Source organism: Pseudorca crassidens, chromosome 11, assembly GCF_039906515.1.
Source record: "Pseudorca crassidens isolate mPseCra1 chromosome 11, mPseCra1.hap1, whole genome shotgun sequence".
Taxonomy (NCBI): Eukaryota; Metazoa; Chordata; class Mammalia; order Artiodactyla; family Delphinidae; genus Pseudorca; species Pseudorca crassidens.
This window is the reverse complement of record NC_090306.1, coordinates 28,438,213-28,582,391: the sequence shown is the minus strand read 5'-3', so window position 1 is coordinate 28,582,391 and position 144,179 is coordinate 28,438,213. Positions and strand designations below refer to the sequence as shown.

Below are 144,179 nucleotides of genomic sequence, written 5' to 3'. Positions count from 1 at the left end.
TTTCTAGGCATCTTTCAAATATGCCACTGAGAATTATTCTATTCCCAAAGTGATTTTCAATGTGTTTATTGAGATGTCAAATACCATAAAATTCGTGGCCCTTGTTTTCTAACAGTACCATCGTGGAGGGTAAAAGTAGTTGGCTCTGTACTTTCATGATGCTGGATGTCAGCAGTGGAGGATTCCATGCTTTATAGTAGGAGATATGAACCTCCCTCCCCATTTTTTAAAAAATATTTATTTATTTATTTTTGGCTGTGTTGGGTCTTCATTGCTGCACGCAGGCTTTCTCTACTTGCGGCAAGAGGGGGCTACTGTTCGTTGTGGTGCACGGGCTTCTCATTGCGGTGGCTTCTCTTGTTGTGGAGCACAGGCTGTAGGTGCACAGGCTTCAGTAGTTGTGGCATGTGGGCTCAGTAGTTGTGGCTCGCGGGCTCTAGGGCACAGGCTTAGCAGTTGTGGTGCACGGGCTTAGTTGCTCCGTGGCATGTGGGATCTTCCTGGACCAGGGCTTGAACCCGTGTCCCCTGCATTGGCAGGCGGATTCTTAACCACTGCGCCACCAGGGAAGCCCTCCCTCCCCATTTTTTTTACCCACTCTGTTATCTTAACACTCTTAGTCTTCAGTTGGCTCTATACTTAGGGCCACACGGAGACAATTCAGGTATCCCTTTTAAGTTGCACCCTATTAACAGAGCCTACTGAATTGAGAAGTAGGAGTGTAAGGCCAATTAATAATCAAATGCTTTTGCTTTTTGTTTTTGTTCATGTTTGATATTTTTCTCTGTTGAGAATCTCAGGAGAAGGAGTGTTGTCTTATCTGGTAACAATCCAGTATTCAGTAGTCTTAGGATCATCATATCTTATATTACATTTTGCCTAAAATGTATAATTGTGGGCTCTAAAAATAAATCTAAGATTAAAATATGATTGAAGTAAAAAAATATATATAAACAACATTTTTGAATGCTGTCAGAGACAATTTTCTTAAATAATTTTCTCTAAAAGAGAATAATAATGATGGTTGAAAATGTTGTTTCATGATACAGGCAACGCAGGAAAGCAAAATTTTAGAATTGCTTAGAAAATAACACATTGATTAGAATTAAAAGTTTTATTTTCTGCTTTTTAAAAAAATTTTTGGTTTTATTGTCTTCACTCCTTTATGTCTTGCCTACTTTTGACTTTTTCTTTTTACCTGGATTCAGTTGTCATCTCCTAGATGAACCAATCTTGATTACCTAAACAAGTTATACTTAATTAATTGTAATATTTGTATTAGTGTTATAAGCTGAACTGTGTTCCTCCAAATTCATATGTTCAAGTCCTAACCTCCAGTACCTCAGAAAATGACTATATATGGAGGTAGGGTCTTTAAAGAGGTAGTTAAGTTAAAAATGAGGCTGGTTTGGTGGGCCCTAATCTATTCTGACTTGTGTCTTTATAAAAAGAGGAGATTATAACATACAGAGAGACACCAGGGGCACATGTGCACAAAGGGAAGACCAGGTGAAGACACAGAGAGAAGGTGGCTATTTGCAAGCCAAGGAAAGAGACCTCAGAAGAAATAACACCTGACCATATATTGATCATGGACTTCTGGCCTCCAGGATAGTGAAAAAATAAATTAGTCTTCTTTAAGCCACCTAGTCGGTGGTATGTTATTATGGCAGCCCTTGCAAACTAATACAAATAGTAAGCATTAACCTTAACATTTTGGAATGTTGACTAATACTTAATGCATTTTACGAGTCAATGCTCATGTGAAAAGTAGTTTTTCAATCACATAGCACATTTTTCTTCTTAGGAAATAGTAAGATGGGCTGTTTTGCCCAAGAATCATAGTAGTTCAATATTACTGGCATGGTGCACATTTGATCATGCTCGAGTTTCCTCCAGTTAAATATTATGAAAATGTAGATGTCCAACATGACTAATGATATCACTAGTTTATTCCTTTTGTATGTCCTGAATTTACATTTTACAATTTGATTATATTAATCAGTAAAAAAAATATATATATATATTTTAAAAATTCTCTCTCTATATATAGATATATATAGATAGAGTTTTAATACTTTCAAAGCAAACGAAAACCCTGCCGCCCTCCACATAAAAGAGTTAGTTTCCTTATTGAACAATTTGTTTTCTGCTTTGTTTACTAAGTTCTTAAAATATCACAATAATATAAGGCAGGTCATAGAGGAATTAATTTCTAATATAGCAAAATTAACTTTAGTGTTAAATAAAACCCACCAATATTCATTCATTTATTCAAAAACATACTAAGCACCTCTTAGGTACTAAGCACTGTGTTTTACATTGCAGATACAATTTTGAACCAGACAGAAATGGCCCCTAATCCCCTAGAGTACAAACCATATTGACTGAATAGAGCGTGTGATTTTCTTTTCCTGACACTGATAAGCAAAAAAGTTTTGAAACAGTGCCATTTATTAATAGTCTTTTATACCTAATGATTATCTAATTTATACTTATACCTCAGAAAACCAAATATTAATAATTTAACCTGTTATTATGATTTAATAGAAGAGATTGCAAAATTTGGAACGAAGACATTCCTTAGTTTACAACCTAGCTTTGCTGTGTCATAGTTTTATTATTTTGGGCAAATTACTTAAACTATTCAAACCTGTTTGCTTATGTGTAAGCCCCCATTATTAATATTTACTTTGAAGCTTGACTTAAAGTCAGAGATCATAAGACGTACATGGTGGGCATATAATAATTATTACCTTTATTTTTATATTAAAATTAATAGTATTAGGTTTAATCAGATAAAATTATGTCAGAACACATATGTCAGAATTACTTTCAAAGCAATCTTGGGTTCCAGATCAAGCTACTTGTTTTTTGATGGTCAGGCTTTTAACCATTGTGCATTTTACTTAGCAAATATATAAACTTTTTAAGAGACAAACAAAAAAACCTTTTATTATATTCACCAGAATTAAACACAGTATCCGATATGGCAATATGGTTCCAGTTTTTCATTTCCAAGTGTCATTCTAACAAGATTCAAATATAATATTTTTTAGTGAGGTTCTATATAAATTCACTAATGAGAACAGTTGTGTTGTTTTAGCTTAATTTTTTTTCTGCCTCACATTGTGCCTGAGAATTCTTTTTTTATTCTTATGGTGTGTGTGTGTGTGTGTGTGTGTGTGTGTGTGTGTGTGTGTGTGTGTGTGTGTGTGTGTATGTATGTGTGTGTATGCATGCATGTGTTTGTGTGTGTTTAAAGTGTCCTGTTCTGTTTCTATTACCCTAGGGCTTGATTTTCTTTTGTGAGTTTTGAGATTCCGTAGAAAGAAGACTGCTTTCAACATGTAAATGCTTCTGCCACTTTACATTTAGTGAAGCAGGTCGTTTTAGCTTCCTTCCAGCAGTAAGATTCATTATTTTAGTGAGTTTTGACATAGGCTCTGATTTGTTAAAAAACCCATGTTCATCATTTGCAGTTTTACTTTTGTTTTGGTATTAGGAAGAATATAGAACATATTCAGCAGTAAAACCCTAGTCAAGTGATTTAATCTGTAAGAAAAATAAGCCTTACCTTGAAATGCTTTTAAATATGTTTTTTGTTTATTTAGGGGTTGGAGGAGGGAAAGGTCACTGTTAATAGAGAGCTTTAACCAATTCTGACAAATCTGTAAACTAAAATGATGGTTCATCATAAGATTATGAAAACTCCTAAAAAGGGCATAATGGAAATATTTAAACTTTCTACTTTAGGATAAATGGTATTAAATCATGACCCTCATAGTCATCCTACATAAAGTTATGCTGCGATCACTGATCTTTCCTCAATCTCCTCTGGAAAGTGGTATCAACAACATTGACACATTAAAAAAGGAAAGATAAACCCACTAGCATTTGATGAGTTAATGTGATAATAATTGGCATTGTGCTATTCATTTAGAAGTATTTAGAAAAAGAGTAAAAACCTGCAGAAACCTATCACCTTTATATGAGGCTCCCAAGCTGTCTCTAAGCAGACTGGCTGTACCTCAGTGGTCACATGAAGCCCCCTTTGTCATATGACTTTAGGGGCATGAACATATAACTACCCTCTTGAAAACTCTATCTGAATTTAAGTTTTAAATGATACTAATTAAAATGGTACTAATTAAACGTAAATGGTACAATTACTCTCACAAGAATAGGTACAAAATATTTTTGAAGTAATCTGCACTTCTCAAATTTAGGACTATGTTTCTAATTATTTTTGTATATTTTCTTGAACATTCTTGTTTTTCCTATCTTCCAAATGATGCGCCACTGGTTCTTTTTTTTTTTTTTTAAATCTTTATTTTTGGCTGCGTTGGGTCTTTGTTGTTGCGCGTGGGCTTTCTCTAGTTGCAGCGAGCGGAGGCTACTCTTTGTTGTGGTCCGCAGGCTTCTCATTGCGGTGGCTTCTCTTGTTGCAGACCATGGGCTCTAGGCATGCGGGCTTCAGTAATTGTGGCATGGGGGCTCAGTAGTTGTGGCACATGGGCTTAGTTGCTCCGTGGCATGGGAGATCTTCCCAGACCAGGGCTCAAACCCATGTCCCCTGCATTGGCAGGTGGATTCTTAACCACTGTGCCACCAGGGAAGTCCCATTCCACTGGTTCTTGTTTTGGATTTTCATATTACCATTACTCGTTTTAGTGACTCTAATTCTTATTGAAAAAATAAAAAAGCTACATACCCATTCCTAACAAAAACAATTGGACTTCCCAAAAAACATAAATGGATTCCATAGATCAAGAATCCCAACTTTGACAACCTTTAATAAACTTAGAAAATGATAACCCATTTGTCTTAATATATTTATTCTAATATTTTCTACAATATACATTTTTGAGGCTGCTAAATACTGTGTGTGTGTGTGTATACACACACACACATATATATTTCTGAGATTAAATTTGACCAGCTCCTAAATCGGAGACTTGGAAGATTTGGATATACTTTTCTCTTTTTTTTTTTTTTTTTGCGGTATGCGGGCCTCTCACTGCTGTGGCCTCTCCCGTTGTGGAGCACAGGCTCCGGACGTGCAGACTCAGTGGCCATGGCTCATGGGCCCAGCTGCTCCGCGGCATGTGGGATCCTCCCGGACCGGGGCACAAACCCGTGTCCCCTGCATCGGCAGGCGGACTCTCAACCACTGCGCCACCAGGGAAGCCCCTACTTTTCTCTTTATGTTAGAAAATGAAAGTCCCTTTGCACGCCGTGGAAAAATACACAATTCCCAGGCTTTTAAAATACTATATCCCATATAGTAGTATTTATTGATTTATTACAATATAACACAATTTCCACTTCATTGAGTGGACATTTATTACTATCTAGCCTTCAAGTTAATTTCAGTGATATTATTAGGTCAGTTTTAACATTTTGCACAAAATGTGAGCCCATATCCATTATTGGATGTCATTAACGTATCTAAAGGTGTAATCTGGCCATTGAATGTGAAAATAGGTATGCTTTTCATCGCCTGTCAGTGCTATTAAACTACAGTATTTTTCACTTCCATAGTAATTTAACTGTATGTTTTTAACTTGACGTTTCTACTATGATTTTTTTTAATTGAGCTTCATACTATGTCTGCCATCAAATTTCATCCAAAAACCTATCTCTGCCAGACTCAAATGGATACAATTATTTTCCTAGAAAAAATGTGAGCCTGGAATATGTCCACTTTGCTTCTGTTTGAACTAATCTAAGCTTTTATGATTTTAAAGTTCTCCATGGATATTCTTGGGCATGTCAGAGATCTTTTACCTTTGTTCATCAGTATATGTTGCTGTGAGTTGGTTCTGGTTTGTTAAGCACTTTAAAGAAATGGAAAACTTTAAATTCTACAGGGTTAAGAAAGGGAATCTTATAGAAGAAAATGTGCTTTACTGTTATCCATGAATTTAATCTTTATCTTTTAAATATTTATTATTTATACTAAGTGAATTTAACAATATATGTGATCAATAATGAACTTTTTAAGTATAGAAAGATGTGTGGAGAACATGAACTGAACGTTTTATGACTATTTGACCAATGTGAAACTATCCCTGGCTAAAGAAATTTCATTTTCTGGCTCCTAAATCTGGAAATAAAGAATGTTTAACATAAAAACATCTTTATAATTGGCTCTAATATAGGCAGAAGGAGACCGAACACACAATTAATACATAATCTCAATTTAGGAATGATTTCAGAAATTTCTGGAAAAACAAGTGATTTCACAAGAAAAATAATAGTTGTAGAGAATCTTGGTCTGATTTCTCTGAGCTTTATTTGCAAAGGAAAGAAGTTATGAATGACTGTTGAAAGAAGGTAAAGTCCTATTTGATCCAAAAAGACTAAGCTTCCTGAAACACTATTTTTTATAATACAGTCAGGCCACCATTCAGTATGGTGTTAAAATAACAATCTGAACTCTTTTATTTAACTGAATATTTGCAAATAATAGATTTTCCTGTAACCTCACCAAGCTCTACAATGTCAAGGCTACCTCCTTAAGAAAGGAGGCAGAATTAATGCCCAAGCATGCCTTCCAATTATATCTCACTTTGGCTTTCCTGTGTCCAAGGAAATACATTTCTGTCTCTTGTACCCTGCTTTGAGTGGCATTAATTTCTATTGATTGATTATTCCATTTCTAATTATTTCCATAAATGATACAGGGGAAAACATTAAATACATTTTATCTTCTAATTTGTGTCTGTAAGATATTTCGAGTAATCCACCTATTTGTTATTTGTGTTAAAATTTGACAGGTCAATTTGCCCAAATAAGGGTAACCTGGATGCCTCAGGATCTGAAAATAATATCAAATGAAAAATGATTTAAGAGTTGGAAAAGGCATTTAATCAAAAATCATGTGACATAAAAACCATGAATTTTTATCATCTGGAATCCTAAATTCCTGCTTCCAGCTCCACTATCTAGAGCCAAACCTGGCTAGTTCAAATCAGACAGGTTTAATTTTTCCCATATTGTGGAAGAGATACTCATATGCCTAAGAAGTTCAGTAAAAGACTGATGCAAAATAAAATCTTACCACATGGTGAGGGACATGAATATATCCTGATAAATTGTGGGAAGAAGGCAGAGGTTAAGCAAACAGTGAAATAGTGACCCCGTCTGCTCATATTACCTATGTAACTTGGAAGAGAATTAAAAGTTATCAAATGCTTTACAGAACATTGTCTTTAATATCCTATTCAAAATCAGTGCTTCAACTTGTCTTGGTAACAGAATATCTATTCCCATTTCCCAAATCTATGTTATAGAAAGGCAGGGCTCCATGCACTTAAACACAGCTGTACAATAATACTTATTGGTTTACTATTCAGTATTAGCCACCTGAATAATAGTTGGGATTTCTTAGAAGCTCTATTTGGTTTTAGTATATATTACACTAAAGACACAGAGTTAAAATGTTGTATTCTAAAGTCATTTGAAATAATTATCTTTTGTGCATGTATGTTTAGGTCCCCAATATGATATGTGGTTGGATTAATTTATTTTAGTTAGTTTTCAATTAGAGGAAATTGCTTTTGTAATTAATTTGGTTTTTATTTTTTTAATTGAAATACATTTGACATACATTGTTTAAGATGTACTACATGTTAAATATGTATTGTAATATGACTGACATTGTAGTGATAATTAGTAGCTCTTTCACATCACATAAGTATTTCTTTAGTTGGAATAATTAAGATAAGTTTGATGATTATAATACAGTATTGTTGTCTATATTGACTATACTGTGCACTAGATCTCTAGGGCTTATCTACTGCTGGTTGCAAGTTTGTACCTTTCAACAACATCTATCCTATCCCTCCCACCTCCATTCTTAGCCCCATCCCCTGGTAACCACCATTTCACTCTCTGTTTTTACAAGTTTGGCTTTTTTAGATTCCACATATAAGTGATATCATATGGTATTTATCTTTGTTTGACTTGTTTCACTTAGCATAACATTCTCAAAGTCTATCCATGTCACACATGGCAGAATATTCTTATTTCTCATGGCTGAATAATATTATACACACACACACACACACACACACACACACACACACACACACACACCCCACATCTTCTTTATTCATTCTTCCATCGATGGACACATAGGTAGTTTCTGTATCTTGGCTATTGTGAATACTGCTGCAATAACATGGGAATGCATATATCTCTTCAATGTCATGTTTTTATTTGGGTATTTACCCAGGAGTGGAATTGCTGGATCATATGGTAGATCTATTTAATTTTTGGATAAACCTCCATATTGTTTTCCATAGTGGTTGAACCACTTTATATTCCCACCAACAGTGCAGAAGGGTTTCCTTTTCTCTATATCCTTGCCAACATTTGTTATCTCTTGTCATTTTGATGATAACCATTCTAACAGGTGTGAGGTGATATCTTACTGGGTTTTGATTTGCATTTCCCTGATGATTAGTGATGCTGAGCATACTTTCATGTACCTGTTGGTCATTTGGATGTCTTCTTTGGAAAATGTCTATTTAGTTCTTCAGGGCATTAAAATTTTTTTTGTTGTTATAGAGGTGTATGAGTTCTTTTTATATTTTGGATATTAATTCCTTATTGGATATACAGTTTACAAACATTTTCTTCCATTCTGTATGTTGCCTTTTTATTTTATTGTTTCTTTTGCTGTGCAGAAGTTTTTGGTTTTATATAGTCCCATTTGTTGAATTTTGCTTTTGTTTGTGTTTTTGGTGTCATATCCAAAAACTCATTGCCAAGATCAATTATTTTCTTCTAGGAGTTTTGTGGTATCAGGTGTTATGTTTAAGTTTTTGAAATTTCAAGTTAATTTTTGTGAGTGGTGTAATACAGGGGTCCAATTTTATTTTTCTGCATGTGTTTATCCAGTTTTCCCAGCACCATTTGAGGAAGAGACTATCCATTCCACAATGGGTGTTCTTGGTTCTCTTGTCATATATGAGTTGACTATATATATGGGGGTTTAATTCTGGGTTCTCTGTTCTGTTTATTTGTCTATGTCTATTTTTATGTCAGCATCATACTGTTATAATCACTATAGCTTTATAGTATAGTTTGAAATCAGAAAGTGTGATACCATAATTTGGTTTTTAAATATGTAAAATTATACCATTCCAAAGGCAAAACTATAAAATGATAAATATTTAGAAAAACAAACACCATATTTCTCTTCCTATTCTCTCCAATCTATGCCTTTCACTCTTTAAAAGAAACAATTTGTATTATAATTGTGGTTATTTCAGTGTTTCCTTTTTCAAATATATATTTGCATATTTTCCTTCATTTCTTTCATAAAATGCAGCTAATATGTGTACATACACATACAAACTCTCTTGCACCTTTTCCTTGTCTTCTTAAGAATATTTGCATGAAGGTATGACTCCATACCAATGTATAAAAATTTTCCCCATTCATTTTTATGGATTCTTTGTATTCAATTGGGCAGGTATAACAAAACTTATTCATTCAAGCCCTTCCATTAATTTGGGGTTGTTTTAAAATTTTAATGTCATAAATAACTCCAAAATGAACATATTTGTGTATAAGTCATTCTTGGAGAAGAGATCAGTATTATCTTTTACAGCTTAAAATTTTTAATGTATTTTAGGTTTGAGAAGAGAAAATAAAATTTATATATTTGAGGTCAGTGTGTACAGACAAAAATGGTTAACAGGCTGATTTTATCTCTTGCAGCCTAGGTTAAGTTGGAGGTCCAATATTTAGGTGGACACTGTGATAATGCTTTTCTTGCGTTAGACTTGTGTCTCCATTGTTACACTGTAGTATTCATATATTGAGTAGAAGTACCCATATAATAGTCATATACTGAGTATAAGTACCATAGAATAACTAGTCCAAAGATAGAAGTTATACAGTGTTCAATTGCCAAAGACACTCCAAAAGTAAGCATTAAATGCCCTAACATAAGAAGAATGAGGTCATGTTGTTGAGTCCAGAAATTCCCTATGCACTAAATCACTTACAAGATTGTATTTAGTGAATTCTTAATTTTATAAAAGGAAGTTTTCAAGAAAAGATGAAGAAACTGTTGCACAAATATATATCTCATTATAAAAAGCAGAATGAGTAGATTCTTAGAATTGAAATTGCTAGGTGAAAGGGTAAATGTATATATTGTTGATATCATCAAAGGAATATAACATTTTTCATTTTATTGTGGAAAAATGCCTATTTTCCCATAGCCTTGTCATTACAGTATATTCTCAAACTTGGATTTTTCCAGTCAGATAGGTAAGTAAATTTAATATTTATATGAGTTTAATATTTTTAAATTCTATATTCAGTTCTAAATATATACTTAATTTACATAATCTCATTTTCTTTATTGATATTACAGATTCTAAGTGTGTGACATAAATTACAAATACTTTTCCTTTGTTTCCTATTTGTGATTTCCTTTTTGATTTTTATTTTTAATGCATGTAAAGTCTGATTTGGTTTGTTTGTTTGCTTTTTAAATGAGTTGTATTTATCAATCACTATTACTATTGCTTTGGAATTTTACAATGGTATTACGCATTCCAAGATTACAAAGGAATTTAACCATTTTTAACATCTGTATTATTTCACTGTTTACTATTTAGATCACTCATCCATCTGGAATTTATCCTTTATACAATACCATACAGGTTCAATTCTATACTCATCTGAATATCTATTAAATAATTTATTTAAAAAGTTAACCTTCTTTCATTGTAATGTGATGCCAAGTTTATCAGCTAGCAAATTTTACTATCTTCTGTGTATATTCCTGGTATTTTAAATTTTGATATGTTGCTCTTATATTTGTGCATTAATACCACACACAATTAATTATAGAAGCTATACGTTTAAATAGCTGGAAGAACAACCCCTAATATTGCTTTTCTACTTTTTCTTTGTCTATTTATTTTGCTTACTCATGTTTTCCAAATGAACATCATAATCAAGTTAGCTGGCTCCATGAAAAGCAATTGTTGGAAATTTTATTTTATATGAATTTAATTAAATCTATAAATTAGGTTATGGAAAATTGACAGTTTATGAAGTTACAACTTCCTATTCAAGAGCATAGACATTTCTTTCTGTTTAATAATATATACTCTGTGCGTTCCAGTTTTGCACATTACTGTTTAGGTTTGTACTGAGGCACTTTTCTGTAACTGTTTTTTGTTGTTAACTCAAATTGAATCTTCTCTCTCATTATATCCCATATTTACTGTTTTACTTTTATTGTCACATTTCTGGTAGTTATTGTGTTGATATTGGTTTTATCCTAATATTCAGTCATATACTCTGATGATGAATGTAGTTTTATTTCCTTTCTAACTATTTAGATTAGAACTGAATTTTCTTACCTAATTGCATTAGTTAATACCTCGAATGCTGAGTAAAACTGTACTAGTCATAGTGAACATCTTTGTCTTATTCTTTAGTGAGGTAAGGGTTTTGTTTCTGACACTTGAAAAACAAAACAAGTATTTTCCTTTTCTCTTGACAAAAATAGTAATTACATTTTTATTGACAGATGTTGGAAGGAGCAAAGAAAAAGGCTTTATTAAAGAAACCAGTGAGCTTTACCCAAGGAATTTTATTATATACAGGAATTTATCTCTCCCTATCAGAATCCATTTCAAATGGCAGAACAAATATAAAAATATTAAATCTGCAATAGTTCTAGAATTAAAAATCAGAACCCATTTGTTCTTGCTTTTAGCAGTACTTCATTTCTGTTAAGTTCTACAGCAAATTGGATCAGAAGGTGTTCAAATCCAAAGACCTATAAAATCTACCACTCAACACCAATAAGAATAAGTCCATCAAAAAAAATACTCTTAGTATAATTCCTCATTATTAGCAAAATATATGTGGGAGAGTTGAGAGCTGGGCGATGGAATGAGCCTTGGATTTTCATTCCCAAACAATTGACTAAAGAACAATGAAACCACTCTGATATAATGAATGTGAGAGTAGGATTAAAAAGTAGCTCCCCCTCTTTAAACAAAAGGGAGAGAGAATTCAATGGAAGAACCTGTTCAAATGTGAGTCCTCTCAACTCTCATGTAGAATCATGGAGCAAAGACATTTTATTTCTTATCAGAATTGTCTCCATACTCAGGAAAACATCCCTCTTTTAACTAAGGAAACTAACTAGAGTGATATCCCTCTAGATATCTGTGCTGATCAAGCAAAGGTCTGGATTACAATAAGAAAAACATATATCTGAGGTAGCATAACTATCAAAGAAACAAAGTATCATACTTAAAGACATGAGCAATACTCAAAATATCTTTTAGAGAAAAGAATTTTTGAAAAGTACATACAGTATTATTATCTATATTGTATTATAAACAGAAAAGCAAAAATAGATGAATAAGCATTTATTTTGGAAAGAGGCAAGTAGAGGTTTCAGATGATAAAGCCAAATGTTTTTTGATGTGGACCATTTTTAAAGTCTTTTATTGAATTTGTTACAGCATTGCTTCTGTTTTATGGTTTTTTGGTTTGTTTGTTTTTGGCCACGAGGCATGTGGTATCTTAGCTCCCTGACAGGGGATTGAACCCACACCCCCTGCATTGGAAGGCAAAGTCTTAATCACTGGACTGCCAGGGAAGTCCTAATAAAGACAAAAATGAAAACAAAAAATCTATATGTAGTGTGAATAACAGAATGCACAATCCAGAAAAAGAATTAGAAAGCCAGAAGGTAGTCAAGACTTATTTCTCTAACATACCACAGAAACAAATAAACACACAATATAGGATAAATAATTATGGTAGAAAATAAATTCAGAGTTCTTCATATATGCTTGGTAGGAAATACAGCAAAATATATCAGACATAGAGGAAAGTAATATTTAATGTAATAGAATGTCAAAAAACATTCATTTTTGTTTGAACTTTTTACAACAATCAAGTGGTCAAATGTTCCAGTAAAAATTTTACAATGTAAGCTTATACCCCTGTGGTACTTGAATGGTATGAAAAGTAGATTATGCTGCTTCCTGACACTATAGATATAATCCTTCTAGAAAAGGAACATTAGCCTCTCAAACTCCTACATTACAAAGGGCTTAACAAAAGGGTTTGTTATATATGGGATACTGCTTAAAAATAATTTTTAAAATGAATAAATTCTAAAGATTTTTTAAATCTTAGAAATAGTATCTCAATAAATTTCCATGTATGTTGTAGTTCACACTACTTTTGATGTTTCATTTTTTGTTGTTATTTATCACTATATGAAACATGCCCTCATCCTTTAGCACAGCCTAAGGCTTTCTCTGGAAAAAAAGTGTTACAAGCAGCTTCTTCACAAACAGGAAAAATACTGCAAATTTGTGATTGATATTCTTAAAAAGGTATGTGTTAGTTAGTGTGCTATATAGTACTAAAAATGTACCTTTAGGGCTTCCCTGGTGGCGCAGTGGTTGAGAGTCCACCTGCCGATGCAGGGGACACGGGTTCGTGCCCAGGTCCAGGAAGATCCCACATGCCGCGGAGCAGCAGGGCCCGTGAGCCATGGATGCTGAGCCAGCGCATCCGGAGCCTGTGCTCCACAACGGGAGAGGCCACAGCAGTGAGAGGCCTGCGTACCGCAAAAAAATAAATAAATTTAAAAAAATAGTACCTTTATTACTAAATTAAGATGATTATTCTGTCAGTAATATTTATTGGGCCCAGAATTTTGAAGTTTTTGGTTAGCTATGATTCATAAAGATAATTTAGGAATATATGAATTGTAAAAAAAAATCATTTGATCTTTCCTAATTCTGAAACCATAATATTTTAGACATCTTTAAAGCATGATAAGGAAATAATTTATAACTAACTGTAAAAAGAATCATACATGACAATTACTTCTCTTAAACAGCCACATCACTAGTAATAAAAATACAATATATCCTACGTTTAATAAGTATGTACTGAAGCTACTACTCTTAGCTTATTTATTGCTTTTATTATTTGATAAACATATCCATTACTATCACTTAAGATCATTTATCATTTTAATAGAGAAAAATGTGCCAGTCTACCCAATTTCTAAGGAACTAGAAATCATGAAGTGTGATATAAATACATTAATTATCATCAAAAACAGTAACAAGTTGTTCACCATCTAAATTATAATTTTTTCTTAATTTGTACAAATAATTTTATAATTTTTGCATTCTTCTTTTCCCGAGACTAAATAACTTTTATTATCATTGTATCGTTACATGATGAAGCAAAAAAAAAAAGGGGAGGTAGGTCAATGTAACTCATTTTTTCTCGTTTTAAAGGCAGGATTATTGTGATTTAATATACCTAAAGTAAATTTCATCCTTTAAAGATGTACATTTCTATGAACATGTAGATACTTTTCTCTTACTAATGTTTCAGATATATCACAAAATCTTAAAAGGCCCAAAAGACAAAACTACCTAAATTTCCTACCCTCAATCCCCACAGCACATGCTCTTATTTTTTCTTTATTACTTATTGAACAGGAGGGGACGTCTGTCTTCTTACCAAACACTTTCCTGTCTTCCCCTCCACTTCCACTCCCTGGCTCTGGATCCCATTGTACCTGACATCTCAACAAAGTTATGCCATTATTTTTTCTTTCTTTTCTTTGGTATTGCTACCTTTTCCTTCTCTACCATTTCCATTAGCATGTATACAGGCATACCTTGTTTTCTTGTGCTTCGCTTTATTGCCCTTTGCAGATATTGCATGTTTTACAAATTGAAGGTTTGTGGCAAGCCTCCATCAAGCAAGTCTATTGGCACCATTTTTCAACAGTATTTGCTCACTTTGAGACTCTGCATCACATTTTGGTAATTCTTGCATATTTCAAAATGTTTTATTATTTGTTATGGTGATCTGCGAATAGTGATCTTTGACGTTACTATTGTAATTGTTTTGAGGTGCCACAAACCACACCTATATTACAGCAAATTTAATCAATAAATGTGTGTGTTCTGACTGCTCCACCGATGGGCCATTCTCCATCTCTCCCTCTCCTTGGGCCTCCCTATTCTTGAGACACAACAATACTGAAATTAGGTCAGTAAATAACCCTTCAATGACCTCTAGGTTTTCAAGTGAAAGGAAGAGTTACATGTCTCTTACTTTAAATCAAACTCTAGAAATGATGCAGCTGGGTGAGGAAGGCACGTTAAAAGCAGATAGACTGAAAACTAGGCCTCTTGCACTGCCAGTTAATCAACTTGTGAATGCAAAGGGAAAGTTCTTGGAAGAAACTACCAATGCTACTCCAGTGAACACAAGAAAGCAAAGCAGCCTTATTGTTGATATGGAAAAAGTTTTAGTGGTCTGCATCAAAAAATCAAACCAGTCACAACATTCCCTTAAGCTAAAGACTAATCCAGAGGAAGGCCCTAAATCTCTTCAGAGGAAGGCCCTAAATCTCTTCAATTCCATGAAGGTTGAGAGAGGTGAGGAAGCTGCAGAAAGAAAGTTTGAAGCTAGCAGAGACTGGTTCATGAGGCTTAAGGAAATAAGTTGTCTCCATTAATGTTAAGTGCATGCAAGATGAAACAGCAAAGTGCTGATTTAGAAGCTGTAGCAAGTTATCAAGAAGATCTAGCTGAGGTCCTTAATGAAGGTGGCTACCCTAAACAACAGATTTTCAATGTAGACAAAACAACCCTATACTGGAAGAAGATGCCATCTAGGGCTTTCATAGCTAAAGAAGAGAAGTCAATGCCTGGTTTCAAAGAACAGGCTGACTATCTAGCTAGGGTCTAAGGCAGCTGGTGACTTGAAGTTAAAGCCAATAATTTACCATTCTGAAAATCCTAGGGTCCTTAAGAATTATGCTCAATCTACTCTGCCTGTGCTCTATAAATAGAATACCAAAGCTTGGATGACAGCACATCTGTTTATAGCATGGTTTGCTGAATATTTTAAGCCCACCTTTGAAGCCTATTGCTCAGAAAAAGATTCTTTTCAAAATACTACTGTTCATTGACAAAGCATCTGGTCACCGAAGAGCTCTGATGGAGATATACAATGAGATTCGTGTTGTTTTCATGCCTGCTAACACAACATCTATTCTGTAGCCAATGGATTAAAGAGAAGTTTTGACTTTCAAGTCTTATTTAAGAAATACACTTCATAAAGCTATAGCTGACATAGATAGTGATTCCTTTTATGGACCTGGGCAAAATAAATTGAAAACCTTCTGGAAAAAATTCACCACATTCTAGATGCCATTAAGAACATTTGTGATTTATGAGAAAAGGTCAAAATATCAACATGGGTTTGAAAGAAGTTGATCCCAACCCTAATGGGTGACTTTGAAAGTAGCAGGAGAACTGGAATTAGAAGTGGAGCCTGAAGATGTGACTGAATTGCTGTAATCTCAGGATAAATCTTTAACAGATAAGGAGTTGCTTCTTATGGATGAGCAATGATAGTGTTTTCTTGAGGTGGAATCTCCTCCTGGTAAAGATGCTCTGAAGATTGTTCAAATGACAACAAAGGATTTAGAATATTAGATAAATTTAGTTGATAAAGCAGTGGCAGGGTTTGAGAGGATTGACTCCAGTTTTGAAAGAAGTCTACTGTCGGTAAAATGCTGTCAAACAGCATTGCATGTTATTGAGAAATTGTTCATGAAAGGAAGAGTCAGTTGATATGGGAAACTTCATTGGTGTCTTATTTTAAGGAATGCCACAGCCATCCCAACCTTCAACAACCACCACCCTGGTCAGTTGGTAGCCAACAACATCAAGGCAAGACCCTCCACTAGCAAAAAGATTACAACTTGTTGAAGTCTCAGATTATGTTTAGCATTTCTTAGCAATAAAGTATTTTTCAATTAAGGTATGTACATTGTCTTTTTAGACATAATGCTACTGCAATTTAACAGATTATAGTGTAAAAATAACTTTTATATGAACTGGGAATTTTTTTAAAATTTGGGACTCATTTTATTGTGGTATTTTCTTTATTGCAGTGGTCTGAAACCAAACCACAATACCTCCGAGGTATGCCTGTACATGTTCCATTCTCTTTGATCTAAAGACAAGCAATCACAAACTCTAAACCGCAGAACCACATATACCTCTTTAGCTCAAATCTAACTTGCTGAAAGCATTGTTTCCATTTAGGGTTCTGACTGCCGACTGCCTAACCTCCCATTTAGTAGTTCCACCCTCCTCTCCATTTTTCCCCGTCTCTCCAATTAAAATATCTACATCCCTTCCTTCAAATAATTGCTCCCTCTTTCAATCCTTTCTTCCCTTGACTTATATAGCACTAGAGTCTCTCACTTCTCCTACAAATGTTTTGTCTGAACTTTCTATCTGATAGATTTCTTCTCCATGATCTTATTTTGTAAATTGAGATTCTCATCTCACCAAAAATAGTTCAATGTTGACAGAATGCCCAGATATTATGTACAGCATCTGGCAGAGTATAGATGAGAAATATTTGTTGAAAGAGTAAAAGAAAAAATAAGGCAGGCAGGCAGGCAGACAGGTGAAGGAGAGGAAGAATTAATGAAGCTAATTTCCTAATTTTCCCATCAAAAGATAAAGTTTATTTCCTTTTAAGTAAAAGTAAGTCTCTTTTTCTATTAATTACTCTGACTGAATGTGCATATTGTCATTGCATTGAACCAAGCACTAGTTAGGACACAAGATTTTGTTTCCTAACATTGACAAATGGAAAATTTTAACTATTAGTGGCATATTTACTAAAGTCAGACATACAGAGTTTACAAATTGTATATTTTCACAAGGAAGGACACCCATCTAGCTATCAATAGATGGAGAAATTGGTCATAACTAGCATACCAGATTCTTCTCATATGAACCCTCCTGTGAACTAAGCCTCATTCTCTTTAAAATAATTACTCCTACCAACAAAAAATCCTTTAAATTTATATAAGTGTACTCATGCCTTATGTGTTCTTTTTTCTCTAGCTTCTTTGGTCAACATTTAATTGGCTATGGTGGTGAGATAGATCTATATTACCGTGTTTTGATAATTTGGCTTATGAATTGGCAGTTACCTAAGTGAAAAAGTAGTGCAGAGTATCAGACTCACAATGATGCATTTCCTTCTTTTAGGACTTAGTCCATCAAATCTACTCTAGCTTTGTATCTCTCTGATGCCCACAAATAATATTCTTTTAATTTAACGAACTTACCTATTTTTTTTCCAGCAGTTGAATTAATCTGTTACAAGCTATTCCAGTATTGTAAAAAGCAGAAAATACCTAAATCCATTCTTACCTCCACAATTTTGCTATGTATCTTCCTCCCTGAAATGTTTCTTATGCAAGTCTTCAAATGCTTTCTGAAGTGACATCATTCAGTATGAGTAAAGGAAAGGCTGGTGTCAGATTTAATATAAAAGACATTCTTAGAAATAATACAGTGATGTATTCTTGCCCTTTGAGAAAGAAAAGCACAGCTCATACCAAAGAGGATTCAAACTTGCAGTAGGTTTAAGTCTAGAAAACACAATATGTCAGAGGCAGCTTGCCCAGTGAAATGTTGTGAGTTTTATCATTGTCATAAATATTTCTAAGAAACACTGAAGGATTTGAACCAAAAAGGATAAGCTCTCTATTTATAATAGTAATATGATAAAGTTAAAGAGGATATTGTATTGAAAACCTGGCTTTGCTCCAGTCATTAGAAAAAGAAGTTGCAGACAGAAATACAGAATGACTGAGAGAACCCCCACGAATATTATTGTTTTCTTTTTACTTTTATTGAGCATGCCACTCACTCTTATAAGGATATTACTTGTATTAACACCTTTGCATGCATTAACCTTCTACAGTAGTTGTCCCCATTTTGCAGATAGAAAAAAATGGCACAGAGACAGACAAAGTCAGAGCTGGGGTTAAAACCAATCTCAGGGATTGTAACAGCTCTGACATACTAAAGCTGGCATTGCATTGAGACAAAACTCAACCAGTAAACTGACCCTTTGAGAGAAGATCTAACAAATGAAGTAATGAAACTAGAAAAGTAATGACCCAGTGGGGCCATAACACCAACATACACACACCTCCAGTAATATCAATCCTAAGGGAGAATTCAGGAAGCATGAAGATTATCTACCTTGTCATCAAGTGGAAAAGGGGTTCCACTTATTTGCTGAATTTAATGAATATCTTTATTTACTAGCTCTTCAGTGCCAAGTTTTAGACTACTAAATTCAGTTGAAACATTTCAAAGGCTAGAAGGAAATAAAATAATATTTCTTAGTTTATGTTGCATTAAACTCCCTTCCCCAACAGTTATCAACTTGCAAGTCAAGTTCAAAGTAATTCTTTCTCAAAATGTCTCCCCTCCTTGCATTGGCCTCCATGGAACTCGCTCTATAAAAATCTATGTCTACACATTTTTTTGTTTCCATTTTAATGTTAATTCCAATCTTATAAAATAATATTCAAATAAATAAAAGGTATGGCTGGTAACTTTCAGGCACATACCAACTATGAGATTTTAAAAATTATTGGCATTTATATGCCTATAAAAAGAAAAGGAAGAAAAATTAGAGTTAGCAGTTACAGTTCCTTTCACCTCATAGATTTTAGATAACTACTCCTCTACAATTCCCCTCATTTCTATAAATTTCCATGTTTTTCATCTTCTTGGGAATTCACCCAGACCATTTATATATTGTTATTACTATAAACATATATAAATGTATATAAATATTAATAAAGAGTAACTTAATGAACTCATATATAAATAATGTTAATTAAAATACATAGTAGGCTTCTATTAATTTATAAACTTTATATGAATAATATATTGTTGATATCCTTCTGGAACATGGGGTTTTTTTCGGTATTTTAATGTCAAGATGTGTATGTTTTATTTTTTTAAAAGGAATCTCATTATCTTTATTTTTTTAATTTTTATTTATATTGGAGTATCATTGATTAACAATGTGGTGTTAGTTTCAGGTGTACAGCAAAGTGACTCAGTTATACATATACATGTATAAGTACTTATTCAAATTCCTTTCCCATTTAGGTTATTACGGAATATTGAGCCGAGTTCCCTGTGCTATACAGTAGGTCCTTGTTAGTTATGTATTTTAAACACAGCAGTGTGTACGTGTCAATCTCAAACTCCCTATCTATCCCTCCCCCCACCCCTCCCTCCCCAGTAACCAAAAGTTCATGCTCTAAGTCTGTCAGTCTGTTTGTTTTGTAAATAAGTTCATTTGTATCATTATTTTAAGATTCCACATATAAGCGATATCATATTATATTTGACTTTGACTTACTTCATTTAGTATGATAATCTACAGGTCCACCTATATTGCTGCAAATGGCATTATTTCATTCATTTTTTATGGCTGGGTAATATACCATTGTATATATGTACCACTTCATCTTTATCCATTCCTCTTTTGGTGGACATTTAGGTTGCTTCCATGTCTTGGATATTGTGGACAGTGCTGCCATGAACATTGGGTGCATGTATAATTTCGAACCATGTTTTTCTCCAGACATATGCCCAGGAGTGGGATTGCTGGATCATATGGTAGCTCCATTTTTAGTTTCTTAAGGAACCTCCATACTGTTCTCCATAGTGGCTGTACCAATTTACATTCCCACCAACAGTGTAGAAAGTTCCCTTTTCTTCACACCCTCTCCAGCATTTATTGTTTGCAGATTTTTTGATGATGGCCTTTCTGACTGGTGTGAGGTGATATCTCACTGTAGTTTGCTTTGCCTTTTTCTAATACTTAGCAATGTTGAGCAAATTTCATGTGACTCTTGGCCATCTGCATGTCTTCTTTGCAGAAATGTCAGTTTAGGTCTTCTGCCCATTTTTTGATTGGGTTATTTGCTTTTTGATATTGAGCCACACGAGCTGCTTGTAAATTCTGGAGATTAATCCCTTGTTGGTCACATTGTTTGCAAATATTTTCTCCCATTCTATGGGTTGTCTGTTCATTTTGTTTATGGTTTCCATTGATGTGCAAAAGCTTTTGAGTCTAATTAGGCCCCATTTGTTTATTTTTGTTTTTATTTCCATTACTCTAGGAGATAAGGAAAAATATTACTGAAATTTATGTCGCAAAGCATTCTGCCTATGTTTTCCCCTAAGAGTTATATAGTATCTGGTCCTACATTTAGGTCTTTTATCCATGTTGAGTTTTTTTTTTTAATTTACATGAAGCTGTCCAGTTTTCCCAGCACCATTTATTGAAGAGACTGTCTTTTCTCCATTGTATAGTCTTGCCTTCTTTGTCATAGATTAGGTGACGATAGGTGTGTGGCTTTATCTCTGGACTTTCTATCCTGTTCCATTGATCTATATTTCTGTTTTTGTGCCACTACCATACTGTTTTGATGACTGTGGCTTTGTAGTATAGTTAGAAATCAGGGAGCCTGATTGCTCCATCTCTGTTTCTCTTTCTCAAGATTGCTTGGGTTATCAGGATCTTTTGTGTCTCCATACAGATTTTAAGACTTTTTTGTTCTAGCTCTGTGAAAAGTGCCATTGGTAATTTGATAGGGATTACATTGAATCTGCAGATTGCCTTGGGTAATATAGTCATTTTGATAATATTCTTCCAATCCAAGAACATGGAATATCTTTCCATCCGTTTGTGTCACCTTTGATTTCTTTCATCAGTGTCTTATAGTTTTTGGACTACAGGTCTTTTGTCTTCTTAGGTAGGTTTATTCCTAGGTATTTTATTCTTTTTGAGGTGATGGTAAATGGGATTGTTTCTTTAATTTCTCTTTTCAATCTTTCATTGTTAGTATGTAGAAATGCAACAGACTTCTGGGTATCCTGCAACTTTACTGAGTCATTGATAAGCTCTAGTAGTTTTCTGGTAGCATCTTTACAATTTTCTATGTATAGTATCATGTCATCTGCAAACAGTGATAGTTTTACTTCTTCTTTTATAATTTGGGTCCATTTATTTGCTTTTTCTTTTCTGATTGCTGTGGCTAGGACTTCCAAAACTATGTTGCATAAAAGTGGCAGGAGTGGACATCCTTGCCTTGTTCCTGATCTTAGAGGAAATGATACACACTTGCCTATGTATTTATATGTGTATGTACATGCACATATTTACATATAGGTGTGTATGTGTGTGTATACATTGTATATATGTATGTGTATGTATCCTATATGTGTATGTATATATACGATGAATTTATAGATGCAGTACATATATGTTTTTATTCTACATGCTTTTATATGTAGGTGTATATGTGTCTATATGTATGTACATGTATGTATTGCATATATTATATGTGTATGTATGTATACTGTATATATACACACCTAAATATCTTTGTATGTGTGTATATATGTATGATATAGACATACCTAGGTGTGTATATTGCATATGTTATATGTATGTGAACATACTTTATATATATACAAACTATGCATTTCATATGTGTGTATGTATAGTGTATATGTATGTGTCTATTGTAAATATTATGTGTATATGTGTGTAGACATACTGTATATATACAAACTATGCATTATATATATGTGTGTATATATGTATTTGTGTATTGCATATACTATATGTGTATATGTCTGTATGCGTACTGCATATATACACAGCTGTATATTTTTGTATGCGTGTACATATGTACATGTGTGTGTATATACACACACACCCTATGGATTCTGTTTGTCTGGAGAACCCTCAATGATACGGACACTTATGACAATTGAGCACCTGCTCTTTGCCAGCCAGGGAGCCAAACGCTTGTCCTTTCTGTGTCTCCCTTAAGTGTCACAAGTCCCGGGAGGGAAGGTGATGCCGCTCCTACCAGTTGAGGTGCCTCAGGGTCACAGAGGTGCACAGGGCAGGGGGCTGGAGCCTGGTGGAGCCCAGGTGGAGTTCTAGCAGCAGTACAGCCTAGCAGTCCCACTTCCTCGGGTGCCTCTCACAAAGACGCCGAGGGAGAGACGGGGTCTGAAGGAGGGGATGAGGAAGCTTCCGTGGGTCTGCAAGCCCAGACCAAGGCTGACTCGTCAAGGGTGTTAGAGGTCAGGACTCTGGTTACCCTGGGGATGGGGTTACACAGAGCCATTCCCATTCTGAAAAAGTATCCATTCTGCTCTTGTTTGTATGTTTGCCCCCCTCCCCCAAATCTTTTAAAAACAGATTCTCTTGGTTGCTGGGAGCACACAAGGGAAAGTTGTGTGTGAGGGGGTGTGATCCAGGGGACAGGGAGGATAAGCCCCCCACTCGTAGGGCTAGGAGTGGCTCAGCTTTGTGAGCTAAGGATGGCCCGTGAGGTCCCAGAGAGAAGGATCCCTTCTCCGTCCCTGCTCCGTGCACCCCATTCCCAGCCTGAGAAGTCCAGAGCCCACCCCCCCACCCCCCCCACACAGACACCAGGGAGGAGAGCCAGTCATCCTGGCTCCCAGGCTCCGGCTCCAAGGCTCCCGGCACTAGGAGCTATTTTCAGCTTTCATGCCCTAGGACACGGCCAGAGCTAGTGTCTCCGGAAACTGTCTGTCTGTCTCTCGCCCGCCCGCCATCCCTCCCTCCCTCCCTCCTCCGCCTCTTCCCCTCCCGCTCCAGCTGTCCTGCCCTCCACCCTGCATTTCTACACAGGATGGCTCACAGACAGCTGCTCCCCGTGCCCACCCGCCACCATTCGATGGATGTCAAAGCAAGCCCTGGGGACTTCCCTGGAGGTCCAGCGATTAAGACCCTGAGCTTCCACTGCAAGCGGTGTGGGTTCGATCCCTTCTCAGGGAAATAAGATCCCACATGCCGCCCGGCACTGCCAAAGAAATAAATGAACAAAAAATAAAGTTATAGTGATGAAACAGCTCTAGTGGTGCAAGGATGGGATGTATAGCTCTATGGTAGAGAATAAAGGTCCAGAAACAGATGAGAACTTGATATGACAGAAAGTGGGGAAATTAAGGAGTTTTCAATAAATGGCATTAGGACAATTGCATATCCATGTGGGAAAAAGTAAATTAGAAAAAAAGAAAGCAAGCCCTGAACAGGTGTGACCTTGGGCCCAGGGCCATTGGCACACGTTGTCGTGTGGGATGTTCTTCCTTAGACTCCTCCCTCCCTCCTGTGTCACTGTCACTTCCTTCAGAACCTTCCTGGACTCCCCTACACAAGCCCGGGGTGTGCCCTCACCCGCCCACCCTGGATCACCGGAATTCCAATCCCGGCCCACCCTTCCCTTCCAGTTAAAGAACTGGGCCTGGTCAATAAGACCGTAGAGGTCCTTGGCCATTGCTATTGCAGTTGGAATTGTTACTGTGTTTACACAGGGTGACCAACACCCGCCCCCAGTTTGCCCAGGACTGCTCAGGTTTGAGCGCTGGAACTGTGGGGAAACCCTCATTTCCGGGGAACCCCAGAAGGCTGGTCAGCCTATTTAGGATGGATCTTTCACTTGATATCCCAACCCCCGAGAGCCAGAAAGGGAATCTCCCCCCTCCTTCCATGGTAACCTTCATTCATTCATCCACTCATCCCTTTATTCAACTCCTTTATTCAGCAAGTATTTATGAAGCATCTACTGCATAGCAGACACTCTTCTAGGTGCTGGGGACAGTAAACTGAGAAGGTGTGATTTGTTACATGGGGATGATGTCTCGGAGACCACTGCAGGGCATGGGAGGTGGAAGAGGGAAGGAGCAGTTCTAAACGCAGGCTCTGACAGGATTGGGGCAGACCTTGCCCTAAGCCAGGCTGGTTGCTTCAACACAGCTGTCCTCACCCAGGGCCATCCTGCTTCCGCCTCACCCAGTTCTTCGGTGATGTCTGGGGAAAATCTGTGGTTGTCACAACTGGGGGGGAGGGGCCCCTGGAATCAAATGGGTGGGGACAGGGATGCTGCTGAACCCCACACAGTGCCCAGGAGGGGCCCCCAGCAGAGAATGACCCGCCCCAAATAACCCCAGTGCCATGGGGGAGACCCTGCACTAATATTATTCAGACCCGCTGGTGCCCCTAGATTCCTGCACAGGCTGGGACTCTAACCGGGTCACCTCTGTATCCCGAGGTGACCTAGAGTGGGGCAGCCAGGAGGGCTGAGTATCAGGGATGAAATGACAAATCTCTGTGCCCACTCTCCCCGCCGCACCCCAGGGTCGATGGCCTCTATCTCCTCCCTGTGCAGGTAGCTTTTCCCTGAGCCATTTCTTCTTGTCAAGGTCCCTGTCGCAGGTTGTGTTCCCCGAAGATGACGTTGAGAGCAAGGATTGGAGTGCAGGTGGTTGATGTGAGATGTGCAGAGAACAGACACAGCTGCCATAGGGTCCCGCAATTCCACTCCTGGGTATAGATCTGGAGAAAACTCTAATTCAAAAATATACATACACCCCTGGGATTTCCCTGGTGGTCTAGTGGTTAAGACTCTGTGCTTCCGGTGCAGGGAGCATGGGTTCCATCTCTGGCCGGGGAACTAAGATCCCACATGCTGTGTGACAAAAAAAATAAAAGAAAGAAAGAAAAGGAAAGAAAGAAAGAAAGAAAAGATACATGCACCCCAATGTTCATTGCATCACTATTTATAATAGGCAAGATGTGGAAGCTACCTAAATGTCCACTGATGGATGAATGGATAAAGAAGATGTGGTACATATATACAATGGAATATATTCAGCCATAAAAAGAATGAAATAATGCTATTTGCAGCAACGTCGTGGATGGACCTAGAGATTATCATACTAAGTGAAGTAAGTCAGAAGAGAAAGACACATATATGATCTCTCTTATATGTGAAATCTAAAATACGACACAAATGAACTTGTCTACGAAACAAAAACAGACTCACAGACATAGAGAACAGACTTGTGGTTGCCAAGGGGGAGAAAGAGGGAGGGAGGGTTGGATTGGGAGTTTGGGGTTAGCAGACGCAAACTATTAAATATAGGATGGATAAGCTACAAGGTCCTACTGTCTAGCACAGGGAACTCTATTCAATATCCTGTGATAAGCCATAATGGAAAAGAAAAAGGGTTTTATTTATAGGTTCCATCCCTAACTGAGCTGGCCCATCCCCTCCCATGGTTCTAAGTGCAGCCCGAGGCTGCAGACTTCCCACCGTGGTCTTCAGCTCCAGAGCAAGCCAGCTGCAAACCAGCCGCATCTTCCCAGGGGCTGGCAACTCTCCTTTGCTACTGATTCCAAGACACATCCAGATAGCACAAACGTGACCATGAAAACAAACTCAGGCATGTTCAAATCAGGGAAATAACATTCTTATCTCTGTTTAGTAGTTGCTTAATTTTAGAATAGTTTAGAGTTACAAAGAAGTTGCAAAGATCTGTACAGAGTGTACAGAGTGCTGTGGACCCCCGACCCAGTAACCCTATTTCCAACACGTTAGTACTTTAGTACGTTAGTACGACATGCTTATCCAACTAAGGAACCGAGATGGATACGTTATTATTAACTAAAGTCCACACTTTATTAGAATTTCCCTAGCTTTCCCCTAACAGCCTTTTTCTGTCCCAGTCTCCTCTGGGCTGTGACATTTCTCAGACGTCCCTGGGTTTTGATACCTTGAAAGTTTTGAGGAGGACTGGTCAGGTATTTTGTCCCTCAATTTGTTTGTCTGTTGGTTTTCTGATGTTTTTCTTATGGTTGGACTGGAGTTATGGGGTTTGGGGCGGAAGATCCAGACACAGATAAAAATGTCATTCTCCTCAGGTCACATCATCAAGGATACACACCATCAAGGATACACACCATCAACGGGACTTGTGACAAACAATTTTACCCTTGATCACCTGGCCAGTATCGTCTTTTTTTTTTTTTTTTTTTTGCTGCGTTGGGTCTTCATTGCTGCACACAGGCTTTCTCTAGTTGCGGCGAGCAGGGGCTCCTCTTTGTTGCGGGCACGTGCTTCTCATTACAGTGGCTTCTTTCGGAGCATGGGCTCTAGCTGTGCGGGCTTCTGTAGTTGTGGCATGGGGGCTCAGTAGTTGTGGCTCCCAGGATCTAGAGCGCAGGCTCAATAGTTGTGGCCCACGGGCTTAGTTGATCTGCGGCACATGGGATCTTCCCGGACCAGGGCTCGGACCCGTGTCCCCTGCATTGGCAGGTGGATCCTTTTCTTTTCTTCTTTGTTCCTTTTGGAACCAAAACTTTAATCCCAAGGAGTCTCACAAAACATATTACAAATGACAGCATGAAAAAAAAAATTGCACAGTAACTCAAAGTTCAGCTCTACAATATACTCTTCATCTGGCAGGACATTGGTATCTTGATAATCTCAACTTCCAGAAAACATTACAAAGAGCTATGTATTCATGTACAGTAATCACAGAGGGGACTTATGACCTAACTCAAAGGGAAACTAACTTCCTTGAAACTTCTTAGATTCTAAACTCACTGGACAACCTCTTGTCCAGTGTGAAGACTAGTGGAATTCTTAAACCTCTAATCTAGGGTAAGGGTGCGGCTTTCATTTCTACCTGCTGGCTTGTGTTCACAGCACCTTTTAAAGACTGCTTGCTTAACTACAGCTGCATACCATATCCCAGCTACAGAAAGTCTTTTCAACGTTTGCCAGTGTTGTTTCCATAATAATAAACATCACACTTTGGGTGGGCAGGGGTTAGAGTTTTATTATCAGTCTAGGCAAGACCAATAATTCAAAGCAAATTCAATTTTGCTTAAGAGAACATTGTAAAGAAACAATTCTTCATATTACATGCCTCATATGACCCATTTCAAACCATAGAGAATGACACCTTTATGTGTCACTGTCCCAAGAGACAAACAAATGTGAACAGCTAAAACATTTAAAAAGTGCATCAAGCTTCGGAAGTCTCAAACGAAACTTGCATTTTCTGTACATACTCCTGTCAAATGAAGTTATTTCCTGTGCACCACTCCTCTTGCAAAGTGGTCTGCTATTTCCTTTCATTTGACCTGGATCGGCTAGGAGACCTAGAGAAAGATCAGGACGGCTTGCGATTTCTCTCCTGGGACGGTGATCTCTCTCTTCTCCTATATCTACTAAAGGGACCTGCTCCGGCTGCGGGAGAAGCTTCTCCGTCTTGGAGATCTGTGGTGAGGGGGAGGACTCCTCCTCTGATAATCATCTCGAGGGCGACGACCCCAAGAAGGAGGCGGCCACGATTTCAACTTCTCCTTTCCCCATTCGACAGGTCCACTCTTACTCGGCAGCCACAGAGCGTTCTCCCGTCTAGTTCTCAGACAGCATCCGCTGCATCTCGGGGATCTTCATTTTCAACAAGGGCGAAGCCGGGAGGGTTTTTAGCAACCCACACACTTCGGAGTGGTCCATAATATCCTAAAGCTCGTTCGAATTCAGTCTTGTTACCACTGTTTCCAAGATTCCTTACATAAACGTTACAGTCCAACGGACAGGAATCCCGATGCAAGACCCTCCTGGCTCCTGGGTTTCATGGGCCACAGGGTGATCCCGGGCCTCTAGAATCTCGCAGCTGAATCGGCTCGCACAAGCTGTCCTGTGGGGATGCTTTTCCCTCTATGTGTCCAGCCCGGGGTCCTGCTGTCTAGGCCCGACCTCCAGGGTGACAGGGTGAACCCCAGGTCCCTGGAGCAAACACTCAGAGCCCTGGTGACCAGACTCAGGGGGCTGGGGCGGCAGCTGGACACGTGTGGCCACCCTGTGTTTGGCCCCATCTGCAGTTCCAGTTCCAGCTGAGAAAGAGCCTCGCTGTGTTATTTTCTCCTGGTTGTGTAAGGATCCCCGGTGTCATTTGACAGAAATGTAGATGGTGTGTTCTCTCTTTTCTCCCTGCTTCCTCTCGTCCCTCTCCCCCTCCCTCTCTCCCTCTCCCTCTGTCCCTCTCTCTCTCTCTCTTCCCTCTCCCTCCCCCTTCCTCTCCCCCTCCCCATCCCTCTCCCCGTCCCTCTCCCAACTCCCTCTCCACCTCCGTCTCCCCCTCGCTCTCCCACATCCCTCTCCCTCTCCCCTCCCCCTCCCTCTACCTCCTCCCTCTCCCCCGTCTCTCTCCCGCCTCCCCCTCCCTCTTCCCGCCTCCCCCGTCCCTCTTCCCTGTCCCTCTCTCCCTTCCTCTCTCCCTGTCCCTGTTCCCCTGTTCTGCACGCCCTCCCTCTACCTCTTTCCCTCTCCCTGTCCCTCCACCTCCTTCCCTCTCTGGAGAGGGAAGGAGGTGGAGGGACAGGGAGAGAGAGCGGGGGGGGGGGGGGGGAGAGGGAGAGAGAGGGGAGAGAGGGAGAGAGGAATAGAGGGAGGGAGCGAAAGACGTCTCTCTCTCCCTCCATCCCTCACTCCCTTTATCCCTCTCTCCCTCCCTCACTCTATCCCTCTCTCCCTCTCCCTCCCTCCTTCTCCTCCCTCTCCGTCTCCCTCCAACTCTCCCGCTCCCTCCATCTCTCCATCTCCCTCACTCCCTCCCAGAGAGGGAGAGATGGAGAGGCAGAGACAAGGGAGAGAGAGAGAGAGGGAGAGGGAGAGATGGAGGGAGAGGGAGGGAGAGGAAGAGAGGGAGAGAGATATGGAGAGGAGGGGGGGGGAGAGGGAGAGGGAGAGAGGTCTCTTCCTTCCTCCCTCTCCCTCTGTCCTCCTTCTCTCCCTCTCCCTCCCTCTGTCCTTCTCTCCCTCTCCCTCCCTCTCTCCCTGTCCCTGTTTCCCTGTTCCGCTCTCCCTCTCCCTCTTTCCCTCTCCCTCTCCCTCCACCTCCTTCCCTCTCCAGAGACAGAAGGAGGTGGAGGGAGAGAGGGAAAGAGGGAGAGGGAGAGCAGGAGAGGGAGGGGGGAGAGGGAGAGAGGGGGGGAAAGGGAGAGAGGGATAGAGGGAGGGAGCGAAGACGTCTCTCCCTCTCTCCCTCCCTCTCTCCTTCTCCTCCCTCTCCCTCTTCCACCAACTCTCCCTCTCCCTCCATGTCTCCATCTCCCTCACTCCTTCCCACATAGGGAGAGATGGAGAGGCAGAGATAAGGGAGAGGGAGAGAGGGAGAGGGAGAGAGGAAGAAAGAGAGGGAGAGAGAGATAGAGAGGGAGAGAGGGAGAGCGGGAGAGGGAAAATGGTCTCTTCTTCCCTCCCTCTCCCTCTCTCCTCCGACTCTCCCTCTCTCACCCTCCGTCTCCCCCTCTCCTTCCCTCGCCCTTTCCCTTCCTCTCTCCCTCTTCCTCCCTCTGTCACTCCCTCTCCCTCCATCTCTCCCTCGCCCTCACTCCCTCTCAGAGAGGGAGAGATGGAGGCAGAGGCAGAGACAAGGGAGAGGGAGAGAGGGAGAGGGAGACCGGAACAGGGAAACAGGGACAGGGAGAGAGAGAGAGGGAGAGGGAGAGAGGGAGAGAAGGAGGAGAGAGGGAGAGAGGGAGAGAGGAAGCGACCTCTTTCTCTCTCCCTCTCTCCCTCTCCCTCTCTCCCTCTCTCCCTCCCTCTCCCTCTCCCTCCCTCTCCCTCTCCCTCCATCTCTCCCTCTCCCTCCATCTCTCCCTCTCCCTCTCTCCCTCTGCCTTATCTCTGCCTCTCTGGGAGGGAGTGAGGGAGATGAGGAGACGGAGGGAGAAGGAGAGTTGGAGCGAGAGGGAGAGGGAGGAGAAGGAGGGAGGGAGAGGGAGAGAGGGAGGGAGGTAGAGACATCTTTCGCTCCCTCCCTCTATCACTCTCTCCCTCTCCCCCCTCCCTCTCCCTCTCCATCTCTCTCTCCCTCTCCCTCCACCTCCTTCCCTCTCCAGAGAGCGAAGGAGGTGGAGGGACAGGGAGAGGGAAAGAGGTAGAGCCAGAGCGTGCGGAACAGGGAAACAGGGACAGGGAGAGAGGAAGAGAGAGAGGGAGGGGGGAGAGGGAGAGGGAAAGGGGGAGAGGGAGAGGGGGAGGGAAAGAGGGAGAGAGAGAGAGAGAGAGAGGGACAGGGAAGGAGGGACAGGAAGAGAGGGAGGGAGAGAGGCAGGGGGAGAGATGGAGGGAGAGGGAGAGTGAGAGGCAGCGAGGTAGAGGGAGAGAGGGAGAAAGGGAGAGAGAGAGGGAGAGCGGTAGAAGTGCTGAGGAGGGGGGCTCCCTCCCCCTCCCACTCCCATCCTCTCCCTACTGCTTTCTCTTTTTTCTGCTTCAACAAACACCAGGCGCCTTTTAGATCAGCCCTGAAGTCAACGTTGATGCTTGGACAGCCTGACCTCCCCGCTGGGAGAGAAGTCCCAGCCCAGGACCACCGCTGGGAGATGAAGTCTGCGGGGCCCTGGGCGCAGGCTGCACAGGCACCTCCCCTGATGCCCAATCTCTCCTCGTTTACGAGGCAGCCGACACTCCCCTCCCTGACTCCCCAAGATTTGGGGCCTTTTTAGTATGTGTCGATAATGCCATGAGCTACTATTTAACTCTTCCACGAGGACCCATCTCCCAAAATGCAGTGGTTTTCAGCCTTGGCTGCACTAGAGAACCCCCAGGGAAGGGAGAGCCGTCTCTCCCTCCCTCTCTCTTTCTCTCCCTCTGTACTTCTGTCTACCTCTCTCCCTCTCCCTCTCCCTCTGGGGTGATACCCGATGAGCTCAGAATCGCAGATGGCCCCCCCATCCCCTCTCTGTGGCTTGCATGGGGGATGCACCTTCTCACTGTGGCCCGGGCGTGGCCTTGACATTCAGACATCGGGTCCTGCATGGACACTTGTGTTTGTTCCATAGCGCATGTGGCTGCAGTCTGTGCTTCTGTAGATGGGGGCTGTGCGTGAGCCCTTCATCTTCCCCGCAGACACCACTGGTGCTCGCTCGGCCTCGCGGGTGATGCGGGGGGCACGGGGGACAGTCTTGTGTCCCCACCTTCTTGGGCTACAGACAGGCCATGCTGGTCCTGTGGTGACTGGGGGCTCCCAGGAGAACCCCACTGCAGACCGGAGAGGTGGCCCCAGAGAAGGTGGCGTACGCCTGGGGCCGGGCCTCATCAGTGAGCCACGGGCCACCTGCAGCAACAGGTGTCTCACCGTCCAGGGGCTGGGTGTTTGGGCGCCGTGGGGTTGAGCTACTGTCTGCACGGCAGCTGTGTTTGTCTTGTTGAGCCCGGGGAGGCCCCTTGGTGGCTCCTGGAAAGACTGGCCGCATTTCTTCCTGCCCTTGGCCTTAGAGCCCATCACGTTCATGCCGTTTCCGGCTCCAGAAGGACCTGTGTTAATAAAGACCACGTGTTAGGACAGCACCAAAGTGTCTAGAAATCCGGGCCAGGAGGAGGAGGGAGGGGGACTGGCTGTGCCCGCCAGTGGCCTGGGAGCCCTGCCTGCCTGCAGAGACCTGGCCCAGGACCCGCAGGGAGGGCGTGGCCCTCGGTCCCCAGCGCCTTCCATCTCTGGGTTCCAGGAGAACTGCGTGATCCTCAGGGAGCTGGTGAGGCTGCAGGCCCTGAAGTCCCGCCTGCTGGGGTTCCGCACGCATGCCGACTCCATGCTGGAGATGAACATGGACAAGACCAGCCAGGTGGTGGCCACTGTCCTAGGTAACACCGCCTCCCCGAGTCCCAGTGGGGACGGGGTCAGGCGGACCTTGACCGGACGTGGTGCTGCCTGAGACCCCACTGTGTCAGCCCTTGGGGGTCACCTTCCCAGACCCTTCATTCTGCCTCGAGGGGCGCGGGGTCGGGGGTGGCTGGGGGGCCGCCCCAGGGACGTAGCCGAGCCTCTCCCCTCCGTCCGCAGGTGAGCTGGCCCAGAAGCTGAAGCCCCTCGGGGAGCAGGAGCAGCCGTGATCCTGGAGCTAAAGAAGGCCGAGTGCCAGAGGCGGGGCCTGCACTTTGACGGCCCCATCAACGCCTGGGACCTGCGCTACTACATGAACCAGGGGGAGGAGACGCGCTACCACGTGAACCAGTACCTGCTCAATGAGTCTTTCCCCATGCAGGCGCTCACACACGGGCTGCTGGGCATCTCCCAGGAGCTGCTGGGGCTGACCTTTGACCTGGAGGAGGGCACCAGCATGTGTCACGAAGACGTGAGGCTCTAAACGGTCTGGGACGCAGCCTCGGGCAAGGTCATCCATCGGCAAGTTCTACCTGACCTCTATCCTCGGTGCGTGCGTGGGGGAACCTGCCGGCCGTGGGCCGGGGCTCCTCTGTGGAAGCGGGGCCCCATCCACGTCCCTCCGCAGGGTGGGGAAGTCCGGGCACGCGGCCTGCTTCGGCCTGCAGCCGGGCTACCTACAGCACGATGGGAGCTGCCAGATTGCCATCGCGGCCATGGTGGCCAACTTCACCAAGCCTACGCCCAACCTGCCCTCCCTGCTGCAGCATGATGAGCGGGAGACCAACTTCCACGACGTCGGGCACGCGATGCACCAGCTCCGCTCCCAGGCGCAGGGCTGCAGGCAGGGGGCGGGGAGGGCCCGGGCGTGCGTGGTCCTCAGGCAGGCCCTCGCCATGGGATTCTTTCACTGACATCACCCCGCACGTGGTGATGCCCTCGGTGTCAGCTTCCATCATCAAACCCCAGGCACTGGGCGTGTAAATAACGGAAATGGATGTCCTCGAGGCTCTAGAGGCTGGAAGACCCAGATCAAGGAGTCAGGGCTGGTTCCCTGCATGTTAAATACATGTACTCAAGAGTTGCCTTGAAAAAAGACAAAAGAAAAGAAAGGAACGTTGCCTGCAAGTCTGCTGACAGCCGGTGATGAGAACCAGAGGGAAGGCTCTGGGGCTGGGGGCGCAGTGCCCTGTGAGCTCGGGGGCTGATGCCAGTCTCCGTGGAGGCTCAGCAAGTCCCAGCGACTTCCCCACGTGGGGGGCGCCAGCTGAGCGTCTGGGCCCAGGACCCACTGCTCGTTCAGTCTTCCTGTGGTCAGCCCTTCAGCCTGAGAGCGATGCTCTCACAGGCTGCACCGGGGCGTGTGGGGACAGTTTACTGAGCTGTACAGATGTCACTACTGCTTTGGACCATTTCCGTCACCCCGAAATGTCCCTCACGCCCTTAGCTATCACTCCGTCCCCTCGCCAGCCCCTGACAACCAGGAACCCACTCGCTGACTCTGTGGATCTACCTGCTCTGGACGTTTCTCCTCAGTGGGGTCACGCCCTGTGTGTCCTTCTGTGTATGACTTCTCTCGCTGAGCATCGTGTTCTCAGGGTGTATCGACGCGGCAGCGAGCATCAGGGCTTCACCGCATTGCGTGGCTGAGGGACGTAAAGAAGACAAGAGAAAAGAAAAGAACGTTGCATGCAAGTCTGGTGACAGCCGGTGATGAGAACCAGAGGGAAGGCTCTGGGGCCGGGGGCGCCGTGCCCTGTGAGGCCCTGGCGCTGCTGCCAGTCTTGGTGGGGCACGGGCAGCACCGTCCCTCAGGAGCTGCTGGACAAGCTCATCAAGTCCCGGGAGGCCAACCCAGATGCGGCCGGACCGAGGGAAGGGAAGGGGGCTTCCGGTCTGCCCGGCTGGAAAGCGCGGCCTGGACACGGTGCCAGCCCCCCGTCTCCTTCCTCCCGCCCCCCAGGCCTCTTCAACCTGTGCCAGATCGTCCTGGCCAAGGTGGTTCAGGCCCTGCACACGCAGACGCCCGCGGACCCGGCCCAGGAGAATGCCCGCCTCTGCCAGGAGATCCTGGGGTTCCCAGCCATGCCAGGTAGCCAAGCGCGCACCGGGCTCACCTCAGCGGTCGGTTGGCAGCTACTGCCCAGGTCAAGAGGATCGTCTGGCAGTGTGTGAATGGGGACCGACTGACGGGCTCTGGCCGAGGCCCGCTGACCTCTGGCCTCTTCCTGCCACGGTTCCTTGGCTGGTCCCTCCAGCTGTGGCCCGCGGAGTCCGAGGGTGGGGTGGGAGGCTCTGCACATGCTTTCTAGAGAGCCTGGAAGAGGCAGGAGAGGGCTTCATACCCCGAACAGAAGGCATCGACGAGGTCTGCCCATGCGTGGCGGTGCGGACACGCCGTTCACTCCCTCGTGAGCGCTTTAACCAGCGATCTCCCCGTGGTGGAGGGCGAGCCCTGACTCATCTCTCGCAGCCTCGGCAGCTGACCTTGTAAGAGGCTTAGGAGTGAACCCTCGTGAGCTTCCGCAGAAAGTCGGCAAAGATTTGTGTCCCTCCACTGAACTGCCAGCGAGGTCCCCGTTTTCTACAAGTGTTGGGCCAATACTCTCTCTAGTGGCAGGGGACTCAGGCAAGGCTGCTTTGGGGCCCCCACCCCCGCTCTGGGGCAGGGGCACTGAGCGGCCAGGGAGCCGGGCAGGAGCCCCTCCGCGTGTGTCCCAGTGACCCACCTGCCTGCGACCTTCGGCCGCCTGGCAGGAAGCTACGACGCCCAGTCCTATGGCCAGTCATTCCTGCAAGAAACACTGGAACCAGTTTCTGCCAACCCGCCAAAAAAAGACGACTTCAAGGGCAACGTGGTGTCACAGGAAGGGCTTGTTTCTGTGTTTCTTTGTTTTTAGTTCATTAGGCCTCACTTAAAATTCTGATTCCACAATGCACTTGTTTTGGGATCTTGAACAACACTCATAACCTCTGCAAGTTTCAGTGTAGTAAGTTTATGTGATTACCTTCATCTGTAATATCCCTGTGTTGCAATCTTAATTAATTCAGATTAATTCATCTTAATCTTAATCTCAAGTTCAGATCAAAGACTAGTTCCTCTGTGACTTCTCCTCTGAACTGATTCAAAAGCCTCCTCTCCCATCCTCATTTGGCTTCTCTTCTCTTCTCTTCTGGAATCTCATAAGAACTTCTATGACCTCTCTGGTTTTTTGTTGTTGCTGTTGTCTGTTTGTTTGGTTTTTAATTGAAATATAGTTGATTTACAATGTCGTGTCCGTTTCAGGTGTACAGCACAGTGATTCCGTTTTCAGATTCTTTTCCCTTATAAGTTATTACAAAATATTGAGTACAGTTCCCTGTGCCATAGAGGAGATCCTTGTTGTATCAATTCTATGCCTTCTTTGAATGACCGTAGCACTTGTTGTCTGTATCATTTTTATGTCTGTTGTGGCTTTGTGACTGAAAATGAAAATTTTCTATTTGTTCGTGTCCTGGCCCTTCCTTAAAAATGTGTTCATTTACCTATTTCATATTTATTGACTACATCTTAGACACCATGTTAGCTGCTTGTTCTAGATGTTAGTAAAACATAGACCTTCCTGCTCAAAGGGTCACAGTATTTGTGGGAAAACAAAAAACCGAACAACTTACGTCTCAAATAGCTTTGTACTTCCCAAAGAGAGCACACCTCGTAGGTACAATAAATATATGTATTATACATAAATGTATAAATAGTTAATGGCATTAAAAACTTGAGATAACTGCTTTTCTATTCTGAGGAAATGATGATAATATCTCACCAGGAGCTCAACACCACTCTGAGAATGAGGGCTTAACCCCCGACCTGGCTCACTGCATTGCTTTCTTATATGAAAATAGACAAGTCTGTACATGCTCTCTACAAAAAGGCTTATCTGGCATGAATTTCAGATAGCAAGAAGAAAAATTCAAGAGGTTCAGAGAAGCATCCAGAAGCTCAGGTGATTGTCTGGCACTAATACAACTTGCTTGACAGGAAAATAGAGCTGTAAATCTCACAAAATTAGATGATCTTCTAAGAATTTCAAAACCGCCTGCTATTAATTAGAAATCCTAGAAGAACCGCTTCTTTTGAAGCATACTGATAATATGCTTTACAGCTTAATATTCAGAAGCCTATGTTTTGGCTAAGTGAGCTTCAGGAATGAAGGAAACTTGTGGTTCAGTTCCATCTACTCTGGAACCTCTGGTCAAAACACCTACTTCTGTGCTCAGCCATCTTATCATCTGTAAAATGGAGGCAACTCTAAGAAAACATAGTTACAGAGATGTTGCACAGCTTCCTGTGTCACTGTCTTCATTTGTTTCAGAAAACCAATAACGTCTAAGCTACTACTGCAAAGAGCGCAGTGTTACTTGGGGTCATCTAGTGCAGCTCTGTCAAAGTAAAGAAAAGGAAAGGGGCCTAGAATAACTATAATTTTCCCAAGAGGACACTATTATTTGATGGCAAATCTGAGTCAAGAACCCTGATCTCTTTGATGCCATTCCATTGTTCTTTCGTTGGGTTCTCAACAACCCAGAAAAAGAAAGAGAAATAAAACTCCTATGTGCTGTGTCACTGGTACAGGACGTGGCAAGATTGGAATTGGAGAACTACATATTAACAGGTATTTGGGAAATTCTTCAAACTAATTGAGATATATACCAGGTACATAAAAAACAGTTATGTTTTCCCAAGATGATTCTGTGGAATGAACAGAACTGGTAACTGAAGGTGCCTGTGTGCTGCAGTTCCAAACAGGATGGGTGAATGCTTGTTTTCTGGCACCTTTAAGACTCCACCCCAATATACACATTAAAATAAAATTAACATTTCAACTGGGTCATATTTAATTCTGCATGCTCTTGTAAGTCAGCAAAATAGTCCATATATCATTTAAGTTGTCACTCACTTTCTTTTCCTTTTTTTGCGGTACACGGGCCTCTCACTGCTGTGGCCTATCCCGTTGCGGAGCACAGGCTCCGGACGCGCAGGCTCAGCGGCCATGGCTCACGGGCCTAGCCGCTCCGCGGCATGTGGGATCTTCCTGGACCGGGGCACGAACCCGTGTCCCCTGCATCGGCAGGCGGACTCTCAACCACTGAGCCACCAGGGAAGCCCGTCACTCACTTTTTAACTTGAGTTTTAATTTCTAAAAGTCTTTCCAAACACAAAACAGAGGTGGGAAAATGGTATATGGGAAGCTGCAGAGATGAAATAAGCTTACTTCATTCGGCAAAAAGATGAATACCCAAACAACTTCTGCATAGCTGGAAGTGTCCAAATCTACTATCTTCGTTTTGTAGTCAAGGCTTCCGGAAAAATATGCTAACGGATTCCTAATTACCCAAATGCCCCATATCTGTTTCAGTAAGTATCATTATATATCATGGAAATTTTTCTCAGTGACAGAGAAAGACATCCTGGCCGAGCATCCCCCTGCCCATGACACAGATGATGGGTCTCAAGCTACCTTGAAGGCGTTGGAGCCCACTTTATCCATTACTAATATTAATGGAGGACACAACTTCATATTCTGTTTGCTCTGTGTTTGTTAAATCACTTCTTCCCTTCATTAAAATGGATGACACATAATTGAGTCTGTAGTGTGTGTATCACTGGAAACTGAACACATTTTTGTTGGTTTTACTAACGTCATAGGTTTCTAGGGGGGGTCTACTAAATAACTAAGTCTAGTTTCACAGTTACAAATAAATTATGATGTAATTTTGAATAAATTAAGCTCATCATGAAGGATACTGATAGTTGCTACTACCCCTTCCTTGAGGGGCTCTTGTAAAGCACTAAATAAAGTAACAGAGGTTTATATGCATGCATATATTTTCAATGATATTTGAACACACTTGAAAAGAACTCTACAGAATGCATTATAAAACCTCGATGCTGTGTGCCCCTAGTTCCCAGCTCTCTCGTTAAAACTATTTAAATGAACAAAATGTTATCTATTAGGATAGCTATCAGAGTACTCCAACTACTACTTCTTGCAGTACCCTGTCCCAACCGTTTGCCTTCCTCTTCCCATTAGTCCTTAATTCAGAAACCCCAGAGATTTGTTCATTAATTTATGAACATATTTCTTCATTCAGCCAAGAAAATTGATGGATCCCTTACCAAATTTCAGGCACCCTTCTTCAGTATGTTTTCTAGGCATGTTCAGGAAACACAGCAGTGATTAACACAGATGAATATAGCCTCTCTCGAGCTGAGGGGAGAGACAAAAGTAAAGAAGCAAGTATAAAATCATAAGTGTAAATACGTAAATAAAAATTGAATAAATGGGTAGAATAACTAGTATATCAGGTAAGTGCTGGAGAAAAACAGCAAGCAGGGAAGGGGGATGGAGATTGTTAGCTGGTAGGAGGAGGCTGCGATCTGAAACTAAGTGATCACTGAGGGCTTTCTGGGGAAGATAAAATTTACGAGGGAACCTAAGGTTGTGAGAGGGAGCAAGGTGCATATCTGGGAAGTGAATAGTACAAGCAGAGGGAACAGTCAGATGGAAAGGCAATGAGGCAAGAGTGGGCTCGGAGTATCCAAGGAGCAGAAAGGATGTCAGTGTGTGGAAAACAGAGGGAGCAAAGTGGAGAGGAGAAGGAAACAGTCAGAGAGGAAACAGAGGCCCAGATTTCTAGGGCTGTGGAGGCACTTTGAGGACTTTGCTTTTCCTGTGAAGAAGCCATTGAAGAGACTTGAGTGACATGATCTGACTTATGTTTTAACAGGATCTCTCTGGATGCCATGTTGATTAGAGACTGCAGGAGAATAAGGACAAGCCCCAGAAGACCAATAGTTGACTCAAATGTCAAGAAACATTTATGCCTTCACCCTTCAACTTCACAAATGATGCCATTTCCATTGAGCTATTGAAAAATATAATCTGGCTTTCAAAACAATAAACCAGAAGGCATTTTCTCACATAAGCAAGGTCACAAACAACTGTCAGCTAAAGTTGAAATAGCAACAAATCAAATAATAACAAAAAACGTTTTTTATAGATTTTAAAACCTTACAAAGCATTTTCTTGTCCGTTATCTAAGTTAATCCTCAAATCAACGCCATGAGATAGTTATTATTTTCCCATTAGAAGTGACCGCATATTAAATCCTTAGTGATTGCTCAAGAAAAGCTGAAATTTGAGTGTACATCTATTAATGCCAAGGTTGGGTTTTTTACCCATGGGAACATTGGATGCTAAAATCCACAGGGATTTTCAGCTCAAGATGGCAGACTAGGAAATATATTTACTTTCTGGTCCTCCTGAAACCATGTTTAAATAAAACTGTAGAAATACCAAAATTAATCAACCAATAAAAGCCAAGACATTGTGGAAGTCATCAACCACAGAAAGATTTCAACACATTTCGAGAAGGCAAACAATGAAATGGAGGGGCCATGAATAAAATAATGAAGAAAAGACTACCCTAAGTAGGGTCTGCACAAAGCCAGTCAGTTTTTGCTGAGCCCTGGTTATAGTAAAGGACAGAGGAAAGAAGAGGGGCTGAAAACAAGGAGACAAAAGTCATTTCAGGAAAAAACGTTCACTTAATGAGCTCCAGGGAACACTCAGCCTGCTGCCATACTCACTCATGTATTACAGTGGATTGTTGGTAAGCAAGACAAGAAAACAGGGAACCAACAAACAAAAATCAAGACACTGTTTCTTACTGAACTCTTCTCAAATGAGATCAAGAAATTAGGGTTCAATGCCATAGCTGTAAATCATTTCTGCTCCTGGAGAGGTTAGAAAGGGCTTATAATAGTTACCCTTTCTTTTCAGACAGAATTTAGGTCTGAGCAAAAGCTTTTGTGTCCTCCAACCTCAAAGTTTATTGGGGATGGAAGTCCAAATTTGCTTTGACATACCATAAAAAGAATCTCATGAGCAGAGGGTCAAACTACTTTTGGAATATATGAATTATGCCCAGTGTGATTTTAAATAAACAAAAATATATCAATTTTTACTGATCTATATGATTCTGGGTTCTGAAACTTCTACATGTTACATGCCTGATATATAACACACAATGTCAGTCCCAGGAGAGAGAAAACACTCCAATGAAGCAAGCCAAAGAAACAAGATTCGAACAAGGTAAAGTGATGTGTAGACCAAGACCAGGATTTTTCAATTCCTTCCTGTCATGCTGTAGCTTCCAGCTCCTGAATAACAACACATGTTTCCCTTGTCCTAGACACACAAGAGTATGTCTCCTCTATGGGGCGTAAGAAGCTCTAGAGTTACATATGTGTAGTAAAGAGTGGACCCAGCCGGCATACTCACAATGACCAAATTGTGTTGATCGTACTTTATTTTAAACCAATACATCGCTCCACGCTGAAGTTGCAATAAATGATATATTTGCTTTCCAGACATGAATGAGATGCCTTACTGGATATACTCCAGGAAGGCCAGAGAAACTGGCTTCTAATCCATACAGAATAATTCATTGATGAATTCCTTTCAGGATAGCCCCTGATTTATCTAGAATATAAGCTTTACATACCTGGATCCTTCAAACTAGACCAAAGGGAAAAATCTAGGCTGCAAGCCTCAATTAGAAATGTGGGATGGTGCTATGCTGACAACTGGTGGTCCCTGACCTATCTTCTGAGATTAGAACCCAGTGTGGTGGATGACCAATTCACGCGTTGAACAAAAGAACACCTCCTACAGGGCAGTGTATGTGTTCGTTACAGGTATGGCACTTAGGGCTAAGTATCATAAGGACTTCAAGAAAAAAAAGAAAAAGTAACACATGAAGCATATATGACAAGGAGGCACCAGAGTCCAGAGCACGAGCTCTGGAATCACACAGGCTTGCTTCGAATCCCGGCTAAGCCACTACCATCTGTATACCCTGAAGAACAGTCGAAGGTTTAAATGTTCTTTCACCAAATTTCGAAAAACAAGTGAAGAAAGAACCTATCTGCCAGGAAGGGACATCGTGGGGTGCAGCATCCAGTCGCGTCAGGGCTCTGCATCCCCTGCTCAGAAACCTTCACCACCTGGCTCATGGTGATGCTGGCAGCTCAGCAGCCCTGGAGAAGGCGCTCCTGTCTCCAGGGCTCACGGACAAGCTGGGGAGGTCCACAGAGGAGGCGGGCCACAGCCTGGCAAGCTCTGGGTGCCTCCTCCACTCAGCTCTGGGCAGGCTCTGGCCTCTGGGCCCCGTTGCGGGGAAGGGCTGGCCGATACATACCCAGGGCTGAGGGGTCTGCAGAGCCGGTGCCCAGGCAGGGTGAGCTCTGGAGGAGGCGGCTTCCACAGTCCCCAACAGTCTCCGCATGGTGGCCCATCCGGTGCCAAACACCTGCCACCCACAGCGACAAGTCCCAGCCGCTAGAAAGTCCAGAAGGGGTCGGGCTCTTTGCCCTCGGGCCGGGTTTCTCCAGGGGCTGGGCTTGTGTGGGGCCCCCAGCCCACCCCTGACCCGCCCGCCCTTGCTCTGTGACACGTACAATGCAATGTCAACACCCAGGCTGAGCCGGCCAGTGTTCAGTGCGTGCTAGATCTTGAGAAGAGTTAGCAGCTAGGGAGAAGCTCTCCCACTTTCACTCGCTCTTCTCAGATCACGCAGGCAGCCCATCTCACCCCAAAGCTATGGACACCACACCTCCTTCCCAGGCTATCATTTTCCGTTCTGCCCGTTTTCCCTTTCCATTCTGCCCCTCTTTTCCTCAGCACCCCATTTACGGCTTCGGGTGTCATCGGTGCTGCAGCGGGCAGCACCTCTGACCCCGAAGCTATGGACACCACACCTCCTTCCCAGGCTATGGTTTTCCGTTCTGCCCCTGTTATCCCTTTCCATTCTGCCCCTCTTTTCCCCAGCACCCCATTTACGGCTTCGGGTGTCATCGGTGCTGCAGCAGGCAGCACCTCTGACCCCGAAGCTATGGACACCACACCTCCTCCCTAGGCTATCTTTCTCCGTTCTTCCCCTGTTTTCCCTTTCCATTCTGCCCCTGTTTTCCCCAGCCCCCCTCCCCCCATTTACGCTTAGGCCGGCATCGGTGCTTCAGCAGGCAGCAGCTCTGACACCAAACCTATGGACACCACACCTCCTTCCCAGGGCTGTCATTTTCCAGTCTGCCCCGTCTCCAAGTAGAACCACTACCTATTTCACACGGCTGTTCCTAGTTCTGGGAACACACCACTCACTGGTAGCAATGCCTCAGCCCATGCCTCGACTCATTTACCTGCAACGCTGGCCAACAGATAGACCAACACTTCAAAGTTATGACAGAAAGTTGAGTAAGTTATACACTTGGAATTGCATTTATTATTATTAACAAGCACAACTGTAGTGCTTAGACTATAACAAGTAATATTCTAAGTGCTTAGCAAATATTAACTCACTTAATCCTCATAATGGCAACCCTATAGGTAGGTAATGTTCATAATATTCACCTTTTTTGGGGGAAACTGAGGCCCAGAGGGGTTGAATAGCTTGTCTAATGCCACACAGTAAGTAGCGGGCAGAAACCCAGGATGAAAACCAGACTGTCGAGACTTTCATCACTTTGCTGTGTCACCGTAATAGATGTTGTGGTTAGGGAAGGGACTAAACTGACAAGACTCTGAACTTGAGAAGGGAGAAATTAGAAAGTGACTGATCCTAGAAACTAGAGAGGATTTCAGCTCAGAAATTTCTGGTGATGAGACCCAGAAGAACAAGAACATGGTTGGAATATTAACTTGGGGTAGTATCTGAATCCATTGAGAAATGGTTTTGTCTTTTTTTTTTTTTTTTAACTTAGAAAGGCCAGTTGGATGAAGATTAATGAAAAAAAAAAGTAGAAAGGAAAAGAGGAAGGTGCCTGAAGTGAGACATAACCTCTTCCCTGTAAGTACTAGGGGTGGGTGTCCTGTGGGAAAGGATGGAGCTCTCTCTACAGGTTTGTCACCAGGATGAACAAGGAGAAACATGGCAACCATTGTACTGGTTTTGATGATTCCTCAAAAACCAAGGCTTTAGTTTCCACGAACTACCCATAGTAGCATACCTACCGTGTGTCAGACATGCCACCAAGTGTGTTTCCAGTCACACATTTTAATTGGAGAAATAGTTCCTATGAGGTACGCATTAGTTCCCTATGGCTGCTGTAACAAATTACTACCAATGAGCTTGCGTAAAACAAAACACACTCATTCTCTTATGGTTCTGGAAGACAGAGGTCCAAAACCAGTTTCCCTGGGCTGGAACCAGGAGTTGACAAGGCCGTCCATCCACCTTCTAGAGGCTCTAAGGGAGAATCTGTTTCCTTGACAGCATTCCTTGACTTCTGGCCACATCAATCCAACCCCAACTTCATCATCACATTCTCTTTGGAGTAAAAACTCCCTCTGCCTCTCTCTTACGAGAACACCAGTGGTTACATCTGGGTCCATCCAGGTAGTCCAGAAGAATCTCCCCATCTCAAAACCCTTACTTTCATCCCATTGGCAAAGTCCCTTCTGCCATTTAAGGTGACATTCACAGGTTCTGGGGATTAGAAGGTGGACATTTGGGGGCAACGGTATTATTCAGTCTACTACAAGGTAGATACTATTATCTTTCTCAGATGTAGGAAATGAAGTTTAGGGAAGTAATTTGTCTCAGGTCTACAATTTCCAGAGTAGAGATTTAAATTCTGCCAGTGAGACTTTAGGACACACTCTAAACAACTTTAACCTGTGTCCTTAATTACTGCATAATCCTTGGTTAAGAGTCACACTTAGGTATCAAGACCCAACTGAATATAACACAAGTACTGTCTCCTCTTTCACTATGTTTGCCTGGTGTATTTATGAATCTTGCCCAGAGCAGAAGAGTTCAGAAAATTGTTATGCACCTTTACTAGGAGAAAGCATTTACTGTTTGATGTGCACGGAGTAACGGAAGGCTATTTAAAATAAAATAAAATAAAATAAAATAAAATATGCCACCAAATCGTCAAGTGTCACAACAGAGGTAACCCCATGGGAGTCTTGAGGAGACTAAAATTATCTCCAATTGTGCAGGTGAGAAAAGTTTCACTAAAGGCAGGTGTAGTTCAGCCAAGCCCTACGGCACAGAAGTAGGAATTTGGATATGTACGAATGGGAAAAAAGACATTTTAGGCACGGGAAACAGTTTAATGCCGAATGCATGAGAAATATGCATTAGACCTTTCTAAATCAACTGGCTTATTAACTCAGTAAATCAGATTTGGTCAGTCAAACTAGCTTTAGCTGATTACTTATCCAGGGCATAGCTGTTGAGAGTAATTTTTGTCACAGAACAGTAAATAAAATTGTTGAACTATAGCTTTAGGCTTGCTAAGTGAAACAGATTGCTCTAGCTGATGTTCAAGTGACTTACTTGGTACTATTCACGAAATTGGGGGTTAACAACTGCTTAAGACAACATAGAGAACTGATCTTAAATAGTACGTGAAGTAGTTACTGTGTAAAGTATCTGTTCAGTAGCTCATGGTAAATGCATGTTTATAATCCCCATTGGACAACCAACTGCTTTTTTGCAAATGGTAATGCGAACTGCTGTTGCATAAACTATAGTAATGACCACCTACCTAATTTGTTGTCCAAACCAGAAATCTTCTAACAATACTGGTCTCCTAATAAAAGTAAGCACGAAGCTAACACACACTGGGTGTCTCCCGTGTGCCTGTGCATGCATCTATTATCTCACTGAACCCCCATAACAGCCCCCAAGAGAGGGACTCTGAGTGTCCCCATGCTGCTGGTGGAGAAACAGGCACAGGAAGGTTCAATAGTCTATCTACCTAAGATAACATAGAGGGTGGGAGAGCCTGTTTTTAAACCATCTGCCTCCAATTCCAGGTGCCAGGAGCCAGATTCAGCCTACAGGCCTCTTCTGCTCATCTGGAGGTGAAACCATGTGTAAGGATTAGTCAAATCCTGTCTTCACTCCTCAAGGTAGCTTGAACACTTGCACGCCCTCCAAATAGCATGTAGCATAAGCAATAAGATGTTTGCCCCGGGTATTGTCCAGGAACTTGGAATCAGCTGTGTCTAGTTAGGCTGAGCTGGTTAAGACTGGAGAGGACCACCTATCTTCCACCTGGGCCAGTGCCTTTTGACCTCCTGCCATCAGAGGGCCGAAAACTACAGCCTGAGAATGTGCTGAGCCCCGTAGCCTAGTTACGCCAGCTCAGAACAATGATGAGCACACCTTTTTCCAATCACCTTTCCTCATGCTCCCCATGCCTCATACTGCCCTGCTTCTTTATTCTTTATCCCATAGATACCCCAAGCCCCTTGCGCCTTTGGGGAGGCGGATTTGAGACCTATTGTCACGTCACTTCCTCGCTTGGCTGCCTTGTGAATAAACCTCCTCTTTGCTGCAAACCTCAGCATGTCAGTGTTTTGGCTTGTTGCGCCTCAGACAAAATGGTAGGGAGCAGTGGTAAAGGTCCCTTGCCTGTGAGGGAAGCTGGTTACTACTAGTCATGTTGCGGATGTTTTCTCCTCCCGGGGGGGCAGACGTCCTGCTCTTCCAGAAAGAAGGGAGAAAGGCAGGAGCTGGACCCTTGCTCTCAGGGTCACCGTGACCTAGGAGCTCATTAGAAGCACAGAATCCAGGCCCCACCCAGAACTACTGAATTACAGCCTGCATTTAACAAGATCCATAAGAGAGGCATACCCATATTAAAGTTGGAGAGGCACCAAGCTGGAGTCCACATAGCAGAGAAGCAGACAGGATTCTAGACCACGCAGTGTTAAAGGCCAACAGTTTGTTTTCTATTCTCGAAACAATGTTTTTGAGCCATGTTTATGAGCAATGTCCCAACTTGCTTTTAAGGTTTCTTGTGTGAAGAATGGATTGAAAGGAAACAAGATACATGGACACTAGTTAGGACCTAATTGCAACAGACAGGCAAGTTCAGTATTAGGATGTTGAGGAAGAGTTGACAGATTCAGAAGAAATTCAGGAGATAAACTGAAGCGGGCTTAACGGGGTATGAGATGGAGGAAAGGAAGGTCTTAGGGAATTAAAGCGTTTACTACACATATGAGCAAAGCCTCAAAATTAATCATTTGAACGTACAGAGGTAGAGCTCTCAAAGGACACCGGTTAGGAAGCAACAGTACGCCCTTTATAATTCCAAGAGACAACACAGATCAACTGTTTCGATGGAAAATTCGGCGGTACCGGTGCGTTTTTTCACTCAAACTTAGTTCCAGTAACTGTTACTCACATTTTCTGTGCCTAAACAACACAGCTTGAGGAACTGAAGGGGATTCCATCCTGGTAATTAAGGAGGGTCCCCAACACCGACATGCCCATCTTAAAAAGCAGTCCCTCTGCATTTTACCCGAGGAGCAATGGCCAGAGCCTCCCTTTTAAAACGATGGGGAGAAATCAGAACATCACACACTGTCCCTTTCAGCTACTGTGAACCGAGCCGCGAGACGACCAGTACCCCCTAGCACAGCGCGGACGGGCCAGCGCGCGGGGGCCACTGTGACAGGTGACAAGCCCAGGCCCAGGGGCTCAGAGCTCCACGCTCCACCGGCAACGCCCAGGGGCCAAGGCGTATTACCTTTCCGGCATGTGCTTTCCACCCGCCCTTCCTCGTGGCCGACGAACTGGCTCATGTCACCCCCAAGATACCGCCCACCCAACGCCAGGAGTGCCAAAGTCGCCAACCCGGCATCCCCGGTGCCAGCACAAGGCCACGAACCACAGGCGCCTAGGCACAAGCCCACGCAGCTCGCGGATCTCCTTCTACTGCGCATGCGCCACCGCGTGTCGAGATGACTGTCATCACGCAGGCGGATTAACGCGCTTGATTAGTAAAGAGGATTCTGATGCCTGCGATTTCCCTCAGCCGGAGGCTGGTAGCACACGTCCATTAGTTCGTGTGTGTACCCTGCAGAATTCCAATCATACGGGACATGGAAAGTTGTCCGACTCTCCCAGTTCCTTGTGTGGTTCTTCCAGATATTTCCCAAGTGCTTACATTCGCACTTGTATCTTGTATGTAAGTATTTGTACGTAACAGGTATCCTGTAGTTTATAGAAGAGCAGCACACTATACACATACTATATACATAGTCTACAATGTGTCTTGGATAGTGACGCTGTTATCTTTCTAAAATATAAACTTGGCTGGATTGCTCTGTTGCTTGAACATCTTCACTTAGCGCAGAATACAGCCCAGGTTGTTAGCATAGCATTGAGAACTCTTTATAAACAAATATCAGTCTGTCTCTCCAACTGAATTATATGTTCAAACTATGACTTACAAGGACCTACATCATCCACCTCCCTCCTTTGCCCTGCCAGCCTCCCCTGATCTCATCCTCTACTGCCCTGCCCTCACTCACTTTCCCCTGTCCAGCCACACTGGCTTCCTTACTAGTCCTCAAACATGCCAAGCACAGTCGTGCCTCAGGGACTTTGCACCTACTCTTCCTTCTGCTTCAGAACACACCCTCCCACCCCATCTCCACTCTCCCAGAACACACCCTCCCACCCCATCTCCACTCTCCCAGAACACACCCTCCCACCCCATCTCCACTCTCCCAGATAGCCAATGGCTTGTTTCTCACTTCAAGGCTCTGCTCAATCGACATCTTAATAGAGGGGACTTCCCTGATCACCTACCACATTCCCTCACCTCTTCATCTTCTTTTGTTATTCTCCAAAGCATTTACCACCGCTTGACACTCCATATATTGACTTATTTATTCATCTCTCTCCCCCACTAGAATGGAAAGTACGTAAGGGCAAGAACTTTGTTCTCTTCCTACTTCCTAGAACAGTGCCTTCAACTTAGAAGGTGTTATACAAATATTTGCTGAAAATCAATGTATGACTTCTTTGCCCTTTCACACTACCCTCTAGTCACACCAGAGGCTGCCCCTCCAGAGCACAAGTTCAAGCCCTGTGCCTTCTGTACCTGTCCCCAATACCTGGGCTGTCCTTTCCTCATTCCGGCAAAATCCTCTTCCCCCAAGCCCAGCTCAAACGCTGTCTCCTCAGTCAGGCCTTCCTCAATTTCTCCTCTATATTCCTGCTGCACTTGATTCTTTTATCATAATTAACCCACTTATACTCACTACATGTTTCTCTTCCTAGATAACTGTAAGTTGCTACTGAACAAAGACTTCTACTCACCTCTGTATCCCCGTGCCCTAACAACAAACCTATAAGGCTCTCGGTGTTTACTGAAACAATTTATTTTCTGAGTCTCTACCAATTCTAGGGAGTGCATTGTACAGTCTCCTCCTCATTATCAGTGAGCCTGGCACCTGTGGGAGGGCCTTACAGCAGAGGAAAGTCACCAATGGATCATAACTAAGGTCCTGAGACTGCAATGGCAGACAGCATGGTGAAGTTAGCCCACTGCATGCAGAAGACCCACAGAGGAGTCAGCATATGCAATGGACTACACTTGGTATAACATGTGAACAATCAAGGTTTACAAACGTGTTCTCATGCACTTGTAAGGATCTTCTAGCCCACGCGGAACAGACAGAACACACACAAAGGAGCCTGGAGGAAGTGAGTAGGCCGGCAGCTGTGTCCTAACATCTTAAGAGGTAACATTTCTGTGACTACAGTTTAAACAAATCAGATAATTTGCCTCCTTTCTAGACACCCTGGTTATCACAGGACAGGCCAAGCCTCTCAAGTTTTAAAGCTAAAGTACACAGAAGATCTGTGGATAGGGCTTAAGATATTTAAGAGCTAGTACCTGCATTAAGCAACCAGGTTATAGAATGAAAATTTATCTTGAAATTCCCGTCTCTCCCTCTCTCTCTCGCCTCCTATCCCCTATCTTCCCACCTCCATCTCTATCTATTCCTTCTCCCCTACTCCCTGTTTTATGTATATACGTGCATCATTTTATATATACACGGAATATTTACTGTCTGTTACGTTTATTTAATAAAGTGCACACTCCTCTGGCTAAATTTAGAAAGAGGACAAAATGAACACTTTCACATGGGCGTCAGTGGTGTTCCAAAGACAAAAGATTCCTCAGTCTTAAAACATGGCAAACACCATGTTCCTTCTGATAGTTAGATGCTAGAAAAAGGCAAGTGGATCCTTAAAATTCACACGCTATTAAGACCTACTATCAACAGAGTAGATCTTAAAGTGGAAACAAGAAAACACCAGCCTTTTAAGTTCTTCCTGTCTGAAGATAAGAATAAGAGGTGGTAGTGTTCTTCCTCACTTGCACCGAAGTGTAAAAGCAGCAAAAATACCTTAAACACATATATGATGAGGAAGCCGCTCTTCTGGTCCACTCTGTTTTGTTTTGCTTCTAGGGATCTGTCTCACTCCGAACCTTTGCTTTTTGTTTTCTCTTTTATGTACGCTAAGAACCCGAGAGTCTTAACCTTTTCTTCCACCTCTCAACCAATAAATAGGACAAAAGAACATTTTTATGTTTTTATGTATTTTCCATTCAAATTTTTAAAAAAGAGATAAGTAAGCTAGCTCAGTTCATATCTCTCACAAAAATCACTTTCCAAACTAAACTAAATTGTTTGTGACCATAAACAGGAAAAGCACCGTACTCTATTAGCACCATCTGACATTTCCACCTTAATGTTACCAAACACAACTTGACACTAATGTCAGAACTATTAAAAATGTTAAAAATCCCCAACCCCACTCAAAATGCATACCAAAGTTCAGGTAAAGGAAAAACAAAAACAAAAACAAAAGCAACTCACCGTTATCTTTATGTTCTTTCAGAAACCCATTAACAGCACACTGGAATTTAAAACTAGTGTCGTCATCTGGCCTGATGCCCAATTGTACAAATTTTTAAATAAGGAATAGTTTCTGGTAAGTCCTATAAGGCAAAACCATGAAAATATGTATTATTTCCTTTGTAGGGAAAGAATAAAAAATTAATTAGAGAAGGCAGAATATAAACCAGGAGAGTACATTAAACTTTGTATGTCAGTTATTCTGATGAGAGCCATTTTTTCCAAAGCTGCTTTAACCAGTAATTATCACTTGATTTTCATTAAAACTGCAGAATGGACAGTTACCAGGCATGCAAAAGGAAAAGCAAATCTATGTGAATGAATGCACATGTAACTCAAAATGATATAAACAGTTCTACCTACATTTATGTTCTATCTTACATTTCAAGGGCCATAAAGCGGCTGTGATTTAAGGAGAGGAGTAGAATAGAGTCAGAAGAACTTGGATTCGAATTAGGAAATAGAGGCAATTTCAGGCATTGTTGAGAACTGGTATTCTTGGGGTGGGAGAAAGTAGACTATCCATAGAAGACAGAAAAGGATAAGTGAAAATTCTCTAGTTCTGAATTTAAATGGAAAGTAGCAGTAGGAACCTATGACGTATTTTTAAAATATTAAAAACAAACATACATAGTTCCTAGCTCTGACCACTGAAAAAGTCTAGAAACAACTGATGTCATGTCAAAAGGACTCAGGAGTCACTGAGAAGCTCCAACTGGCCAAAGATAGGGCCTCAGTTAGAATAATAACTGTAACGGAGTCCACGGTGATAGGAATAAATAAAATTTTACAAAACTGGTCACCACTGGAGGATATCTGTGAATCAACTCATTATTTTGAAAACTGTTAAATAAAAGAAGAGAATCATGCCTCTACAACTGGGCAACCAAACAGTTGATGAGGGGAATCTTCTCCTCGTACAAATATACCCAGCTAATAAGTGAAAAAAAGAACAACAGAATTCACCATTCTTTGGAGCCTCAACTGAATTAATGGATGTAGGTATGAATCATCAGTGACTGCTAATACCACAGAAAGAGACAATTATATATGTCTCCATGGAAGAACACATCATCACCTATGAAACTGTCTTGCCAAAACAAACCATGCAAGCTTCATTCTGATCAACTACCAATTTACAGGAAATAAAAGGATTGAAGAATATGTTGCCAACACATGGAATGTAATCATCGACATCTAGATGGGACAAATTACCTGGTTTCTTTAAAAACAAAATTCAAGGAGGAAAAAAAAAGTGAGAGAGACATGGAGGGAGAACCTATAGATTAAACAAGACTTCAGAGACCTAACAATCCATGGCAAAGTGTGGACCTTATTTGGATCTAATTCAAAATTCTTATAAACAATTTTTTATGACGTTTAGGAGAGAACTGCAAATTTGAGCACTCACTGGGTATTTAATATTAAAAAATGATATTAAGGAATAAAAGTCCTATATTTTAAATGCACGTACCAAAAACGTACAGGTGTAATTACATGTTGTCTCGGAGCTGCTTCAAGATAATATGGAATGGGGTGAAACAGGTGGGGGTATAGATAAAACATGACAGCCATCAGTTGGTAAATAAGAAAGCTGGAGGAGTTCATGGGTATACAAGGAACACTCACAGTATTTTTATACTTTTGTATATGCTTAAAATTTGTGATAATTGTTTAAAAACAAGACGACACTGTAGAAAACAGTCTGGCACTTTCTCAAAGGTTAAGCGTAGAGCTACCGTATGATCCAACAACTATGCTACTACCTACACTGCACATCTAACAGAACTGAAAGCAGGGATTTGAACAAACATTCGTACACCAATGATCATAGCAGCATGATTCACAATACCTACAAGGTGGAAAAAAACCAAGTGTCAATCAACCGTTGAATAACAAACTATGGTCTATATACACACAATGGGATTTTCTAAGCCAAAAAAGAAATGGCATTTCGTTACATGCTACAACATGGATGAACCTTGAAAACACGATGTTTAGTGCAATAAGCCAGACACAGAAGGACAAATACTGCAGATTCCACTTACACGAGGTACCTATAGTTTCTGACAGCACTAAGAACATTTCCGTTATCGTGCAAAGTTCTATTGACCAGAGCTGACCCATAACATTTTTATTTAATTTTACATTTATTCCTCTTTGCTAAGCAAATCCTCTCTCTTACTAAAAAACAATATTAGCAAGATGGCTAGATATAAGCTCAAGATGCAAAAATCTATTGGATTTCTATAATCCAGGAACAAAGGGAGAGCTTAAAAATTATTTAAAATGGAAAAAAAAATACCTAGGAATAAATCTAAATAAAAATGTGCAAGACATTTATGGAGAAAATAAAACCTTATTGAAAGATATTAAAGAAGTCTTATATAAATGGAGAGATACATCTTGTTTATGGATAGAAAAGACTCATCATAATGATGTAAATTTTCCCCAACTTAATTTATATAGTCAATACAATTACAATAAAAATACTTAATAGAGGTTTTGCAGGGTTGCCAATTCTGCAATTTATTTGAGTGGTCAAGAACAGCTCAGACACACCTAAAAAATCCATTCATTCCAAAATGGTGCCGGAAAACTTAATTATTCATAAGAAAACAAAGAAATTGGGTAATACAGACAAGTCGATTGCAAGTGCATTAATGGCTCAAATATAAAACAAAGATACACTAGAACTTTCAGTAGAAAATATACTATATCTGGGTAGCATTAAACTAGGGAAGGACATTTTAAGTAGAACAAAAAGACACTAAGCTAAAAGATAAATTTGATTTCATTAAAATTGAGAGCTGCTATTTATCACAAGACAACATAAAAAAAGTGAGAAGGCATGAAATAACTTATTTGTGTCATATATAGCTGACCAAGGATTATTTGCTTGTATTTAAAGAACAATAGAAATAAGTAAGAAAAAGATAAACAGTAGAAAAATGGACAAAAGATATTCTCTGAACTTTCACAGAATAGGAAACATAGGCAACTATTAAACAAATGAAAGGATTCTCAACCTATCGGTAATTAGGGAAATACAAATTAAAATTGTTATGGACTGAATTGTGTTCCCTAAAATTCGTAGGTTGATGCCCCATCTCCCAATGTGGCTGTTTGGAGACAGGGACTTTGAAAACATAAATATGGTTAAATGAGGTCATAATGGTGGGGCCCTAACTGATATGACTGGTGTCCTTGTAAGAAGAGGAAGAGATACGAGGGAAGTACACACACAGAGAAAAGGCCATGTGAGGACATAGCAAGAAAGCAGTGGTCACCTGCAAGTCAAGGAAAGAGGCCTCAGGAGGACCCCAAACTGCCAACATCTTGATCCCGGACTTCCAGCCTCCAGAACTGTGAGAAGATAAATCTCTTGTTTTTTAAGCCACTGAATCTGACGTATTTTGCTAGGACAACCTGAGCAGACTAATAACAGGGAACAAAAGACTAGACTGGCCATTCTAACTGGTGAAGCTATAGAGCAAAAGGACTGAAAATTGATTCCATAACTTTGGAAAACATTATTTTTTAAAGCTGACTATTTGAATTCCCTACAACCCAGCAATTCTACTCTTAGTATGTCTACTCTTTTACTTATGTTAAATCTTGCACATGTGTACCAGAACACATTAAAATAAATGTTCATGGAAGTACTGTCCATAATAGGCCCAAAACAACCCAAATATCATTAATAGAATAATAAACACATTTTCTTGTATTTATACAATAAAATATTATACAGTAGTACAAATGAATGAACACTAGTTAAAGCAAAGTGGATGAATCTTAGAAGCATAATGTTGAGTAAAAAAAGCAAGCACAGAAGACTAAAGTATGATATCAATTTTATAAATCTCAATAATAAGCAAAATCAGATAAAAATTATGTGGATGTTGAACATAAAGCCAAGATCAGAGTGATTTCTTTGGTGAAAGCAGGAAGGTGGGATCAGGGTAGAGAACAGAGAAGACTCAGCAGTTTTGATTCTAGTTCTTAGTTTTGGTGGTGTGTTTGCAGGAGTTTTTATTATTTCTCATAACTTACATACAATTAAATATATTCTTTTTTATATTATCTAATAATATTTGAAAAATCAAAATCCATTATATGCCAAAGATAACCCCTAGACATTAATTATAGAGAGTCCACTTTGAAACAACATACATAGTTACTCATAAATCTTCTGTAGTTTAAAGCTTTTAGCTATGAAATTCTTCCCCTTTCACATGAGGACTTTATGTTCCATAATGAAGGAAAATTGTTCCTACTTTGGGACAATTTGCCGTCTTTATTTAAGTGATACTAGTCCTTTGGCTGCCTAGAAATTTTAAAAACAACTGATAACTACATCTACTGCCTGCAGGAGAATAAAGGAAAAGGAGCATAGGAGGCAATCTCATACATTATTGATAAACACATACAAAGACAATATTGGTACAAAGCTATTTCTCCATATAGCAACTCTGAACTTTAATAATATATATATATATATCAATCAAACATTAATAAAAGAATAAAATTATCCAATATGAGTACATTTGCTCTTGTTTTGCAATTAGTTCCAGGATTCTATTTTAGATTACTACTTCATATCTGCGAGAGTCGGGTGTGTGTTTGGTTTTGTGGAAGCTGCATTGTGCTAAATTTTACATTTCTTTCTTGAATTAAATGGCTTTTGTTATCCCTTGGGAATACTGAAGACAGCAACAGCAGATTACTACCTACCAGTGGAAAAGTATAAATAGCAATTTTAGCCGCTAGTGATTCTGAAATTGCCCTTAACTTTGTCCTTATAAAAATGCTCCAAGAATTACGTTTTGCAAATCCACAGATTTACTATCCATATTCAAGTCATTTATGTGGAGAAAGAATGTAGCCAGCCTTATCGGTAACACAGGATGTTATAGCCATCAAGCCGTCAGCCACTGAAGCCACACCCAAAGCCGCACCCTGAGGGGATTCAGGATGGAGAAAACAGGATACTGGCCCTAGATAATTAAAGTGCAAATCAAGGGACTGATTTCCATGAGACCAGATTCTTGCATCTCACCATATATACAAAAGTGCTAAATTTATTAACTTAAGATGTCTAGTTTCTTTAATTAACAGTAATCTTTTGATGTTCCAACTACCTGTTTTTTTTTTTTTTTGCAAGAACCCCTAAATACCCTGTGCCCTCCCTTACCTCTTCAGAACAGTCCCTCAGAGCTATCTGAGAGGCTGTCTCCTGACTTAAGTCCTCAGTATGTCCTCCACATAAAACATAATTCTCAACTTCTAGGTTGTGCATTGTTATTCAGTCAACATTTAATTGTATGGCTCATGTAGGTACTATGCCTAAATGTAATGGGATGAGCTGTAAATTATTAAAACTAGATAAATTCTGTCAGCTCTACCACTAGCTGAGATCCAGGCTTTCACCTCTGGATACTTCTGTCATAGACCTTGGCAGATATGGGGTCTGTGTTGGTCTTAAAATTATTCTTAGAATTATGGGGACTCATTCGTTCTTTCAACAAATTTTATTGCTTATACTCTATGTGTCAGTTACAGTGCTGGGTCTTGAAATACAGAAGTCAACACACGAAAATACAAGGATAAAACACATTTTCTACCATATTAACTTTTTTCATTCATTAATTCATCCCTAAGTCATTCAACACGCATCTTCTTATTGAATACTGATGAGGGGTCAAATGCTATGCTAAACACTCAGTATATAACTGCAAACGAGATGGATAGGCCCTGATTTGGATGTCACTACTATCTTTTGTCCTGCCATATAATGGGTCAGCTTCATTATTCCCTTTACCCTAAGTTTTTATCACAAATTGCTAATGAAAATAAAGCTGTCAGTGGAGTTTCAACATGCACAGGTAAATGAGAACACAGAACTCCCCTTTCGCATGCCCCATTCTCCTCCTTCTAACTCCCTATGTGAACTCACTTTGTGCCAAGACCAAGAAGCTGTGCCCCAATAAGAACCAAGCTGATTTCCTCACACTGACTGGGGCTATTGCTCACTTAGAAGACTTGATGCTTAATTTTGATAAGCAACTAGAAGACCATGGAGACAACCTATAAAAATGATTTGTCTTGGGAGAAAATACTAAAGAGGGTTAATGTGCTGTTCCACATGTCTAACCTCCTGGGATTAAACCACAGGCACCAAGATCACCAAGTGTACTTGGCAACAATGAGCTAAAAATAAAAAAAAAAAGCATCATACTGTTATTGTATTAATTTCCCCCCAAGGCACTCTCTGATAAACACCACAACCTCTAAGGGAATTGAGAACAGCTTCCTTGTGGGGTAGGTTATATAATATATATGCATCTTTTTCCAAGCAGTTATATCATATCCAGCTATCAGCACACCTTACTTAAGGTGATCGTAATGTATGAGATTAAATGTTCCTACCTGATTGGAAACCTTCTTGTCCTCAATTCATTGGCTGTACTGGATTTGTTTTTCTTGGGTCAGACCTTCAGACTTCTACCAGAAATCGTTCCTTTGGGGAAACCAGGCCTTCCCAGAAACTCAAGAGACTGAAATGGAGACAGCAAGAGAGAAGGAAATTATTTGGACATATAGACCTCAATTGTTTGGTTTTAAGTAAACGTCCAAGCAAACATCTTCTAAATGGTATAATAACTTTAGGGAAGTTCACGGTTTATAAGTTTGTGTGCTCATGAACTGAACATATTATGATAAGAGTGCAGGTTGCATTTTGTGTCTTCAACTCAAGCAAAGACTTCAAAAAAGGCCCAGTTATCCTTTGTTCATCAAGACACAAAGAGAGGGCAAGAAGGGCAAGTTTCGAAGTCTTTTTCTTTACAATTTACTTCCTTTCTTCAGTCTTCAACAAGATCATCAGGAAATTAACTTTACTAAAGTTAATTATTCATAAAATAAACATAGGAACCTGCAGAAGACTATTTCACAGAGACCTGTAATGTACAATATCCATTGCATACATGCACCATGAGCTTGTCTTTTCTAGCACTGGCATACACAAAACTCTGTGTGTGTGTGTGTGTGCGTGTGCGTGTGCACGCGCACATGTGTCTTTTTTTGTGATGGAGCCATAGGGAGAAAATAAATCTATTGGCTGCAATTCAGTGATGTAGAAAGATTTAAGGGTAAAGGGGAAGGTTACATCAAGTGAAACAATAAAGTCATGAGGTTGTGGTTCCATAATAATAACAATAGCAGTCTTCTGTAACCAAGGGAGCAGGCTCCTCAAATTATAGTCACACCTGTAAGACCATCTGCCCATAAATTTCACACTATCATTAATGGAAAACAAATGGCACTGTCTCTCCTTCCCTTTACCCATTGGCCATCCTCATATAAACTCTTTTTCTCTTCAAGGTCATGCTCTTTCCTATCTGTTTAAAAATATTAGGATTTAGGAGGAGTGATACATAATGTGCCGTGCCTCGGTACTTGTACCAGTGACGGCTCTGTAAGGAGCACTGGGTTGTTAGGAGGCTATCAATTGAATTCCCCTAGAAGCAGAACTTGAGGCAATAATTTGAATGCAAACTGCTCATCTGGGAGGTGCTTCCAGAAAACTCAGAAGTGGAGTGGAAATTGAGAATGGAGGCATGGAAGGAAGCCAACAGAGGTGCATTACCGAATAAATTACTCCTGCAGGGAACTGCTGCCAGTACTTCAGGGGAGTTCTGTGAAACTCTACAGAACATGTCTCAGAGTTATCCCAAGAATCGGTGAGAAACTTGAAGTACTTATGTTCCAGTCCCCTCTGTCCTTGGTTGAAAGCTACACCCAGATACTCCTGTACACTTCTGGCCTGCCCTAAGGTGGATAATTGCAGGTGGCAGCATGATTCTATCAGCATATACTGGAATGATGAGTGCTGGGGAGATATGAGTGGAGCATCGAAACCATCTAATACAGTCGGGACAGGAGATATTAATTATTGGCTTGAAAGTCCAAATGGATAACCTTAAATTCCTGGGTTTATGGTTTTACTTTGAGGTATTTAAGCATGATGTATGAGTAAAAATTTCCTCTGTTAAATCAAGTTTAAGGTCCTGACTCCCTAATCTTCTGGAAAACTGTGGTATCTTTTAACAGATTTTGGAAAAGTAACATGATTAAGATTTCAAATTGACCATTCATTCATTCACTCATTCAACAAACATTTATTGAACACCTAAAGTATGTCAATGGGTTAAACTAGGCACCAGTGTTACTGTTACTAAAATCATTATAGTGCCACCTAGAATTCAATGTACTGTGACACTCAAATAAGAAGATCCATAGTTACCGTAAAAGATATTACAGAGTGCTATAGGAAGACACGGTAAGACCTTAATTCATGCTGTGGACAGTAGTATATGGGCGATATCAGTAGGGCTTCCTGTAGAAGGCAATTGAAATGGATATGTAACATGAAGGAAGGGTGAAGTTTTGAGGAAAAGAGAAGATAAATTCATGGTTGCCAGAAAATGAATGGTTAAGGATCAGTCCAGAAAGGAGTTCCATTCATAATCAGTATAAGAAATGCTCACTGGGGCTTCCCTGGTGGCACAGTGTTTGAGAGTCCGCCTGCCGATGCAGGGGACATGGGTTCGTGTCCTGGTCCGGGAAGATCCCACATGCCGCGGAGCGGCTAGGCCCCGTGAGCCATGGACACTGAGCCTGCGCTCTGCAACGGGAGAGGCCACAACAGTGAGAGGCCCGCGTACCGCAAAAAAAAAAAAAAAAAAAAAAGAGAAATGCTCGCTGGAGTGTAAGAAAAGAAGACAATGGAGAGGGTGGTAGAAGCCAGATCATGCATGGTCCATGTATGTATAGTAAGTGCTACGGTCTAGTCTTTGTGTTCCCCTCCAAATTCATACATTGAAATCTTAATTTCCGTAGCTGATAGTATTAGTAGGTGGGGCCTTTGGGAAATCATTATGGTATTAGTGCTCTTATAAAAGAGACCCCACAGAGCTCCCTAAGCTCTTCTGCCATGTGAGGATACAATGAGAAGTCTGTGATTCAGAAGAGGGCCCTCATCTGACCATACTGGCACCCTATTCTTGAACTTGCAGCCTCCGGAACCGTGAGAAAAAAAATTCCTGGTGTTTATGAGCCACCCAACCTGCCGTATAAACTTACAGCAGCCCAAAACGACAAAGAGAGTTTGGATGTGAGATTTTACTCCAAGAAAGATGGGAATCCATTGAAGGATTTTACCTGGTAACTTAGAAGAGAGAAAAGTTTCATAACACAATCAGGTATTTTTATAAGAAAAATTTGTTTCTTTTTCAGAAAGATCACTCTGGAAATACTGTGACTAGATTTTTGGGGAAGTGTGATGGCAGGCCCGGATATAGAAACATGAGTTAGTAGTCCATTAATATAAGTCAAACAAGAAAGTGGATATAAAAAGTGTGAATTTGTGGCTGAGAGTTCTTTTCTTTTAGTACTTGAAAAATGTTATGTCAATGCTTCTGACTCCATAGTTTTAGACAAGAAATATGCTGTCATTGGAATTGGTTTCTCAATAAGTGATGCATTGTTTCTGCCTGTCCACTTTCAAGATTTTTTTTGTCTCTACTTTTCAGAAGTTTAATTATGACGCGTCTTGACAAGGATACCTTTGTGTTTTTCCTCTTTGGGTTTGCTCAGATTCTTGAATTTGTGCTTATGTCTTCTAAAAAATTGGGAACTTTTTAGTCATTATTTTTTTGAATACTTTGTCAGTCCCACTTGCTCTCTTTTTTTATTCTGGAACTTTGATGATATGAATGTTAGTGCTTTTGTTACTGTTTACAGGTTCTTGAGATCCTGTTCTTTCTCCCATCTCTACCGCTCAGTCTATTTTTCTCTGTACATTTGGTACGTTGTATTGATCTCTTCTAAGTTCATGATTCTATGCTTTGTAATCTCCACTCTACTCTTGAGCAAAGTTTTTTGATTGTTGTATTTTTCAGTTCTACTGTTCTCATTTGTTTTTATTCTTATAACTTCTAGTTCTTTGTTTACATTTTCTGTTTCCCATTTCTGTCAAGGAACACATAATTGCTAATTGAAGCATTTATGTGACAGCTTATTTAAAATCCTTGTCTGATAATTTCAATAGATGTTTTCTCTCAGTGCTGGTGTAGGTTTATTGTCTTTTCTCATTTATTCTGTGATTTCCTGGTTCTTGGTGCCATGAGTATTTTTCAATTGTATTCTAAACATTGTGAGTTATTACATGACTCTGTATCCCATTTAATTTTATTATTACTTTTTAGGAGGAAGTCATCCTATTGGAGGTGTAGTATGAGGACTGGGGGGTTACGTACAGATTTCCATTGGGCCCTACTGTCAATACCCCAGCAAAAGTGGGCACTTACATTGTCTCACTGCAGACAGATCAAGTAGAAGTTCAGCTATCCTATTGGCCCTTCTGACACCTTCCCCCCAAAAGTGGGAACATTAATATCATTGTGTTGCCTTTTAGTAGGAGTGCAAGTTCATCTCCCCAGTAGATTTCTTGACACCAGGGCAGGGGAGAAGTGAAGTGTTTGCTGTCCTTCCTCCCACTTCATTCCTTCTTGTTGATGCCGGGTGTGGGTAGAGGGTCAGCTACCTGCTGGCCCCACTGACACCAGGGTAAGAGGAAGAGAACTGCCAACTAGCCCTGCTGGTGCCATCTCGTTCTGTCTTACTGCCTCAGGACGGTTATGGGGATTCAGCACCCCATTGGGTCTCACTGGCACCATGTGTTGGGGGTTAGTGGGGTGCCTACTCCCTCCAACCTGTAACATCCTATTCTTATTGATGTCAGGGAGAGACGGAGGCTAGGTCCCACCACTGGACCCCACGACTGTGTGAGGGCAGCCCAGTGTTAACTAGCCTGTCAGGCACCACCTTTGAAAGTCTCTTTGCTAATGCAAAGGGGTGGAGGCTCAGCTCACCACTGCACCACACTGAAACAGCCCTGGTGGCGAATCAGAGCGCTGCCTCTTCTGGACGGCAGGAGTGGGGTGGTGTGGAAGATCAAATCCTAGCTTGGCCCAACTGAAACCACAGGACACAGGGGATGGGTGCAATATTCCACTGGCACTTGGCTCGAGTACTGTGCATATTATTGTCCAAATGGTTTTCTGTCTTTGGCAACCCCTTTCCTCATACCTTGGCTAGGGGGAACGGGGGTTTTGTGTTTTCTTTTTTGAAGCTTTTTTGTCTGTTGTTCTGTTGGTGGTTATTGATTGGGGGTTCCTGTAATACCCTCTCCAGGATGTATGGGAAGCAACAGGAAACACAGGGGACTCACCACCATGTTATTCCTCAAGTCCCAAAGTCCCTAGTTAAGCCTGCCTTCTCATTTCCACCTTTCAGTGTCTTCCTATGTTTGTTTGTTGTTATGTTCAGGGCTTTAGTTTTAAGTGGAAGAACCTGGGAGAAACGGGCTACTTCATCTTCTTGGAAGATGGTCTGGAGGCCTGGAGGCCTACGGTCTGGAGGCCTATGGATGTTACAAAGTACTGCTGACTGTAAATTAAAATTTGATGATATACACCTTGCCCTTTAAGAATTATTCTGCTAGATGATGTGGCTTCCCAAAGTAGTTACAATTCGATTTTCATACTTCTAAAAGTCAAGTGTTTGGCTGGAGTTGAAATTTAAAGATAAGCAAGAGATGAGGCTAAGATGATCTATGTGGTAACAGATTAAAGTTGGAAACATCAATATACATTCATGTTTAGCTTAATATTGCTTCATATTACCTTAATACACATGGTTATGTAGAGAGATACTTATAGATATGTGCATATACATGGGTAATGTACACACATATTATCTCTTTGCTCTGTCAGCTGAGAAGACCTAGAAGCAATGACATCTGGGCAGCAATTAGCACACCCCACACCCAGATCCTGCTGTCTAATACTGTTCTCCACTAAAAAGACCTAGTTATCCTTGAAGAAATAGCTGATTCTAGGACTGGGGCAGTAAATATACAAGATTTACATACAAGACCATCTTATAGTGTCAGAAAGTAAGGAAGTTCCAAAAAAATATATAGGATGGGGATACCTCAGAGTGGCACACGAGCCACTGAACTGAAAAGAGTTCACAAGGGTCAGGACTAGAGCAATTTGAGGAACAAAGTAACTAACGTAGAATTAGATTATAACCCAAAGTATAAAATAAAAATCCATGAGTTCTTCTGATATAAATAAATAATTGGATACATAAATAAATGCGGGAGAATAGATAAATCCCCAGTGCAAAAGAATTCCAAATAGTTTATGTAGTACTCCATCTTAAGCATAACTCTCTATTCCTTAGTTGTGGGCTGAGCATATTGACTTCCTTCCAAAAAGTACAATATGGAGAAGGGAAAACAGTAATTTTACAATGGAGAAACCTGAAAAACACTACCTCAGTCTGGTGATCAAGGTCGACCTCAGTACACTTGATGTGATCTGACAAAATAACCCTTCTACTCTTGTGGTCTTCCTCCCCAAAACACATAATCCCAATATTCATGAAAAATGCATCAAACAAATTCTAGTAGTGGGCATCCTACACAAACCTAACTACTCAAAATTGCCAAGGTCATGCAAGGAAAATATGAGAAGCTATCAAACCCAAGAGGAGCCTAAGGAAACATGGCAACTAAATGTAATGTGATGCTTGGGATGAAATCCTGGAATAGAAAAAGGACATTAGGTAAAAACTAAGGAACTGGACTAATGTATGGACTATAGTAAACAATAATGTATCAATATTTGTTCACTGATTGTAACAATGTAACATACTAATATAAGTTGATCATCATAGAGGGAAATGGGTATAGTGTATATGGAAACACTTTATACTATCTCCTCAATTTTTCTGTAAAATTAAAACACTTCTAAAAAATAAAGTCTATAAAAACGTTGTGTTTTCTTGTTTTATGATTATGTGCCTGTATTTCCTAATAAATATGTAAATTTGCTTTGCCTTCCTTGATACTGATATTAAAGAAAATACTAAGTAACTCTGAAAGAATTTGTAACTCCAATTTAACAAGCAATAATTCTTGGTATTAACTTTTTAGGAGAACCCACTGAATAAATCAAAGCAAATTGTCTTTAAATGCTGAATTGCTTTCCAGTGTTTAATCTTTTATATGATTAATGCATACCACAAGCATGGTTCTGTTTCAAAGGGCAGAAAACATTGATTGTAGGCCATGTCTAAAATACAGTGAAACATTAATGTATGATGCTATAACAACTTTAATGTATTTTATGTTTTCAAAATGATGAATTGTTATTTCACTCAATAAAGTATTCACTTTTATACATTTCCTACCCACCTCTTCCCAGAACACCCACAAGGAAATGATACTATCATCTGATATTAGGTTCATCAATTTAAATTGGAGTTTTTGGTAGCTGTGGTTGCCAACGGTACTGGAATGTGCGATACTTTTACAAATCCTCTCCATGGCAAAATCTGATCTTCACAAAGTAAATCACAGTAGGTGCCTAAAGCCAAATGACATATAGCTTTGTAGCTAGATTACCATGCATTTTACTTAGAGGCACGATAGAATGTAGAAAAGGCCATTTCTCCTTCTGTCTTTTTCTGCTCAAAGGTCACTCACCATCTCAAAAGTTTTCCATAAATTTAGACTATATAATGTCACTTAATGTGAATGTAGCTCAACATTCTGTTTTAGTACAGCTAATCTCACAGTATTTTATTGGTCCTAAATATGTAAATCATTAGCAAATTTTTGTACTTAACTTTTCTTTTTTTGATATGGACCACTTTTTAAAGTCTTTATTGAATTTGTTACAATACTGCTTCTGTTTTATGTTTTGGTTTTTTGGCTGTGAGGCATGTGGGACCATAGCTCCCCGACTAGGGATTGAACCCACACCCCCCGCACTGGAAGGTGAAGTCTTAACCACTGGATCACCAGGGAAGTCCCTGTACTTAACTTTTCAAAATAATTAAAATAAGCTATTCAACACATTTTTCCTTTAAAAAAAAAAAAAAGGCAATTCTTCTTAGGCTGGCCCTGGGCACATACATGACTTTGCCATTTTTTCCATGGATTATTTTCTTATCTGTTGTACTGTGTCACATTTGTTCTACCTTCTCAAAAAGAAGCATTTAAAAATTCATCTACGCGTTCATGCATTCATACCTTTATGAAATAAATCTATTGAACACCTACATACGGCACAGAAAAAGAGGCAGAAAACTAATCTGGGTTGCACAGAAAGTAATGAACTCAGTTAAAATTTTTGGTGAAAACAGGTTTACTCAATCTACTGGAAATTACATTTCATTATGGGGACTCACAGACTCAAGGAAAACCAAGACCTAAATAATAATAAAGTAATAAAAGTACTAGCCATTTACTGAGTGCCTGCTTTTACCTGACTCTGAAACTCTAAAATCATTACGGATGTTTTGAGGATTGTCTGATATAATTGTAATTTCTATTTTACAGATGAAAATAACAAGGTTCAGAGACATTAGGTTACTTGCCTAAAGTGAAGTGGCCCAGAAACTACAGAACTGGAAATTGAACCTTAGATTTCATAATGCCAAAATCTGTGCTTTTAATCACAATGTGTGTGTGTGTGTGTGTGTGTGTGTGTGTGTGTGTGTGTGAGAGAGAGACAGAGAGAGAGAGAGAGAGAGAGAGAGAGAGAGAGAGAGAGAATGGGAGGGAGGGAGAGAGGGAGGGAGGGAGGGAGGGAGGGAGGGAGGGAGGGAGGATGTGTTTAATAGAGAACTTCTGAGAAATGGCAAGAAAACTGCCAGGTACCCATAAAACAATAAATGAGGAGCTTCTTACTATACAAGTAATTGTTAACCTTATGGCTGAACTAAGGATCTCTCACTTTTGAACTAAGAAATCAAAAGCTTCCAGAAGTTGAGTCTAAATTTTACACTTACATAAGATACTTCATACAGAATGCTAAAGTATACTAACTAAAGAGCTCTGAAAATACTGGAAGCATTCATACTAGTATGATTTCATAATGTGGATAATAGAGGATTTAAGAAATTGGCAGATGCAACTGCACACTCATTTGTTATCATTTCTGTGAAGGGCAAGATAAATCAATAAAATGAGAAAAATGAAAAAAGAATGGCTAGCAATTTTAGGTAGTTTGCTTAATCTCCATACTAGGAAAGACTAAGCAAAAAAAAAAAAATTCTCGAAATTTTATTTTGAAAGCGCCTACAAGTGTATATGGTCTTTTTATACCAAATAACTTGGAATTATGAACTGTCAAATAAGTCTAATCTTCTCTGATGATAAAATTGCTGACTTTATTTGAAACTATGAAATGAAAAATGAGGTAATAATCAGAAATTCTTAAGAAAAGGAGCAGACAAAACAAAATTATAAGTGTTATGTTAAAAAATATTTTGAAACAAACATAAAATCCCCATTACTGGTACAGAGCTTTTAAAACTTTATTTTGGTTGTAAGTTTTAATAAATATTGATATGTTTACATAATTACTGTCATAAGGAAGACACAATTTTAGGTCGGCTTTCTTCATTCTTTCTTTATTAAGCATTATTTTATTTTGCTCCATCATCTTGTAAGTATAATATAGTAACTGTGTCATTTTCTACTAAGTGGATATAATTTCCTAAACTGTTTTCCTATTGTTAACAATTAAAGGTGTTTCCAATTTTTTGTTATTACAAATGACATGACAATGAGCATCTTTATATAATAATTTTCTGGATTATAAATTATTTATCGGCATAAGCTTCCAGAATTAAAATTAATGTGTAAAAAGCTATTAACATTTTTATCTTGCTAGACATTGCCAAATTACTTGTCAAAAGATGGAACCAAATTATATTGCAAAAATCTTTGCCAACAGAAAACATTATATACAATTTTTGATTTTGCTAAATTAATAAGTTGGAATCCTATGTTCCATTTCTTTGAATTCTTTGATAACAGAGTGCTGCTGGAGGCTGGGAGGGCAGCCATGTCCATGAAGGCTCCCCAGAGTTGGAGCAGGGAAGTGGAAAAAGGTAAAAAAAATACTAATTGTATTTTCCCTCGATTGTTATCTCTCATTCTTTTCTGCCTCTGTGTAACTTATATCCAGGTAGCTGGAGAAAAATCATGTGGCAGGGCAAATTGGTATTCCAATAAATTAATAATCACCAACTTCAAATGGATTTTCAAGACTGGAAATATTGCTCTGACTTACAGTAAGTTCTTTCTAATTCTCCTTAAGGACTATTTTCTTAGAAGCTTTCCCTACCCTCCTCAAATTTTCCTCCATCCTCTCTACTTCCTTCACTCTGAGCTGGTGAGGCGCTTCATAACTCATTAGGAACACAGAAGTCAGTAAATAGTACACTGCCAAATCCGTTAATTCATTAGCATTTGCATTGATCTTTGTATTCCCTTTCACTACAGGAGTTCAAGTTCAAAGGCCACGTGCACTACAGATAGCATTTCATTTTCTCTCATCTTCTCAAGTACTTCACAGCACTGCATTTTCTACAACCCATCTACTCCTTATGAATGATTCTTGCCAAAATTCAACCTCATTCTAGACTAGTAACTCCAACTTAAAATGTTAAAAACTATACGTGTAACATGAAAGCCTCCCTCCTCCTCTAATCCCTGCATATCTTCTTTAGCCAATTCATGTCTGAACTTTTCAAAATTGTTATCATCATATATTGTTTCCATTTCCTCACGTCCCATTTACTCTATAATTTACATCCATCTGACTTCTCTCACCATAATCTCTCTGCCCATTGTCCTGAAATTTTACTTATGAAGGTCACCAGCGATCTCCATGTCAGTATAGCCAATGAATAGTTTTTGTCCTATTTCTAGGCTCTTTCCTTCCTTAAAAAAGAAAAAGAAAAACAAAAACCATTTTTTTTCCTCTATGCTTTCACACTCTCATCATCTTCTGTCCTGGTATATTTTACTGGCTTTCTGTGTTTAATCTGATTTCTAATATTCTATGAGTTTCCTTTACCTTCAGTGGAATAAACCACTATATGAAGGATTATTCTCAACAGTTAGTTCTCATAATAACAGTACTAGTAGCAGCAGTCAATACTTCTATAATGCTTATCACGTGCCAGACACTATTCTAAGACACTGTTTAAATACATATATATAGACACACACACATATATATATAGTTTTCCTCCTCATAGGCGTATGAAATAAGCCTATTATTATACCCATGTTACAAATGAGAAAACTGAGGCAATGAGAGGCCAAGGTCCCATGATCAGTACTTGGTGAAGCCCCACCTGAGTTAATGCTGGAACTTTAGAGTAGACAAGTTAAATAATGTCTCACAGATTGGCCTTAAAAGTGAGCAACATTCAATTAATGACTTGTAAAAGTATCAGAAAAAAAGGAAACATTTTAGTTAACAGATTATTGGCAAAGATATAAAAATAATTAGAATGCCAATTTCCCTGGGTATTCCCTGTGTACTTTAGGGGTAAAAATAGTATTTGTAAAGTGATTTAAAAATGTGCAAATACTACCTGTGGGATATAACCTACGGGTGAAGAGCACTAACTCTAAAATTAATTTGCCTGGATCTTTTTTCCCCAGCTCCACCACTTATTAGTGGTGGGAGTTCAGGAGTGGTACTTCTTTGTGTTCCACTTCCTCTTTGAAAATCAAGGGCTTAATAACCTCACCCATTTTACAGGGCTGTGGTGTGGAATTAATACATGTAGAGTGGTTAGGAATCCACCCCACTCTTAAGTCTTTGAAAATCAATCTTACTATTGTTGTTACTACTATTATTAACTTGTTAGCTGTCCTTGAAAAAGTTTGCCAGCAGTACTCACTTGCTTTTCTTTTTGTTTTATATTCTCTACATCCCACTTAAGCATTCTACCAAACCTTAAGAGGCTCTTTTCAGATATTTTACACCTCTTTACTTGTTTGTCACAGCAAAAGTAAAAGGAGTGTGGCTCCCCTTGATCAAACAAACCAGAACTTTGGTTTTCTCCCATTCATACACATTGGTGAACAGATGTGAAAAAACGACTCCATGGGGCTTTCAGTCTGGAGCCAAACATCCAGGCTCTGTGTAACTTGACACTATTATGCACACATGTTGGTCCCTTAGGACCCAAAAGAATCTCAACTAAGCCCATCATTATTTCAGGAATATGACGAATGCTTTTTGTGAAGTAGGTGAATGTAACAGAAATACAAGAAAAGACAGGGGTGTTTTGTATCACAACTTTTTGAGAAATGCTCAGTGCTCTAAGATGTAGCTGACAATTCCCCCATCAGCTAATGCTTTCAAAGTGACCATAAATTTCACCATAAAGACATTTTTTCAGCAATGGCAATAACGCGTTGACTATACTGCTCAATTCCTCACAGTGTCAGCATTAAATACATTAAAAGGGTAAGTTAAAATATCTGTCTGATTGCTTCTGACATAACCCCGAGATCTCTTTTACTTCTGTACTCCATCAATTATAATGTGGACCATTAAGACAAATTATTTCTAAACACTAACAAGGAATGTAGCAACAAGTGGCAGACAATCAAGGGGAATTTTGCCACAGCGTGGTGCTTATTTTGTTACAAGCCGGAGTGCAAACCCAAAGGATGTAATTTAGAGGAAACTCTGTCCTGTCTATTCTCTAGGAACTAGAACGAGGAGACTGAGAGAAGATGATTCTGGGTAAATCAAACCGTTTTCTCCTAATTACAGCTGACTAATAGGGAGCAAACTCCCACAGAAGGCTGTGATCTGCTTGAAGAAAGCTACGAGGTTGCCCTGGTTAGGGTCTTTCATATACAGTCATTCAAGCTCAGACTTGATCATCTGTCAGGGATGCTACAGTAGGGAGAGTTTTGCCGTAGCTCTGAGACTCAGCAAGATCACTTCCAACTCTAAAACCTACAATTTTAATCTAATCACCAACACCAGCCATCATTAAGAGCGACCTTAAATAACTCCAAATCTGTTCATCTACTCACATATTCTTTACACAGTCAACAGACCTCGAGTGATTACTACATGCCAGACACAGTTCTAAGACACAGAATAAGGGATAAGAAAGGTAACAACCTCTGTCACTGTGGGGCTTGAGTTCTTTGGGAAGAAGTTCATCTAAATACAAAGAGACACCAAAGATAATATTTGTTTTTATGATTATTCTGTGAAAGAAGTAAGGTAATCTGATAAACTGGGACTAAGTTAGGCCGGTAGGACAATCAAGGAAAAAATATCTTTAAGAGATGAGTGCCAAAGAATAGAAAGGAATCATTTATGGACAATTTTTCTGGAAATAATATTTCCAAAACATGGGAAAAACAAATACAAAGGCCCTGAGGCAAGGTGGAGCTTAACTACAATCAAGGAACAAAAAGAAGCTAAAAGGTTAGCTTCTTGCACCCTCTTGCACTGCTGGTGGGAATGTAAATTGATACAGCCACTATGGAGAACAGTATGGAGGTTCCTTAAAAAACCAAAAATAGAATTACCATATGATCCAGCAATCCCACTACTGGGCGTATACCCAGAGAAAACCATAATTCAAAAAGACACACGCACCCCAATGTTCACTGCAGCACTATTTACAATAGCCAGGTCATGGAAGCAACCTAAATGCCCATCGACAGACGAATAGAAAAAGAAGTGGTGGTACATATACACAATGGAATATTACTCAGCCATAAAAGGAACGAAATTGAGTCATTCGTTGAGACGTGGATGCATCTAGAGACTGTCATACAGAGTGAGGTAAGTCAGAAAGAGAAAAACAAATATCGTACGTTAACGCATGTATGTGGAACTTAGAAAAATGGTACGGATGAACCGGTTTGCAGGGCAGAAGTTGAGACACAGATGTAGAGAACAAACATATGGACACCAAGTGGGGAAAGCCACGGGGGTGGGGTGGGGTGGGGGTGGTGATGTGCTGAACTGGGCGAGTCGGATTGACATGTATACACTGATATGTATAAAACTGATGACTAATAAGAATGTGCTGTATAAAAAAATAAATTAAATTAAATTCAAAAATCAAAAAAAAAAGAATACTGTCTACTGTCCTCCGCGCCCCCTGGAACACTCACTCTAAATATCCAGGAGGTGCTTGCAGAATGAATGAATCAATGAACAAACAAGCTCACTCATTTCAAACGTGCGGTCACATGAGTAATCTGACCTTCTAAGAAGTTAAGCTTCTGGAAGGAGCCCATTTTCTTAACGTATTCAGCATCGAGTCATCACAAAATATGAACTCTTAAAAGGAATGCCCCCTCACTTCCCATGAGAAAGCAAAATTCCTCAGCAGGGAAATGGGAGGGTAGCAGACATTACCCGCAAAGCTTTGGGAAGGCTGCGGCTCGCTGAGCACTTCACTAGGGCCCCTGACCGCCTGCCTGGTAGTAGGACAGACACACCAGGAACGGCTGCTGACCGGCAGAAAGAGCGCCCGGCCAGGCAGGCAGCACACCCCGCACCCTGCCAAGCGAGGTCCGGCCAGCAAGGGAAAGACGCTCTCTCCACTTCAGCACCGCCCACCACTAGAAAGCCAGGTCCTGCCAGGGCCTGGACACACGAAGCCTTCCTTACAAGGGTTACAAATCTGTGGCCTTGCTCTGCCTCGAATAAAAGACAGAGACGGGGACAACGTGACCATCTCCAGATGAACTTTCAACTTCGTTTCAAGTCCCTGGGTGCTGGGTCACAGTGCATTTCTAAACTCTTCCAATACTCAAAAATACCAATTTCTAAGATGCAGAAGTGTTGTTAAACATACGCTTCGCACAGATCCCAGTCCCACTCCTGAGTATTTTCTCAAGTGAGGTAAAAACCCAAGTTCACATGGAAACCTGCCCTGGGATGTTTACAGCAGCTTTATTCCTGATCCGTTCAAAACTGGAAACATCCCACAAGTCCTGCCACCCGCAGATGAATGGACAAACGGAACATGGAATACAACACAGCCAGAAAAAGGAGTGGCTTCTCATACCCGCAACAACAGGGATGACGGACTTCCCTGGTGGTCCAGTGGCTAAGACTCGGCGCTCCCAATGCAGGGGGCCCGGCGTCCATCCCTGCTCAGGGAACTAGATCCCGCACGCTGCAACAAAAACATACTGCACGCGCCAATGAAGATCCCATGTGCCGCAACTAAGACCCGGCACAGCCAAGTAAATAACTAACTAAATCAATGTTTAAAACAACAACAACAAAAAACAAACGCGGGATGAATCTCGCATAGGTTTTGCTGAGCTAAAGCAGCCAGAATCAAAAAGCTACATGCTGTTGTTCCGTTTATCTGGCTTTCTGGAACAGCCAAAACCTTAGAGACAGACAGGAGATTAGCGGCCAAGAAACTAGAGGCGCGCTGGCGCCAAAGGGCAGCCAATGGCATGACAGGATTGCTCTGCCTCCTGACGGCGATCATCTGTCAAAACTCCTAAAACTGTGCACTACAAGTGAACTATGCTTCACGGCTACTAAGGATAAACAAATGATTACATTTTGGAAAATGTGCCGGCCAGCCAACCCGTGCATGACAAGTGCAGTAAGAGGGGCGGGGAGGCGAGGCAAGTGGATCAGCTGGACTTCTGAAGGTTCTCCCCACTTTCAGTGTCCCTCCCCTGGGATGTCTCCCCGCCCTGCCCACTGCTCAGGCCGCCCACCAGGGCCACCCGGAGTTACCCAACCAGAAAAGCCTGAGCTCAGGCTCAGCCGCGCCTCCAGGCACAGGAAGGGCAAAAAATAGAAAGCGCCAGTGCGCGGTGGCGGGCTGGAAACCCTCGGACCTCAGATAACTGCGGGGAACCGGGGCCCGGGAGTCAACATCGGCTCCCAGGCGGTCCCAGCGTCCCGACCCCGACCCCGGCCGCGACACACTTTCCACAAACTGACACACACGGAGCCCGCGCGAGGGCCGGGTCGCCTGGAGGACGGTCCCCCGCAAGCCGAGCGCACGAAAGGGCGCCCCAAAGGCGCCGGCCCAAGACGCCCGCTGCGCTTTCCCTCCGGAAGGTGGGCTGCGGGGCCCAAGCGTAAACCCTGAGACAAGGAACACGCGCACCACGCCGCCACGGGGGACGAGAGGCCGAGCGCCCACCTAGCCGGACACCCTGCATTTCTACAATCACCGGACGCCTGTGTAAATTTCCGACTGGCCTGTCATTTTCCAAAGGCCACTCAAGATCAGGGGACAGAACGCCTCCTCTCCAAGTGTCCTGCCAGCCCACCCACTCAAGATCAGAGGGACAAAATGCCTAACTAAAACAAAACAAAACAGAAACAAAAAAAAAACTGGAGTGAGGGAGGAAAGGGTGCCCTGAAAAATAAAAAAAAAACCAACTAAGCACGTTGACAGCGCTAAGAATACACTACCAGGAAAAAGAAATCCTACATGTCAGATCCTAAAGTACAGAAGGGCAAGCCCGCCGGCAGTCCAGGCCCGGGGGGACCGGGGTCCCCAGCCCTGCAGAGCCAACCGCAGACCGGCTCGGGCGCCCCTCGGAAGCGCGGGGTCCCCGCGGCCGAGTCGGCGCCCCCGGCCGGCGCAGGCTCCCCTCTGCCCACCCTGCGCGCGGGGGCTGGAAACTGCCGCGGAGAACCACGGCGGGGCGGGAAGGGGGGATCCAAAGAGGGTCTGGAGACTCGAGTCGCTCCGTTTCTCGGTGGGCTCAGCGCGCGCCGTAGGGGAAGAGGGGAGGGGGTCCGGGAGGAGGGGACGGGCGGCACTTACGTAGACCGGCAGCGGCCACGGGTAGACGGCGGGCTCGGTCCCCAAGAGCGACTCCAGCCTCAGCTCCAGCTTCTCCCGCATGTCTTCGCGCGCGGCCCCCGCACCGCGTTAGTCTAGCGATTGGGGGAGGGGCGCGGCGCCGCCGGCGGGGGCGTGGCAGACGGGCAGGCGGGAGGCTGAGGGGAGGGGGCCTGGCCTGGGCCTCAGCTGCCGCCACCGTGCTCCCGCCCGGCCCTCGGCTCCCTCTTTGTGGTCACAGGCCCGGGGCCCCCAGCGCTGCTGCGAACTCGGGCCGGCGTGAGGCGAGCACAACGATCCGGGGTCCTGGCTGGAACACTCGCGGCGCGCGCGGCCCACCCCGCGGCCTCGCACGCTCGCACGCACGCACGTACGCATGTACGCACGTCTTCGGCTGCCCTCGGCCACCCCCACCGGCCCGAAGTGGGGACTCGGGGAGACCATTACTCTGGCTTGAGGTGCTTAAAGGGAAACTCTACATTCTTGTCCAAAGCAAGGAAAGTTCTTTTCAAGAGCGAAAATGTTGGAGTTGGAATGACTTGGGCTGGACTCCTACCTTTACGTTTTGGGTAATTGTTGCAGTTTCCCTGAACCCTAGTCTCTCATCTGACTGTGGAAATAAACATAACATAAATGAATAGCTCATTAAATAACTGATGTCTTCTCTCTCCCATCCTTGCTTTAATCAAGAATTGGTTCACTCAACACTGATTCTCCTTTGATTTGCTCTAACACAGAGACAAGAAAGCTAAGTATTCAATTTTCCGAGCTGCAATCCAGCTAGCGGTGGAGATATGACACAGTTCTGACCAATGGTATGTAAATTTAGTCTGATGGGAAGGGCTTCCATTAGGTAGAAGACCTGTGGTCCTCCTACCTTCTTCTTGATTGGGAAACAGGCATGATGGCTGAAGGTGCAACACATCTCCTGCCATCATGAGGATGAGAGTCATGTCATAAGGATGGTGGAACCAGAGGATAGAAAAAGCCTGGTCCCCAACAATACCGTAGAATGGATATTAAATGATACCGGACAGGCAGAAAGGTTCATTCAGGAAAAAACTTTTATTATCCTTCATGAGAGATTAGTTTTCTTCCTATTACCATAACACAGAACCCATTTCATATAAACAAATCATCTGGTTTTGCTATGCTAAGAGAGAATGTGCCTCCTCATTGCCTAGAGTTACATTTCAGAATGACTGAATGCTGGAAATATCGTGTGGCTCAACCTTAAATATCTGACAGAAGCAGGACTCAGACCCAAGTCTTTCTGATTCCGGGGCCCATGTTATTTATCACTGCACTCACATGTTGCCCCGCTCCGGGTACTCAGTAAACTCTTAAAGAAAAGTTGCTGATTGATGATGAATTAAATAATTTCTCTCTATTTTTACATTAAAGAGTCTCTTCTTTCAGCACAATCTCATACACTGAAACCAAATGTCTCCATTAGCGGATTCTTCTCTCTGTAGAAGTGAGAACTGAGCTGGGAGACAGCTGAAATAAATTTCGTGTGGCGTTGGCCTTGAATGTACTGATGAAAGGCACAACCCGGAGTTCTTTGGCTGGGCCCCGCAGGATAGCACACTTGTGGCCTTAGAGGCATGGGACGGGGGAACCACTCAGAGAAAACTGTCAAGTGCACACACAGCAAGAATAAGCCTCCACCTCGCATGGCCTTGCTTGGCTCCGTAATCGTAGCCCTTTTAAGGGATCATAGCAGAGACAGCAAATTCCACATTAATCCACTTTTTAAGAATAGAAGAGATGTTGTTCAGTATGAGCCAATAAGCTGTCGTGACTCAAAATGGGTCACAGACATTGCCTTTTGCCCAGGTTGAAGGCCAAAAACATACTGGGCATTGTGTCCAAAATGGGAGTAAAGTAGTCTAAGTCCAGACAGCTTACATCCTTGATTCTATGGCTTAGTCAAGCATTGTGTTCATTGGAAATAGAATCTAGATTTCCTCCTACTTATCCAAATCCTGAAGTATTTGTTTCAGACACAAAATGCTTGGGACAGTTATATATTGCTCTGTTGCTAAGTGCTCTGTTGCTTCTTTCTAATAACATAATGAAAAAGCCTCAGTTAGACACTAATGATAGTAAATTTTTAGTCAGGAAAATAGTATATGCTCATAGTTGAATTTTCAAATAGTATCAAAAGGTCAAGAGGAGCATCCACTCTGTGCCTGGTGCTGGACCAGGACTTTTATCCGTTTGTGATGTTTTCTCATGGATGAAACAAACTCATCCCGTTGTAGGAGACGGGCTGGAGAGTGTGACATGGAAGGTCTTTCTCTACCTCCAGGGACCTGGGAGACTAAGGAAGTCGTGAGAAAGAATGGTTCTGTCACAGGGTGATGCTGTGTCAGAAATGCTTTCCAACTCAGCCATGCTGGATGGGAGGTCTGTTTTGGGAAAGTGGCTGAGAGTGTGTGTCACTAAACTTACATATCATTGGTCAGAACTGTGTCACATCACCACTGCTAGCTAGATTGCAGCTAGGAAAATTGAATACTTAGTTTTATTGTCTCTATGCTAGAGTAAAGCAAAGGAGAATCAGTGCTGACTGAACCAATTCTTGGTTAAGGCAGGGATAGGGGAGAGAAGACATCAGTTATAACCTAAACATCAGCCAGGTAGCCTAAACGTTAGTAATATGAAAACTGACCCAAGAGATGGGATAGGCAAATGAAGCTTCCATAGCAACATATGCCTCCAGGGGAGACAGGTCCCTCCTGTATCATCCACAGAGGTTCTTTCTGCACCCATGCTGTGCGCCTGCTGACCACAGCAGCTGCACTGAGCCGGGCCCCATCTTGGCCTTGTGGGTTTGGTGGTCAGGGGCATGTGGCAGCACGGTGGGATGCTTTGGTAGTGAATTAGCCAAGGGGGGCAGGCGGCTTTTACTCTGAAACAGTGGCAGCTGCAGCCTCATTGAAAGTATGCAGCCACCTGTGGGACTGAGCAGCTTTTCTCTCTGTAAAACAAGGGCTAAATATTTGAACTGGGGAAAGCCCTGGGAGGAGTGGTAACCTGAAAGAGGCCAGAAGAAACTTCTTAAGATGATAAGGTGAGGGGGCTGCGGGTGGTTAGAGAGGTTTAATTTAATTCAAATAGCTGGGTTTGAAGTTATTTTATACCCTACCTGGGTAAAGAAGGAAGACACCCATCACTGCCTTTAATCCTCAAAATATTCAGAGGTCCGTATTATTATCTACATTTTGTGTATGAAGAAATTGAACCTGAAAAAGATGAAGGGGGCTTGGCCAAGGTCACGTGGTTGGCCGGTAGGTGGACACCAGTTTGGCCCGTAAGATGCGTTTTTACCACAAGCCATAGCATCTCAAGACTGAGACATGCTACATGCTAGCCTGAACGTGCTAGTTTAGGGGCTAAGTGCCCAATTTTACCAGCATGAATATCCATTCCTCTGGGCCATCTGATAGCCAGGAGGATCACATAGCTTGGCAAGGAGATCCTATTACTGTGTTTTGTAACAGGTATTATTAGGGCAGAGCGGGATGACCAAAGATGTGGAATGGAATTGGTCCAACGTCTAGGAGCCATTCCTCTATCCTTAACCTTTCTCAAAATCATCAGGTCGAGTCTGGTTAGGCTATCATAGTAGAGTGAAGGTTCACTTGCCTTATAGGCAGCAGTTGGCAGGGACCCCAGTTAACTGTGTTCAGAGACTATCTCAAAATTGTTTCAGGGGTTGCCAGTAGCAGTGAAATTATACTAGGGTAGAGTTTCTGAACTTCATATTGTGACAGTCCTGTAGTCAGTGACTCTTTAAGTGCCTGCCTCACCATGAACTCCCTTTTGAGAAAAGTGCACGTAATTACATACTTTAGTGCTTGCCAACTCAGATGCCTACAAGGGTCAGGCATGTAAGTCAATCAGTGAAGCTGGTTGACAGTAGGGATATTGGAGACTATGTTGAACTGAGAGCTTATGGGTCTCTAAAGGGGTCACGGGTCACTCACTATTCAGTATCTGTTGACTGTGGCTAGTGTTGTCTGATATTCCAAATTTTCAAGGGCAGCTGGAAATCTGGAATTTTACATGAAAGCTTTCTATTTAAAAATGTTTTTAAGTTAACCTTTCTAATTAACTTAAAAACAACACTGTGTAAGTTTTCATGCTCCACCCACAGCACCACTGTGCCGCCTTCTGCTCTCCGGGGAGGAAATGTCATTGGGGTGATGGCAGGTCTCTTTAGCTTTTGCCCAGAAATGACCCGTGGGAAGCATGCTCTTCAACATGGAAGCGTAATACTAGAAGGTGACTGCTCGGCTCAGTCAGACCCTCGCCTTTGTGGAACTGGAACAGAAGATAGAGAGAGTTATGTCATAATAACAGGAGGAGAAGAAGCAGACCCTGAGACTTAATGCCAAGAAACCTAATGGCAACGCATTCAGACTGGAGGCCTGCTGCTGAGAGGCTGATCACGTGATGGAATGGTTAGTGCTTCTGCTGTGTGCAGTGCATTGCTAGAGCTAATGTTTTCTGAATGAACATCAGGTTTTACTTAATGTCCCGTTTTATCTTTACAATAAAACCCACTGCCCAGGGTAAACCTGAGTATGTCTGGGGATCTTGTAATTTCAGAGATGCTGGTCAATGCAGCAACCTGTGCCCAGATACATATATTTGTTTGTGTTAGAATGCCCATTCTTCCTCATGATGATTGGCTCTGAAGACCATGTGATCCTGCCCCTCCTGCTGATTGGATAAGTGGGGACTACGTCAGCCAAGTTGAACCAATCAGATTTTACACCTTGTGACTTCAAAGTCTTGTTAGTTCATTCATGATGAATGCTTGAAGAGACAATATAAACGCAGGACTTGAGGTTCTTCTGATGGGATGGCCATTTCTAGTAAAATTCATTAACATAGTTTAAAAGGCCCAGCCAGAAGTGACTTCTGTTTCCTTTTCTAACCTCATCCCTGCCAGTCTCCCTGACACTCCCTCTGCTCCAGGCGTCCTGGCCTCCTTTCAGGTCTACACAAAGCTGTGCTCATCCTGCCTCAGGGCCTTTGCACCTGCTATCTTTCTTCCTGGTGACCAGTTAGCTCCTAGGCAACCTTTCAAATCTCAGCCCAAAGGTCACTTCTTCAGAGAGATCTATTCTTAAGCTTCAGGTTAGATCAGATCCCCGCATTCTTCCTTTGACCCTCATTACACACTTCTGTGGTACTATACATTTTCTGTTTCTTCATAACATTAGTTCACTATTGCCCTTCATTATGGTTTTCCTTCCTGCCTCTTTTCCTTGTCACAGAAGTAGTTAAGAGCATTACTCTGGGGTCAGATTTTTGGGCTCAAATCCTGGTTCTACTATTTACTAGGTAGGTGACTGTGCACATGTTTCTTAACCTCTCATAATCTTAGTTTGGTCGCCTATGAAATAAGGATAGTAATGGTAACCAGAAAACTTCCTGTATTCTCATTTGGGGCAGCTACTGAGTTTGAGTGATTTTTCCATCTTTTTGTGTGCCCTCATCTTCTACTTGCAAAAGACTAATGCTTTTTGGAGTGTCATTTTAAACGTTTTTATTCCTAGAATTTCGTTCTGCTATTATGTAACAGGAAAGAGGTTCTGAGCTCATTGTCTCAGGAATATGATGGCACATCAGAAGGCGAAAGAAAGAGTTTTTCCTTGATATTTGTATTTCAAAAGTCTAAGCATTCAGAGGGAATCTGAAAGGATACATATGAACAGACTATCCCAGAGATTTGGGAAAATGCAAAGGAGGAAAGAGTCATAAACAGCCCTAGTGAGTTTCCTGTAGTTCTGTCTGGCATAAGTACAAAGAATGACCCTGAGTGTTTAGGAAGTTAGCCAGGAGAAAGCCTAGAGTCAAGAGTGGAGACCATAGGGACTTCCCTGTTTGGTCCAGTGGGTAAGACTCTGTGCTCCCAATGCAGGGGGCCCGGGTTCCATCCCTGGCTGGGGAACTAGATCCCACGTGCATGCTGCAACTAAGAAGTCTGCATGCCACAACTAAGAGTCTATAATCCGCAACTAAAAGATCCCGCATGCTGCAATGGAGATCCCACGTGCCGCAACTAAGACCCGGCACAGCCAAAATAAATTTAAAAAATAAAGAATGGAGACCATCTATTCCAAACATGATTGAATCAATGATTGAAGACAGGAAAGGGGACCTAAAAAGGGAGACAGCTCAGTTGATGCCTGTGAGGTTAAATAAGCCAAATCAGATGCCCTCATCCCAACCATGCAGGATGCAGTAGCACTCCTTAAAGTCCCCTCAAATTAGAGGTAACCCCTTTCAAAGGAGAGGGACTCCTCAATTTCTTAAGATTAAACCTCTAGTAATCTGGGAAATTGCAATAGAAATAAAGTCAAGAAATTAAAACAAACATATTTCTCACACATTTGAGCTTGGAGACTATCTTTCTGACGTATTTTCTAAGGAGAGTATGTAATGAGGTTTTTGGGGCACCATTTGATAAGAATCTCATCATTTTCCCTGTAGTTCATGATAGTTGCTCCAAAGGTAACCAGACCTTGTACAGCCCCTTGGGACAGTCTTGTCAGCAATGGCAAGGGTGACAGGTGACTATACCTTATTAACATTAATGACAACTCTGGCAAGGAAGGCCACCTGGGACCACTTTCCTAGAAGAGTGACTGGGTTTGTGGCAGACACTTAAGAACTTATGAACTCCTTAGAGATAGGGTATCCTTGGACCATGAGGCTTTGAGGAGAGAGACAGGACATTCAAGTGGATTAGGATGCATAATACAGAGTCCCATTGGGATCTCTGATTAATTTCATAGAGGTTTTGCTTAGTGTTTTCAGACGAGCATTGTTAGAGATTTCACACTCTATGTGAGGGTTGCGAGACTCTGAGGCAAGTTTGGGTGCCCATAAAGTGGAGGTTTCAAAACATAGGATTGGTGCAGAATGGAGAAATCTTAATTCGATTTTTGCTGCATTGATAGATTGAGGATGGTGAGATTTCCGGTCTTCTTGGTGAGGCCAGATGACAGTTGAAGAGGAACATGTATAAAGTAGAAAGCAATTAAGAGTGAACCATGTTATATGAAGGATGGCTGAAGGATCTGGGAATATTAACCCACAAGAAAGAGAGCTCCATGTGACACGATTGTCAGCTTCAAATATTCAAAACCCTGTCACTTGGAAGAGAGATTACACTTATTCAGTACGGCCCTAGGCTACATCTAGGTTCAATAGGTAGGAGTTATAGAAAGGCAACTTTTAACACAGAGCAGAATACTCAAACAGAGATGTCTGAGGATTGGATAGACTGAGTTCATGGCCAAAAAAGGAAGTCAAGTGTAGGTTGGCAGCAGTATCATAGAAACAAAGTGGTGCAGAGTATTAGTTGGGACTTAGGGATGGAATTGAGTTCCAGTTTTGGCACTTACCAAGTATAGGACACATAGTAAGTTGCTTCATTTTTCTGCTTCAGTTTCATAATTCTTAAAATGAAGAAAAGGCATAATTGTTGGCAAGGCTTAAATTAAATAATTAACTTTAGTTCTTAGTTGTCTAGAAAGGACGGGTGTGTGTGTGTGTGTGTGTGTGTGTGTGTGTGTGTGTGTGTATTATTTGTGTGTGTGTGTTTGGCATTTCTAGTTCCTCTTAACCTGAAATTCTATGATTCCAAAGTCTTTGTAGAGAAAAGTTGAAAGAATAAGCTATTCTGCATTCCTTAGGTACTGCTCAGTATTTTGAAATGAGCTTAAAAGCCTTTGGAAGTGTTCCATTTTCTTATGAAATTGTTTTGATGTGGTTTTCTCCAATCACAAATTCAGTTTAGAACAGGTGGAAAATACTTAACTCTCATTCTAGTGCCATCTAAGACTGAAAAATATCCCTCCCTTCGCCTGTGCAGAATGAGGTATGAGGATGTTTTACCAAGAAGTTGAAAAAGACAGAGAAGGATGAGCAATCACAACTCGATCCCCTGGTTAATAGTACGATTTGGTTATGTTTACATATTAGACTTGTGTTTGGGGACCTCTGAGCCTCTGTGCCCGTTTATCAAATTGCAAACAGCACCACTTATGCACAGCTGGTGATAAAGTACTACCACACAGTTGAATAGCTCTCCCAGTAGAAAATTATTATTTCCCAAGATAAAAGCTGGCTACATGATGCCAAAGCAATTCATCAATTCAATGACAAAAAAAAAAAAATCAGACAAACCACTCTTTTGGTATAGTGTAGGGTGAACAATTGGTTGATTGACTGGGTTTTGGCTGCAAATACAGCCAAAGCAAACCTAAAGCAACATTAGTTCATGGGAATTTTCATTATAATGTAATTTTTCTGCTGAACTTTCCAATTTGCTCTCAAGTTAACTGTGGGAGTCGAAGTTAGGTGTTCTCATGATCATTAAGGGTATTGTGTTTGTTTGCAAACATGAATTGTGGTTTTCATTTCCAATTTGATAGTACTGTGCCATTTTCCATGATAATTTATCTGGACGGGGAGGTTTGGTTTGTAAAGGAAGAAACTCTATCCTGATATCAATACACCGCAGGCGAGACATCTTAAAATCTCAGAGCAAGTGCCATTTGAGTTTTGTTTTTCTAGCCACAAGTAAGGTGGAGTAGGATAACCCTGGGCTATGAAGTAAGAAAGAACTCATTCATTTGCTCATTTACTTAGCATATGTTCATTGAGCTCCTTTTAATGTGTCAAGTGCTATGTGACGCTCTGGGGATTCAGCAACAGACTGAAAAGCTGCTTGCTCCCCTAGATGTTACAACTTCTAGAACAGTGGAGGTGGAGAGACCAGATAATGAACATACAAATACTCCTTAACTCTTGGCCTCTGTATTTGCTTTCTTTTCTTATTTTGTGCCCTAGGGTAAGTTATTAACTTGTGCAACAGTGTCTAACACACAGCAGGGCTCAGCAAATGATAGCTTTCTCACCTCCTCTACTCCCTACCCTACTGGGCTCTAGAAAAAGAACAAACTGTCTCCTTTTCAGTTTGGTTGATGCCTTTCTTGAGGCCAGAAAAATGAAGATCCTTGTCATCTTATGAACTGTGGATTCAGGATGAATTGGGTTATTGTCTAATGTTCCTGTGAGGGTCTGTCTGTCTTTTAAGTCCTAGAGCTAATCAACTTTTTTTTTTGGCTAGCCGAAGAGAATACTTCCAGATGAACTACTTTCAACCCATAAATGATTTTTTTTTAAAAGCACCTACTGCAAATAGCTTGTCTTGACTGTAGACCCATTCTATCTTTTCCTGAATTTCCATCAGTTAAGGTGTTTAAGGAAAGATGTGAAAGGTAGCAGATTTTACAATCACTCTCCAGGAGGTAGAAGTTGCTTTGGGGGTATTGCTGGGATGACTGTGTAGTTACCTGGTTAGAAATTGGGACACAGAAGAACTAATGGTAAATCGATTGATAGGGAAATAAATATCATTATTAATAATTATAATTTTAAGTGCAAACACAATTTATGATGGATAAAATATGTAGCCATAATGCTGTTTCTCAAATAAAATATGTCTGGTGTTTCACACGATTGAACTGAAACAAATATTTGTACTACATTGGCAGCCCACTGGGAAGTTGAGGGAATGAATAAGATGTGAACTGAATATTCCCTTTACCCCTCTCATTACCCTTCCCATGCTCCAGTACTTATAGTTTATCCTTCATCCTTAGTATAGATTTCATATGTGCTACCAAAATCTTTTCTCCTCGAAAACTGAGTACATCTATATTATATAGAGAAAAAATTATTTGAAATCTTAACGTAACTCCCACTCTCCCCAGAAGATGCTTGTGCTGCTCTGATTGATAAATCAATCCAGCTCTTTAGCTGTGTTAATTGGACATGGTGCCAAAGGGAAATCTGGAAAAGCCTGGAAGAGACAACAGGGATTTTCATTGGAAAGGCAGAGTTACTGGTAGGAGGGAAAATATCCAGAAAGGATAAAGGAATCCAGAAAAGATGGAGACAGGGAGCCTGTTGGGAGAAATCTTGAAAGCTTAGGGTGGGTTGGAAAAGATTTTGTGAGTAGCTGCCATATATGGAATACATAGAAAAAATGATGAAGGAAAGAAAGAGGCTTTTAAGAAGTCTGGCTCTGCATTGAAAATGTAATTTACTCCTGGCCTCTTTTTAGGAGAATACAGTAAAGATGTCAATTACATTCCAATTATTGTGGCTGATGGGTAGGGCTGTCTTTTTTCTTTTTTTTCCTTATGCAATACTAAGGAGAGATGGGTCCTCAGAATGGCTTTATAAAGTTTAACTTTGATAAAGCATTTAAGCCATTTTTGTGCCTTAAAATGCTTTGTTTCTCCAGGCATCCTTTAAGACATTTCTTCCAGCTATAAAATAAATAAGTAACGAGACGTATTGTACAGCATAGAGCATATACTCAATAATATCGTAATATCCCTATATGGTGACAGATGGTAACTAGATTTACCATGGGGATCATTTTGCAATGTGTAAAAATATGAAATCACTATATTGTACACCTGGAACTAATATCATATGTCAATTATAACTCAATAATAAAAAGACATTTCTTCAGTGTTGAGGAGAAATAGCTAAAAATCCAAGGTCTTTGAAGTTAGACAAATCTGGGTTTGAATCCTAACTCCTCACTTGCTAGCTTGTCTCCTAGGACAAGTTATGTTGCCTCAGTAAGCTTCAATTTCCTCATCGTAACATGGGGTTAAGAGTACCTACCCTGTAGGGCTGTTGTAAACACTGAAATAAGGGGACATCTGGAAGAAAACCTTGAAAGGATTGGGCTTCATCAGCCTGAGTCCCTTTAGGAAACAGGTGGTCCATTCAGAGTAGGAAAATTTGAGGAAAGTGTAGTAGCAGGACTATTTAAAAAATGTATATGTTAAGTGTAGGAAAACCACAAAAGATAATGCAATACTCCATTTACAACAGCCAAGACATGGAAGCAACCCAGGTTTCCATCAACAGATGAATGGATAAAGATGTAGTGTATATATATATATATATATATATACTACAGATGAATGGGTAAAGATGTAGTGTGTGTGTGTGTGTGTATATATATATACACACACACACACACACACACACACACACACACACACATACATGCAATGGACTATTTCCAGCCTTTAAAAGAATGTAATAATGCCATTTGCAGCAACATGGATGGACCTAGAGATTATTGTACTAAGAAAAACAAATATCATATGATATCACTTATATGTGGAATCTAAAAAATGATACAAATCAGCTTATTTACAAAACCGAAACAGACACACAGACAGAAAACAAACTTATTGTTACCAAAGGGGAAAAGCAGGAGGTGGGATGGGGTGGGATGGGCGGGCTAAATTAGGAGTTTGGGATGAACAGGTACACACTACTGTATATAAAATAGACAAACAACAAGGACATACTGTAGAGCACGGGGAACTATGTTCAATATCTTGTAATAACCTATAATGGAAAATAATTTGAAAAAGAATATATATATGTATATGTGTAACTGAATCACTTTGCTGTACACCTGAAACAAACACAACATTATAAATCAACTATACTTCAATAAAAAAATAAGATAGTGCAATACTCTAGGGATACCAGCTCCAGGCCTGAAAGTCTGGGTAAAAGCAGTGTTTCCTGGGACTTGGAGACGGAGAAAGCTGTGCCGAGGGAGCTGCCAGAGAGGTGCTGAGACCTCCGTGAGAGATATTGCCAGCCCTTGGCAACAACTGGGGGCCTGGGAAATGAACAGAGTAGCTTCCCTCCCTCCCTCTTGCTTTCTCTCCCTCCAATTCCTTCAGAATTCTCTAGTGGCCAAACCCAACTTGAAGCCATTTGGTAAGAGAGTCCATTAAGGTCACAGGAAGTGATCTGGGGAGCAGAGTAGAGAGAGATGGAGAGTGGATCTGGGGGCAAATGGAACATGCCCAGCATGCTCAGTAAGCGTATTTTCTTTATTTTTCTCTTTCGGAGACTGTAAACAAGAAGGTGTCTTTCCCTTGGAAGAATAAGCGTACAGTAGAGCTGCCACTAGCCTCTGAAAGACTGTGCCTTATATGTGAGGTCTATAGATTATGACACATCACAGACATAGCCCTGGAGTTGGAAACAAACACATATTAATCTTTATTTAAAGGACAATGGGAGAAGCACAGATGGTCTAGTTGTTGATTCTCCAGGAGAGTGAATGATGCAAAGAATCTGATATTCTGGTCAGACAAAAACAGGAGCTCTTACTTCAATAGTGGCTTTTCAAGTTTGCCTCTTGGCATGAAGCTAACTCTGGCAGAGGGTATCGTATAAACAGGGCACATGCCTAAGCATGTAAGCCAGTCACTACTTGTTGGATACATTTTCACCCTCTAGCCCATGACCCACAGTTAGCTGACAAAGCTGATGGCAAGGCATCTTTTCAGAGAATGTGTTATGGACCACTTAGATCTTTTCAAAATTTGTAAATGAGTTGAAGGTCACCTTTGGAAAAGAGTGCTTTGTCATCACTGGTGGTGCAGCAGATCTTTGATTCACTCCACTTGTAAGCCTTCTGACCTCCGGGTAAATAACTCTTCTCCTGTCAACACATAAATAAATAAATAATCCTTCTCCTTTGCCTCTCATAGTGTGCTCAATGGTGACCCCCCAAAAGATATATCCATGTCTTAATCCCCAGAACCTGGGCAGGTTATCTTATTTGGCAAAAGGGTCTTTGTAGATGTAATTAAGGTAAAAGATACTGAGATGAGAAGATCATTCTGGATTATCTGGGTGGGCCCTACATCCAATGCCGAGTATCCTTATAGGAGATATGCAGAGGGCAGGCACAATGAGAAGTCTATGTGAAGAAGGAGGAAGAGATTTGTGTGATATGTGGCCACAAGCTGAGAATGCCAGCAATCACTGGAAGCTGGAAGAGACATGGAATGGATCCTTCCTTAGAGCCTTTGGAGGGAGTATGACCCCTGGTTGTGGACTTCTGGCCTCCAGCATTGTGACAGAATAAATTTCCATTTTTGCAAGCCAACAAGTTTGTGGTATTTGTTACAGTAGCCCTGGAAACAAATACATTTCTTGTGAAACCATCTGTGCTGACACCTTGATTACTAAGCAGATTGAGTCTTCGCAGCCTGGAGAATTACAGAAATAGTGCAGAGAGCGAACATCTTAGAATATATATTTCTGACGATTATGAGAAGCCATCTCAAATCCAGGGAAGTTGTGCTATCTAAATTACACCTTAAGCATTTGCAATGAAACATCATTAAGTTGAAAGAGAGGCAGAAGAAAGAGCATTGGAGGAAGGAATCAAGTGTCCTGGATTCTATTGCTGACTTTATTATTCACTGGCTATTTGACCTTTGAAAAGTCATTCAAATAGTCCAAGCCTAGATTTTCTTATCTCTAAAATACTTGTCCCACCTACTTTACAGTGTTGGCAAGAAAATTAAATTATACAAGGTGCTCTGAAATAGTAAAGTGCTATCCATTAAACTGAAAAGTAGTATATGATACATTTACTTATTCATAATATAAATACGATATGTACTTGCTCAGCTAAATTAGATCCTATAACTCAGAATTTGCCATGATTGGGAAAAGGGATACATAGGAGTCAGGAAATCAGGGTTTTTGTCTTGGCTCTAAAGGCTAAAGAGCCAAGTAATCTTGGACAAAGTATTGAACCTTTTAGAGACACAGTTTTCATAATTGTTAAGTGAAGGAGTTTGACTGGATGATCTCTAACGTTGCTCCCATATCTCTCATTCTATAGAATTTTAAGAAAATTATGATTAGCAAGATGGTTCTCTCCCTTGGTGAATTTTTTTCTTCTCATCGATTAAATTTTCACTAAATTCTGTCAATCCTGAACTTGTCTGCTGAGCTTCAGATTTATACAACCAAGGATCTGGATGTCACATATAATATCAGCTGAGAAACTCTGAATGTAAAGGAAAGGAAAAACAAAATTTACTTACACAAGAAAGAAAAGAAAGAAAGAAGAAAAAGGAAAATAGAACTTATTGGCTCACTTAATTGGAAAGTCTATGAATAAAGTTAGTTTTAGCTACAGCTAGATTTATGGCTTAAATAATGTCATCTAGATTTACTTTCTTTCCATCTCTCTGTTCTGTTTTGCACAGGGCGGGCTCACTCCATTCTGCAGCTTCACATGGTGTAATAGTGCTGTTGCATTATCTCTTAATTACAAGTATCAAAGAAAAATAAAAGTATCTTCCCAGATGCATAACAAGAATCTCTTTGCATCTCATTGGCTCTGATTGGCTAAAATGTCCATCTCTGAACCAGTCACCATGTTAAGAAGAAATTCAGTGTGCTGACTGGCTTAGATCTGGGTCATGTGATTCATCGCTAAACCAGAGATATAGTCCCATTGTACCAGGGCCAGTTGATTATAACATTCCAGTAATTTTCTGAGTTGGTTGTTAAACTGTTGGGAGAATTAAATTTGAAAAGGTGGGAGTCTTCACACTACAAACTAGGGCTTTATTTGTTTACTTATTTTGGAGAGATCATTTACCAGCACATCACTGGGTACGGCCCTGTCCAAGCAAAGTGGGTGAGGATAGGATCACCTTGTAAAAATGAGGCTGTTAACAAAATAAGACAAAAATAAATGCTGCAGTGGCAAGGAAAAAAAAACAAAAACAAAAACCTACTACTATTCATTCACTAAAACTGGAAGCTCAAACTCAAAATATCTAATGCTGAATTTTCTCTTTCCCCTCAATCTGCTTTGTCTCATGGATTTTCCATCTTGATTGGTAACCATTACTCCAATCAGACACTCAAGTCTAAAATATGACATCTAATTTTTGAATGCTTTTATTTCTTTCATAACACAATTTTGCCTCCTTAGCATTTTTTAAACCCATCTCATCCTCTATTGCTACAAGTTACTTAGACTTGTTTGATCTCTTTTTGGGATATTTCAGGATTCTTCTAATTTGTCTGCAGACCTTCAGTCTTACCTTTCTCAAATCTATCCAGTGTATCACCAGCAGGGTGATCTATCTAAAGTATGTTTGACCCAATTATTACTTCTTCCTAAATTTCTTTCCATTGCATAATAGATAAGGTCTGTGATGGCTTTCAACATGTTCACAAATTCTTCTCCCTTTAAGAGGTGGAGCTTAATTCTCTGGCTTTGAGTATGGGCTCAATGAATAGAATATAACAGAAGTGATGCTGTGTGGCTTCCATGACTAGGTCATAAAAGGAGTTGCAGTTTCTTCCTTGCCCTCTCTCTTGGATGACCCACTCTAGGGGAAGCCAGCTATCATTTTGTGAGAACACTCAAGCAGCACTGTGGAGGGGTCCATGTAGTAAAAAACTGAGGCCTCCTGCCAGCAACTATCTTGGAAGCGGAAGAGTTTAAACGATTGCAGTCCAGTCTGATGTGATGACTGCAGCCTCATGAGAGATTCTGAACCAGAACAACCTAGGTCACTCCTGAATTCCTAACCCACTGGAACTGTGAGAAAGCAAGTAATTATTATTTTAAGCTGTTAAATTTTGAGCGTAGCAACAGGTCATTTGGTCTCAGCTTAACACTTTATTTTTCCTCCATCACTGAACTTACACTTTACAAAACCATATGGGTTTGTCTTCCTCATTATAGTCCGAGCTTCCTGAGGGCAGGTACTGTAATTCCGAGCTCACTGCTGTATCCCTGAGTAGTAGATTGTATTGCTATTTCACAAAGATGGCTGCAACAATATCTCCTATTTCAAGTATTCTTCTAGAACCTTGTCACTTCCCCATTCAGAGGTGGATTCCCTGTCTCCTCCCTTTGAAACTGGATGGAACTTTGTGACTGTCTCAAACAGTAGAGCTGAAGGGATGATATGTTATTTCCAAAGGTAGGTCATAGAAATGCCATGCACATTTGCTTCTCTCCTTTAGACCCTTGCTGTTGGAATCCAACCACTGTGCTGTGGGGAAACTCAAACAATCTGTAGAAATATCCACAGGGAGAGGAAGCATGGGCCCCAGCTCACAGTGGGAGCCAATCTCCCAGGCGATAGCCAGTGCTAACTAGCCATGTGAGTGAACCATCCTGGAAGTCAATCTTCCAGCCCCTAGTTGAGTCTACCAAGCCAATGCCACGTGGATCAGAGATGAGCTGCCCCTGCTGAGCTCTGCTCAAATTGCAGCTTTGTGAGGAAGATAAATGATTGTGATTGTTTTAAGCCACTAAGTTTTAGGATAATCTGCTATGCAGCAGTATGTAACGGGAACATCCAGCACAGTATCTGTGACACCACAGGCATTTGACAAGCATTTGTAAACTGATTGAAGATGCTAGTTTCCTTATACAGCTACTTTCTGGGCACATTAGTACACGTGTCTTTCTTTAAACAAATCTTGAACTCATCTGACTCAAGATTTGTGTTCAAGCTGTTCCTTCTGCTATGAATTGCCTCCCTACTTTCCTTATACATTTACCTGCTCAAGTCTTATGCTTCTGAAAAAATGCTGTTGAAACTTCCTTTCCTCCCTTCCTTGCATCCTTTTAATAACTATGTCATGAATGTCTACTATAAGCCCAGGATACCATATGGAGCAATATAGACAAAATCCCCATCTTCTTGGAGTTTTACATTTCAATGGGGATCCAGTCAACAAATAAATATGTCATTAAAAACTATAGAGTGTATTAGCACCTTAAAGGAATTAAACAGTGTGCAGTAATAGAAAAAAACGGGGTGGGTGGGAGGGGCAGGAGGAATGGGGTCCTATTTTAAATGAAGTGTCTTGGGAAGATCTCTTTAAGGAGGTGATATGTGAGATCTGAACAATAAGGAGGAACAAGTCTGGAAGAAAAGACCATGGCAACCTGGGCAGAGAAAACAGCAAGTGCAAAGCCATGAGATGAGATAAAAAATGTTTTCTGTTGGATAAAATAAAGGAAGCATTTATGGCTGCAGGATAATGAGTGGAGAGAAGACATTGACTAGATGAAGTGGGAATAATAAACAAACACCAGATCATGTATACGTAGAGTCACGAAAGGAATTTAGATTTAATTCTAAATACAAATGATATTTACTGGAGGACTTTAAAGTGGGGGAGTGCCACAGTTGGATTTGCATTTTAAGCTTACCCTTGCTGTTGTGCAGAGAATGGATTTTAGGTTGGCAGAAAGGGTGCAGGGAGATCAGTAGGGAAACCAAACTGAACATGAGATGGTGGCACTTTGGGTTAAGGTGGTAGCAGTAGATAGATAGATAAAAATGATGTATTGGGATAAAATTCGTGGCTATAACTTATAGGACTTGTTGGGGACTCAAGGAAAAGGAAAGGAATAGAGGATTTCTGGCTTTGGTAAAGGGTTTGTACTTTATTGTAAAGCAGTAAGGAGCCATGGGTGGATTAGCAGGGCAGTGCATGCTCCACTTTCTTTCTTCAAGAAGCCTCTCTAGATGCCTCCTGATAGAATTAATCTCTCTCTCTTCTGGGTATTTATTCATAGTTTTGATTCTCACAGGGAATGTAGCATAAAGTATGGATTAAAAGCGTAAGGAATTTTGGGGGCTGAATTGATATGAGTTGATCTGGGTTCCACCACTACTTTATGTGAGGTGTAAGACTTGGAGAAGCCCATTCATCTCTGTGGCCTCAACTTCTCCAAATGTGGGTAGCATCTATGTTACAGGCTTGTTGGGTTCATTAAATGAAACTCTGGAGGAGAAAGATATACTTCAGAAAGGATAGGGAGAAGACCTAGCTTTACATTAACTTTAAATTCGCTTAATAACTAACTCTAACATTTATGGAGCACCTACCCTGTGCCTGATACTAGGTGTTTTACTCTTCGTAACAGCCTTGCGATTTAGCTACTTTTGTCATCCTCCTTTACGAACAGGCACAAAGAGCTTAAAAATGTACCCAAGGTCCTGCTGTAACACTTAACTTGTATAGATTTGTCTTTCTATATCCCTATTTCTCCCCATTTCTCTCAGATAACAGGGAGTGTGTGTGTCTTGTTCACAACTTTCTTCCGCATTTCTGACACATGGCAGAAAGTAACTTCACGTATGCTGAGTGAGTGAACTTTCAGGCATTGACTCACATGTCAAAGTTGACAAGACAGAGGTCAGAGTTATGGAGTCTTGACAAGACAAAGGTCAGAGTTATGGGGTACTGGCTTTACTTGAGTGGGTCCACCCAGCTGAGCTGGGGAGAGTCCTGAGCCAGACTAGCTTTGAAAGCTGGTCAGATCCATGATGAGGTCAGATCCTCACGTGGTCAGATCAGATCCCCCCTGCTGCCTCATCTGTAGTACAATGATAATGTGCCTAATTTACTTATGCTGTTTGGTTTCAGAAGTGTAGCAATGGCACAATACAACCTTTATTAACAAGACTACTGAGAGAATGGCGTATTCCGACTACTCAGGCAGAGATGAAAGCTCCTTTGTTTAAACCCTTTTGGAAAATCTCTATAAGATGTAGTGGCCACTGTTTCGCCTTGGGAAGGACTGTGCAGTGAATATGATTTGTGTCTTGAAGTTGAAAAGCTGCTGATCCTCTTGTCTTACAGTGGTCTCCGTGCTTTATTCTAAATATGATTATTTCAGAGAGGAGAAGGTGGGAGGAGATTGGGCTAAACATATTCTTAGATGAGGCACTACCTTGAGATGCTCATTTTAAAATAACATTATGATATGGGCTTATGTTCCTTCAGAATTGACACTGTCCCTTAAAAAAATAGAGTGATGGGAAAAGGGAAAATTAATGAAAGATTCTGCTCCAAGTCTTTAAGTCTTCCTGTAAATATCAGCTTAATTTCTCCCATAAGAAGACTGTAAAATGATGTTTACTTATCAGAACTGGGCTTGCTGTGTGTGGTTTGGTATATGTAACATTTTCCCCCTGGTCTGTAGAGTACAAAAGAAGACAAAGGGGGGTAGTCACAGATGAGGGAAGAGTCGAGAAGGGACTGTTTTATATCCTTTAAAGGGAGTCTTGAGGGGATTTACCAGGACAGCAAAGTGCCCTGCGATAGAAGGGGACATGATGTGATTTTAGCAGGCACTGAGAAGGTCCTTCTGCCAAAAATAGACCCACCTGCTTGTGAATGTGTGGCATTCCTTTGACTGGGGACAATGCCAGAGAGGCCAGCTGTTCCCTCAAATACTCCTCCCACAGTCTGGCTGAGACCTGAAATTCCAGCCTTGAACTTAAGGCTAAATTTTCCTCCACAATCTACCCTAAAGCATGTGCTTCTCACTTCCTCCCCTTCCTTCTCACTCTAAAACAAAGGTGTTACCAGCTATTTACACCGAAGTATGAATTATATAGATTTGTGCAAAGAACAGAAATTATGGAAGCAGGAGAATCCTTGGTTCCCTCCTCCCCACTTAACTCTGTGACTTTTGGTCAAGTCCTTAACTACTTATGCAGTAGTTTCTTTTTCTATAAAATAAGACTAAGCCAGACCAACTGGACTCTTCGGAGGGCAAAATAAGACAAATGTAGAGAACCAATTAGCAAAAAGCTAGAAACAACCCAAATGTCTATCGAAGGGAGGCTAGTTAAATAAACTTTGGAGCATCCACACAATGCCATATTATGTAGCTGTGAAAAGGAATCAGGAAGACCTCTACGTCGTAATACAGAGTGACGGCTGAGACATATTGTTAAGTAACAAAAACAAAATGCATCACAGTGTTTGCACAATGCTATAGTTTAGATAAGAAAGGAGGAGACATAGTAAATACATACTTATTTATAATTTCAGTAGCTGGATAAACCAAAAATTAATTAAAAAATGGGATGGAGGGAAAAAGGAATTAGAGGATATGGAGGGGACATAGACTTCTCTATGAAATTTATTTTGTTTTTTTGACTTCAGAATCATGTAAATATTTTACATAATTAAAAACAAAGTTAAATCAAAGAGAAAAGCAAACAAAACACAGCAAGCCCTAAAACTTTAAAATAAACTGGAAAGAAGTGAACTTAACTTTGTATCAATTCTGTGGCATAACCATCTCAAGAATTATTTCAACTGATTTTAAAAGACATATTTCGATTTTACGTTCCTAGGGAGATATATCCTAAGGACAAAAAAACCCCATAAAGATCTCTTACATAAATGAACTTTTCTACGAAACAGATACAGACTCACAGACATAGAGAACAGACTTGTGGTTGTCAAGGGGGAGGTGAGGTGAGGGAGGGATGGATTGGGAGTTTGGGGTTAGTAGATGAAAACTATTATATAGAGAATGGATAAACAACAAGGTCCTACTGTATAGCACAGGGAACTATATTCAATACCTTGTGATAACCATAATGGAAAAGAATATGGAAGAATGTATATGTATATATAACTGATCACTTTGCTGTACAGTAGAAATTAACACAACATTGTAAAGCAACTATACTTCAATAAAATAAATTTAAAAAAAGATCTTTTAGATTGAATTCTTTCAGCTAGTTGTTAGTGGTAATATTCACATTATTATTTTAAATACCATTATATAGACAGCAAGATAAAGCAACTAAGAAATTAAGTTAATACACTTAGGAGATAAGGTTTTCAGAGTAAAAAAAGACAAACAAAATAAAAGAATTGAAGTAAAAATTCTGTAATCTTTGATTTGAATTAGAAATATCAGTATTTATGATTTATTTTTCTCTTTCTAAAAACTACAAATTTCCTAGTCCTGTCCACTGAAAAGGCCTAGAAGCATGACCAACTCAGTTTAAATGATCACTCTGGGTACCCAGAATGTAAAATCTAAGTACCACTTCCATCTTAAAGGGAACAGGGCTCCTTAGAAAAATGCCTAATTTTACTTCTGGGGAAGAAAGTGAGATGAATTAGGGGCATATTATTATGCCCCAGAGCAAGATTATATGAGACAACTTGAAGGATTTCCCACTGGCCAAATTTGGGAAGAATGTAAAAACAAATAATGATTACAACACTTTGAAACACATCAAGTATGTAAAATCAACAAGTTAGTTTGGAGGTTGTGTGGGCACCAGTTCACTATTCTGAAAATAGACAAATAGACAGTAAGAAAGAAGCATCTACACCGCCTCTTTTGTTTCAGGTAATTCAACAATTGTTGAGAGAACATTCTTTATTGGATAATTCTAGCTAATAAATGCAGGAGGAATGATAGGATTAAAAAATCTCCATTCTTGGTGGAAATCATTCTGCAACATACAAATGTATCAATTCAACAGGCATCCACCTTAAACTTACAGAATGTTATATGTCAATTAAATCTCTATAAAGCTGGAAATAAAAAAAGCCCTCCATTCTGATGACTCCATCCCAGTCATCAATGTCTGCCAAAACCATTAAGCGAAGACCTATGAGAAACTTTACGATGGAAGTGGCCATGTGATGCTCAAAACAAAACAAATAGCAAGCAGTTTTACTACTACAACAGACAAGGTTGTAGCACAGAAATGGCTGTCTCTACTGTAAACACAGACGTGAGCTGCCCAATCATCGTGGGTGGTGGTAGGGAACAGTTGCAGGCTGTGGTCTCAGTTTGGCAGCGGGTAGGACCCACGTTTCTCCACCTCCCACTCTTCTGATTCTTTCCGTCAGCGGAACCGGATGGAGAACCACCTATCGGAGGAGAGGGGCAGGTGCCTGCGCTGAATTCAGAGCCCTCAGTGGCTGGTGTTATCTCCTCTCACTTTGCCACGTCTTGCCCTGGAGGAGGAAAGAGTCTTGGTCTTGGACCCTGAATTTCTTTTTCCTTGTTTTTTACAGTCTTTATTGAATTTGTTGCAATATTGCTTCTGTTTTATGTTTCGGTTTTTTGGCTGGGAGGCGTGTGGGATCTTAGCTCCGCGGACCGGGGATCCAACCCATAACCCCTGCTTCTAACATGCTGTCCTCGGGAGTATCAGGTGAGTTGATGGAATTCAAGTGTTTAGCACATCCAATGCCTGGAGAGCTTTCCCAAGGCCGGAGACAACTTGTGGATCTCTTCATTCAGAGAGAATAGGAGCCAGGGGTTGTGTCCTTGCTTTTACATAGGCTTTATTTGCATACTAGTTTCTCTCTCAGAGGGACGATTGTGATTGGTCAATTAGAGCAGAACGCTGACTAAGAGAACTCAGCCCAAATCAGTGAAACAGCAGTTACCGATTTTGATCTTTTGGATAAATCACTTTTTCTCTTTTTACACTGGCTGTTTTTCTTCTTCAAACGGGCCTTATTTTATTTCGTTCCAGCTTTACTTTTGAAAATGTCTCCCTTCTCCTCTTGTAACATCGTCCTTGGTTCCACTCAAAGGGAGCAAACTTAAGTCTTGTTAAGTCTATACATGTCAAAATGTTACTTAGGTAACATTTCACCCAATGTATCCTTGAGTTACCTAAAATCATTACTTACCTAATATTAAATCAGATGCATGAGCTACTGCAAGGCCATATTTGCTACAGTACTTTCTTTATACCTCCAGTATCACTTGAATAGTCAAAGGCCTGTGATACAGCAATGGAAGAACACTTTGACAGCATTCTGACAGGAGATATTATTCTATTGTTCTTTGGAATCCTCACATACTGAATACCCAGGGGCATTTTTTTCCAAATGGGCTATCAGATGGGGAACAATGGAGAAAAATGAAAATTGAAGCCTATTGAAAGACTGTTTCATGTGACTCACCTTCCACGCTTTACTTTCCCAAGTGTGGACCCGGCTCTACCTTAAAAAAAAAAAAAAAATCAGTCCCAGCCTGGACTACGCAGTTATTTGCCAACTGCTGTCATCTAATGGTGATATGTAGTAATGCAGGATGAAGTAAAGACCTGGGGTGATTTTCTGTTCCCTGGAATATGGGTAGACTTAAGACTTACTGATTATATGATGTCATTTTAAGGGTGATAGGAAAGCTGCAAACTCCCTAAACACCATTTGTACCTACTGATTGGTGCCAGGTAGATCAACATTGGGCTTTGATTTTCTAGCTCTGCATTTTGAACCCATTATCTTTGGGAAGAATAACCCTGTGTCAATGGGATGCTAACATATCCCCTAGGGGCTCATATCAGCTGAAGACAGTAAGTTTCCTTCATGGCAGGTGCTAGAGTAGGATCAATACCCACCAATTCCTGAGGAAACAACCTCAACAGTCCCACATGTCACCAATATATTTTTCCTCTCTCTACTTTGGACAAATAATGTCACCTGCTATATCAGTAAACAAAGGATGTCATGACCATGAAGACATCAGCCCCTGAAGCTGCCCTGACTGCACTACATGGGCACCTACTATGTGCTAAGGACTTTGTGTATACCATCTCTAATCCTCAAAACAATTTTTATTCCACTTTAGTATGAAGACTCCAAAAACTCCGATTAAATGCATTGACTACAAACACAGTGTGTTATGTTGCATAGCTGTTATTTAACTTAGTTATGTTTATTTTACTAAAGAAGCCTGTCAGTTTCCTGCATTTAATGTTATTAATTGGGGGAAGGGGATCCAATTGCTCCCCCCACCCAACTTACCCAATTTTTTTCTTTTATTGAAGTCTAGTTCATTTACAATGTTGTGTTAGCTTAAGGTGTATAGCAAAGTGATTCAGTTTCACATATGTATATATATATATCTATTATTTTTCAGATCCTAAAAATATGGAACACTTCATGAATGTGCGTGTCATCTTTGCTCAGGGGCCATGCTAATCTTCTCTGTACTGTTCCAATTTCAGTACATGTGCTGCCGAAGCGAGCCTCCAACATATGTTCTTTCAATTAAACCTATCCCTTCTAAAAGAAACTCAAATACTACTTCCTCTCAGCTTAATGCTGATGTCTGGGTAGATCAGATATTTTCTTCAGATGATACTCTATGTCTTTTGTGGGGATCTTGCCCACTTTCCATGGGGAAAAAAGTGAAAACTTGGCTCCTGTTTGAGTCCAGAGTGGGATAAGTACCTTAGTTTAGACTAGTATAAGACATAAATTAATATATTACATATATTATCTTGCCATAACCAAAGATTTCCAGTTTTCTCCTGGCTGAAATTCTTTAAAGTCAAATCCTTTTAAAGTGAAATCCTTTGGTTCCCCTTTGAGATGTGACTTCTACTGCAAATGTCCTCGAGAAAGGGGACATTGTCATTGTCATAGCTGTAGTGTCAATTTTGTTTAAATCTAAAAACTAACAGCTCTTTATTTGACAAAAGGTTTGATTTTGGGTTGATCAATGGGGCAAAATGCTAGACATGGGGATGAACTAGATTTCCCATTATTTGGTCATATTAATCATGGCCATTTTTGTTCCCTGGAAGCTATTCGTTTCCTTATTATGCAAAATTCTGCAACCCTTTCCTCCAAACCTTAAAATCAAACATGTTGTCTGACATTGGTTTTTGTTCCCCTCTCAAATGCCAGGGACGGTCTGAGATATAGTGTTTGAATGTTAAAGTGTTGGTTTTAGACATTATGATGGTGTGTAACACGAAGGTCAAATGCATTCAATCTCATGTCAACTCTGTTTAGCTGCTAGTGGTTGCCCCAGTTGCAGGGTTGAGGAGGATTCTGAAGCTGTGTCTGGGCTCAGCAGGAAAGAGCGATAAGTGATACCTGTCACAGAGGCTGCAACCACGGAGGTGTGGCACAATTTTAACCCTGTTTCTGAGGATTGGAGGACAAAGTATTCAAACCCAGAAATGATCAGGAAAATCAGGGCCATAGAAGTGTTAAGTCTTTTCTTGGAAATCAGTTGTTCTGTGGTTGGTGAATAGAATTGTGGAGATGCAGAGAGATAGGGAAGCAAATGATTATTACGTGAAGGCTGGTGGGCTGATGACAAGACTTAGGAACTCATTGCTTTCCCCATAGAGGGCTCTAGACTTTGTAGGTCTGGTAATGGTGGAAGTGGTAGCATTAGAGATGGTGGTGATATGGAAGGTGAGTAGAGAAGGAGCTCTGATCATTTCTGTTCTTCAATTTCAAAAATTTCTCTGATACTGACTGAAGGACACCAAGGAAAGCCAACCATAGGACTAAAATATCAGACACGTTGAAGGTTTTCTGTTTTTTGTTTGTTTTTTGCCTCGAAGTCCATACTATGAGAACTGATTGATTACTGATTAGTTTTGAGTATTGATATTTTTCGCTCCAAATCATATTTTGTACAGAAAATTCTAAAGCTATCAAAACATCATTTACCCAATGTCATGTCTCTAAAAGTGTGAGCTAAGATTAAACTTTTGTCATAAGGGAGGAAGCTATTTATTTATTTATTTATTTTAAGTAGGTGTTTCTAAGTTATGTAAGTGCAAAAACAGTAATAAAATTTTATGTGGTGTCACATGACATTTTTCTACACCCTTAACCTTCAACCACTTGAATTGCTTAAATAAATTTCTTTGGCAAATAATAAGACCATAATGTTCCAATTATTGTTAGTGCTTTACAAATAAACCATATAAATGCCTGACATTTCCAACTTTGAAAAATGCCTGAGGATGGCTGAATATATGGTCTATAAGCTCACCTACTGGTTGAAAATACAACCTGTCTCTTTAAGGCTTGTAATTTGTTTATTCTTTTTCAATGTGTGACATAAATTTTATGATTAGCAAAATGAGGCAGTATGTGTTGGAGGATAAAATGACTTGTCTCCTCAATGAAAGAAAAAAAATCCAACAAGTCTTTGGGAAGAATAATAAACACTAAAGAGTAAAAATTGTACTCTTGTTCCAGATTTGCTGATAACATATAGGTAAAGACTTGGTTTGTCCATGACAGCAACGTATCTGAACAAGGCATGAAAATTCCATTCTGGTAATTCATCTTATGATGTACATACCTGATTTTCAACAGGCTAGATTGGAAATCAAAAAGTATAATTGAGCAACTAATCTTTTTGAGAAGATTAAAGAGTATCACCTAAATCAGTGTTTTTTGAGATATTTAGATTGAGGCGCACTGTAAGAAATGCATTTTACATCACAATACAGAGAGTGCTGAGGACTTAAATAGACGCGTGCGCGCACGTGCGCGCGTGAAACAAAGGTTTACTTGAAAATATCCTTACTATGTGTACCTATATGGTGTTTTACATTTTATCTATTTCATTTTTTAATTTATTATTTATTTATTTTTGCGGTACGTGGGCCTCTCACTGTTGTGGCCTCTCCCATTGCGGAGCACAGGCTCCGGACGCGCATGCTCAGCGGCCATGGCTCACGGGCCCAGCCGCTCCGCGGCATGTGGGATCTTCCCGGACCGGGGCACGAACCCGTGTCCCCTGCATCGGCAGGCGGACTCTCAACCACTGCGCCACCAGGGAAGCCCTATTTCATCTTTTTAAAAGAAGCTGATTGCCATTGACCAAATTGGTTTCACAACTCCCTAATGGGTTGCTATTTCCCCTAATATGAAAAACAACTAGGTAGGTGATTTGAAATCTTATTTTTCACTGATCAATTGTTTTGGCATCATATTGGTGCAGTTTGGGTGTAATGATCAAATTTGAATCACAGAGATTAAATCAAGTAATTCTGAATGAGAGGTACATGGAGGGGAAGAAATGAGAAGTCTGGGTTCGGATTCTGGCTTCCAACACTTGCCTTCTGTGCACAACTAACTGAGGGCTAGTTTCCTGTTGTGACTAAGAACACAGATTCTGCAGTCAGACTGCCTGGGTCTGAATTCTGGCTCACACAGACTGCATGAATGAACATGGGCGAGCTACTTAACTTCTTCGGGCCTCAGTTTCCTCATCTGTAAAATGGAAATAATATTACCCCTTTTTGACATATTGTGACGATTTAACATAAGGTGAAGAGAGTAAGCACTCGATAGTAGCTATTATTATTGAACAATCCCATAAAAACGTAAGAATCAAGGTGTTTTCAAATCTGTGTCTATAATGTCACATGGATCAAAACTGACATAGGGGGCTTCCCTGGTGGCGCAGTGGTTGAGAGGCCGCCTGCCGATGTAGGGGACACGGGGTCATGCCCCGGTCCGGGAAGATCCCACATGCCGCGGAGCGGCTGGGCGCGTGAGCCATGGTGGCTGAGCCTGCGCGTCCGGAGCCTGTGCTCCGCAATGGGAGAGGCCACAACAGTGAGAGGCCCACACACCGCAAAAAAAAAAAAAAACTGACATAGGTAATAGCTAATGTTTATTGTTTTTTTTAATTGAAAGATAGTTGATTTACAATGTGTCAACTTCAGGTATACAACAAAGTGATTCATAAATAAATAAATAAATAAACAAATAAATAAATAAATATATATATATATATATATATACACACACACACATACTTTTTCAGATTCTTTTCCCTTATGGGTTATTACAAAATATTGAGTAGAGTTCCCTGTGTTACACAGTAGGTCCTCGTTGGTTTTCTATTTTATATATAGTAGTGTGTACATGCTAATCCCAAACTCCTAATTTATCCCTCCCGCCCCCACTTTTGTATACAAGCCACGTGCCTGGCACTGTGCAAAGCACTTTATATGCATATAACCTTTGCAACATTTTATCCCCATTTGATCTTCCAAGAGTATAACAAAGAAAGCATTTTAATTCTCATTTTGTAGTTGAAGAAATGCAAGCTTGGAGAGATCAAGTAACAGAGTTGGTAAATGATAAGCTGGGGTTCTAGCTCAAGTGTGTCTGACTCCAGAGCCTGAGCACCTCTGTCTCTTAGTCCCCTTTGGGTTTGTTTTCCCCCTAAAGCCACATGACTCACTCCCTCACTTCATGTCTCTGCTCATTTTCATTCTATCCATCCCAGATAAAACAGTAATGCCCTCTCTCACCCCCATGTTTCCTATCTGCCACATCCTGCTTTGGTTAGCATTGTAGCACCCAATCCCAATTGGCACTTTATACTTACTTGTTTATTTCTGGATTGTTTATCTTCCACTGAAACAGAAGCTTCATTGGTCAGGAGCTGCTGTATCTCCCACCCACAGAGTGCTATTTGGGGCACATCATGTATGTTCAATAAATATTCTTTGTTGAATGAATAAATGAATTAATTGAGGTAAATGAAACAGAAGTCACAGGAAACTTAATATTAAGAAAGCTTTACTTACAAATGTCATCATTTTTAGATTTGTTCTGAATGTTTTCAGGTGTATCTCATCTTTGTAATGTTTGGAATGTTCTATGAGCCATTGTTTCCCCTCGGAAGAATTGGGAAACCTCATTCCATACATTGGGCTTTTCCCGCTATTTAATTTCACTTGGTTCGTTACAAATGTACCAAGAAAGTGAAGTTACTGTTTGCAGTTACTGTGCAGTTGAGAGAGAGGAAGAAGGCGTCAGAAGCCATCAGCTGCACTATCCTTTTACGCCACAAGATGGCGCTCCTATCATACAGACACTAGCTTGTATTTCCCGCTCCCCCCACCCCCCCCCCCCACCCCCAGCTTGTTTCGCTCACCCTACCTGGTTTTTCTTTCTTTGTAATTTGTTTGTGTTTGTCTCTGCCTCTGCCTTTTCCTTGAAATTTTTGTTCTCCGTTTCTATTTCTCTTCTATCCTCTTTCTTTCCCTTCTATTTAGACCTTTATTTATTACCGGGGCAGCCTATTATATAAATCTCTTTATTGTTTAACATAAAAGGTGACTTTCACGTTTCTTGATCTTATCTTTAAAACCCACTGGATGCACCATAATATAGATTATATATTTATTCCTCTAATGAAAACCAATACCTAATTAAGTTGCTTCTGAAGTCACTCATGTGACCGTTGACTGTTTTTTTTTTCCTTTGTTAGGTCAATTTTGTAAGTTTTTAAAGGAGTGTTAAGGCTTAAAAGTTATGAGGTCATTTGTCCCAAGTTCATACAGCTTCCAGGAAGAACCCGCTGACCTGAAGTCTACCCCACACTCCCTCTGCCTCACAGATGTCCTGCTCTTTGATTCCTTTAATCAATCCTAATATTCAAGAGAGAAGTTTAAAAAGTAGATTAATGAAAAAGACAGAAGGAGATGATTACTGACAACTGAGACAAAACCAAAACATGTAGGTCAGCTGCTGTGATATGCTCCACTTTGGTACTGTAATGTCCATCCACTGTTTGTTTTTTGTTTGTTTCTCTTTTCCAGCATCCCTTCCTTAGGGGAAATGTTCTTTCCCACTTTTACATAATTATGGTAGGACCATCAGGACCCTCAATCCTGGGGCTTGGTCTCCTTCAATTTGAGAATGTGTAAGTGACTCAGACTGACTAATCAGACAAACTTTTCTGTGTGGGCTCTATGCCTCTTAAAATACTTTGTGTGTCGGTGGGGGGCATTAATATTAGCGTGATTGGGGTTTGTAAACACTTAGTTCCACAAGTAACTGTTTTCTTGATTGAATTAATTGAATACAAAGAGGAAATAACATTCTTTTCTGCCTACTGCTGCCTTCTTTGATGTGTCTTTCTTCCCTGTCCCTTGATAACAGCTTGGAAAAAATCCCATAGCTGCCAAGTCACTTTAACAGAAAGAAACAGTCTGATTTCAGGTATTGAAAAATATAGTCTGGTCCAAGTCAAGACTTCAATCTTATATCCTAATCAGAGTTGTTTCCCTTTCCCCTCCATCAAGCTCAGACTTGCTCTGTGGTCCACGGTCATATGACGGGTAGAGGCACCCCACCCTTGATTCTGTTGCCTATCAGGTTCTCTTCTTTCTTCTCCAGTTGTTGGATCCAGGACGAGCAGATGGGGAAGAGCAGGAGGGTGTCACACGCTTGGTGTCACACTGACCTTCCCAAGATGGCTCTATCAGAGACGCCCCCTGGGTTTTCAGATCCTTGACGTGAGCAATGCATGATACAATTGTCTCTGAAGTGGGTTCATCCATCTTGTTCTTTGTTCTCTGGGGTCCAGTCCCTGTCTCTGGACTTTTCAGCACCTTAATAATTGCTTCTCCCATCTTGCCCTTGTTCTCTCGGTTTCAAAATGTTTCAGGGTGGTCAGTGATTTTCGATAGCTATTTTTTTTCTTTTGTTTTTTTATATAGCAGGTTCTTATTAGTCATCAGTTTTATACACATCTGTGTATACATGTCAATCCCAATCATCCAATTCATCCCACCACCATCCCAACCCCCCCGCAGCTTTCCCCCCTTGATGTCCATACGTTTGTTTTCTACATCTGTGTCTCAAATTCTGCCCTGCAAACCGGTTCATCTGTACCATTTTTCTAGGTTCCACATACATGTGTTAATATACGATTTTGTTTTTCTCTTTCTGACTTACTTCACTCTGTATGACAGTCTCTAGATCCATCCACCTCTCAACAAATGACCCAATTTCGTTCCTTTTTATGGTTGAGTAATATTCCATTGTATATATGTACCACATCTTCTTTATCCATTCATCTGTCGATGGGCATTTGGGTTGCTTCCATGACCTGGCTATTGTAAATAGTGCTGCAATGAACATTGGGGTGCATGTGTCTTTTTGAATTATGGTTTTCTCTTGGCATATGCCCAGTAGTAGGATTGCTGGATCATATGGTAATTCTATTTTTAGTTTTTTAAGGAATCTCCATACTGTTCTCCATAGTGGCTGTATCAATCTACATTCCCACCAACAGTGCAAGAGGGTTCCCTTTTCTCTGCACCCTCTCCGGCATTTGTTGTTTGTAGATTTTCTGATGATGCCCATTCTAACTGCTGTGAGGTGATACCTCATTGTAGTTTTGATTTGCATTTCCCTAATAGTTAGTGATGTTGAGCAGCTGTTCATGTGCTTCTTGGCCATCTGTATGTCTTCTTTGGAGAAATGTCTACTTAGGTCTTCTGCCCATTTTTGGATTGGGTTGTTTGTTTCTTTAATATTGAGCTACATGAGCTGTTTATATATTTTGGAGATTAATCCTTTGTCTGATGATTCATTTGCAAATATTTTCTCCCATTCTGAGGGTTGTCTTTTCGTCTTGTTTATGGTTTCCTTTGCTGTGCAAAAGCTTTTAAGTTTCATTAGGTCCCATTTGTTTATTTTTGTTTTTATTACCATTACTCTGGGAGGTGGATCAAAAAAGATCTTGCTGTGATTTATGTCAAAGAGTGTTCTTCCTATGTTTTCCTCTAAGAGTTTTATAGTGTCCAGTCTTAAATTTACGTCTGGAATCCATTTTGAGTTTATTTTTGTGTATGGTGTTAGGAAGTATCCTAATTTCATTCTTTTACATGTAGCTGTCCAGTTTTCCCAGCACCACTTATTAAAGAGACTGTCCTTTCTCCATTGTATATCCTTGCCTCCTTTGTCATAGATTAGCTGACCGTAGGTGCGTGGGTTTATCTGTGGGCTTTCTATCTTGTTCCATTGATCTGTGTTTCTGTTTTTGTGGCAGTACCAAATTGTCTGATTACTGTAGCTTTGTAGTATAGTTTGAAGTCAGGGAGTCTGATTCCTCCCGCTCCATTTTTTTTCCCTCAAGACTGCTTTAGCTATTCGGGGTCTTTTGTGTCTCCATACAAATTTTAAGATTTTTTGTTCTAGTTCCATATAAAATGCCACTGGTAATTTGATAGGGATTGCATTGAATCTGTAGGTTGATTTGGATAGTATAGTCATTTTCACAATATTGATTCTTCCAATCCAAGAACATGGTATATCTCTCCATCTGTTGGTATCATCTTTAATTTCTTTCATCAGTGTCTTATAGTTTTCTGCATACAGGTCTTTTGTCTCCCCAGGTAGGTTTATACCTAGGTATTTTATTCATTTTGTTGCAGTGGTAAATGGGAGTGTTTCCTTAATTTGTCTTTAAGATTTTTCATTAGTGGATAGCTATTTAAAAAATCTTTTTTTATTGAGGTAGAGTTGATTTACAATGTTGTGCCGATCACTGCTGCACAGCAAAGTGACGTAAAATCTTTTGGCTTAAAGTGTGTCCTTATCATTTTCAAATCTCCACCTCCCTTTATGCTATTTTAACCTAATTTAAAATGACTTCTTTTTTGGAATGAACAGACTAGGTAGGTTTTAATGAATGATGTAACTTTTTTTTTGTTTCCATATTACACAACTGATCACATCACTGTGCTATTTTATAGTTGACTCTATAAACACTACTTTTGTGAGGTTTTTGTGGGTTTCTGTTTTGTGTTCTGTCAGATATTGACATCAAGATCAGTGATTTTTCAGCCTGTGTATAGTCGTATAATCCCATTATACCATGATTTAATTACACAGACTGTTTTAACTGTGGGTGAAATTATTATGATTTTCATTATTATACCAAAAATCTGACAAAGAGTAATTTTCCTATAGCAGCTAGGTTGGGTTCTGTTCCACTACCAGAGTCATAAAAGACCCTCTAATCCAACTAGACACTTTGGACTTGCATTGTGTTCAAGTTTTCTTTTATTTTTAATTTATTTATTTTTAAATTTATGGCTGCGTTGCGTCTTCATTGCTGTGCGCAGGCTTTCTCTAGTTGTGGTGAGCGGGGGCTACTCTTCGTTGGGGTGCGCGGGCTTCTTGTTGCAGTGGCTTCTCTTGTTGTGGAGCATGGGCTCTAGGAGTGTGGGCTTCAGTAGTTGTGGCATGCAGGTTCAGTAGTTGTGGCTTGCGGGCTGAGTTGCTCCACGGCATGTGGGATCTTCCCAGACAAGGGATCGAACCCGTGTCCCCTGCATTGGCTGGCAGATTCTTAACCACTGTGCCACCAGGGAAGTCCCTCATTGTGTTCAAGTTTAATTACTGGGTTTAAATTGTCTTTTTTAAAGACTGGGCCTATGGTAAAATATCAATAACATGATTGGGTAAACAGGGGACTATCTAATCATCTGATTGTTACTTTAAGAGTTTGGTAATTGTTTCCACTAAAATGACTGATTTTCGACAGGTTATTTTAGAGTCAGTCTGACTCGGCCCGTGTGACCCTTCTAACTCCAGGACTCTAACTGCTCTCCTAAAGGGATGCCAGTAATGCCTTGGGCACACCACCTGCCCCAGCATCAGCTGCTGTTCAAATGGCTCTGTGCTCCCAGACGCTGCACCAGGTAAATTACCAGCTTTGTGTTCACAAGGTGCTGCTCTCTACAAGCCAATACCAGCACCTGGAGGCTTGTACAGATGCTGCTGCAAAATATTGGAAATCCCACGTAAAAGTGGCACTTTCCTTTTTTTCATTTTTTAATGCATGTGTATAAACCTCTAAAAGTCTACTACCTCTTAGGGTTTGAAACCCTAAAGACAAACAGTATTTCTTTGCCCAATTTACCATGCATTGTAAACTTAGTGGGGAGGGAGACCCAGGAATTAAAGATAACATATGAAGTTACATACAGTGTCATGTAACAGTGAATTGCAGGATTCACTGGAATTGCTCGGAACACGGGATGTTGTGCATTCCAAACTCTGCTAAACCAGGAGGCTTAGAGAGACCGTATTGGAATTCAGGGGTGCAAGATCCATGATTATACCATAAAGATAAGACAACTCTTGACTTGGAAACTACTTAGCAGTCTGGTTCGCTCCATTCAGTTCAAAGCAATTCAATTCCATTCTGTTTCATTCAATTCAATTTAGTGGATCCATTTTCATGGGTGTTTATGGCCCATTGTTTCTGTGCCAGGCACTGAGGGGGATGCAAAGAAATGTAGAGCTAGGAAAACCTCTGCTGGTGCTGGTACCACTCCAAATCTACCCTCCCTTCTTCTCCACCCTGCTCTGCACCCTGGAAACCTGGTTTAGATGGACCACATCACTGTACTTCCTTGTCCTGTGGCTTTGGATTTTTTCAGGCAATGGAAGACACCAACAGGAGATGGGGGTGGAGAGGAGGGAGAAGTTCAGGTATTCATTCCCTGACTCCCTGCTGAATTGCAGGTTCATATCAGCTTTTCTTCTGCTCAGGTATCCTTCTCTGTGCAGCCCTATCTCTGAGTAGATCCTGACCCAGGCTCCCTTCTGTTCCCCTTTGTGCCTTGGGGTGGTAAGTGCTTCCTTATGTACATGTCTTAGGATGCTGTTCCACCCTTGCTGCTTTCCTTAGGCTGTGCCCACAGTTTGGAAAAAATACACCTTTTATTCAGTTCTTTTTGATTATTCAGCTTGTGTCCTGCAGAGGACCATGCCAGATACCCTTAAGCAGCCTTCAATCCAAGTTTAGGAATTCGTTTATAGTTAAATCCTCATTATGTATTTATTATTCTGGGTTAAGTGACTAAGTGCTAGGTCTTGAGGATATAAACCCATGTAAATATGGCAGATGCAATTCTAACTCTCAGCGGAACCATGGCCTATGAGAGAGCACAGAAATTAAATCAGTGATTGCAAAATAGTATAATGAGTGTATGACAGGTGATGGAAGGGTCCATGGGGCCCTTGCCCTGTCTCAGGAGGGGGACCTCCCTGAGGGATTGTAATAGATTAGACTGCAATCTGAAGAATGGGCAGACACTGATTAGGTGAAGGGGAAGGCAGATGTGATAGGACTGGGCATGGCGGAGCGTATGTTGGAAAATGGGAACACGTGTGTGGAGACCTAATGTGGAGAGTGCGGCTAGTTGGAGATGGGTAAACATTCAGTGCAGCTAAGATGGGAGAGGAAGTGGAGGACCAAATGAAGGTAGACACTAGGAAGAAACCAGATGCCATTTCACAGCCCCATGAGTAGCTTTAGAGCTTACCCTCAGGGTGCGGGAAATCACTGAAAGGTTTTTAAGCAATTGGATGTGGGTTTTAGAAGGAGTCCTTGGGCTGCAGGTGGAGAATGAGTTGGAGGAGAGTGGGAGGCAGGGAGCTGGAAGGCGAGAGCTCATGGGGACAGGAATGAAGATAAATTGAGGTGTCCAGAGGCATTTAGTTGCCTCCTCTGTATTCTAATTCTTTCTCCACTCCCCATGACGGGTAAGCCCCGGAGACCTCTATCCTGAATGGCTTAGTTGCTCGGATAGAAGCCTCAGAAACAAAAGGCTCTGGCAACATCAGAGTGGCGGAGAGGAGAAAGGGTGCAGAAGTGGGTGTACAGGCAGATCTTGCAAACCAGGGAGTCATGTGAAGAGGGCTCTGCGGGTTCCACCAGTGGAGCCTCCTGGACTCCTTGCCCCTCAGAGAGGAAAATCTGTGTCCATAAGAAGGAGAGCAGGGGGTATCCCAGGAGCCACCATGTCCTTCCCCACCTCAACCTAGAAAGAGCAAGTGCAGACCACGGCCCCCTCTCCATCTGAGGGCCTCTAAGCTGGGGCATTGCCTGGGGTTGGAGCCGGAGAGAGCCCCAAAGCAGAGAACAAACTCTGTTTTAAAATGAAAAGACTGAGTTTCCAAATCACTGAAAGAATCCAGAAATTATGGACTCTGCCTAGGGTATCAACATGGGACGGAAAAGGGAGATTTGACAAAATAAGAATGAAATGATTTCTTATTTATGCCCCATTGAGTTTAAAATTCTCAATAAATGCACACACGAATACATACAAACTTAAATGTGCAAAATTTAAAAAATCATTTATGTGTATGTATATATATATATACGTGTGTGTATGTATAGCAATATATGTGTTTATATGTATGTACATACACACACATTGTCCTGTAGATACTCACTGTAAAAATTTGGAAAATACAGACATGTAAACATGTTTACATGTATACATGTAAACAAAGAGGATGAAAATCATCCTATCACCTAATAACTGCCTTGCATTTTATCATATAAATGTAATGTATTTTTAAAACACTTCCCCACTGAGACAAGTTATAATGACATTTTTTAAGGTGTTTGTTACATATTATTAAAGTGTTTGCTACAGAATTACTCAGTGCATTCAGTGTTGTAATAGTATTGATACAACTAAAAAACTTTTGTCAATGTGGTATGTGAAAATAGAAACTCATAGTTTATTTAATTTGTATTTCTTTCATTATTAGAGAACCTGTATTTTTAAATTAGATGTATTCTTCCCCTATTACTTCTGTGATTTGACTGTACGACTGTTGAGTATATTTTTATATTGAAGTGTTGATTAATATTTTTATTTCAGAAGAAATATGTATATACTAAAACTATCTTGCATAATGTATTTTGGAAATATTTTTCCTGTTTGTTTTTGGATTCAATTCATAGTACTTTTTGTGCTACAGATGTTTTTAATAGGTATGCAGTCAAATATATCAATAATGTCTTTTAAGGTGCTTCCTTTGTTTAGCTTAGAAAGGCTTTCCCCACCCTGAGATCAGAAAAATCTTGCCTATATTTTATTCTACTTGGTTATTGCTTCATTTTTAAACATTGAACTCTTTAATCTACCTTGAATTTGCGTTGATGTATGTTCAGTGGCAGAAATTTACCCCTCCCTCCCATAGTTAAACCGTTTATTATCAAGTAATGTTTATTAAAAGTGTTTTCTGATTTAAGTCCATTAAGGATATGTTTCTTCCCCCATTACAGAGGATGGATATGATGTGGGGTAAAGAACATAGACTTGGCATTCCAAACGATCTGGTGTTGCATCATCTTGTTTTTCTAATTTGTTAGCTGAGACACAAGACAATTTACTTGAAATTCTCATTTACTTCATAGTGTTAAATAAGCCTAATAGTATCCCAGATGGCTATGAAGAGGATTCAATGAGATAAGGGGTCTATAATACTGCATTAGTAAGTGTTAAAGCATTTGGTTTTATGCTTTTGTGTGTTGTTTACTTAAAAGCATTCTCGGCTGGAGCCAGAAAATCTGAGGACATTTACAATGCCATTCTTTTTCTAAGCACCTCATTTCACTTTTTTTCTGTGTTCAATAGCTATTTATGTCACAGAGTTGGAGAGCTGTTTGTTTTATTTTAGTCTCAGTTGAGAATGATTCTCTCTTTCTCTATTCTTCTCCACACACACACACACATACACACACACACGCACGTGTATATATGAATGCATACTTATATATATGCACATGCTGTGTGTGTGTGTGTGTGTGTGTGTGTGTGTGTGTAGAGAGAGAGAGAGAGAGAGAGAGAGTACTTTAAAGCCTAGGAAGTGCCACACAAATATAATGTACATTTACAAAGATTTCCTTGAAGATTGGAAGCATAGACCATCTTTAGAGACCAGTTACATCCTTGAGTTGGCTTTATTTAACTGAGAAAGAAATGAACCTATTATGCAGCTGCTTGGTTTCAAGTATCAGAAACTGACTCTGGTTAACTGATGCAAAGAATGAATTTATTGGAAGGATGTGGAATTACTCATGGAACAGAAGGGAGGCTGATGAACAGGACAACAGCATGCGTCTCTGTGTGCTGGGGGCAGTAGAAGGTGGATAAGTGGACTCTTTAGAGCAGGAACTGATAATGTGTCTTCCCCTAAACAGTCCTCTTCCTCAAGAAAAAAATCTGTGTTCAGTTTTTCTAATCATCCTGCTGAAGAGTAAAATTTGGGGGAGGGAGGGTATGTGGCCCCAGCTTATGTCATGTGCTCACCCATCGGTTAGAGGTGGGCAGGGTGATTCATTGCCAGTTGCCAGTCTGTGTCTAGAGAGGGTAGATGGAACTCCTTAAAAGCCTATTGAGGTGACATTTGTATAAGAAGAAGGATATGATTATTGGGTAGCCTACATACAATAAATGTCACAAAGCATCCTCAGGCCTGTTTTCCTGCTCTAGCTTTAGGCTGGCCCAACAGAGAGAAGCAATCAGGAGAGGAGACCAAGAATAGAAGCCAAAAAGCTCTTAACCTAGCTTATCTAATGAAGTTCCAGCCCTAGGATGTAGCCAGCATTGCCCTTGACCCTGACTCAATAACACACTGCCTCTTCAAGAAGGTAGAGTATAGGTAGAGGGATCTGTGATGCTGATGCTGTGAGGCCCATGAGGTCCGAGCTGAAGGAAGTTTGGATATTGGGATACTGTAGCCTAGGAGCATGGCTGCAAGCGTCAAATTCCCCACAGCTGAGAAATGACAGAGAGGAACCACAGTTGATTGCTGTCTTAGTCTTAAGACTCAAGATTTTTCTGCTTCAGCATAATTAAATCTCCTTAAGTCTGTTTCTAAAGAGAAGAAAAGAAATGGAAACAGGAATTCATAAGGCTGCACCTTTCCCCCTGTGCGTATTCCCCCGGGAAGGTGATCCATTAGAAACAGAGGCAGACATGCCAAGAGCAATAAAGGGGCAGGCTCTGTGGGCTAAGCAGACTGTAGTTAAAGGCTTTCCCTGAGAATCCTGCTCATTCATTAATTCTAGCCTTGGAAGTGGGCCAAGCCGTGTGGTTTCACCACAGCAAGGGGCAAGATCCTAATGATTAAATGCTCTTTGTTGCCTTGCATTTCACTTTTTCTGGTAATGCACTTTGAAGAATGGAAAATTGAGTTTTCAATACTTGGTTGTTTGTTGAAGCTAAATCTAGAGGTAATTGAAGCCAGTTGAAAGCTGAGGGGAACAGCCAAGGTAAAGCTTTGAGCACAGAGGAGGCTGGAGGACTCAAGTTTGGTGCCTCAGTGTGTCATGCTATCACCTTCTGTGCCATTTCTCCCTCTTTCTTGTGTTGGAAACTGTAGTGAAACTCGTGTTTGGAGAATCAGGTTATTCATTGGAGAATAAATTCCTTTCAACATTCTCTTTGGATAAATACTTTAGTGTGTACAGAAGACATAGGACCAGAGTAATATGAAATGGTTTCTCAATGGACAGTCAAGTGTCATCATTCTTTGCTTAAAAATCTTAAGCAACTAGAGTATGCTTTTTACTTTTTCTGGATAGCTTACCAGACCTTAATTTAATTAAATTTGCATTCCTGTTTGATCTCCAGGAGCACATGAGAGTCATCTTGAGGAGATAAAATGCTTCTGTTTGATGTTGTCCAAGTAGATCAATAATCTGAGTATATGCAACACTTGGACTAGTGCTTGGCACTGAGTAGGTGATCTAAAAATATTAACTAAATGAATGAATAAGTTATGTTATGTTTCTTTTCTTCAACAACCCATAAACACAGAGGAAAAATTCATTCAAACAATGGTGTGACTGAATAAGTCATTAAAATCTTTTAGTCTGGTCACCTTGTTAAAACAGCGTTCTGATCTTCAGGCTGTTTGGTTGTGTATGGAAGAGAGTGTGTGTATTTGTAGGTGAGAGATTATTGCTTATTTAGACCAAAGAGCCAGCCAGCAAGGGTCTAGTTCCTACATCAATACCTACTGCAAGAAAAATGTACCCACTTTCAACTTCTTTAGGTTGGCTTTGGCACTTGATTCAACTTGATTTCTGGCTAGGAGGGGAAGGAAAACTCTTTGGCAATGGCAGGACATTTCAGAGGAAAAGTTAGGCTTCTCTATTTTGCTCTTCATTCAATAGCTACATTTTGAATGTTCATAACACACAAACCAATATATTCGACATCCCAGCCAGGAACCTACAGTAGATGTAGTTACCATTCAATACACACATACCTAGTTTTATTGTGTTTCACAGATATTGCGGTTTTTTACAAATTAAGTGTTTGTGGCAACCCTGAGTTGTCAGATGATGGTTAACATTCTTTAGCAATAAAATTGTTTTTAATTAAGGTACGTACATTCTTTTTTTAGACACAATGCTATCGCACACTTAACAGACTACTATAGTGGAAACGTAACTTTTATATGCACTGGGAAACCAAAAAATTCATGTGACTTACTTTATTGTAATATTCACTTTATTGTGGTGGTCTGGTACCAAACTTGAAATATCTCTGTAGTGTGCCTATATATTCTTCGTAGACAGCTTTATTGAGATGTAATTTACATACCATACAATTCACCCGTTTTAAGTGTATAATTCAATGGTTTTTAGTGTGCTTACAGAGTTACGCAGCCATCCTCACAATAGAATTTTGGAATATTTTCATTACCCCCAAAAGAAACCTCGCACCAGTTTATACCTCATCTCCCCGCCACTAGTTCTTGGCAACCACTAATCTATAGATACTTCCAATCTCTGTAGACTTGCCTATTCTGGATATTCCATACAAATGGAATCACACATGTACATACTGCCACATATAAAATAGATAACCAACAAGGACCTACTGTATAGCACAGGGAACTATACTCAATATTTTGTAATGAGCTATAAGGGAAAAATATGAAAAAGGATATATATAAAACCTTTATATATATAACTGAATCACTGTGCTGTACACCTGAAACTAACATGACATTGTAAATCAACTATTCTTCAGTTAAAAGAAAATGGAATCATACAATATGTATGATATTTGTGTCTGGTTTCTTTCACTTAGCATATAGTTTTTGAGGTCCATCCATGTTATAGAATGTATTAGTACTTCATTTCTTTTTATTGCTGAATAGTATTTGATAGTGTTCATTCATCAGTTGATGGACATTTGGGTTGTTTTCACATTTTGGATATTATGACTCAAGCTCCTACAAACATTTGTGTACATGTTTTTGTGTGGACATATATTTTCATTTTGGAGGGAGTATTTACCTAGCAGTAGAGTTGCTGGATCACATAGCAATCCTATAGTTAACTTTTTGAGGAACTGCCAAACTGTTTTCAATAGTGATTGCATCATTTTACGTTTACATTGACCATGTCTTTATTTGAAGAAAAAATGAGAATCCGTTACAAGGCTTAAAGGATTTCTGTACTCACCGAAGACTTATTACGTTTATAAAATGTTTAGCACAGTGTCTGTCACATCAGATTTAATCCTCACAGTAATCCTATAAAAGTGGTATTGTTATAAAGTTCATTTAAATATAAGAATGCTGAGCAGTGGAGAAGTTCAGCGACTTGCCCAAGGCCACACAGAATGTGGGATTCTTAATATTTGTCTATCTGGCTCCAAAACTAAGCTTTTAACAACTGTACTATAAAGCCTTTTTCCCTCTTTTAGTTCTGGAGGTACAAATTAGCATCACACTAATCACATGCTGGGTGAACAGGATAAACCTATTTGGGGGGATATACTTTCTGGAGCCATGGGCCACCCTCGTGATACAGGATGAGAGGCAGATTCTACCCACAGATTGATCATCATACTGTAGTGATTGATGGGCTCAAGATATTAGAAAGAGGAAATTTCTGTCTGATCCATTATGCAGGCCCTAAATCTAAGAAAACAAATGGGAAAATAAAATGTCTTCTTACCTTGCACAATCCAGGGAGTGCTTACCAAGCATTATGCTGAGTGATCACATCGGTTACCCTCAGTCCTTTAATCTCCACAGCAACACTCTAAAACAGGCACTGGATTTGTCCCCATTCTACAGATTGGGAAATACTGGCTTAGGGAAAGTAAATCCCTTTGCCCTTGTTGCACAGCTAGCAGGAATGACAGAACTGGAATTTAAGCATATGCAACTTGGCTCCAATGCCTGGGCTTGTAAGCACCATGCCATGAAATCCTTTCAGAAGGAGCAACCACTGTGAAATTTACTCTGATATGAGGCTTCACTGTAAAAAATTGGTCTGTGGTTACTTTGAAAATAGAGGTTTCTAAATCTATGTCCAGTAAATGTAATTTTAGTTTTCAACTTCAAAGTAGTATATGAATAGAATTATAGCTTTTTATTCTTGACAGATGTCACCATTTGATGGTAAACTTTTAAGGAGAAATGTTGTGTTCCAAAAGCTGCAAGGACATTAAATCTTTGGGTCAAAAGCCAAAAACCTTTTTCTCTCAGTAGGGTGTTTTATTGTGGAATTCCTGGATAACCCACAGCAAGGATTATCTAGAAAGTGAGATAATCTAGAGACAGCATCATACAAGCCAAAATAATAGCCCATATGTTGTCTTGCCAGCAAAGGCTGGCATCCTGGGGGACAGCTCAATTCTGCTACTGGGATAACTGGTAGAAGATCTCCTTTGAGGCTGATCTCAGAACTTGGCTTTAGGGTTGCACGCAGAGTTGGAAGGGTCCTGGGAAGTTGTCAGGATCAGGAACTGGGGGTGGAGGGGCAGGTTCTGATCAGACACACACTCTAAAGGGTGTTATTATAAAGCCCATTTAAAGATAAGAATGTTGAGCAGTGGAGAAGTTCAGTGACTTGCCCAAGGTCACACAGAACAAGCTGTTTGATCCTTCTGGGTCATGTTTTGTCTATCAAATAATAGGACTCACTTCATAGAGTTGTTTTGAGGATGAAGTGATTTGAAACATGGACAGCATAGGGGCAATACTGAGCTCTTGGCTGGCTTTGTGATTACCGGTGTTTAGAAGCATGGACTCTGGAGACAGACAGACCTGGATTGGAATCATGCCTTTGGTACTTAATTTTTGTCTAGAGAAGACTGGAGACACAAATATTTGCGCTTCCATTCCATAGGACAGAATTATGCGCAGGAGGTGGCTGCCCAGCCAGGGTCTACATTCCCCATTTCTCCCTGGAGTTAAGAGTGACCACGTGTCTAAATTCTAGACTATGGAAAATTAGCAGAAGGGACGTGCACCACTTTCAGGTCTGGCCCACTAAATCTCCCATGTACCTGTCTAAATCCTCTTTCTCCTCCCTATTTTATTAAAATATACATGTTGACAGAGCTTTTGGCAACCTGTATCTCTGCCTTCCTGTTCGCCTACTCAGTATTATTATGTAAGCAAGAGTGAAACTTCTCTTGTGTTTGTGACATTACACAACTTCGAGTTTATTTGTTAGAGCAATTGCATTTGATATGTAACTTGGTTACATTTAAAGTTGGAGGAAGTTATCAAGAGGATGTGACTGCTGGTTGACCAGAGAGCTGGACCCGGGCAATCGGAGGCTCCTCACTCACTTCTCTGTCCTTGAAATATACATTCCACCCATAGTTCCCATAACTGGAGCCATTTCAAGGACTGAGCCTTGAGAGAATTTAGGTATCGGGACTATCTGCCTGGTATATGTGACTGAAACTGGTTAAGGCCTCTCTCTGCATATATATATATATAAACTTTTAAGATTTTGGAAGGCGGGTGCTGAGATCTACGCATCTTGTAGCCACCCAAGATAAGCCTTGTGTGTAGGTTCCCTTGGTTATTACACCTGCCACCTACCAATCTGGAGGGCTCTGTCTCTTTCTTTGGTCTCCCTTTGTCCTCCATATATGGGGTCACTTTCAGACTTTACCCAAGAAGCTCCCAAGGTTGTGAACCAGCAATTGAATTCCTTCAGCCAGGAGACAAGAAATGGGTTTTGGGATAGATGCACCCACAGGGGAAATCCCGAGTTGGCCATCAACCTCTATGTGGGGAGGGGTGGCCAGTATGTCAGATGTTTGTGGACCGCTGAGCAGGTATTGGGATGTCCCAAAAATGTTGGCTGGTTTGATATGCTTGTTTGAGGAACTTCAAGAAGTTCTTTGCAGGAAGGCAAAGAAGGGAAATGCCTGGCTGGGCGGTGGGCTGACCTCCACTGTGGGCAGTTCTGTGGCCACTGATGCCCAACTAGAGGCTGAAGATCTTGTGAGAAGGTTGGAAGAAAAGCTGAGGTTGGAGAAGGACCTGCAGTGTCCAGTGCTCTGCTAGCTTTGGGCTGGCAGACAAGGTGGGGGAACAGGCTGATAAGTCAGAGACCTTGGTGTGCCATTTTGCAAAGCTAGGAGGGCGAAAGCTGCTCGGATTAAGGTCTGAGCCCTTGTGACACAGCCTGATTGGGATGCCAGGAGGTGGAATTCCTGGGAAAGTGAGAACAAAGAGGAAGATGCTGTGCTGGCCCCATGCCATCTGATTTCTAACACAAAGGAAAGCAAAAGCACAGCAACAACCATGCCAGCCAACAGGGCAGTCCCTAATTCAGGAAGTGTTCATGATGAGAGAATATACTCCTGCTGAGCTTATTGGCTTAGCAGCCAAGTTCCAGCAAAAGGCCAGGGAAAGTATCCAGGCATGGTTAGTGCAGTTATGGGATACACTTGATATGTGACCTCGGGCAATTATTTATCTTTTCTGAACTTCAATCTGTAAATAGAGGGTAACTATCCTTGTTTTGCAATTTTGTTGTAAGGATTAAATGAGATCAAATATAGAATTTTCAGCATGGTAAGGTGATTATTATTACTATTATTATCTGTATCCAAATTACATCCAAGAGCTGAAGAGTTAGAAGCCACTTAACAGTCCATTTACATGGCTGCTGTAAAAATTCTTTTTCTCTCAATTGTGTGCTGGTCCAGAGCTCTGAAGGAACAATGGAGGGAAAGTGTAACTATCCCTGTTATCATTGTTACCCAGATTGAGATCCTTTCTGCCTAGAATCTAAATTCTATGAGGGTTGGGATTGGGTCTTGTCTCTCTTCCACAGCAGCTAGCTGAGTTTCTGGTATACAGCAGGTGATTAGCAAATGTTTCTTCGGTTTTTTTTTATTTTCTAGTATTTATTATTTACTGTGTTCCCACCACCATACATGTGTTCCATTTTCTTGCATTATCTTCAAACATAGCATCTCATGTGAACCTCACAGCAATGCTGTAAAGTGAGCTGTATTGTTTTCCTATTACAGAGCTAAAGTGATAAGGCATTGAGCAGTTAAGTTACATGTGGGTCACATAGCAATGATGGAAGAATTAGGATATGATTCTAGGTGATCTGGCTTCAGAGTCACTCTTCTGCCTCTTGTAGATAAATAATGTAATATTTAGCTTATTGAGTACATATCATGTAAACGCTAAACTCCCTACAGGTGTAAACTCATTTCATACTCATTGCAAGAATTGTACATTAGGTGAGATTGGGTTATTAAAAAATGCAAAAGGATGCCTTAGTGTGTGTGGTCTTTGGAAAAATACCCACATCAGAGGAAAAAATCTACCCATGAAAATTGGATAATCACATGGAGAAGAAAACTGGCTGTGCATCCTGTTATGAGAACTCTTAAATTCTCATTCATTCCTTCATCATTGAGTGAGCACCTACTGTATGTCAGGCGCTGAAGTAGATGCTGAAGATACAACAAGGAAGAAGTCAGTCCCTGCCCTGAATGTCTTTTCTTTCTAGTGGGAGAGGGACACATATACACCTAGTGAACCTAAGGAATATCCAAGCCAGAGCCAGCCGAATTCCTTATGCCAGAACAGGTGGACTTAACATGGCCAGTTTGCACCATCAGTAGCAGCCTAGTAGGAGGTAACCACTGTGCTTATACATAAAATGGATGATTTATGAGTGTTTTGTTGTTGTTGTTGGGGGCAGGGAAGCAAGAAAAACAAATGTGATTTACAAGTATTTGTTGGGTTCACTTATTTTAACATTTCCCATATGCTCAGAAGACAGCATACATGGAATATATTTTCTTGGTTACATACTGAAGGCTCTGGCAGGTTTTCCTATTTACTCCGTGTTATGATGTCTGCTAATATTTGTTATATGTTTGTGCAAAAACTGACAACAACAAAACACATACACACAAGGATGACAATTCAAGTGGTTTCTAATCCACATTTTTCTGGGAGTATATTTGCTATAAGGAAGTAAATTAATTCTGTAGGATTAAAAATTACAGACCACTAAGGTATGTAGCACTGTTAATAAGATCTTTGATTTTTAGAGCACTTTGGAGCCCCTCAAGGCTTGCTGTGTACTTGTTCATCTCCTGCCCCATATAATGATTTTGGGAAGTTTGCAAAGCAAATAAAATTATGTTCATTTTCAAGGAAACAAAATCTCAGAGAAGCTAAATTACTTGTCTCAGATCAGATTAATAGTAAGTTGCAGAATCATGATTTGAACCAAAATCTTTCTATACAACTTTGTTCCAATGCTGCAGTTATATTGATTTGAATTATGGCCAGAAACCAGTGTTTTAATAATTGTCATATATTTTTTATCAAAAATTTTACAATTTAAAAAAAAATTCCTCGTAGACAAATGATGCTTTGGGTATTTAAACAGATCCTGCAAGGGCATTAAAAATTTTTTTCCTACTTCCTACCCATCTATCAATTTAAAAACTGATGCTTTCCTTAGTCTTTTATGGAAATTATGTAAAAAGATTTTCTGGGTGAGTTCACCCAGTTTGCCCAGCTCTTGGCAAGGATTAGGTGTTTCAGACCCATCTACACCTCAGCAGCCCAGCAGTTTGACTGAAACAAACATGGGCAGCTCAGGGTAGGTCCTTCTGTTCTCCACCATGGCAGCCATGATTGTACCTTGCTGACAGCTCCCCTGTGGATCTTGTTAGTGGGGGTCTGTGTTTGTTCATTGCTTGGCAAGGCACAAGAACAATCTTTCTAATCTTGGCATTGAGTTCTCCAGGAGAGCTGCATGAATATTTATAAGCCATCCACCCAATTTCCTAAGAGGGTAAATATCATGTTAAGTTTTCTTAGCGCACGGGTGCACACACACACACACCCCCCCCGCACACATGCGCTACTAAAGAGGGGCAGAAGGGAACTTTAGGAAGTGATGGACGTGTTTATGGCCTTAATGCTTTCACGGGTATATATTTATCCCCAAACTCATCATGTTGTGTAAATTAAATACATACAGATCTTTACATGTCAATCGTACTTCTCAATAAAGTGGTTTTTAAAAATTAAAAAAAAAGAAGTACGTGGGTTTCCCTGGTGGCGCAGTGGTTGAGAGTCCGCCTGCTGATGCAGGGGACACGGGTTCATGCCCTGGTCTGGGAGGATCCCACATGCCACGGAGCGCCTGGGCCCGTGAGCCATGGCCGCTGAGCCTGCGTGTCCGGAGCCTGTGCTCCCCAACGGGAGAGGCCACAACAGTGAGAGGCCCGCGTACAACAACAACAACAACAACAAAAGAAATACGTGCACTCTTGGCAATTCTTTTTCATTTTCAAAGAAGGAAGGCCACTACAGTGTCTTCCATCTGTCTCCTTTCTATCTGTAGCCTGGAGCCCCAACTTCTTACCCTTGGACGTTATTAACTATTTCCTGATAGTTTTCCCTGTCTCTGGTCCCTTTCTTCTCTGATCCATTTGCCACATTACAACTGGAGTTATTTTTCTCTCTGGAATCCTAGAACTGATTATATAATTCTCCTACCTAAAAACCTTGGAACGTTCAGTATATCCAAATCAAGATAAAGTCCAAATTTAAGGAATTCAGGCTCCCAGGACACCCCAGTAATTGACCTTAAATGACCTTTCTGGGTTCATCACCACCACGTCACCTACAGCACTCTGCATTCTAACCACTGTAGCTTTCCTGCCTCTCCTCTATCAAAGCCAACATTCTCACATCACAAATTTTTTCTTGTGTAGTTTCCCAGCCAAGTATGCATTTGGTCACCCTCTCTCCCTATAAAAATGTCTTCACTCATTTAAAGTCCAGTTTAACTACTTCCTATTGTCAGTTGCTTACCCTGATTATCGTTTAGAATTACATGTCTATACGATAAGTTGTTACTTGTTCAGATGTTTAACATAAGTTCTTTGTTGCTTTATCAGGTAGCTAACTTTTGTCTATGTCATCCACTAGATTATGAGGGCTGGCTTCCATGGCCATGAGTTGCACAGTACCCCGTGTTTAGAAGGACCTCACACTTAGTTGAATGTTATGTTATCACCATCTTGAAAATCTTAAGAATTTTCCAACAAGTGGTCCTGCATTTTCATTTTGCACCGAGTTCTGCAAATATTGTAAGTGGTGCTGTCCATACAGAGAAGGGCTATTTCAGATTCATCTTTATCTGTACCAGCACCATGCCTTTCTCCTAGTTGCTGCCTATTTTAAAATGCTTGTTGGAAAAACCATGAAAATGAGTAGTCAAGTAACTTGCTTAATTAAAACATGTCAAAGCAGAAAATAGGCTTTGAACCCATCCGAGAAGGCTGGCTATCAAGGGAAATCAGATATCCCAAGGTCTAGTCTCTATGGCATTAAGTTCCAAGGATTTTCCAAAAACCACATTTACTACTTATTAGGGAGCAACATATTTCTACCAGAAGCAAATAACAGGCTTCAAGATGAAGCTACCTCTGGGACTGCCCAGTGAAGCTCTGAGGCATGGGATTGGAGTCACTTGTAAAGATGGGAGGCAATGAATTTCCTTCCAAAAGCTCACATGATGTGAGAGATTCTTGGCAACTAGCCCACACATTTGGTTTCCTAATGAATCATCTTTTGATTGTTTCTAGACCAAGTTGCTTCAGGGAGATGGAATAGAATTATTCCTAGAAAGGATTGCCTCTGAGTGAGAATGAGTATGAAGTATAGGAAGCAGGAGGTAGAAATCTGTAAAAAGAACAACTGTTTTATTTCTAAACAGCATAAACATTCCTCTCAGTCATGTCTAAATTACTATCCCCAAGTTGAACACAAGGATTTCCCTTTACCTTTCAGAGTGTTTGAAATTTAATGTTCTTGCTTTCAAGAAAAGGGAATTATTTTTTAAAAGCAATTGCTAATAATTCCGGGTGGTTCTTTAAGAGACTATAAAGATGGTGATTTTTTTCAAAAAAGGGAAAAAACTAGACTATTTGGAGGGATACAGAGATTTTGTGTTGCGGTCTGGGTGAAGGAGGCACCATTCAAGAGAGCGAATGGGATCCTGTGATACAGTGGTGGGAAGCAACCATAGACAATATGTAAATGAATGAATGTGACTATTTTCTAATAAAGCTTTATTTACAAAAACTGATGGCAGCCTGGATTTGGCCCTTGGGATGTAATTTGCTGACTCCTGCTCTAGAACAACTGACAATGATACACTGGGAGAAGCTCTACAGAAGTGCTTCTTTTAATACTGTTCATAAGAACAAGGATCTCAAATGGCCACATCACCAGTAGAATGGTTACATATGTTGTTTTATATTCAATCAGTGGAATGCTAGATAGCAGTGAAAAGAAGTGATCTCCAGCCACATACATCAATGTGAACTAATTCTAGACACAGTGTGGAACAAGTGCAATAAGGCACACATAACATTATTCTACAGTTCAGAGCAGGTAAGCCGACTATAAGTGTATTTAGGGATACATACAGGGGTGAGGAAGGGAAGGGAATGATTAAGAGAGGCTTGGAGTTACCACCACAGAGGAAGGGAATATGAGAATGGGTCAAGTTCTAGGATCTTCAAGAGTACTGGTCAGATGTATACACTGATGTGTATAAAATTGATGACTAATAAGTACCTGCTGTATAAAATAAATAAATAAAATTAAATAAAAAATTTAAAAAAGAAGGTGGACTTTCTTCTAGTCTTAGGTAGAGTCAAACCTTTTCAAATCTCGTTTCAGACTCTTCTGATAGAGGATGATAAACTGTCCTTTACACACAGGTAGTTCAAGTGCAGTCGCATAGTACAGAATAGTTAATACATAAAGTCTGAATTCAGAATCAGAGACTGAAGTGTGATCATTCCTTCATCACTCAATCTATCTCCTAAATCAGTGATTTAAACCCTCATATACAGGCTTCCATGGTGGCGCAGTGGTTAACAATCCGCCTGCGGAGGCAGGAGATACGGGTTCGAGCTCTGGTCCACGAAGATCCCACATGCCGCGGAGCAACTAAGTCCATGCGCCACAACTACTGGGCTTGCGCTCTACAGCCCGCGAGCCACGACTACTGACTGCCCCCCCCCCCCCCCCCCCGCCAAAAAAAAGAAAGAGTACTGGTCAGTTCCATTTCTTAAGCTGGTAGGTTGAACAGAAATTTATTTATTTCCTTTAAGAAGCAGGGTTCTTCCTCCTCCCCTTCCACCTCCCGGGCTACAGCGGGCGAAGGGCTGAGCGCTGCTGTATTTTGTCCCACGAGGCGACCCCTTCTCCCGCGGAGGTTGCGCGCGGCGGCAGGGGCCGCCATAGCGGTGGTGGCGACGGGGACAGTGGAGCGCTGACAGCAGGCCTGGCCGCCCACCTGCCCCATCCTGTCGCCGGTGGCGGGGAAGAAGCACACACCTTTAAAAACGCATTTTTGGATAAATATATAGTTTAAGATAAAGTAGGGCTAAGTACACTCATCCCTTGGCTGGCGGGGGATTGGTTTTAGGACCCTTAACAGGTACCAAAATCCGAGGATGCTCAAGTCCCTTATATGCAATGACACAGTACAGAAGGCGCTCTTTATCTGCTGGTTCTGCAACCGCGGATACGGGAAGCTGACTGTAACTTTTTGAAGGCGTTTTAACTAGGAAGTCGCAGAACTGGGATTTGAACTTTGGTCTCTTTGGCTCCAAAGTTCAAAATCGTTCTACTCACTCCTCATGTTCCTGGGTTTAAGCCAGTACTATTTTATTGTAGTCCTTGGACTTAATCACTTCTTTATATCTACCGAGATACTACAAAACAGATTTGTACGGTCTCCATTTCTACCCGAATCAGTGAAGCCTGACACTCAGCTTCCAGAATGTGTAATTATCAGCTGTATTGAGTGGGAAGCTCAGATGACAGTTAATAGTACATGTAGAGGGAAATCTGTGTGTTGCAGTAACTGAAGAACGAGCCAAGAATGTAACATGAATCAAAACGTCCATATAGTGTACCAGAAAGTTTCTATGTGGAAATGCAAGCCAGAGCGTTTCTGTATCTATAAACATTCCTAATTATAATTCACAGTTAATCTCTGTGCATCTTGTTCTCCTTTGAACCGCAGATATGGAAGACCAGTATATCCAACTGGGCACAGATGGAAAAATATCCCTATCCCAGCTTCACAATGAAACCAGTTTTTGTGCTTGACACCTGCAGCAGCTGATAGGTGAATGTGGCTGATCAGTCAGCTAAGCAACTTTTCAAATATGAGCAGCCAAAGCTCTGGAAATAGCATCAGGCACTTGATAATGTGTCAGGAGTTCTTGTACCACAGGCAGTGGGTGGAATTTTGCAGCCAGACAACTTGAGTTTGTGTTCTGCTTTTGCCACTTGAAAGATACGTGCTCTTGAGCAAATGACTTCACCTGAGTCTGTATTCTCAGTGGTAAAAATTTGTAAAATAGCTCATAGTTTCAATCCTGGCTGCTCGTTAGAAGTTTTTTTAAAAACCACCAATACAATGAATGGTTTCATCTGCCTTGGACCAATGATCAGTTTGGGGAGAAGAGGAGAGCCCTGGGTATTGGCATTTTTGGAAAGCTCAATAAATTTTATAAAGTGGATCAGAACTTCTACCTTATGGTTGGCTGTGTGACTCCTGCCCTGGAAGAGAGGACCTTACAAAAGTGTCTGTGTTGTTTCTCTCCTTTATGATGGGAAAGTGACATCCAGAGAGGTGAAGTGACTCAGCCAGTGTCCAAGCCAGTTAAGTAGCAGAACCAACTCTAGACCAAAGGTCTCCTAACCTGTAGCCTTATTATACTCATTAGAGAGACACTGGATCTTCAAGCTAAAAACACCAATGAAATAGTATACCTCCTCACTTTCAAAAATGTCTGGTTTGGGTGATAAATTATATGTTAAAAATGCATTATAGGCAAACAAGTAAAACATACTAAGTGCTTGTGTTTGTGCATATGTGTGTGTGTGTGTGTATTTGGGAAGTACTAGCAGTGAGAAATAGGACTTGAGAAGTTTTGAAGAGAACTGGTGTATATTAATCAGTTTGGGCTGCCATAACAAAGTACCATAGATTGTGTAGCTTAAATAACAAATATTTATTTCTAACAGTTCTGGAGGCTGGGAAGTCCAAGATCAAGGTGCAAACAGGTAGTTTCATTCTGAGGCCTCTTCTCTTGGTTTGTAGATGGTCCTTGTCCTTCTCTGTGCTCTTATGACCTCTTTATTTGTGGGAGTGTGGAGAGGGAGAGAAGCAAGCTTTCTGGTGTCTCTTATAAGGGTAGTAATCCCATCGTGGATGCCTCACCCTCATGACCTCATCTAATTAGGTACTAATTCCACCTTGCAGGTCCCACCTCATGACCTCATGCAACCCTAATTAACCACCCGAAGGCCCCATCTGCAAATACCATTATGTTGGGAGTTAGGGCTTCAATATATGAGTTTTGGGAGGGGCAAAAACATTCAGTCCATAACAAATAGTATGTAAATCTCCTTATTTTCAGAGTGGTTTGCTAGACCAAAAATTATGTCTATTATCCTGGTCCATGGAATATTATAAAAAATCCTATGTTAGCGATTCTCAGTCTTGGATGTAAATTAGAATAACCTGGGAGCTTTTATATAGTACTAATCCTCAACACCTCTTCTCCCAATAACTGAATCAGAATCTTGGAAGAGGGTTGGGGACCAGGGTTGAGGGTTACAGCCGAGGTTGGGAACCACTGATCTCTGGGCAGCTGGGCCCTGGAGTAGAAGGAGGTAGTCAGTGACTTGTCACCTAGTGACAAGAAGGAAATGAGACTCATATGCCATAAATGTCTGAATAGAAGGGGAGAAGTTTCTCCAAAATCATCCCTCCTAAAAGAGGAAGGAGTATGTTCCAGTCCTTACAAAGTTTCTCATGTTATTGGGCACTCTCTCATTTGCTGTGTTTTGTGCGATGTTGATTTTACATCTGTCTTAATGCTATGCAAATTCAGTGGCTTGGGATTGCTTTATATTTAGACATATATGATTTATATTATCACCAGACCTTCCTTTCTTTTCACCACACTCCTTAACTGACACATTAGCAGGTTATGTACTGGTCCACAGACTTTCAGGACCTTGAGCAAGTTACTTCTCCTCCCTGGGCTTCAGTTCTTTTCCTCTCAAAAAATGAGGGCATTGAGCATGACTAGGGAATTGATAAAATTATAGAAGCCCCCAATCGTAGTAACTTTAACTGTACCCTTTTATCTCTTCCACACACATGCCTTAGGCACACCATTTATATCATTTTATTTTTTCTTTATGTTTGCCATTGTTCACTGTGGAAGATTGTATTTTATTCAAAATACTTGCTGCCCCTCCTTGGGGGCAATTATACTTTCTCACCCTACTGAACTCAGGAGTGGATATGAGACCAGAAGTGACATGCATCATTTCTGAACAGAAACTTTTAAGAGCCAGCTTGTGTTTTTGCAACATCTCTTTTTTTCTTTGCCAGGAAATCATCAATAACCCAGATAGGAAAAGTGACATATAATTTATTGTCCAAACCAGGCATTTTTGAAAGTGAGAAGATGAACTCTTGAGAGTGAAAAGATAAGCTATTAATAATTACTCTGGGACATAGACATAAGCTAGGACTGTGTTGGATAAACTGGAATGTGGAGTCCAGATTAGAGGCTGCTTTGTCAGCTTGGTTTCTGGAGAGAAGATGGCAGGGAGCAGGGCCAGAGCCAGCCCATAATGGACACACATGAGAGAGAAATCACCCTCTGTAAGTCACTAGGATTTTGGGGTCCATTGTTACTACAGCACAGCTCAGCCAACTGGTAACAGAAGTTTAATCAATACAGCTGATTGATGCAGAAAACTCATTGAAAAGTGGCCTTCTGTTGGCCTGAGTAACTGGGTCATTCAAGTGACTGCTGAACACTAAAGATATGTTCAGAGGTTTCTGGAGTTACTGGCAGCTTCTTCCAATTTAAAACAAGGAAAGCTATCCCCTACTGTCTAAATGGGCCTTGTTATTATGTCCTGGACAGACCAAATTTGAGAGTACCTGCATCACCCAAAATATCATTCCCAGGGATTTCTTTTGTAAACATTGATGTTGATTCATTTGACCAGTTTACTCTGGCCAAAGCTGATAGAATCATGGTAGAGACTCAAGTGTGAGCAATCTGCAGGCTGGCCAGCAGCCTACTTAGTGGCATTGTGTAAATGCTTTGCTAATCAGACAAGATGTTACCACTGGAGTGTTCAGATCCTCCCTGGAAAATATCTGACCTAGATACATGAGGAGATAATGTAATGAGTTTGCAGAAGTTGAAAGTCACACAGAAAAAAGGGCAAAGGATATAATTGAGCCATGCTAACAGTGGTTAATAGAGCATGGTTTAGCAAACTTGGGCTGCTGAAAATACAAAGCAATTTACTTGACTACTAGAGATGTTGCTAAGTGAAATCTATGTATATCCTGATCTTGGTGAGGCCGTCATGGTGGTTCTTCCTGGGTTCCCATGAAACTTGACTTCCCCTCTTCCTTGCTCTCCCTAATGCTGGTAGCACAGATAAGATACTCGTCAGTCTTCCTTCTATGCGTCCTTTCAATGCCATCCCTTCCCCTTTCCAAAATATGAACCAGTATGTCCCTGTTCTTGAAACCACAAAATGTTCTAACACAGGCCAGAAAGGACAACAAAGGCTAATTACAAATATCGTAATTGACAATAGCAAAACCACACATGTAAAGTTAAAATTCCTGTCTATTTTGAGAGTGGAGCTTCTGGGTCCAACTTGGCAAGAACCTTGCACCATTTGCCTTCCCCTAAATGAAACTGCTTTGCATTGGAATGGACTTTCACTTTGTCTGAATTTTGTTTTGTTTTGAGGGGTTGGCTCGAATCTCCTCATAAAAAAAGTATTTCCTCTTACTTCATGTGGTTTGTCCCACATCCAGAGAGTATCCTTTTATATTGTTTCTGAGCCAATATTTCTTTTTCTTATGTCTAAAGCTGTTGCTTAGAAATGCTGTGGCTCTTTCCTCCTGGCCTCAGTTAGGAAAGGGATTCTTGTACCCTAGAACTTCATTAGCATGTGAATTAACTCTTGCAGCACACAGAGACTTAGGTCATTGGTTAGCTTGTTGATATCTTTCAAGCCCTATAGTATGTTAGAATAGGAAGTGATGTCAGAGATCCTTGGGTTTAAGAGTACTGAGGAGTAAACTTACACCTTTATAACCACATGGCTAGTGAACGGCATAGATGGAGTAACGCTCAGGTGTATGGATTATTAATGCAGTGCTATTTCTCCAAATCAGATTCTTATTCTCCTTTGCAACTTTTACATTTGTTTAATTCATGCTATGCATACTTTCCTTCAGATACCTTTTCTAATCTTCATAAAAGTTATGTATGCCAGGTAAAGTGCCAAGCACTGGGGTTACAAAGATAAAGATAACACAACTTTTACTCCTGAGGAATGGCAGGAATTGAAAAATAGATATCACAATTCAATGTATCAAGTGCTGTGGGAACTCAGAGTAGAAATCAACCAACTGGGCTGCTGGGAGTGGGAAAAATGAGCTTTTGTAGAGGAAGTTACATTTAGCAGTATTTTGAAGAATGTGTAAGAGATTGACAGATGGAGTAGGATTGGGAAGAGGACAGAAGAGCAGCTTGTACAAAGGATCATGAAAGGAATGGTGCTGATGTCAGGTTGGCAGAAGTATAGACTGTGATAAGAGAAGTGAGCTAGATGCACTTGGAAAAGAAGGTCAAGAGAGTGTCAGGCCTGACCTGTCATTTAAGGAGTTTGGAGTTTATTCTACAGGAAATGTAGATGAGAGATCCCTAAACAAGGAGAAAGGAGAGGTAGAAACAGAGGGACCAGTTGGGAAGATGGTACATACAATTATAAGGTAAAAAGTTCCAGCTCTCTCAAACTACCAGTGGTAGGAAAGGTTTGAGGCAGGGGGCTAAACTCAATCTATCTTGAAACAATGTATTATGGGTTGAAGGGGAGAAGAGGATGAAAGATAACTGAGGATATGAATTTTGGGGACCTGTGTGGATGATGTCAGCACACTGTGAAAAAAAAGGAGTGGAAAGAGCAACAAAGTTTGGGGCAAAAATGATCGGAGGTTTAGATCTGTCCTAAAGAAGGTGATGCTGAAGTGGTAGTTATAATTATTTGATTCTCATTTGCTGAAAAGGATCAAAATAAGATCTGGATTGAAGGAAGCAGTAATTAACATTTTAGTTTTGGTTCTAAATTTAAAAGGAGAGAAATAAAGATACTTGAGTGTTCTTCCAAATTTCCCGGGTTAGGTCACATAAAAAGAAGGAGAAAAGGAATTTAGGGCAGTTTGTACAGTGGCTAAGCATAGGAAAGGACCTAAGCTTAAAAACAGCATGATCTTTAAGTTAATCACCTCTCTGCAATACATTCCAGGACTGTGATGAGGATTAGTAGAGACATCAGAAAGGAAAGTGTCCTAGACAACATAGGCTTTGCTCCATTGTGGTAAACAGACAAACAAACAAAACTCCCCAAATTGCAGTGGTTTAAGATAACCAATGTTTTCTTTCATTTAATAACTTTATGAAAAAGATAGGTCATCTTCATTTTGTGGATAAAGAAACAGACTTGTTCAAGAGCATACAAGAGGTAGAGCTCTGAGATCTCTCATACTCCAAAGGCTGGGTATTCTCTTTCCATTCCATTGTGCAGAAATGCCTCCCACAAGGAGGACACCCCCAGTCCCAGACTATGTGCTTCTGGCCAGAATGGAGCTCTGAAGCTGAAATATCTACACTATTTTCTTTGTGTTTCCTAACTGTGAAGTTCTTCCCTGGGCAGAGAGGGAGGAGAGAATTTATCTCCCACCTCCTCTGTCTCATTGTTTCCCAAGGAGGAGGGCAGGGTAGGCCAGTGTCCACAGAGTTGACAGGGTAAGTTGACATATTTGGGTTTAAATCCTGATTAGCTGCTTGTCAGCTGTGTGGACCTAGATAAGATACTTAACATCTCTGTATCTCACTTTCCTTGGCCTCTGTAATGGGAGTACTAATGGTATTTATTTCAAATGTTTGTTGTGAGGATTAAATGAAATAATACACCTAGAAGCCTTAGCACATTGCTTAATGTAGAGTAAATAATCTTCATATTTGCCACTATTATGATGACTGTTTTAGAAACTCTTGACCTCTTGCTTTCCATTTCTTTACATGATGATTTCCACAAAGCATTGACCAGAGAAAGCTGAATTGCAGACAGTTCAGCTTATATTTATAAGTGTTTTTTTGGAAAAAGGTGGTCTTGTGGGTATGGAGTATGAAAATGTTCTGTGTGGACGGGTGAATTCCAATCATACTTATGTTTATTCTAAAGTCACAGAGTTGGTTATATGGAATCCATGAGTCTTAATTAGAGGTGTGAAGAAGGATGTGGATTTTTTTGTGTGTATTTTTTATGGAGGTGTAAAGTACATTTCGTAAACTGAACAAATCTTAAGTTACAACTTGATTAGCTTTTACCTAAAGTGAACGTATTTGTGTAATACTCAAGTGATACTCCCGATAAAAACAGAGAATGTTGCCCATACCACAGAATATCCCCATGCATCTCCTGGTCAGCCCCTTCCTCCACCAAAGGTAACCACTCTGTTGGCTTCTATTGCGCTAGATTAGTTTTTCCCCTCTTTGAACTTTATAAAAAAGGAATCATGGAACATGTATTTTTGATCACTATTATGCTTGTGAAGTTCATCCATGCCATTGTGTATAGCAGTAGTTTATTCCTTTTTATTGTTGTTTGATATTCTATCATATGAATCTACCACCATGATTTTATTTTCCAATGTTTATGAGCTTTTGCATTGTTTTATCATTTTTGGCTATTACAATGACTGCTTTGAATATTCTTAAATATACCCTTTTCTCTTATGTGGACACATTCCTTTCTATTAGGAATATACCCTGGAGAGGAATTTCTGGGTAATGAATATGTGTGTCTCTTCAGGTTTAGTAGATAGCATCGAATAGTTTCTAAAGTAGTGACAATTTTCACTCCCACCAGTGAGATAGGAGAATTCCAGTTCCCTATACTCTCTAACACTGATCCATTCCATTGTTACTGTTAAATTTTAGCCATTTTAATGGGTATGTAGAACTTTTTGACTGTGATTTGAATCAGCAGTTCTCTAATGCCTTGTAATGTTGAGCATCTTTTCATGTGCTTATTGGAATTTAGATTTCCTCGTTTATGAACTATCAAAGTTTTTTACCTATTTAAAAAACTTGGGTTGTCCTTTCCTATTAATATAAAGTAGATTTCAAAAAAATCTGAATTTAAGTTCTTTGTCAGTTTTATATAATGCAAATATATTTTTGTAGCTTTTTCACTGTCTTAGTGATATCTTTTGATGAACAGAAGTTCTTAATTTTACTAAAGTTCAATTTTCAGTATTTCCCTTTGTGATAGTGTTCAGTTGTCCTGTTTTGTATGCTGGATATTAGACACTTGTGAAACAGCTACTGCTGCTGATGGGTGATTGGAATAAAAGGGAAGAGATGAAAATGTTTGATTAAACTGAAGGGAGTGAGGATATACTTTTGAAGCCAGAGGGGAAGAACATCACAAAGACCAGAGGGGTCACGATTTGGGGTCAGGGAGATACAGTAGGGCAGGACAACCTTGAAGAGACTGTAGAGGTTCCCACATGGGCAAGGATATGATTACTCCTTTATTTTGCCAAAGAGAGACATTTTCTAAGACTTTAACTTCAAGACAAGACCCTGGATAGAGTCCAGAGTTATGGTTTGATTTTTCTCTTTATTTTTATACTTGTGCCCAATCTATGGCAAGGTGGTACAGTGCTGATTCAAAGCTTCTGAAGTCTGAGAGGTTGTATATGGTGTAAAACCAAACCTAAATTGCTTTCAGGATCCAATGAATTAGCAGAGGTCATGTTCTCATGCATTATATGCTTAATAAATGCCTCTTCCTTTCCTTGTACATAATTATATTAACTTAAGTAATAGCATGGGGGTGATTTAGTATTGTGATTGGGTGAAAGCCAAAATAAGGTTTTTGTTTTTTGGTTTTGTGCGTGTGTGTGTGTTCTTCTTATTTGTTTTATTTAAAACATGGACCATAGTTTCCCTTTTATTTTAAAAGAGAATCTCACATTTATTTAATTAGTATTACTAATTAGTATTACTAATTTTACATGTGTCACCTAGGTGCTTTCACATAGGTTATCTCATTTAATCTCCACAATAAAGGGTGTGTTATTGTCACTATTTTACAAATGGGGAAGTAGAGGCTAAGAGAGATGAAATTATTTGCCCAAGAACCCTTGACTAGTAAGATATTTAAGAATTCAGATTTAAGCTATATTTTTGTAATGAAAGTCTCTGTCACAGTTTTGAATTTTAGGATTAAGAATTATTCACTTTAAGGGAGGGTGGGAGAGAGACACAAGAGGGAGAGGATATGGGAATATATGTATACATATAGCAGATTCACTTTGTTATACAGCAGAAACTAACACAACATTGTACAGCAATTATACTCCAATAAAGATGTTAAAAAAGGAATTATTCACTAAAATAGGCCTCTATTTTATTTTTATTTATGAATAACAACTTATATTTTCAATTATTTGAATATTCTAGTACCATTAATAAATTATTTTTGTATTTCATAGGCTCCAGAATATAAGCATGAATGTGAAAGAGAGCTTCACTGTATAAAATATAGCAAGAATAACTTTTAAACATATGCTGAACTCAATGGTAACCATATATCCATGGATAGGTAACTTTTTAGGAAGACGTATCATGATAATAGGGGAAATTCTGGAAGGGTTCTTATACCTTGCTTGGAACATCAACTCAATAGGGAGAAATGTAATATGCTAGTGTGATTAAGGTCAAGTGTCATTCTATAATTACAGGGACACATATAGTCCCAATGGTCCCAGGGCTGACTTTTCCCTAAAAAAAGTAGTTGGGCTGGATTTTGGTTGTCAACTTTGCACTGCTGTCACTCTTTTCTAAGGTTTTCTCTGCTTTCAAGAAGCATATTTGAACAAGATTTCTTTACAAGATAGTTATGAGTTAGGATTTTCCAATGATAGGTATTTGAACAATACTTGGAAGGTACAGAGAAAGAAAGGCTGTTATTCTCAGGAGATTATTGAAACTTCGCACTCATGATGGCATCTCAGACAGCTCTTTCAGCTCCTATTTTGCGGCTTGGATGACCAGAAATGGTAGATTTTCAGACTTCTCTGCAAGTACCATTTTACTCTTTGGTGGCCAGATGTGGAGGCATCTCCGATTTTCCCATGAGCTTCCACTTCAAGGACACTGTAGGCAAGCACAATAGTTTTCTGATTTCCCTGGGCCCTTGCATCTCTACTTGTGTTTTTGCCTTAGTAACTCTATCTCCACTATGTTGAACAAGCCTCTATTTTAACGCACCACATTTCAAAGCACTCAACTAAGAGGTTGAGTCCTCAGCTAAAATTCTCAGTTGCAGACTTATGCTGATTTAACTAAGCTATTCAGCCTCTGTACCTCATTTTTCTTAATTGTTAAACGGGATTCAACAATGCCTACCTTAAAAAGTAGTTCTACAGGGAGACCTTCAAGATGGCAGATGAGTAAGATGTGGAGATCACCTTCCTCCCCACAAACACATCAAATACATCTACATGTGGAACAACTCCTACAGGACACCTACTGAACGCTGGCAGAAGACCTCAGGCTTCCCAAAAGATATCTCTTTTTTTTTTCCTTTTTCTCTTTTTGTGAGTGTGTATGTGTATGCTTCTTTGTGTGATTTTGTCTGTATAGGTTTGCTTTTACCATTTGTCCTAGTGTTCTGTCTGTCCATTTTTTTTTGTACAGTTTTTAGCGCTTGTTATCATTGGTGGATTTGTTTTTTGGTTTGGTTGCACTCTTTCTTTTTTATTACTTTTTAATTTTTAATAATTTTTATTTTAATAACTTACTTTTTCACTTATTTTTTTCTTTCTTTTTTTCTCCCTTCTGAGCCGTGTGGCTGATGGGTTTTTGCGCTCTGGCTGGGTGTCAGGCCTGTGTGTCTGAGGTGGGAGAGCTGAGTTCAGGACATTGGTCCACAAGAGACCTCCCAGCTCCAACTAGTGACAGAAACACAACCCCACGCAGCAGCAGAGAGGGTACCTAAAATCATAATAAGGTCACAGACACCCCAAAACACTACCAGACGTGGTCCTGCCCACCAGAAAGACAAGATCCAGCCTCATCCACCAGAACACAGGCACTAGTCCCCTCCACCAGGAAGCCTACACAACCCACTAAACCAACCTAAGCCACTGGGGGCAGACACCAAAAACAACAGGAACTACGAACCTGCAGGTTGTGAAAAGGAGACCCCAAACACAGTAAATTAAGCAAAATGTGAAGACAGAGAAACACACAGCAGATGAAGGAGCAAGGTAAAAACCCACCAGACCAAACAAATGAAGAGGAAATAAGCAGTGTACCTGAAAAAGAATTCAGAGTATTGCGAGTAAAGATGACACAAAATCTTGGAAATAGAATGGAGAAAATACAAGAAACGTTTAACAAGGACCTAGAAGAACTGAAGAGCAAACAAACAATGATGAACAACACAATAAATGAAATTTAAAATTCTCTAGAAGGAATCAATAGTGGAATAACTGAGGCAGAAGAATGAACAAATGATCTAGAAGATAAAATAGTGGGAATAACTACTGCAGAGCAGAATAAAGAAAAAAGAATGAAAACAATTGAGGACAGTCTCAGAGACCTCTGGGACAACATTAAATGCACTAACATTTGAATTACATGGGTCCCAGAAGAAGAGAAAAAGAAAGGGACTCAGAAAATATTTGAAGAGATTATAGTTGAAAACTTCCCTAATATGGGAAAGGAAATAGTTAATCAAGTCCAGGAAGCACAGAGAGTCTCATACAGGATAAATCCAAGGAGAAACATGCTAAGGCACATATTAATCAAACTATCAAAAATTTAGTACAAAGAAAAAAAATGCAAGAAACTCTGCAAGCCAGAAGGGAGCAGCAGGACATATTTAAAGTGATGAAAGGGAAAAACCTACAATCAAGATTACTCTACCCAGCAAGGATCTCATTCAGATTTGACAGAGAAATTAAAACGTTTACAGACAAGCAAAAGCTAAGAGAGCTCAGCACCACCAAACCAGCTTTACAACAAATGCTAAAGGAACTTCTCTAGGCAGGAAACACAAGAGAAGGAAAAGACCTACAGTAACAAACACAAAACAATTAAGAAAATGGTCATAGGAACATACATATTGATAATTACCTTAAATGTAAATGGATTAAATGCTCCAACCAAACGACATAGACTGGCTGAATGGATACAGAAACAAGACCCATATATATGCTGTATACTGGAGACACATTTCAGACCTAGGGACACATACAGAATGAAAATGAGGGGATGGAAAAAGATATTCCATGCAAATGGAAATCAAAAGAAAGCTGTAGTAGCAATTCTCATATCAGACAAAATAGACTTTAAAATAAGGACTATTACAAGACAAAGAAGGACACCACATAATGATCAAGGGATCAATCCAAGAAGATAAAACAATTTTAAATATTTATGCACCCAACATAGGAGTACTTCAATACATAAGGCAAATGCTAACAGCCATAAAAGGGGAAATCACAGTAACACAATAATATTAAGGGACTTTTACATCCCACTTTCACCAATGGACAGATCAACCTAAATGAAAGTAAATAAGGAAACACAAGCTTTAAATGACACATGAAACAAGATGGACTTAATTGATATTTACAGGACATCCCATCCAAAAAAACCAGAATACATTTTCTTTTCAAGTGCTTATGGAACAATCTCCAGGATAGATCATATCTTGGGTCACAAATCAAGCCTTGGTAAATTTAAGAAAATTGACATATCAAGTATCTTTTCCGAACACAATGCTATGATACTAGATACCAATTACAGGAAAAAAACTGTAAAAAATACAAACAGTTGGAAGCTAAACAACACACTATTAAATAACCAAGAGATCAATGAAGAAATCAAAGAGGAAATTAAAAAAAAATACCCAGAAACAAATGACAATGAAAACACGATGACCCAAAACCTATCAGATGCAGATCCTACCTCAAGAAACAAGAAACATCTCAAATAAACAACCTAACCTTGCACCTAAAGCAATTAGAGATAGAAGAACGAAAAAAAAAACCCCAAAGTTAGCAGAAGGAAAGAAATCATAAAGATCAGATCAGAAATAAATGAAAAAGAAATGAAGGAAATGATAGCAAAGATCAATAAAACTAAAAGTTCGTTCTTTGAGAAGATAAACAAAATTGATAAACCATTAGCCAGACTCATCAAGAAAAAAAGGGAGAAGGCTCGTATCAATAGAATTAGAAATGAACAAGAAGAAGTAACAACTGACATTGCTGAAATACAAAGGATCATGAGAGATTACTGCAAGCAACTATATGCCAATAAAATGGAAAACCTGGAAGAAATGGACAAATTTTTAGAAAAGCACAACTTTCCAAGACTGAACCAGGAAGAAATAGAAAATATAAACAGACTAATCACAAGCAGTGAAATTGAGACTGTGATTAAAAATCTTCCAACAAACAAAAGCCCAGGACCAGATGGCTTTACAGGTGAATTCTATCAAACATTTAGAGAAGAGCTAACACCTACCCTTCTCAAACTCTTCCAAAAAATAGCAGAGTGAGGAATACTCCCAAACTCATTCTATGAGGCCACCGTCACCCTGATACCAAAACCAGACAAAGATGTCACAAAGAAAGAAATCTACCGGCAAGTTTCACTGATGAACATAGATGCAAAAATCCTCAACAAAATACTAGCAAACAGAATCCAACAGCACATTAAAAGGATCATACACCATGATCAAATGGGGTTTATCCCAGGAAAGCAAGGATTCTTCAATAAGCAAATTAATCCATGTGATACACCATATTAACAAATTGAAGAATAAAAACCGTATGATCATCTCAATAGATGCAGAAAAAGCTTTTGACAAAATTCAACACCCATTTTTGATAAAAACCCTCCAGAAAGTTGGCATAGAGGGAACGTATCTCAACATAATACAGGACATATATGACGAACCCACAGCCAACATCGTTCTCAATGGTGAAAAACTGAAACCATTTCCTCTAAGATCAGGAACAAGACAAGGTTGTCCAATCTTACCACTATTATTCAACATAGTTTTGGAAGTTTTAGCCACAGCAATCAGAGAAGAAAAAGAAATAAAAGGAATCCAAATCGGGAAAGAAGAAGTAAAACTGTCACTGTTTGCAGATGACATGATACTATACAAAGAGAATCCTAAACATGCTACCAGAAATCTCCTAGAGCTAATCAATGAATTTGGCAAAGTAGCAGGATACAAAATTAATGCACAGAAATCTCTTGCATTCCTGTACACTAATGATGAAAAATATGAAAGAGAAATTAAGGAAACTCTCCTATTACCATTGCAACAAAAAGAATAAAATACGTAGGAATAAACCTACCTAAGGAGACAAAAGACCTGTATGCAGAAAACTATAAGACACTGATGAAAGAAATTAAAGATGATACAAACAGATGGAGAGATATACCATACTCTCAGATTGGAAGAATCAACATTGTGAAAATGACTCTACTACCCAAAGCAATCTACAGATTCAGTGCAATCTCTATCAAACTACCAGTGGCATTTTTCACAGAACTAGAGCAAAAATTTCAGATTTGTATGGAAACACAAAAGACCCCAAATAGCCGAAGCTATCTTGATAATGAAAAATGAAGCTGGAGGAATCAGGCTCCCTAACATCAGACAGTACTACAAAGCTACAGTAATCAAGACAGTATGGTACTGGCACAAAAACAGAAATATAGATCATTGGAGCAGGATAGAAAGCCCAAAGATAAACTCACACACATATGGTCACTTTATTTTTGATAAAGGAGGCAAGAATATACAGTGGAGAAAAGACAGCCACTTCAATAAGTGGTGCTGGGAAAACTGGATAGCTATGTATAAAAGAGGGAAGTTAGAACACTACCTAGCACCATACACAAAAATAAACTCAAAATGGATTAAAGACCTAAATGTAAGTCCAGACAGTATAAAACTTTTAGAGGAAAACATAGCAAGAACACTCTTGGACATAAATCACAGAAAGATCCTTTTTGACCCACCTCCTGGAGAAAGGGAAATAAAAACAAAAATAAACGAATGGGACCTAATGAAACTTCAAAGCTTTTGCAAAGCAAAGGAAACCATAAAGGAGACGAAAAGAGAGCCCTCAGAATGGGAGAAAATATTTGCAAATGAAGCAGCTGATAAAGGATTTATCTCCAAAATTTTCATGCAACTCAATATCAAAAAAAAAAAAAAAAAAAAAAAAAACCCAATCCCAAAATGGGCAGACCTAAATAGACATTTCTTCAAAGAAGATATACAGATGGCCAGCAAACACAGGAAAGGATGCTCAACGTCACTAATCATTAGAGAAATGCAAATCAAAACTACAATGAGGTATCACCTCATATCAGTCAGAATGGCCATCATCAAAAAATCTACAAACAGTAAATGCTGGAGAGGGTGTGGCGAAAAGGGAACCCTCTTGCACTGTTGATGGGGATGTAAATTGATACAGTCACTATGGAGAACAGTATGGAGGTTCCTTAAAAGTCTAAAAAGAGAATTACCATACGACTTAGCAATCCCACTACTGGGCACATACCCTGAGAAAACCATAATTCAAAAAGAGTCATGTACCACAATGTTCATTGCAGCTCTGTTTCCAAGAGCCAGGATATGGAAGCAACCTAAGTGTCCATCAACTGATGAATGGATAAAGAAGATGTGGCACATATATACAACGGAATATTACTCACCCATAAAAAGAAACAAAATTGAGTTATTTGTAATGAGGTGGATCGACCTAGAGACTGTCATACAGAGTGAAGTAAGCCAGAAAGAGAAAAATAAATACTGTATCCTAACACATATATATGGAATCTAAAAAAAAAAAAAATGGTTCTGAAGAACCTAGGGGCAGGACAGGAATTAAGATGCAAATGTAGAGAATGGACTTGAGGACACAGGGAGGGGGAATGGTAAGCTGGGATGAAGTGAGAGAGTGGCATGGACTTATATATGCTATCAAATGTAAAATAGATAGCTAGTGGGAAGTAGCCGCATAGCACAGGGAGATCAGCCCCGTGCTTTGTGATCACCTAGAGGGATGGGATAGGGAGGGTGGGAGGGAGATGCAAGAGGGAGTGGATTTGGGGATATATGTATACATATAGCTGAGTCACTTTGTTATACAGCAGAAACGAACACACCATTGTAAAGCAATTACACTCCAGTAAAGATGTAAAAGAAAAAAAAGCTACTGATTAAAAAAAAAAATGTATCAAGATGGTAATTGTCTATGTTCAAGGAAGCTACTTAATAAAGTACAGTAAAAACAAACAAAAAAGTTGTTCCACATTTGTGTATTCTTCCATTTCTTTTTTCATGCACATATATGCATTCATTCAGTCACCCACAACCAAAGGATGAATGATGTCCTTTCACAGCATTGCTATCAAATTACAACTTGGTCAAACTCCTTAATGTAATGCTTAATGACTGTTTGTGGTCTAACAGGTTTAGGGTAACCTTTTCTCTTCCATTCCCACCTCTTACCACCCACCCACCCCCGCCCCGATTCAGTCAGGATTCAGTCCTAGTCAGGTCACATTCAACATGCTTTTCCATATTTTCAGCTTCTGCCATTCATATCATTTTTTCTATTGTGTATTTTTTTAAACCCAGCATCCGTTGTTCTGTGTTTTATTTAGATAAGTTGTATTTAGAGAATTAGTCCTCTTTAACTCTCAGTCTGTATATCATGTGGGCAGAGTTGACCCTATCCTTGGACTCCAGACATAAGTACATGGCTCAATCCTGACCAGTCAGAGCAATGGCTGCATGATCTTGGCCACAGTGATTGGTTCAGGGATGGGCAAATGACACAAGCGGGGACAATAAGAGGGAATCCACAGACTAATGAGCTTGGAAAAGAGGTTTCTTTACTCACCAGGCTCGCTAAGTTAATAGAATATAAGTTTGAAGCTGCTTGAAACCCATTTTGCTAGCTCCAAATGGGAACCTATCTGAGAATGCAGCCAAATACAGAGGAATGCTGAAGCAAGGCTGGAGAGACAAGCAATATCTTAATGATATTTTTTGAGGCATTGGGTCCAGTGATTCTTAAAGTTGGGCACATCTCTTAAATATATCACTTACAAGAGGCAATCATTGTTTCAGCCAGTTTGAGAAAGCTTTCTGTTACTTGAAACTGAATGAGTTAAAACTGGTGGGCTTGTTTTCGTGAACACTGAGATGTCCCATTTCTTCTCATTTCAAGGTCTTTGTTTTTTTTTACCATAACATTTAGGAACTCAGTGTCCACTGATGTCACTATGCTGTGCCCCCAGTTATGGTTACTACTGGCTCTATCGGTGGAAAAACTCTACCTGAATGATTATCAGCAAAACATGTATTTATTATGCATGTCCCTGACTGAAGTTGGTGAGAGGCATGTTTATAAAATTAGACTTAAAATGAACAAGACTTACCCAATCTATAACTTGATTTAGCCAATTTCAAATCCTTGCTCAATTGCCTATTTAATGTTCAAATCCTTGAAAATAAAAGCCATCAACTGTTGGGCACCATGCACAATCTGTTGTGCAATCTGTTGTCCTGCGATGGCACTTCTTACCTTTCAGTTTGTAACTGGATATTTAAAATGCAGTCAGAGTCTCAGTTCATCTGTTCACTTGTTTAACATTCTCTAAATGCCAAGTTGGTACACTGGGGACACATAATGATAACATATAGTGCTTGCCCATATGGGGCTAATGTTCTGGTTATAGCCTCTTGCTTTCAGAGTCTCATGCAGCAGGTGTATCTCTCTGTGTGTATGTGTGTTGCAATGTCAAAATTTATAATTTTGGCAGGGATTGGCAGGACATTGTCAATTGACAGGACAATGTCATTGGCATTGACATTCATTTAAATAATCACAGTCATCTTAAAGCTCTAGGACTCTGGTCAGTGAAAGGGCTGCAGAATAGATACTGAGAATCTTCTTTTTGTTGCAGTAGCTTTGTCACCAGGATCTCTGTCTCTGCCTTTTGTAGAGGGAGTATTGCCTAGTTCTTAAGAATGCAGGTTTCCATAACAGGCAGGATTCAGCTCTCAGATCCACTACTGTGTATACCTAGGCAAATTTACCTAACCCTTGTAACTCTCAGCTTTTGCCTTTGCAGAATGAGATAACATGTCTACTTATTTGGGTAGCTGTAAGGATTAAGTGAGGTAATGCATCTAAGCACTTTGCACTGTGTCTGGTAGTAGTCAATCCCAGCTAAATGACAGCTATTGCCTTATTCCTACGATTCTTATTATTTGACTAGGAAGGTAGTAGTCTGCTTGTCCTTCAAGAACCAGATTAAATGCTCTGTCATTTTTAAGGAAGTTAGTTGTATAATTCTTCATCATTCATTCTGGTCTTACTTTTATTATAGTGGATATAATGATTTTTCCATAAATTTTTCTGTTTTCTTCACAAAACAGGTACAATGTCTTTGTTATCACTTTAACACCAATACTTGAAATTGTGTATAACTTATGGTAGACATTCATTAAGTTTTAAATGTAATGGAAACTTAATTTACTTTGAAAGGGTGCCGTGACTCTGTTGTGCATGGACTTGTGTGGGTCAAGGGCAGAAGCAGGAGACAAGTTAGATTACTGCACAGATCCAAGGAGAATTGATGTTAGCACAAGCTGGTGGTGGAGGTAGAAAAAACTGGTTGTGTTCTGGATATGCTTTGGAACTGGAGCTATATATTTGGAAGAAGAAGAATGAGAATAACAAAAAAATAAAAATAAGAATAGTAAGACATTAAAGAAAAAAGCCTTCCTGTTCTGTGATGACTAATTCAAAGAATGAGTTTTGTTTGATGGTAAATTGATATGGCCTGTAGATGGCTCCATTTTCAAGAAACTTCAGGATTCTTTGTGTGTGTGTTCTAGAAAATTTCAGTGCTGCTGCATGTTTGGTTTCCCCAGACTGATATTATGGCTTCATTGTAAATTAATAAGCAGTTTTGACTTTCTTTGTTCAGATAGAATTATGTATATTGGCTCACATATTTAACATAAATTCTTCATTTTTGAGCCACTATTTAAGAACCACTAAGAAACTTGAGAAGCCAGGGAAACCTTGTGTACGTTGCTTACTTTAATGGGTTTCAAAATGTTTTCATTTACTCATTCATTCACTTATTTATTGAATGACTTCTGTGTCATTCCAGGCACAATGTTAGAGGCAGTGAAAAATATTACTATGAATAAAAATATATTTTCTGTCCATCTGTTATGCTTTAAATAAAAACACCAAGATACATGTTTTTAGGTAACATTTATTAAACATACACCATGTGTAAGGCACATTATCTTAGCACTTTAAATGCATCCTTTCATTGAAATCTTCAAAACAACCCTATGAGGTAAATGTTGTCCACATTTTATAGATGAAAAAACTGAGGAACAGAGAGATTAAGTAACCTGGTGAAGTTCAACCTGGGAACTTTATTGTAGAAACCAGTCCTGATTTACCTGCCTCTGAGTCATTCTCTCTAAGGTTGTGCAGACCTGCAAAGCAGGGATAGCTCCTCTGATCAATCCTCACAGAAGCCTTCTGTCCTTCTTTATTCCTTTGCATTCACCTCAAGTCCTACTTCTTTTGTAAAACTATTCCAGATTACGTGAGTTTTTCGCCCTTCTCTGAGCTCTTCTGAGCTACTACTGCACAGATGCAGAAGAGCCTCTTTATTTGTGGTACGTGTGTCTAATGGAACAATGGAGAATGAGTCTAATCATTGAAACTTCCAAGGGGCAGATGGGCTTTTCTGTAATTTGGGAAAGTGTCCTCTTGGAAGACGAAAGGGAGGCCTCGGTGTAGAGGGAACTCTTCCTAATGAGCTGACAGCTTCAGGGTGTCAAACTAAAAATCAGCTCAGGAGAACGTTCCTACCTAGTCATTTGCATTGCTTCTCTCTGTGAGTTTTTTACTCCTTTTTCCTCTCTTGGCTCCTATTCTGACCTAATGAGTAATGGTAATAGAGACTGCTGATTCTCCATCACTATATATCTGTCTTCTTCTTCTTCTTTTGCGGTACGCGGGCCTCTCACTGCTGTGGCCTCTCCTGTTGAGGAGCACAGGCTCCAGACGCACAGGCTCAGCGGCCATGGCCCACGGGCCCAGCTGCTCCACGGTATGCGGGATCCTCCCCGGACTGGGGCATGAACCCATGTCCCCTGCATCGGCAGGCGGACTCTCAACCACTGCGCCACCAGGGAAGCCCCTGTCTTCTTCTTTAGTAATAGAACACCGCAGTTTTAGCTAGACACATGGCTACACAAGTAGCATCTACATATTCCCACTATCCTTGTAACCCCGTGTGGCCATGTAAGTCCAGTCTAATCTGATGAACATAGAAAGTATATATTTCTGTGCTTATCATTAATATGAATGTGTCTATGCTGCCTTTACCCATTTCCTTCTTTCTGTCACTTGGGAGGTGATGAGAAGTGGAATGGTCACTTTTAGACGTAGAGTTGAAAGTTGCATGTCGAAAATGTCAAAGCTGCCTGATTGAAGGACTGGACTGCTATGTAAGAGAGAAATGAACTTGACTGTTGCTCAAGCACTGTATTTTGGGTCTCATGTAATTGAGCTTGTTTTCTACAATGAATATAGAAATCGATACTTAAAATTGGGCCACTGTCCTGACATTTAGCTTAGCATTTGGTCTTAAGGAGTGGGGCACACACGGTAAGCTAGAAAGCTGGTGATCTGTGTTATGCTTTAGTAAAACATTTGATAAAATTCTCATCTGCAGTACCTTGGAAGGCAGACCATATGCCAACAGAGTCTTTATCTAGCTAAATTTGTCGGAAAAATTACACTGTTGATGTGTGCTGGCTTCTTTTTGCTACATTTAGCAAAGTTCTATAAGAGAGAGTTGGGGGGGGGACCTTGAAGATGGCGGAAGAGTAAGACGCGGAGATCACCTTCCTCCCCACAGATACACCAGAAATACATCTACACGTGGAACAACTCCTACAGAACACCTACTGAACGCTGGCAGAAGACCTCAGACCTCCCAAAAGGCAAGAAACTCCCCACGTACCTGGGTAGGGCAAAAGAAAAAAAAGAAAAAACAGAGACAAAAGAATAGGGACGGCACCTGCACCAGTGGGAGGGAGCTGTGAAGGAGGAAAAGTTTCCACACACTAGGAAGCCCCTTCGCGGGTGGAGACTGCAGGGGGCGGAGGGGGGGGGGCTTCGGAGCCGCGGAGGAGTGCACAGCAATGGGTGCGGAGGGCAAAGCGGGGAGATTCCCGCACAGAGGATCCGTGCCGACCGGCACTCACCAGCCCGAGAGGCTTGTCTGCTCACCCGCCGGGGCGGGCGGGGCTGCGAGCTGAGGCTCTGAGGCCCGAGTTTCGGTTTCGGACGGAACGCAGGGAGAGGACTGGGGTTGGCGGCTTGAACATAGCCTGAAGGGGTTAGTGCACCACGGCTAGCTGGGAGGGAGTCCGGGGAAAAGTCTGCACCTGCCGAAGAGGCAAGAGACTTTTT

At 40.7% G+C, this 144,179-nt stretch overlaps 1 long non-coding RNA gene and 1 other non-coding gene across 2 annotated transcripts; both read right to left on the bottom strand.

Moving 5' to 3' along the window:
- Positions 1 to 30,416: 30,416 nt before the first annotated feature.
- On the bottom strand, positions 30,417 to 73,348 carry LOC137201781 (uncharacterized). Its single transcript, XR_010932319.1, has 9 exons — positions 72,989 to 73,348; positions 56,675 to 56,802; positions 53,533 to 53,608; positions 50,204 to 50,325; positions 38,620 to 38,710; positions 34,580 to 37,647; positions 33,976 to 34,108; positions 32,818 to 33,548; positions 30,417 to 32,116 (listed from the first exon to the last, which is right to left on the bottom strand). It is a non-coding gene; the product is annotated as an uncharacterized lncRNA (long non-coding RNA).
- Positions 73,349 to 96,658: 23,310 nt separating this feature from the next.
- Positions 96,659 to 96,763, bottom strand: LOC137203116 (U6 spliceosomal RNA). Its single transcript, XR_010932945.1, has one exon. It is a non-coding gene; the product is annotated as a U6 spliceosomal RNA (small nuclear RNA).
- Positions 96,764 to 144,179: the final 47,416 nt, after the last annotated feature.